Source organism: Phaethon aethereus, assembly GCF_964289735.1.
Source record: "Phaethon aethereus genome assembly, chromosome: 3".
Classification (NCBI taxonomy): domain Eukaryota; kingdom Metazoa; phylum Chordata; class Aves; order Phaethontiformes; family Phaethontidae; genus Phaethon; species Phaethon aethereus.
In genome coordinates this window covers 105,419,131-105,563,309 of record NC_138576.1, presented here as the reverse complement: position 1 = coordinate 105,563,309, position 144,179 = coordinate 105,419,131, and the positions used below count along the sequence as shown (strand labels likewise).

The 144,179-nt window shown below is 39.8% G+C and overlaps 1 protein-coding gene across 1 annotated transcript; it reads right to left on the bottom strand.

The window, feature by feature from the left end:
• Positions 1-69,268: 69,268 nt before the first annotated feature.
• On the bottom strand, positions 69,269-112,339 carry CENPF (centromere protein F; the record flags this gene model as incomplete). Its single annotated transcript, XM_081997142.1, has 19 exons — positions 112,117-112,339; positions 110,528-110,724; positions 108,202-108,317; positions 106,573-106,664; positions 103,520-103,787; positions 101,824-102,026; positions 98,947-99,072; positions 95,142-95,270; positions 92,337-92,459; positions 88,611-88,746; positions 83,967-87,409; positions 80,096-82,393; positions 79,380-79,532; positions 78,117-78,293; positions 77,202-77,363; positions 75,372-75,558; positions 74,183-74,659; positions 71,978-72,171; positions 69,269-69,478 (listed from the first exon to the last, which is right to left on the bottom strand). The coding sequence occupies exons 1-19, from the start codon at positions 112,276-112,278 to the stop codon at positions 69,269-69,271; spliced, it is 8,853 nt and encodes a 2,950-aa protein (XP_081853268.1). The 5' UTR covers positions 112,279-112,339.
• Positions 112,340-144,179: the final 31,840 nt, after the last annotated feature.

Below are 144,179 nucleotides of genomic sequence, written 5' to 3'. Positions count from 1 at the left end.
GTAGTGGGCTACATTTTACCCACTGCTATAGCAACAAGTCTCCCAGTTCTCTCTCCTCCAATAATTCCTAGAAGGAATTGCAGCTTTCAGCATCACATAGCTGTTTTCTGTAGTTACAACTTACAGGTCATGACTAATTACATGCTGCATCAATGGCAAAGTTCCACTGACTGGAAAACAAGGTACCAATACTGAGTTCCTGGGAAAAATCCACATTTGTGTTGGTAAAGAAATAACCAAGTCCAGTGCCTGTAGCTAAGGCAATACTACTCCTTGCTACTATATCACAGAGAAATTCCTGCTAAATCACTCCTGTAGCTTAAAACTTAAACTCTTTGGTGACTCAAGGAAATGGAGGATAAAATTTTCACACCTGCCACATGTCAGCAATGGAAGACCCATTCCTGCCAGATTTTTGATCAGTATCTTTCCACTACTGTGTCCCTTTGAAACGATATAAATCCCTGTGAAAAAAAAAACACATTGCATACTGCTTCTTTCAGATTTTACTATTTGTAAATCTGTATACCAGATTCATTTCCTTTTAGCCCAAGTGGTTTCAGCGTTTCATTGCGATCTGACCCAGATCTCCCAAAACCTAAAAGTAGCTGCTTTTATCAATGCGCTGCCATTAAGAAGCATCACACCAAAATAAACAGTTACCATGCTTTCAGTTGCATACTGCCTTAAAACTCAAGAGCCCAAGCAACTTACAGACCATCACAATTTAGTGGACAACTCTTGTTCTCTTGCACTCTCCTGCGCTCCTTGTTTCCCTCCATATGATTTAAGTCAAACTTGCAAAGCCTACTTACCTTGCAGGTGTTCTCACAGAAAGTTATCCTAAACCAAGCCAATTATCATCTGGGAATTATATCTGGAACGTGGCCCTTTTGTGCATGGGTACAGTTCAAGGAGGAGATCAGCAGGCTGTAGTGCAGCCCTGTAATCTAAGAAGCTCTTCCACTTGCAATGAGATCAAAGGTATCTTGGCTTTGGCATTTAGGAATCTAGATACCGATTAAAATTCTGGAATACTCTGACAACAGCTGCTTTAAACAGAAGTTAGCAGATGGTAATATTTGTGTGGGTACCACGTCGTCTGGCAAGGAACAAGCTGATGATGCACAAAATGCTTTGATGCACAGCCTTCAAGCAGTGAACTTAAAGTGATGTGAGGCTTCATATAAGGATTCATCTACCATGCTTTTCAATTGTGTGTGATACAAATAATTTTTACCAATACAAATGTACAGGTAAGAAGACACAAAGTTATTTGGCACATAAGTGTTGCTGGGATTAAAATGAGTACCACCCCTCAACATGACGAATATTTGTGAACTTCTGCATAAATTTGCAGAAAGCTATAGATCATATTTTGGATGTATTGCTGTTATGATGGTGGGTGTTTGGAAGATAAAAATCCAGCAGTCATATGGAGATTAGAGCACAGGCCTTTTTCAATCGTATTTTGGAAATTAAACACGATGACAGCCTAAAAACCAAAAAACAACTAAGCCTGTCAGGTTTAAGGAAAACCACAGGAAAACTCAGGAAATACTATTCATATGGGTGTATCATCAACACAAACAAGACTAGAGCTGTTGCCTACAAAGAACAACTTTGTATTTTAAGGCAACTAATTTCAGAGCTATCTGCTGTATGTATACACATAAGAGGCTCTGATTAAACTCCTTTGGTAGGAATGATATGACTGACAAGAGAAAAATGACAGAAACAGTCAGAGGATTTCTTGCACTGGTCTTGCAAGGATGTGTGAAGATTCCAAAGACTCAAAGCATCATCAATATCCCGTTTTTTTTATTTACTGAAGAAATCCACAGAGCATTGTACGTGCAGAAATAAAAGTAGCAGTATCTATTAAACTGTGTGCTATTTATAGAGATGCATGGTTGTGGTCTGCCTTTCCACTCTTACTCTAGAATTCACGCACCGTATTTGTAACCAACCTGGCCATGCAAAATGCAAAACTAAAAATAGACCTTCACATGCACCTTGATCTCACTTTTTCATTTGATCCTTGAGCACTTGCACTACAAAAATAGGAACCTATTTAAAGCATATACTTTTACAGATCAGGGCTCGGTTGGAATCTCCCTGAAAATTGTGTTGAACAGGTACCCTGCTGATTTAAATTGTAATGTTGAAACCTTTAACAAAGAACACAAAATAATGCTGAGTGATTAGTTCAACTTTTTTGTGTTCTGGAAAGATCATTGAATTTGTTGTTTGTTTGGGGTTTTTTTTACTGAAAAATAAGTGTAGCAGGCTTGCTTTGAATTAAATACTCTCTCATAAAATGTATTTTTCATAAAATAAGAGAATTCTCCTGGCAAATAACAGACAACCAAAGCTTGACCAAGGTCAGATAAATTATGTTCATTAATATATACCTCTATGAAGCACAAATCTATTACTCATTAGTATTACTACTACTCTTAAGAAAGAATCCCTTAAGTATGCATATGCTAAACAGTTGACTATTTAGAATAAACTAGAGCAAAGTTTCATTATGGATGGTCTAAATAAGTTGCTGGTCTGTGACTCTGGTGATCATCCCTTGTTCCTCTATCTTGTTATTTAGGCCTGTGAGAAAGAAATTAGAGTGATAATAGTTGTCCCTACAAATTTAAGACAGAATAATCACATCACAGAATCACAGAATCACTAAGGTTGGAAAGGACCTTCAAGATCATCAAGTCCAACCGTTAAACCAACGCCACCATGCCCCCTAAACCATGTCCCGAAGCGCCACATCCACATGTTTTTTGAATACTGCCAGAGATGGTGACTCCACCACCTCCCTGGGCAGCCTGTTCCAATGCTTGACCACCCTCTTGGTGAAGAAATTTTTCCTAATATCCAATCTAAACCTCCCCTGGCACAACTTAAGGCCATTTCCTCTCGTCCTATCACTAGTTACTTGGGAGAAGAGACCAACACTCACCTCACCACAACCCCCTTTCAGGTAGTTGTAGAGAGCGATAAGGTCTCCCCTCAGCCTCCTCTTCTCCAGAGTGAACAACCCCAGTTCCCTCAGCCACTCCTCATAAGACTTGTGCTCCAGACCCCTCACCAGCTTCGTTGCCCTTCTCTGGACACGCTCCAGCACCTCAACGTCCTTGTAGTGAGGGGCCCAAAACTGAACACAGGATTCAAGGTGCGGCCTCACCAGTGCCGAGTACAGGGGCACAATCACTCCCCTACTCCTGCTGGCCACACTATTTCTGATACAGGCCAGGACGCTGTTGGCCTTCTTGGCCACCTGGACACGCTGCTGGCTCATGTTCAGCCGGCTGTCAACCAGCACCCCCAGGTCCTTTTCGGCTGGGCAGCTCTCCAGTCACTCCTCCTCAAGCCTGTAGCGTTGCATGGGGTTGTTGTGACCCAAGTGCAGGACCCGGCACTTGGCCTTATTAAACCTCATGCAGTTGACCTCTGCCTATCAATCCAACCTGTCCAGATCCCTCTGCAGAGCCCTCCTACCCTCCAGCAGATCAACACTCCCACCCAGCTTGGTGTCATCTGCAAACTTACTGATCCCGTCGTCCAGATCATCTATAAAGATATTGAACAAGACCGGCCCCAGAACCGAGCCCTGGGGAACACCGCTTGTGACCGGCCGCCAGCCGGATTTAACCCCGTTCACCACAACTCTCTCGGCTTGGCCACCCAGCCAGTTCTTTACCCAGTGAAGAGTAAACCTGCCTAAGCCACGAGCCACCAGTTTCTCCAGGAGAATGCTGTGGGAAACGTTGTCATCAAATCATATCAACTTATTTATGCATTTTTTTATTTGTTCTGTTGGACCATTTCTCCAGGACAACTATTATATTCAATATCCTCAGTATATTAGCATCCTGCAGTAATGTATTTAAGTTGGGCATGTTTATTATATTTATTAACCAAAGGACAAAAATAACAGAATGAGATGTAATAGAACACATACATCTTGTGTGCAGTTAGTAAGCAATATATTTAATTGTTTCTCCTTCATGTTTGTTGATTTAAATGTAAGTCAACAACAGATTCTAAATTCGATACTATTTACTTCGTACAGACCAAATTCTGTTCCAGGGGTCTGAGCAACGCTGATCTTTAAGCACTACTGTAGCCCTAGAAGTTTCTGCAGCAGCAGTGAGGGATTCCCACTGGAATGCATCTGTACATCTGCGTTGGGGAAGAAAGAAGTGTCCGACGCAGCCCTGTGTCCATCAGCAAGAATACAGTCACATAGCATCCTGCCTAGCTGTTGTATGTGGCACTGAGACATGACGAAACCTGGCCCATGTACTCCCTTCATTTTCCTGACACCTGAAGTGTGAGAGGAGCTCTTGTGCAAGAGTCAAAAGCCAGAGTGCCACTACATTATCTGGAATGAGCTGGGGGACTAGACAAAAGTGAGAGCTACAACTTGCCCAAAGTGCCAATGGCAGAAGGCCAGGGGCTCAGGATCATCTGAGGCAACAAGTGCCTGAGGTCACCACCACTGTCCACCACCCCTGATGTGAAGCTATCAGGTCAAGGATGTGAAAGAGTGGCATATGGCATAGCCTATGCCCATACACAGAGGGGAAAGGGTGCAGCTCCCGAAAACTGCCACATCCACCCAGACAAAAGGTCCAGCCAGCTCAATATCTATCTTTGCAAATGGACACAAGTAGGTACAGGGAACAAGTACAAGAACAGAGTAAGCAAAAATCCTCTCTCTTGGCAGACCCTCACAGATCTATTACAATGCAGTGTGATAGATAACTCATTTTAAACGGATGAGTTGTCACTGTTTTACCCTGACTTATTCCATCAACACTACTACCTCCCCAGAGATGGGTTTAAGCCACAAATTTCACATGCAGCTCTAAATTCCCCTGTATTTTCAGATGAAGAGATATGCCAGGAATTTTAAATTTATTTTCCCGTAGCTGGGAAATTATTCTTACAAAACAATAGTTCTCTCCTGTCCAAACACAGTAAGTGAGCACACGTTTCATTCTCCTAAACTGTGCACAACTGTACAATCAAGCTGTTCCTATGTTGTTTAATTGTCATGATTTTACTTTGATCACATCCGTATACTGAAGTATTCAGCTGACAGAACAACTGGCTTTCTTTTTAACGAGAGGATGAAGAGTGACAAGAGGAGAGAAAATGTGCATCCAACACAATGCTGGAATTTAGATACATGATAAAATACCTAAAATGCTAAAGGATCTTAGGTCCTTTTTGTCTCCTAAATTATCACAGAACTTTTTTGAATGTTACATGGAACACAGGCTGGAGACAACACAAAAAGTCATTTAGACCAGGCATTGCAATCTTCAAATAAAATGTAGATGAAAATTGTAGAAACTCTGGAGGTCATCCTACCATCATTAAAACAAATTGCAAAACTGTTGCAAGACAAAGGGAGCAGGAGCCAGCTATCTGATAAGTTATTAAATACTGAGCCCTATTTAAAAGTATGCAACTTCTTCGATACTCAATCTTCAAAGCAATTGTCATACACTAATTAGTTAAACTTCATAATATAAGTATTGTTTCTACATTTTGAAAATAGGGTAACTAGGGGTGATTTAGTGATCCTCTAGCAAAAGTGGGGTAGCTGTGCCTCAGGAGCTGCCTCATTCTTTCTGGCTCTGAGTAAACATCAGTATCAGGATTTAAAAACAGAATTTCTTGGCTCCTCTTCTCAGGACAATATCCAAAACGTTATCTCACTTTCTATGCTGCATGAAAACAGAATTAAAATAATCTTCCACCTTGTCCTATATATATCCCTTCATTTTAAAAATACTTCATGTAAACCTATCCAAGCTCAACAAAAAGCACCTACGATCTCATTCAGAAAGTACCAAGTATAGTACTCCCCAAGGTCACACCTTGACTAGCTTTATTATGCCTGCACTCCACCACCTGCTAAAATAGTTACCCTACAGGCTAACTTCTGGAGAAATTCCTGCTTTTGCGGATCTATTGTTATTAGCATGCAACAATACCAAAGTCATATAAGGCTTGGGAACCTTCTGATCATCTCTTTACACCTTGTGAGTGGACAGCAAGTGCCATTAAGGCAACTCAACCCCTTAAGTCAAAACTGTTCAGATCCAAGAATTTCAGATTTTTCTAATAGCAAATCCATCTTTAACCCACAGCACTAGAGCATGAATTGAATACAGAGTAGGCATAATGCCTTAGCAAATACTCTAGATTAACATTTCAATTACTTTTACTACCTTAATAACAAAGAAAAATTAATAAAATAACTGCAGGATTAAGCAGTTACTGTCTAATGTTTCCAGTCTTATTATGATTTGTTCAAACCCATTTCAGGTACTTACACATCCGAGTTCTCAGAGAAGGAAATTTTTGCTCAAAGATAATGTTTTATAATAGGAAGCATTCCTAGTGATGCACAGGTCCAAACAAAACCAGCAGCTGGATAGAACAGAGACAGCGTGCTCCTTAAAGACATTTAACAAATGGCACTTTCGTGTCAATCTGGACCTGCCATTTTTAAGTGACCCCTCCTGACCCTCTGCAAGAATGAGTAAATGGTGTTAGAAGTTTCCTGGTTTTTCTGACACAAAAATCTACAAGTAAACATAACCATGCAAAGCATATTTCTTTTAACAGACTAATATAAAAATATGATCCTCATGTATTTTATAAAGGTACTCCTAGGATTTTTCATTTTGCTCATCTCTGTTACTAAGTACAGACTCAACTTCAGCATGAAGCTACCATGACCAATTAAGATAATGACCACGGCCTCCTTTAAATTACTTGTTCCCCGCTCTGTTTACACCAGTAAATTGCATTAAAATATGTTTTTTGAGTTGGGGTTGTTGCCTTGTTAAAAGCTTCTGACTCTAATAATTTTATCCACTTCAAGATCCCTTTATAGCTTCCTGTGTAGGTAAACAAGGTTTAGCACAAATGAGAGCACAACTCCAAATATAGACAGTTCTGTTTAGCGCTGTGTTTGTTACCACACTAATTTCCTGCATTCTTGTTCCAACATGAATGCCATTTCCCAGTGCAGAGAAGCCTCAGTTGTAGACCGTTTACAGAGATCAGCCTCAGGCCACTAATACTCTGGAACAGAAATGTTATTCTTTCCTTGGAGACCCATGCAATCTCTGGAATGAAGGCTGATTTGTCAGCATACAAACGAGGATGCTAAGTGTACTTCTTGGAGCAGGCATTCCTGAAATTTTCCCAGGGATGAGAAAGATTATTCTTTCTGTGGTATCAGCACTGGAATTCCATATTTTCAGAAGCAAGGGAATGACCTTGGGGAGTGATCAATTCTTCTTCTTTACTTCCCAGTACCATCAAGCAGTTCCAGGCCCTTTCCCTTGCTCTCGGCAGGCTGATCACTCTCTTTATCTCCCTACTTAAAATTGTGAGCAGGCAAGAATGTTTTATCACACGCAAGGAGTGATTGCACAGGGGGTAGGGAAGGGAACACGAAGGAAAAATGTGTGTGGATAGGTTTGGTTTTGGTTCCCTATCTATGCAATAGTCCATAAAGATTCATGCCGCAGCAGCATCTCATAGCACATATTGCCTCATGTAGAGTTAAATAATTTTTTAATTTGGAAACTTAACAATCAGCAAGAATGCTAGCTGGCAGTACACAGCAACTCCTTCATCCAAGGAGGGATTCACATCTCCAAACAGGACATATTCCTTCTGCTGTCAGTGAGCCATTTTCTACTTTGTGCCAGAGAGTCTGCAGAAGGTCTGTCAGTCAAGACAAAACACATAGATTCAAAAACATGGTGTACACTTGGCCATGACATTCCCCACAGTCAGCTACAGAACTGAGGGAAAAACTTATAGCATCTGTGGAAGATATGGGAGAAAAGGTGACCTCCCATTCACTAGTGTGTATGAAGAGGAAGGAGAGATGTATTGCTTCTACTATCCTGAATACATCTCACCCCCACACTCATGTTCACACACACCCGTACAAACCAGTGCTGAAACCCACAACGCAACATGCTGCTTCGCATCCTTTGCATGTTCATTCGCCAAGAATGACACCTACCCATCCTCCCTGTACAGCATCACATGCGGGCCTGTCCCCCTCTCACACCGCCATTCTTACAGCTCTGGCCTTTTCTAAGCTCTCCTGCTTTTCTCGGTCCCTCTGCAGATATCATTGTATCATCGCAATTGCCCTAGGGCAGCCATTCTTACCTTCACATCTTGCACCAGGGTCTTCACCAGCAGCAGCTAACATAGCTCTTGTGACTCATGATCATAAGCCATGTGTATCATATGTAGCACTGGTTTGGTTGGGAAGAAGCTTTACTTGGAAACAGAAGAGTAAAGAGGCAGAGATGGATGTACCATTCATCTCTCAGATATGTCTGGAGATACATGTTGCTGCAACAGATTTACAAGTAAACCAACATTTATTTTTTTCAATTTGTTTTCAATGCTCAGGGTTATTTTTGGCCAAGAATGTTATTCTTTGAGTGTCTGAGCTCCTCTGGAGGCTTCTTCTTCCTGTGAACCATGGACTGGTTCACTGAGCAGCCTCCAAGTCCTGTGTGGTAAGCTATCAGTTCCAAGAAGAATGAGTCAAGTGTTTGCCCACATGAAATTCATTCCCTGTTATTTTAGGAAGACGCAGAGAGCTTATAACTCATTCTCATCACTGCTGGGAAGCAATCACCAGGTCTCTTGCACAATGCAGTGAACAGGGTTTTCATAGTGATTTAGGCAACATAATGTTACAGCCAAGGTAACACATGACATGGCAATGCCATGGAATGTGCCCTTGTAACACAAATTAAATACTTCAACAGATAACCCTGTACTTCACTTCAACAGGGATCATCCATCTGCATCCAGGTTGAGATTTATTGAAAATATTATAAAACAGATTCTGCTAATTATTTTTAAACTTGTTCATTAGATAATTGCATTACTAACAATGACAGTAATAATTTGAATTGCTGTTAATACCATTAATTAAATCCCACAGATGTCCATCAGCATCTATGCCGGTGACTTTTCCTCTGAATGTGGAGGGCTTGGAATCCCTGGGTCATGGTTTCATTTTGGAAAGGCAAAGCTCAATCTGCAAACCCATATTTGATCTTGCCTTTCTCTAAAAAAGACTGAATCTGTGTTAATTCCTCCTTTAGTTGTGCAGATGTAGTTTCTGCAATGAACACAGACAAGCAATACTCAGCAGGGTCTCAGGTGAAGATGTTAAATCCTCTGCTCCAAGCCCAGCTTGACACAACCTAAGGATAATCTCCTTAACCAGACTGCAATTTTGTATCTTGAGTGCCACTGCAGAGACTAATTACTGGAGTGGTCCATATGGCTGGTGGATGGGTTCATCCAGGCTAAGGTACTTTATCACTGTAATGCCTAATTACCTTCATGACTTCATGACTTGAAGAATCCACCAGCCCTGCTTTCAAAGTCCATAGCATGAGTAAGAGTACTGATGGTGTACCCCCAAACAGAGAGAACAAATCCTGCCTTCTCTTAAGGGGTTGCATTGAGTCATGTAGTTTCCTGTGGAGGGTCAAGGGACAGTGTCTGCTCTACAGATTCATGACGGAACAGTAAATAGCACAGAATACAATGCCATATAAAAAAAAGAGTGGCAAGTGGTCACTGTAGCTGAGATTGAGGTTCAATTTATTTCTAAAGCTTCTCTGTCAACAAGCTATTTCAGGCTTGCCTCTATATTTTTATCCTTCCTGCTGGTTTGAGTTTCTGGATCATTACTGCAAATTAATGATAAAGATATTAGTAAGATAGACTTCCTTCCAGTGGCTGGAAACATATATTTTAGAAACATGTTCCTCTACCAGTTTATTGCAGCCAGAAATTAAGGGTTTCCAAGAATCAAATCAGGCTATTTATATATTAGATGAGAAACATAAAGGATAGATTTTACTTTTAAAATTTCAGCAACAACAAGAGTAACTTATAACTATGCCATTAAGATGTACTCTAGAGATAAATGTGTAGATGTAAGTACATTTATAAGTACCCATTGGTTTAGCTTGGTTATGAGTGAGAATGCAGATTTTGTATGTTATGTATAAAAAAAGAAGATGATGGAAATAATCTCAACAGCAGCTTAATTCTGCAGTCTTTGTGGTATGCTTGAACCTGCAAGATGCACAATCTCCACTTAGGTTCACAGGGTAGTATATGGATTGGCAGTTGGTATGTTCTCTCAAGAAGTAGAACTTGTGCTTTAGAGAGCTCCTTAAGAGAATGGTCTCCTTCTAAAGTAATAGTCATATGGGGCAACCACAGAAAACAGTATTTTTAAATTCCTGTACTATAAGTAGCTTTTACCTAATAATGTGAATCTCACACTGATTCAAATGGGATCCTTCATTAAAGCAACCACTTCACAGTGTAAGAGTTATGTTGGTTAAACTCATGTGACTGCAGCTTCCTGGAAAGAAAATTTAGAATAGTGAAGCCACGGAAAACTGCAGAGAAGACTCCAAACACATTACAGTACACCCAGCTTATAACAATATCCACTGAAAGACACGCAGAGAGAAAGCGAGCAGGGGACCAAGGGATAACAGGAATTCATACCAAAATCACACAGATACATTAAGATTGCCAAAGATTGGGAAAATTTAGTTATTTCTGTTATTTGTACTTTGTGAAAATTAGGCTCTAAAGCCTCTAAGGAGTTTTTGCAGCACAACTACATTTTAAGTCTTAGTCTTTATGTTTGTGTTCACTCTAGTATTGTCTGCCATGGTTGGACTAGCTCTATACACCAAGACAGTGACTAAAAAGTGTGTGTAGCAAGACAGCTAAAGAAGCTCTTTAGACCTCTTTCCTTTAAGTGATTCAGCAAGATGGAGAATGTCATAGATCAGTTTAGGTTTTAAAATGGAATGGCATCTCACTTTTGCCTTCCTTACCAATTCTTTTGGAGGTACCGTAGGCAAGTGGGACAAAATTCCCTGGTGTTGATCAACTTGTGCTTTTAAGATAGAGAAGAGGGGGAGAGGGAAGCAGAGGGGAGGGAGAAGAGAGAGAGAGAAAGAGAAGATGGGAGGGAAGAAGAGAGGGTGGGGAGAGAGAGGAAGAAAGGGCACACTGGTTAATGTTTTTCTTTTGGCTTGTTTTTATGAGTCACTCCACTGAGTATTTGCATTAGCAGGTCTCCTGCTGCTGCTAGATCATTCAACTGTTTGTTTAGTTGCTGTGCCTCTTAAAAAGTCCAACACTGAACCTTTATACATCTTCCTTGTATTTTACTAACTAATTAAATCTTAAAGAACTAAATAACTTCCCATCACTGTGGTCCCTATAGCAGTAGCAGTCCCCCCAAACCCAGTGCTATTACTCAAGTGAGTAAAGGTTACAGAACCAGACTGATATTTATTGTTGCTGCTTCATATGTCGTCTCCTGACCAAGTGGTATCACAAAAAGTGAAAATAACAACATAACTGGAATGTCACAATAATCAAGTTTAAAGTTCAAAGCTTTTTATTCCCACTCGTGAATAAAAAAGTTGCTTAATCTTGAAGGACATTTGCAAACCCAAACACTGAGTATAACTTTGATCAAATCACTTTAAAATAGTTGTACTTCTCTCTTCAGGTGTGAGACTAATATTGCTCAAAAACATACCAAATCAGAAGCTACATATGCACTAAGACTGGCATTACCTTATTCCTGCAGAATAGGGTCTTAAAAAATACCTTGTTACTGAGTTAAGCAAGAACAGGGCTGTAAGCAAAACTCTATCACAGCCAGGATGAAAAGAAGCTGCTAAGTCTAAGGAAAGCAAAGGAGGAATGAACAGTAGACAGCTTTTTCTGTCTTTATGAGGGTAACCAGCAATTTTCTGTTTGATATCCTTTATCTCTTGTTTATTTTTCAGCACTCTGAATTTCTTTAACAGTTTGCTTTCAACAATCCTTTCCTTTTCCCTTTTCAAGAGTGCCAGAATACGATGTGTTAATTAAATACAAGCTAGAAACCCACACATAGAGTTAAAAAGCAATAAAAGCATCAGAACTTACCTGTTCACAGCGAGGGATGGTTCAGGCGAGATATCCACTCTGTGTGAAAGACTAGGTCCCAAGAGGATCATTTGTAAAGGAAGCTCTTCAAAATAGCTCTATATCTTCTGCATAAGATGTTTGGTTTGTTTTTCCTTCTCTTCAATCAAAACAATGACTGATAGGAGAAAAGTGGGTGTTTGAAGGATGTGAAAGCCTTGCCTTGGCTCTAAAGAATCAGCACATTAGAAGCAACTTTTCTTGATTGCAGGCTTATGATGTACGCAACTTTCTCGTAAGCACAGTTCAACCCCAAATAGCGACTGCTTATAAATGGTATCTTCTTACTTATTACATCTGTTCCCTGTGTGAATCTGGAGATGTGTGTGGTGACTTCAGTAACAAAAATACTTTTTTTTAAGTTACTTGTTATTCTTGCTACACCAAAATAACTGAAGGAGTATGAGCTATAGCTCTTGTCTATCATCAACAGAACTATGGGATAATTAAAGGACTAGTCAGTTATTTGTATGCAAATTAACTGCCTAGGTGAAATTCAAAGTGTATCCTGCCCTTCAGAATATTTGTCACCTGTAGTGATCTGCTAGAAGACATGAAGCTAGAAGATTAAAACATTTAGTTGCCTGATTTAATCTGAAGACTTTCAGGGAAAGAAAGCCTGTCTTCCACTTGCCTCCTGGGCCTATATTATTTTGAAGGGTCTGGAAACATTAAACACAATTTTCTAAAGCTGGAAGTTTAATCTCCCTCCTGTATAACTGTTGCTTTAGCCTAGATACATTCTTGCCCTGTGTGCCACTTGGGCTCATGACCGACATTAGAGAAGGGATGTCACTAGAGTGACTCTGGAACAGCAGTGTCACTCTCTTCTTAAAACTTAGAACAAGACATGGCTACAATCTGTGTTCTGCAACTTACACTGTTTTCCGGAGCATGGTATTGATGTTTAAATCTCTTTAAATACACACACAGAGCACCAACGATCAGTATGTTCTACGCAGAGTGCCCTTCCTCATCGCCTGCTCTACAGCAGGTGGAACCCACCAGCTAAAACAAAGATGTTCCTCTGCAGTGGCTAGGGCACAAAGAGTAACAATATACAGTAACTAGCAGTTAATTAAAATATTCCTTCAGGTGAAGCGCTGAAACACTATCTGAGCTCTGAAAAGGCTGGATCTAATCCCTGCTAGTAATCCCATGAAGGATTTGTTTAAAAATTACATGAGCGTATGCAGTTGCTTTGCTTATGGTATAACCTTTTTGCCTGATACTGGCAGCCTGTAATTCTTCCGCTGCAGGTTTTTCGGTTCCAGCTTTGCTCCGTGACACAGCTTCTTAGCAGCTTCTTTTGGAGTTGCATGATCTGAAAGGCAGGAGACACAGAGGTGTGGATAAACACATTTTTAAAAAACTGCAGAAAATATCAGGGTAGTTTTCAGATGAAATCTAATTTATCCTCTGGTCACTTAATGCGGATAATGGACGCCAGTGACGGAATGTGCATGCCCTGGGCTATACGCTGGTTCATTACTCACACGTGGCTCCCTTTAAGTTTAATGTGAATTTAACGTACCAAGGAAAGGGAGGACATACCCTTCAGGGTGAATGCATGTTCTCAAAAAAGCTCATGAACTCCTACAATAATGCCTGTTTCTAAGATAATGCTAAAGATTGGATATTGATAACCAAGCGCTTTTATGACGGCCATATACTCTTCAGTCGTTCATACCCCAGTCAACAGCACGTTATGGATGGCACAGAAACGTGTTTTTCTGCCAGCTCTTTACCCATCCAGTCTCACCCTTAGCATTCAACATGTAGGGTGCACAGTCTTACTTGTGGTAACACCTTCCAAGGGACACACAGTTAGGAAGCGCCCAAAGGCGCACCCCACGTAGGCCGCGCCAACAGCCCCTATTGCCCACCCCGGGGGACATGGCCGCTGTTAGCAGCTCTCCAACCCCACGCCGAATCTCTAAATATTTAATCTGATTGAGCCGACACGTTTTATGGCTCACCCTTTGCTACCCGTGTTTTGGAAAGCCCTCGGGGCGACGCGCTGGCTCCCCGGCCGCACCGCACACGCCTCGACAGCCTTTGCTGCCGAGACCCAGGCTCGGCTCTAAAAATAAGACGGGAGAGCTATAAATACGAGCTGCTTGAAGCGCTTTCAAAATGCCCCCGTCAAGGCCACTGCTTCGGAGGGGAGACCTCCTTCTCGGGGAGGCGCCCCGAGGGGAAGGGTGAATGGGCGGAGATGGCCGCGGGGCTGCGAGCCCGCGGAGGGTGGCGGGCAGGCAGGGCAAGGCAGGGCAAGGCAGGGCAAGGCAGGGCAGCGGTCCTGCGGCCCTGCCCGACCGCGGGGCTTCTCCCCGGGTAGCCGCGGTTGCCACGCGGATCCCCGCGGGCCGGCGGCTGTTGCTATAGGAGCCTCGGGCCGCGGGAGCCCGGCGGGCTGCCTTCACCTCTCCCTCCCTCCTTGCCTTCCTCCCTCCGCCTGCGAGGTAACCCGGCACCCGCGGGCAGGGGCCCGGGCGGGGGCGGGCCCACGCCGCGGGCGTGAGGGGACGGGAGGCCGCCCCGAGGCTGAGGGGAGGGCAGCGGGCAGCTCGGGGTGCCGGGAGCCAGGCTCTGCTCGGCGGTGCCCGGTGGCAGGAGCAGAGGCCGAGGGCGCAAACTGAAACGCAGGAGGGTCTCGCTGAAGGCTCGGGAGTCACTTTTTCCCGGGGGGTGGGAAGAGGCTGCCCAGGGAGGCTGTGGAGTCTCCATCCTTGGAGACATTCAAAAGCCTTCTGGACATAGGCCCTGGGCAACCAGCTCTGGGTGGCCCTGCTTGAGCAGGGGGGTTGGACCAGATGACTCCCAGAGGTCCCTTCCAACCTCACCCACCCTCTGGTTCTGTGAAACCCTGTCGAGCCTCGCTCAGAAGTACCAGAGCTGAGGATCCTCCTTTGCTTAAGACTTCCAGGATTGTGCTTATAATTTGATAAGGACTTTGTAGTCTGCTGTTGCTGCTGCTTATGGCTTTATGGTGGAGAAGGTCTCTTAGGGCAAACTTTGATTGCAGCTAGCAGGCCTCCAGTAGGGATCTGCCTGTGCTTTAAGAGAGCGAGCAGCGGGGAATTACATTTAATACCTCCTCCTCTCAGCTCTGACGTTCTTTCAGCAAGTAACAGCAGGGCTCCCCTAGTATGCTGTATGATCTCGCTCCGTTAACTAATTTCCCTTTGTAACAGGAATGCTCCTGCTTGCACAAAGAAAAAAAAAAAAAAGATCTTGTGGCTGTAAGCCCTGCTAGTTTAACAGTGCTGTAGTTTTAAACGATGTTGGTTTGTCCTACTGAATGCTCTGCTTGCGTTCTGATCTAACCTGTGTTTTGCATCATCTGAGAAAAGAAGAAAAAACAAATAAACAAAAATCAGAAAACCTTCCCACTTCACTATAGGTCATTGTTTTTACCGAGGAGGAGAGTTGCGTCTCCATGATGAAGACAGCCAGCGTTTTGCTGCAGTAGTCTATTGCAAATATTCGTACATCTGAAAGTTCTCAGTCCTGCTTCAGAGAGATTCATTGTAATTAGGTACATTTTTTTTTGTCAAAACGCTAGCAGAAAATGGCGGTTTTTTTGCAGAAAGTGGAAAGTTTAATTGCAATAGTCCTGTTTTGCTATACATTTTGGAGGGCTCATTTTATGATATCTTTAGCTGCCAACAAAGTTTTTCAGCTGAGCATTGACAGTATTTGAAGAAACTAATTGAGTATATAGTTTTAGAATACGAGACAGAGGTGTGACCTCTCTGTTGCTCTCACGAACACACATATACCTACCCATATTTCTTCATACCTTCTGTTTGAAAACACCCATGAGCTTCTAGAGGATCAAACTGTGACCTTGTTGACGTCAATGTCAACATCATTATGGACTTCACTGTGGGCTGGAGCTGCAAGCAAGTTTACAATAGTGATTGAAAATCAAAAGTAAAATGTATTTGCCTATTACAGTCTTCATACATTTGTTAACTATTTTACTGGGACAATTTTGTAGAGGATAAAGATGGAAAACAGATTTTATAGGAGTTTTTTCCTACCTTTCTTTTTTTAATTAATTACAAAGAAATTAAAATATGCAAAAAGGTGTCCTGATGATTTCTTGACTAACATAATGGAAAAAGTATCAAGAAATTGCAACAAAATTAAAAACTTCCCATCTAAATAAATGTAACAGTTACATAGCTGAGGTTATAGAAACATGTTCATTCTTGTAAGAAGAGCTGTCGGTTGCCCAAAAATGTGGGGACCTAAGATCTTTTCTAAGAAATACCAAAGGAATATAAAGGTGCAGGTAGGTAAGTGAAGACTTAAAGATCTGGCTGGTGCTGGCAGCTTGATCCATTAAGATAATGACAAAGTCTCAGCTCTTTTAGTTATTTAAAATTGGTTGGCCCCATTCTGCATGTGAAATGAATTCTTATTGAAAGTTTTTAGGCCTGTCACTCAGGGAAGAAGCGTTATAATACCATTATTTTCATCCTGCAATATCTGATTAGTCAAGGCTGAAACACACAAACTTTACAACTATAATTCTCCCAAAAACTTATTGGTTTCAACCTTGGCTGAGTTTATCATTAATATTGGGTAGCATATTTTTCCCTGTCTTTCAATACCACATAAACTTTGTGACAGTGTAACTTTAGAGAATTTGGCTGTAAATCATGGGTTTAATTTTATCTCAGCAGATTTAGATATCAGTGGCTGTCTTTAATTATTTAATTTAAAACTTGGAAGTTGTTAATTTGGCCTTATTAGTCAAAGTGTCATAGTATACAGTTCACAGGAGGAGTATTCAGAAAATTTGCAAATGTTGGGTTAATACTGCTTAGTGATTTAGAGGAATTGAAATGCTTTCAAGGCAGCTGCTGAAGTTATTGCTAGTAGTACAGAGTATTGATAAATACCAAGATCTTGTTTCTCATCTTTTTAACTGTGTTTAGAGGTGACACAAACTGATGTATCAACTACTCAATAATGAATTCTAATAGATTTATTGGGAAGAATAATAAGTCTCTTCCTTTATTCATATGTAACTTCTGGGTATTAGAAGATGTAGTATGAGGACAAGAACAGGTTGTTTCTTATGTGTGTACTTGCTGAAGGGTTTTTTCAGGTACATGAAAGGCAGGATCCCGGTGGCAGGATGCTGAGCTAAATGGACTGCAGTTCTGATACAAAAGAGCAATCATTTTATTGACATATGTCACCAAAAAGTTACAGAAAGCTCAGCTTCTCGGACGACAGTGTTCATATCCTCAGTGATTTATACTAGCTCTGTAGCTATCCTCTGAACTGGGTTTCATACATATTCCTGTGGGATTTTTTGGCATTTGGGAACAGACTCATCCCTGTCCCTGCTATCCTTGTGCTGGAGGTTTATGACTAGGTAGAGCAGAGCTGTTTTATTGGCTTTCGGCCACTGGGAATTTTTTGCCTACTCTGGAGACATTTCCAGTTTGCTAGCATCCCTCCCTCGCTTCACCCTCCCTTGTCACTGCTGTGGCCACAGATGCGGCTGATCTCAGCTTTGCTTCGTGACACCTGGCACTGATCATTCTTCACCAGCGCCGAAGGTGCCGTGGTAAGCTTCCTGGCAGCCCCACCAAGTGCACAGCATCCCCTTGAAGTGCCGTGCAGAAAAGAAAAAAAAGTTCCCAAATTTTTTTTGTCCGCTTCAACCATCAGCCTGTTATTTCTAGCTGCTGCAGCTGCTGCAGGAAGAGGCTGTATTACCTTTGTGAACTGCTGAAACTTGTAGCTAACCGCTGTGAGCCAGCAGGTTTCAAATGTGAGCTGTAGTTCCTTGTAAAGATCTTATGTTCAAGATGGTGACCTTTGACCTACCACATGGCACATCAGTGACGATTTACAGTCCTGTGCATTGAAAAATGGAAACTAGAAATAATATAATAATAATAAATAGTATGACAATTTAATAGAATGAAATTATTTCCTTGTCAAACTCCTAACAAAATAAATGGTAGACTTATTCATGTAATTCATTTATGTAATATTGTCGTTCCAACAACTGTACTAAACACTCGTTATATCTGACAATGCATTATACCTGACAAAAAGGGGGAAAATTCAGCAATTCCTCACTGTATAGAACAGAAGTTGGCTTCCAAATTTCTTGCTTTGTCAGGCAATACCACATCAATGTCATTTTGTGCAGAAAAAGTCAAGGCATGTGCATGAGCAGAAGAAACCCAGTCAAGTAGAGGAAAAAATATCTAAAACTCAGGGGAGAAGAGACAGGAATTACCAGCTGCTCTCGTTAAATATTCTTTTCTGTGCTCTCTTTCATCCTTTTGATTTAATTTCTTTAAGGTACATTGTTACTTTTAAATTAATATAGTTCACACATGTCTTGCCATTCCTTGGCATCTAGACTAGGATAAAATTAACAGAATATGTTCTATGAAGGCCTGTTAGTTAAGAGTACATTTCATAGAATCATAGAATTACAGAATCATAGAATGGTTTCGGTTGGAAGAGACTTACTTTAACGATCGTCTAGTTCCAACCCCCCTGCCATGGGCAGGGACACCTTCCATTAGACCAGGTTACTCAAAGCCCCATCCATCCTGGTCTTGAACACTTCCAGAGAATGGGCATCCACAACTTCTCTGGGCAACCTGTTCCAGTGCCTCACCACCCTCATATGAAGAAATTTGCTCAGTCCTTTTTTCTTTTTTCACTAGGCATTAGTTCCAGTTTCAGCCTTTAGAGATAAGAGGAGCCCAAACAGTAAATAAAACATGCAAGACTGGTAGAGCTTGTGTTTCTTCTGGGTGTAGGTCAGTGGCCCTGATGCAGCCTGTGGCTTTATCTTGCTTACAACAATGGAGAGGAGTTGTCAGCCAAGCTATACTGGCAGAAGAAACTGAGTCTGAATAGGTTTCTTTAATTTATAACTTAGAGTAATATATAATACAATATATCACATATACAACATAATGCCCTGCATCCGTCTAGAAGTTCATCCAGTCAAATATGTCTCCAATACTGGCCGTAAGTAGATGACTGGGAAAGTATAAAACCAGGGAAAGAATACAATACTTTCGCCTAATACTCTCCCTCATCCTTTTTTTTTCTTTCTCAGCCCTTTGGGGAAAAACAACCTTCAATCTTTGGCTAACCAGTGTGGTGGACACATAAACCTCAGAGTTTTTTCTAACAGCACCCATCTCATGTTTCAGTGCTTATTTGTACTTACGTTATTTCTCCTGACTTGCTGATTATGCTGTGTTAGTGTTTAAATATGACAGATCAAGACTCATCTTGTGAGGCACATATATGCATAGAGTGAAGGACAACTATTGCCCTGAGGAACTTTAAACCTCAGGTTTAACTAGGCTACACATATTGGAAGGGAAAAAGTTACACATCGCGGTCTTTGGTGCTCTAAGTTAGGCACTAATTATAAATATATTCCTAAAGTAATTTCCAGTCTGGTAGAGAGAACATTGCTGCTGAGCCAAGGCAGCAAAACCCTTCATAGCAATTTGAAGCTCAAGGAAATTTCCACTGCCACAGCACTTGACCCTCTTCACAGGGAATAGAGAGAAAGCATTTGCTTGCTCTGGGGGGGAGCGGAGCACGCTGGTGGAGTAGGCTGCACATCCTTGGCTGGATGCTGCCACAAACCTCCCAGTCAGCAGAGAAAGGGATACTTCTAAGCCATAGACCGTGTCCGAGACGACTCTTGGGCACTGGGAGAGGGAAGAGACCATATTGCACCCATCCTGCTAAAGTCAGCCTTCTCCCTGCAGAGAAGAGAAACAGGATTTTGGAAGGGACATGGGGGTAGAAGTGATTTTAGGGCTTGAATTGTCGAAGGAGTGTAAAATAACTGAAGTAATATGCCAGCAGCAGGTTCGTATCCATCAGCAGAGACAGAATAAATTTATTTATATCTTGCTTTTACCTGCCCAGGATGGGGCTGTATTTCTTGTTGGTAAATGTAATCTAAAGTGCTTCACTTACAATGCGCTTATTTTAGAAACTCAGAAAAGGGTTCCTGCCTTTATTGAAGTAACTACTTGACTGTGTTACCCACTGAAATCCATGAGCTACCACAGCATGGCTGCATGCTTGAGAGGTAGTTCAGTTACTTTCTCAGGCAATCAAGTCATTTGTTCTTCATCAGCTAGAGTTTATATATTAATGAATAGACTCCCTGCTGTTAAGAAGTTCTCTCATTTGGATCCTGTGCAGAGGATAACCATTTGCAGATGAGCTCTGGCCCCTGAAAAGCCCAGTAAGAGTGATTCTTTATCCTGCAGGGCAAGAGTACAGGCTAATCAGTACTTGAGCAACCCTCTGCCATTTAATAGGGATAAGAGGGCTGATACAATTATGGTGCTCTATTTATTTAAGAATCTTGAAAGTGTTACTAGGAAATTATGAATCTCTCCTGGATGAGAAGAAATAAATCATCTGTATGCAGCTATCTAGAAATGACATGCAGAAGTGAGTGAAAATGTCTGAGCTCTTATAAAAAGAAAGACAACTTTCTAAAATATGTTGTTAGTTAAACCATGTTCTGATCTGTTAATGAAAAGAGGTAGAGAATAAAGAGCAGAGCCATAATTTTTCTACACACTTTCATGGTTTTCTTATTATCTGCCTTCTGTTCTTATTTTGTCTGCCTGTACAGATACCCAAACTATAATATCTCCCTTTCACATCAAAGGGATTTGATGAAGGACTGCCCTGATCTTTCTTCCTTTCATCTGTCTCTCCTCGCTGCTCCATGTTTGCTCTGTAGCTACAAGTGGATACCACCCAGTGACAGCAAAGGCATTTGAAAAGGAGTGTCTTTGCTCCTCTGAGGGGCCTTGCAGCTGACAAGCACACTGCTAAAATTGGATCCTGCTGATCAGTGGGAGGATGGCCTGGGTATGGGGTCATACATATCTTCACAGGGGCTCTCTAGGATATCGTTTATCTAACTGTAACAGTTGCTTAATTTGCCTCCAGCTCTTAACAGTTAATCATGCAGTTTAAGATACCAGATAATTAAATACCATAAAGTACAAACATCAGAGTGTTCATCCAATACAAGTATGGTAGGCTTTAGTAGAGGCAGTCAAGTGGCAGAACTCCTGTTCCACAAGGTCCAAAATTAAGGAAAATAAATTATGCTTTATCAGAATGCGTATTAGAACCCCTCTGCTCATGCCCTTAAAATAATTATTTTAAATTAATTTTTTAAAATTCATTTAATCTGGAGGTTCTGTCTCATAGCTTCCCAAGTCCCAGGGCTACCAGATTTTTCAGCTATTCGTACCAGAGTGAGTCCCAAGGAGCACAGAGGAGGATCTTCAAGACTGAGAGCCCGGGCATCAGCTGAGTTCTCAAAGGTCTCAGGTTTCCTGCTGCTCAACTGGAAGGCCAGATGTGGCATGTGGCTTTCAGGTTCACAGGAGAAAGAGGATGGTCCTGCAGGTGTTGGAGCGACCAAAAGACAAGAGACCCTACGGTGGGACTGCTTTGGAGTCCTGGGAGCCTGTGCTCTCCCACAGCCCACCAGGGGAGCTGGCAGGATTCCTGGCCTTTTTTCTGAAGTTTATTGAAACCCCGTTCTGTCTTTGAGAGATATTTCTATTTTGACAAACTGACAAAGAATGCCCGTAAAAGTCCTGTTTTTCTGGAAATTTTTCAACCAGCTTTAAAGTGCTGCACAAACAATAGTCAAGTTGGGTTTGTTTTAGCGTTCTGGATTAAGTTTGCGAATTCTGCTTCCGTATCTGATGCCGGACAAGGGACGAAGGCTTCTGCAGGTATTCAAATATGGACCCAGAGTGATTCCAGTCCACTAGGAAATTAATGTGGATTTTAGGATGCTGACAAATAATGCATATCTAATAATCAGTTCTGAATGCTAAATGCCATACGCATATCTCAGATACTGTAGTTCTGTATTCCTGTGGATGATGGTCCACTCCCTTTTAGCCAAACTTACTCTATCAATAGAGAAACCCTGAGAACTTTTTCAAGCATAAATTCCATTGTTTGATATGTATGATCAGTTCTGTTTCTGTTTCAGAACTATGCTAAACTTTCCACATTCCCATCAATGGGGACAGCCTAATATCTGGCTAATTTTTAACCCAATACAGTATGCAGTGATAAATCCTTAAGAATGAATATGTGAAACAGGATATTCTATCATTAGTGAATAATAATACAGGAGACTAGACTGATGCTGAAACCTTCTTAAAAATTGCATTTGTCACTAACTTTTGTACTGAGAGCCAAATCTTGCAACACACAAAGCCCTGCAAATCTGGGAGCTGATGCTCCCAGCAGCTTACCTGAAGCAACTACAAAGCTGCAGAATCAAACCCCTTGTTTTTGGAGAATGATCCTCTCACAGCAGCATAGCTGTATGCTTTAATCTGTTTTATTGTACATCATTCAAAACATTCAGAAAGAATCTGTCTTATGTCTTCTGTGAATGCCATTAGCAATGTCATGTTGTATCTTCACATTATTATTAGCTAAAATGTAAGAAAGCATCTCTGTCTCTAACTTCCATTCAGCACTTTTACTGTCACCTTTTTAGGTGTGTTGTGGTCTATATTCAATAGAAACAATTCCCTGTGAAGCATTTTATTATCTATCTGTGTGCTATAAGAAGGACCTGATTTTTATTCCGTATCATTTACAGCCTGGGTCTCCTGCTAAAAGAACTGTGCATTGATGTAAAATAGCAAAGTATAACACTTACTGATTGAAATTTTTTGTTATAATCCCGTGAAATTAAAGCAGTTTGGCACAAATTAAAGTAATGGTTGCAGCGTTTGTGTAGGGAGACAGATTCAGGCATTATAGAAATGCAGAAAATACAAAGGAACTGAAGAGACTATGTTGACAACAAAACACATCATTAAATAGAAATGAGCCTCTGCTAGATCTGGGACTCGTTCCCTTACCTAATGGCTGCAAAGATCAAGGCTTAACTTACAGTTGGATAGGTAACTATTGAGCATGCGGTATAGACTCCCTACTGTGTCTTATACAGGTTTAACAGAGGTGCTCATAAATTATGACAGATTTGGGAAAGTCCTCCTTTCTGAAATAATCCCAAAACACAGCAGCTTCTGTTACTATACCTGAGTTTAAGCAGAGATGAGGCAGAAGCTCTGCTCACTCTCGGTTTGCTACGGCTCAAATGAAAATCTTCACAAAAATCAACACTATTCCTTCAAAAGGCTATATCCTACTTGTTTTCGTTCTAAGAAAACGTGAAAATAACAGCATCTGCATAGCTGCTGGATTCTTTTAGCAATAGCACTGAAGTCTGGTTTTACCAAATCTGTGTGTAAAGCCAACAGGACTTAAGCTTGTGGTAAGGAGCGTTGCCAAGTTACTGCTTTTAGGAGGCTGTACCCCTCGGATTCAGAAACTCCATCAGACAGTTCCCTTGTTTCACTACCAGACACTTTGCTCTGGAACAGGTTGTTCATCATTCAAGGCCTGAACTTGAAGTTAACTGGAGTCTATTGCTAGTGGCATCACCTTGGATATGCTCTGGCTCTGTGTGTGGTATTGGACCACGACAATGAATCACCATAATGTGAACACAATAGGCTTTATACTATCATGTCATTGGTTTTCAAAGTACCTCTTGCCAAAATCATTTCCTTTTTGTATGGCTTTCTATGAGGAAACACACCATTCTTAGAAGCTTTCAGGGCTCCGTAAGTCAAAAATGGTTGCAGCTACGGAAACTATGCAGTGTTTCTTCTCATGAGAAAGAAAATTCCGCATATTAGATATTTAGATAAAGATGAAAATAGATGTCCTGAGATTTAAGCACTCGTCTGGTACGCAGGAAAACAAGTTTCATTTCTCTGCCATTCTCTTGATCTTGTTGCAATGAACAAATCACTTAATCTTTTTCAACCCCTGAAATTAAAACAATTTTTTTTTGCCCCCCCCCCGCTATTTATCTGGTTTGCAGACTTCAATTGCAAACTCTTGGAGTACGTTAATGAGTGACCGACTATTTGTACAGAACCTGGGATCTGACTGAGGCTTCAGGAAGTCACCAGAGTTCAGACGACAGCAGCAACGTCGTCTCATGAGTTAACTGCTGTAACTGCACATGCAAAGGAGTAGTTACTTAAAGATCTGCCATCACTGCTCAGTCATAACAACTGTTTAGTGCCTGCGTCATGTGTTGTGCATAGCATGCATATACTAAATTAAATTTGAGTCAAACAATTACCATTTTTGACATCTGCTTGTCCCATTTTTATCCGTCCTCACTCAGAGCAGTTTCCCACTGATGTTTTTCCGCTTGAAACCATAATGTAGTAGTTGTTGTGCTAAAATGGTAGGATTGGACACAAGAACATAAAGAATTACTCTCTGTTCTAAAGTTGCAAATGATTAAGAGCTCTTTTCGTTATAGTGTCCTTCTATCTGTCATGCCTTTCACAGATGTTTGACATAAAAAAGAAAAAGCCAAAAGTAAGGATTTAGCCAGACGTGATTTGTGTTTCAAAAGAAATTAAAGAAGCAAAATTAGTAGTAGTAGTATACAGTGAGATGAATCTAGACTAATTTGCTTTTAAGTCAGTATATTTCATCAGTTTTAAAAACATGAATAAAAATGCTTAAGGAATATATCTAAATAAATAAAATAAAAAAAAATCAAATGTTTTGATGTGTTACCTTGGATTTGAGACCGGTAACTTCCTTTGTCCATATCCTGTTGTGAGTATAGAAGGATGTTTTCAAAAGATAAAAAAAAAGCTGACCTTTTGTTGATTTTATTAACTTAGGGAACCATGACAATTAGAAAAATGAGCACAGAGGAAAAACAATAACGATTACTCGGCTCCCATTTACTTCATGGTGTTTTTATTTTAAGCCTGTTGTCTAAGGTGGCAGAATTTAATCAAAAAAAGGACTGCTTATAATCTTTCCAGCTTCAGTTTTCAGAGAACACTGTTATGATTCTCTCTGATACCTGCATCCTTTTATCTTTAAGAAGGCTGTCCCAGGCAGGTGACTTCTTTGCCAAAAGCTAAGCTACCAGTGCTGAGGCCTGGATTTCAGAACAGATTGAGGACACACTCTCTGAAAAAAACAGGCTCTTTGTCAAGTGTCACCAAATCAAGATCCAAAACCTGTAATCACTTTCTAAAGTCCCTGCCCTTAGGTTTTCGTTATAGCTGTATAAACACAAGGTTTGAGAAGTCCCAGCAATGCCTTTGAAGGCAAAAATTACTCTGAACTGTGGATATGAGAACAAAAGTACAGGTTTTATTCTTTAAGAGTCAGACACTCCTGGTTCCTCCCCCAAATTACAATGTTGCTTTGAAACCAAAGAAAGAATTGCATTGATTTTTCTAGTTCTGATGGCACTTGGCATGTCCTTTGACATTCAGGATCATCTCTAAGGAGATGTTTCCTTTGCAACTCACAAATCTAATCAGGCAAATATAATTCCACAGTTAAGCCACTTCTGTTGGTAGAAAACCCTTATGGAGTATGGACCTGCTGAGCTTTAGGCTCCTGTATGCCTGTTGGCTTATCTGCTTAAGCAGCATGGACTTTTCATGTGTGTTTAAGGAGGTCAAGTTTAACTGGTGGAGAAGATTATGTACGCACATTGCATTGGTGACTGGCTTCCTTCAAGTTAACCAGGAATAGGTTTAAGCTGAACCAAAATAAGTTTTTTAACTAGAAAAAGTCTATTTAAATTATAACTCAAATTACTGCTGGAACTCTTGCATGTAGAAAAATCATTTCATTAAGTTAAAAAGTAAGTTAAAAATGAGGACTGAACTTTAGTCTCCATGATCAGACTCGCAAATTAAGGTACCAGCTTCCTCCTGATTTTAGTGGGAGTTAGGAACATGACTGTGTTGAAAAACATACCACTGGACAGGTACAGACTGAAATTTCCTGGATTTCCTATGAAACTCTGTCTGTCTGACTCCTGTGAATCTCAGTGGCTTCTGAAATTGAGACTTGGCCCCTTCAGCTATTAAGGCATACAGTAAAATTTACCCTGTAACTCGTCTGAGATTAATTCAGCTGTCAGCAGTGGGACTTATCTTCATAAAATGGTCAGAATTCCATGTATTTGGAATTCATGTTCTTGCAGCTTGCCCTTAATTTGAAATGAGAGGGGATTTGTTTGCTTACTTCGCTGTGTTGGGCCTGGCTTTTCTAGGTCTGGCTTCTGTGCTGAGAGCCTAGATACTCCACCATTTCGTAGAGTATCTTTAGAAAAACTTTAATGTAGCGCTTTTTTCCCCCACTGCTTCCCTTGGGCACAAGCAGCACAGTAGCGTACTGAGCTGCTCCTTCTTTGCCTTGAAGATTTATGTTTAGCAGAGATGATTTTTCAGATTGCAAAATATGTGACATTTGCGCAATACCATGGCTCATTTTTGTGGCCTGCAGAAAACTGCCCTGTAGATGCTGTTGTAACAGGGAATTTTCTCTCAGAGTATCTGGTCAAAAGGGTCATACTAATTGGTAGGGATTAAAACAAACAGAAGTAATTTGATGAGGAAAGTAAACTTGAAAGTGCCAGCCTTTTCATACCTGGGTCAGTTGCAGTGTAGCTTTCTGGCCAGGAGATGACTCTTCTGTAATCCCCGCAGGACCTGCAGGAAGATAATCATATTTCTTAATGCTTCCATAATACCTAACCAATACATTTGCCTTCCCTACCAAGGGTCCCAGATAGCCATGGTGCCTACATACTCCATGATGGGACCTTTCAGAGGACACATGAGTCTCAAAAGTAGCCGTAAGTATTCAAATTCTTACTTGAGAGGTGCCTGTGTGCTCCAATTTTGGAATAACAACTTGAATATTATGAGATTATTAAAAATACATACTTTATTATTGAACCAATATAAAGTAGATAAGTGCTTCTGATATCTGCTACTACAAAAATCTTACCTTCTTAATTCAGCCAAGCACCTGTAGAAGAATTGCTAGAAAGCTCTTCTGCATGAAGCTTCCCTTCTTGGAAACGCTGTTCCAGTATATCTTCTCCAGATCCATATAGTTCCAGTCCTTAATTAGATGCTGGCAAATCTACCACCACCACTACCACCACCACCCACCGTTTTTGTCCTTTTTATCCTTCATCCCTCCCTTGACGAAGGCCAGCTGCAGTCGGAGGCATTTCACGCTCTGCACAAGAGGGAGTGCTGCGTTTCAGGACCCACAGGGTATTGCCCCACCATCCTCCTCTTCACACCGTTCCAAAAGAACCCCAAAGGACTGTGAGGAAGACACCTATTGTGTGCCCACCTCAGCAGTCTGTCATACTGGTTCCCTGTATAAAATGATATATATGTATTTTCTGAAGGGAACAGAAAATGGGGACACCTCTGTTAGATGCTCAATGCGGAAGCCACAGGTCAATGCCTGCCAGTGCTTCCTGTAGCCGAAAGAGGCAGAAGTACTTACCCAGCAGGGGAGCAGCTTGAGGTGACTATGCAGCTGAACCAATGTAAGAGGATCTGCCAACCACCTTTCATCCATTGACTAGGCCACTCTGCTGAGAGGTTTGTCTCATTGGTTACTATATTATCTGCCCTGAAGCAAGCATGGTGACCACAGCCATGAGCAAATGTTCTGCCTTGTTAAGCATGAGACAAACACAGAGCGAAGAGGTGGTCCCTCTCCCCTCCAAATTTAGGGTCTAAATGCAAGACGAGGAAGTACACAGATACAAACAGATGCAGGACCATAACTGTGAACTACTGCTTATGGTACGAGGCAGCTCTTTTCTTGCAATGCTAGACTGATACTTCTCTCAGTTTACAAAAGGCAAAGCCAAGGATGTTGCAGAGGCGGCTCCCACTTGCCAGTAATGTAAAAGGTAGATAGGAATTTCATATTTTCAGGCTTAAGTATCACTGAACGGTTTTTATTTGTTGACTATAAGAACATGTAGCTTTGTCCCCACATTGTGAAATTTCCACTTGCAGGAATTAACAGTTAACAATGGTGTAAAGATAAACTATTTGCAGTATGGAAGCACTGCAGCTATACCGGTCTTTTAAAGAGTAAAATAGTTGACGTGTTCTTGAGAACCTGCTTTTGCTCCTGTAATAGGCAAAAAGTAGCGGCTTTGAATTAGCAGTCTGGTGAGGAGCAAAGTCACCTCTTGTGTTTTTCAAAAGCATATTTTTGTTTTTCAGCTACCTGGAAAAGACATGTTTTATCACTGTCATTGTGTATCAGTCAAACTTTAATACCGCTACGCCCGGATTTATGATATGACATTATACCTCTGGACATGATATATGCTCCAGACATGATTTGCAGAAGTAATCTCTTGCAATTCAATCAGTGGAAACTAGGTAAATTAGTCATCGTACAACTACACATTCAGGACTATAATAAATTACTTGGAAAGTCCTTACAAAATAGGAAAGAAAAAGAGTGAGAGTTGAGAGAGTTGTCACTGTTTTCTGGAGAACTTTTCTCATGTATAGAGGCAAGATGTAAATGTCTTGAAAGTACAATAATACTCAGAGTTCAGAAAGATTTTCAAAAGCAGACAACTTTCTGTTCAGTAGATCTGTGCTCATACATAGAAAATGTTGAAACTCTGCAATGTTGAAAACTTGGGTAAAGTAATTTGCTAAATGTTGCAGGTAAGGGAGATGTACGTAAACCAGCAGAAAATACAGAAGTTTGATTCTGTTCAACCACGGGCTTGAGAACTCTGCCTGTCTTTACAGCACACAAAAGGGCTGTTTCAATTTGACCTGACGTGTATGCCCCATCAACAGAGCCTCATAACCGGGCTACTTAAAATTCCTGGAAGATTTCTATTTAACATTTCCGTCAATTTGAAGTTATTCAAAGATGCAAAAGACAACAAAAGAGAAATCTGTTAAAAAAATGTGAACCTTCCTGTGAGCTCAAATAAGATCACCCTCTCTATGGGTGGGAAATACTTAGATGGGCACCCGCTAAATCTCCCCATTTTATTGTTTTTATCCTTAAAACATCTTCTTTGAGAAAGGGATGTGTTTTTTCATGTCCTCTTTTCAGAGATATTGAGACACAGAAAGACAAAATGACTTGCCAAAGTTCAACAGAAAGTCTCTGGCAAAGAAAAGAATTTGCTTTTTCTTTTTGCTTACATAGGAGTAACCACAATGCTGCTTATTGCACAATGTCAGTAATTTTCTGGACACAGGATAGTTTTAGACTTCATGAAAGACAAAACGATAGATTAAACTACTAGTGCTTTGTATATCTTCAGCATTCTTTTTATAAATGTATTTTCCATCCCTTTTTAATCCTCAGATATTGTTTGGATTATCACATTGTTCTTCTGTCACGCTGTCTTTTTCACTACATATATTGAAATCAGGCTGTCACTGCCAATCAAAGAAACATTTGGGGCATTTCCCGAAATACTATTTTCTTTTCCTTAGTGACAAGAGCCCCTAGCTGCTGTGATTTAGGGCATTGCCATTCCTTGAACTCAGTAGAGCTGCCCCACTTTACACCAGCTAGGAGTGGTGCTGGATGTTACTGAAGAGCTTGTTCCAGTTGCTTTTGCCAGCAGGAGGTTACAGTACAATTGGCAAAATTCACGAAAAAAACCTAGGTTTTCAAAGTTTTAGAAGTTAATAACTGCTGGTCTCAAGCACGTAAAAGCTTTGAAATAGAATAGTACTGATTTTAACTATTTGATTTCTTTAGAGTGGTACTGACATCCATGAGGGATTTTCCCTGATTGAAATTGGACACATGGTAAATGCTCATGATGAAAAATTTTGTGAGCTTTATATTTGTCTGCTTCAAGTATCAGATTCCATTGTGGCACCTGTACTACTCATGCTAAATTTCATTGAGACAAGAGATAAATGCAATTTGGTCAGAATTTTGCACCAAGTTCTCCATTGCTTTATAGCAAACATAGAGCCATTATTTCTGTCGATGTCTCTGCACCTGTTCGTGTCATGGGGTAAGCACGCTGGCTGAACCTACGTGTTTGAGGAACAAGCAGAATGGATGGTCCTGGAGCTGAAGTAACAGCACTTTCTGTGGCTGATCGTGTTGGGATGTGATGCTGCACCTGGATGGGCTGTTGAAAGCAGGTTTTCACGCCAGTGCCCTTCTGGCAGGCTTTTAGTCACTTGCAGGAACACATTAGTAAATAATACGAAACGAAGCAACAAATTTAGCATTAGGTGTTCTGTCCCACTCTTTGTGATGGTTCTTGTTCAAAAGATGACACATTAAATTGAACGTAGTCAAACTCCTTGGCAGTGAAAGACAGTTTGTAGCACTGTCTCACTTGGTAGGCAAGAGACTTAGACAAGAAAAAGCAACACAGCAAGCAAGCAGCCAAACCAAGGTTAGAAGCATTGATTTCCAGACTCAACCCAATGCCTGCTATTCTTTCAAAATACAATAAAAACTTTGAAACTAAGTCATTAACTGAAATCGTACACTGGGGACACGAACGATGAAACAATCATTTACTTCATTGTGTCAGAAAAGCCATACCTGAATAGGTTGGATGGGCTGATTATCTCAGTGTAAGGGCTACTCTGCATCTGTGGGTGAAAGGCCAAAGGCACGTTAGATTTCTGGTCTCCGGTATTCTGCTTAATTTTTTAATATTATTTGCTAGCAACTCCCCATCTACAAATCCTATTTGATTTGAGAAGGAATCCAGAAAAAATATTTTTGTTCAGAAACAGGTTGAAATACAATGATCTATCTCAGCTGTGCTACCGGGTTAAAATTTAAAATGAGTAAATGCTTATCTGCTTCTTGACTTCTTTTCTGGGCTAATGAGCTTATGTCAGATACAGAGACAAATTCTTCCTAATCTGAGAAGTCTTGTGGGTGAAAGATTCAGAGGGGTGTCACGGTCAGCTTGTGCGTAACACATTTCTGGTCTACATCCTGGCTCCTTTCCTGGGACCGCTTCTGTCTTTGCGTATATCCAGTCCCTTTTCTCACTACCGAGTGCTAGAATTAGGCCTGGTATTAGCAACAGGTAAGATATTCCTGCACAGTTTTTTACAGTACTTTGTCCTACTCTCTAGTATTAAATCTTTCAAAATGTAAATGCTTTTTATTATATCAGATATTAAACAGTGAGATCCTCTATTATTCTCCAGAGTTATATAATAGCCAAGGCCCATACAGAATTTATTGCAAGCCATAATTCTCAGGTATTCAAAAACATGCAAAATGAGAATAACTTCTCACTTTTTCGTGTTATATTTTGCGTTACAGTTACTTTTTGAAAGAAATTAATGAATATTGACTTGATTTTATTGCAAGCGGGAGAGTGTAAACATTAAAATGTTTTCAGAACCATTGTTGCCTGAGACATTTCTTGCCCCATTGAATGAACTAAGATTTTTCCCTCTTGCAGCTTGTTCTCCTGGACCTTCCTGCAAGCTCTCCTAACAGTACATCATTCAAGATCACATGGCTGCTCATTACAAGAAACTGGTGTCTGCCAAAGGTACACACAGTCTTTAATGACAATATCTACGTAGCTGAACGATGAAATCATAGTCAAGGGTATATGTCGGTTGCCCTTAGTTTTGTCTGGCTGCTGAATTTCTTCCCCTTTCTTTCCTCCTTCTCCCTGTCACCAACTCAGCAGTGTCGGAGGATTTAAAAGTGAGGCACAATATGGTGTGCCCTGGAAGAGGTATGCAGAACACTCAATTGGAACTGTAGCCTTGTCTTGGGAGAAGCAATCCTAACTGTTGAGAGTCATAAAGTCAACTGGGTCAAACTGGTCCACAAAAGGACAAGTTCATGTTAGGAAGGGAAATATTTTTTAATTCCTCTGTGTTATTTTAATAATGGTTTCTGTTTAGATGTATATGGCAGCTGACTAAAAGGAAAGGTAAAATTACAACTAGGGCAGGTATTTATTTAATTGGAAGAAACCACTGAAGAGTAACTGGGAAGTTCCAATTTTTGATGTTCCAGAAGGTACGATATCAGTCCTAAATAACCTAGAGGGAAGTTTCATTAGCCTGCAGTCATGTTTGAGCTCTCTCTCCTGTAAATAGCTGCAAACCACTAGAAAGAGAATTTAGATTTAAAAAATGTCCTCCATCAGTTTTCTGGAGCTGTGTAAACTTCCTGGTGCTTCAGGTGCAGATGCAAACAACTGGAGTTGAATGGTCATAGCTGTAGTTAGGTTACTGCAAGACTTCCAGTCCTTGGGCTCCCAAGGCTTTCTAACCAAACAATTCACTGATAACGTACAGTGAGCTTTATAATAACACATAGATGTTGAACAATAGATGAGATTGCTGCTGCCTTTTTTGCCAGGAGACCAATCCTTTCACCAATTTGCAGTGCCAAGTGCTTTATTTTAAACTACCTAGTGCAAATCTAGAGCATCTTTTTATCATGGTATCAGAACCACTATTTAAAAGTTTCATGACCTTCACCATGCTACAGTTCATGACCATCCCACTCATATTGGGAGCTGGAGGATGGACTGCTGCTGTATACTGTTGTACTTAAGTGACTTCTGCTTTTGCACCACTAATGACACAGGTGCAGTGAACTCTAAGGACTGGTCCTTCACATCCTAGTGCATTGCTCATAAATATACAGAAGCATGAGGACTAATGAAGAGCAGCAAAGACTGCCGTATATAATTGAAATCTGCTCAACAGAATTCTCAACTGGTGAAGCCTAAATGAGGGAGTAAAGATTAAAAAAAAAAAAGAAAACATAGACTCATAGACTCGTTATGGTTGGAAAGGACCTTTAAGATCATCAAGTCCAACCGTCAACCACCACCATGCCCACTAAACCATGTCCCGAAGTGCGATGTCTACATGTTTTTTTAACACCTCCAGTGACGGTGACTCCACCACCTCCCTGGGTGCAACCTGAGGCCATTTCCTCTCGTCCTATCGCTGGTTACTTGGGAGAAGAGACCAACATTCACGTCGCCACAACCCCCTTTCACGTAGTTGTAGAGAGCAATAAGGTCTCTCCTCAGCTTCCTCTTCTCCAGAGTGAACAACCCCAGTTCCCTCAGCCGCTCTTCATAAGACTTGTGCTCCAGAACCCTCACCAGCTTCGTTGCCCTTCTCTGGACACGCTCCAGCACCTCAACGTCCTTCTTGTAGTGAGGGGCCCAAAACTGAGCACAGCATTCAAGGTGCCCTCTCACCAGTGCCGAGTACAGGGGCAATTTTGCGGTCTTTTTGTCTGTTACATTCTTAAAGCTTAGAAGAAAATACACAGAAGATATTCTTGGCATAAAAGGAGCCAAGTGCTTTGTTCCCAAGCAGGTTTCAATTTTGACAGTCCTGCTTGTCTGTAGCACAATTCAGTCAAGTGGAAAAGATCTTCTCACGGTAGGTGCTGATCAAAATTTCCAGTGGCTAAAATTTCTAATGTTCAGGTGTTGAAGTTACAGTTCTCAAAAGTCAGATATGGAGCATAATAGAGCAGGAACCTTTAATATTAAACCACTTATTTTACTTATTATAGTGCTTCATCATTCTTACAGGTTTTCCTTCTAGAGCTAAACTTTTGCATACATATTAAAAACTGCAATATTGCAAGGATATCAAGGTTCTCTTCTATACATACCTTGATGCTCTGAAGTGCTGACTTGCCCACATGTTCTCTACATCCTTGGAAGAGATGGTAGGATTTCGTGCCTCTGAAAAATCTCATCAGGCTTGTGTAAAGTCCTTTGCTAGTATCCTTCTAAATATTCTCCAATCTTTTTGAAATACAACTGTTTTTTGAAATACAACGTATTTGGCCTTACTCCAGGCGGTAGCTAGCCCTGTATGTTTGAAACATCATTTGGAGCACTTGTACAAATTCCAATTTGCTGTGACATTTGGCAGTAAACACAAAAGTGTCTTGGATGGAAATGGAGTCAGTGTCCTTCAAATGAAACAGGAATATTGAACTTCTCCTAGGTGATTGCTTTTTCCCTCCACAGTCAAAAATAGTATTTCCCCATATACCTTCAGCTATACCCAGGTACATGCAATCAGACATACAGCTCCATTAACATCCATACCATCTCCTGTATGGACACATGACTTAATGAAGAGTGTGCAGCAGTACAGCGGCAAGGCTTGTTCCTTGAAGCTCACTTGATTTAAGCTTTTACAATGAAAACCAAATGACTGAATAACAGAAAATGCTGTGTACAAAGCTGCCTGTGTAATTGTATAATTAAATAACTCTTATTGCTAGAAAGATGATGAAGAACTGATGACCCTGAGTCTAGGGACAACTTGAATCTCACTCTTAGAGCATCACTTGGCAGTTTCTCCTGGCTGATAGTAGCTGTATTACTCACCTCTGAAATGTAAACTTTCCGGGTAGCAGTAGATGCCAATACAAAATGAGAACTGCTTTTCTTAAATTGCAAAATAAAATGAAGATTAATAAATGCACCTGTACTGGCTCTTATTTCTATACATAAGTAAATAAGAAAATTCAGACCCAGGTTTGATACTGAACCAATAACAGCACTGCTGAGGCACTTATCTTATGCTTTTACCCGGATAGAGACAAGGGCCAAAATCCTCAGTTGGTGTAACTCAACTAAGTTCACTACATTTAAGCTACGCTAGCTTTTCAGAGCTGACCGTTGGCCAAGATAATAGCAGGAAATGGGAAGAAAATAGTATACATCACTAGGGAAACAATGGGATTTGGTGGTTTGTTGATCTGCATTATTAATAATGCTAATATTATACAGACTGCTACCACTTTTCCACAGGGAATTCAACACCTTGGGATGATCGGTTTAATCTTTATCCATGTTTGTATGATTATTTGTGATGTTAGTGTTTCACTGGACTTAACCTTCTTTTTGTTAATACAGCTGCTGTTGATTCGTCTGCACCAAAGAGTTTGCATACCAGTGTTAAATGTGAGTAGTTCTGTTTTGTTTTCAAAATAGGTCTGGTTCCATTTATTTGACTTGGAAATACCTGTCTTCCTTTATGATGAGGGTGTTCTGAAGAGGCATATATGCATCATCATGGTTAAGATAGTAGTATCTAGTATCTAATATCTAATCTAGTATGTAACTTAATAGCTGTATCTAGCACTTGGTTCATGTTTGCACAAATACATGCTAACTTGCAGTCGGTGGGACTCTTTTGATATACATACTTTAAGCAACATCGTTGTCGGAGGCATGAATTGCTTAAGTTTTCCCGTCTAAACTCTGACCGCTGGCCCTTTGAATTCCTTGCTAATCCACATTGTATTTTTCATTTCCTTAACTGCATCGTGTACCTCTTGGCATCAGGTATACGACAGTTAAAACGGGTTTTGAGAAATTAATGGGGTTTTGGGAAAAAAACCTTGCACTGCACCTTAACGCCACCTCTTGGCTGAAGCCTGCAGTACCCAACGTGTAGGCACAGTCCCTCCTGCCCTGCCTTTTTTTTGAAAGGAGGAAAGATTGATGAAAAGCAATACATTCACCCCTTTCCCTGGAAACAGAGCATTCACTCTGGGAGGTGTTTAGTTTTCTTCCTTCACCAGGTTGTGAGGCATCTGCTACTCCTCTGTCTGATAGTTACGTACATGGGAGCACACAGCCCTTCTACACAGAAAACCCTCATCTTAAAAGGAAATTTAAAAAGCTGGAAGAAGGAAAGCTGCTATTTTTCCACACTATTTTCCCACATAGTGGAACCATGTATCAGAGATCTGCAGCAGGCTATTGCTCGGAGCAGGGTATGATGTAGTTAGAAGTAAAGATAGCTCAAAGGCAATGGTCAGGCGCAGTTGTTTGAGCAAGATACACACAAGCCAAGAAGGCAAACATAACTCTTGCCTGTAAAGCATCAGAAAAATGGATCATATGAGATCTTCAGTACAGAAAAGCAAGAGAACAAGTTCAGGGTTATAACATATCACAGTCAAAATTCTCTTCTCTGTTTTTTAACTCCTCATTCTCAACGGTACCTTATCCTTTTTTCAGTGCTGCCTTTTATATAATCATTTTAAACTTAGTATTTTTGATTAATCACTTTATGAAAACAGTGCTTCAGTAACAGAGTGAAATGCCATAGAAAGCTTTCTGAGAACGTTAATGTTTGACAGAGAGGTGATTCTGACACAGAAGTGGGTGAGGAGCAGCATCGCACCTACTTGAGAAGATTGAGAGGACACAGAATTTGTTCAGCTACCCACATTAGCTAAATAACAAGTTTTCCTAGATGACATTGTCAGAGGGAAACATCACCTGTGTTTCCTATATTGTTTTCTTAGGAAGGTTATTCCTCTTACACAGCTAAGCAGGACTGTACTGTTGCGAGGAGTTTCCATTAATTTAGAAGCCCACAGGAGTACAAGACTCCTGGTGCACACAGGAGCCGTAACATGAGGTTCTCAGCCTGAGCAAGTGAGGACCCCACATCATTTTTGTCAGTAGCCCACTGGGGAAAAGCAAATCACTTTTGTCATTTAATATTTATCTTCACTAAAAATACTATGTATCGGCTAAGATTTTTTTTCTGACAGGTTAGCTCCAGAAATGTCTGTCTTGGCAAAAGTAGTTTTGTCCCTTGGAGGATAAAACTCAAAATTTAGAAGTCACAGTGAAAAGGTGCATCAGAACTTATGTCTTCTGCAGTGTTAAGCAGGGCAGTTAGCACAGTGGAGCCACAGTTGCTGCTAATGGGTTTGATGTGCAAATCACTTGAGCGGTATAAAATGACTTTATGCCTACAAAAATAGGCTTCTGTTTATCATTTGCATATTCAAAGACACAAAATAAATGAAGGTTGTTTTGCCAGCCTACTAGAATAATAGGAGGACAAAACTAATTTTCTGCTTGGTACAAGATTACAGCGTTTTCGTCTTTTCATGTAAAATTTTCTCCCACAACAATCTCCCACTATTGCTATTACTAGTTACTAAGTGTGCTGTGCTTTTAAAACCCTGAAATTCTTCAGAACTTTGACAGATACGCATTCTGATGCAGTATAATTTCTTACTTGTTCTCAGTCCATACACTCAGATAGGTATAACCTTGTTTTCCAGATCTGTGATCCGTGTTGGATACCACATGTTTCAGTGGTAGGCTGCAAGAAGAAAATTCAGGTTGCTTGGTAGTGATGCAGACATATGCAAACCTATTAAAATAAAGAGAAAGACTCAAACAGCTACAAAGATTAGTTCTGAAAAGATGGGAGAAAATACAGTGTGCATGCTTTGTTTCATTTTAAGAATAAATGCACTGCAGATAAAACACTGTAAATAATTAGCTTTTTTGACAATCTGAAAATATACCATTTCAGAAGCTGTCTGTACTGTTACGTTTCAGATTAAGAACTGTATAGACAGAGTGGGAGATGTACAATGTATAGGACTTTCTCCCGAATGTCTTCAGGTATATCTTGGATTTTCAATTCTAAGGTTTACAAGGGCACTGTTTTAAATTTGGTGCTTCACTAGACTTTTTGCTGTTTCAGATTTCATGAAGTTGCTAATGTCGCATTTGGTAAGAGTGTCATTGAATTAGCTCACAAAACAAAAAATTCTTCTAACGACCTTTAAATATGGCGTCATGGTTTAACCCCAGCCAGCAGCTAAGCACCACGCAACTGCTCACTCACTCCTCCCCGAGTCAGTGGGATGGGGAGGAGAATCAAAAAAAAAGGTAAAACTCGTGGGTTGAGTTAAAGACAGTTTAATAGGACAGCAAGGGAAGAGATAATAACCACCACAACAACAACAATAAAAAAATATAAAATAAGTGATGCACAATGCAATTGCTTACCACCCACTGACTGACATCCAGCCAGTGCCATCGGCCAACTCCTCGCAGTTTATATATTGAGCATGACGTCGTATGGCATGGGATACCCCTTTGGTCAGTTTGGGTCAGCTGTCCTGGCTGTGCCCTCTCCCATCTTCCCCCTGGCAGGGCATAAGAAGCCAAAAAGTCCTTGACTAATGTAAGCACTACTTAGCAACAACTAAAGCATAGGCGTGTTAACATGATTCTCATACTAAGCCTGAAACACAGCACTATACCGGCTACTAGGAAGAAAATTAACTCTAATCCTGCCGAAACCAGGACATATGGTTTATAAACCATTGCAAGCGGCAGCTTTCACCAATTTATGGAAATGGAAATGGAAAGAGAAGAGAAGAGAGAAGAGAGAAGAGACAGAAGAGAAGAGAAAGTTTTGGTTGGAAGGGACTGACAAGGATCATCTAGTCCATCTGCCTGACCAGTTCAGGGCTGGCCAAGTTACAGCATGTTATTAAGGGCATCTTCCAAATGCCTTTTAAACACTGACAGGTCTGGGCATCGACCACCCCTCTAAGAAGCCTGTTCTGATGTTTAACTTCCCTCTCAACAAAGAAATGCTTCCTAATGTCCGGTCTAAACTTCCCCTGGAACATCTTTGAGCCATTCCCACATGTCCTATCACTGGGTACCAAGGTGAAATAATAGTTGTGTCTCTTTACTGCCACACATGAAATACTGTTGAAATGGCACAAACTTCTGACAAAAGTTAGGGAGAAACAGCTAACACGAAGCCTCTTGAGCAGTCCGTTCTCTCCAACATGGAGCTGCCTTTGTTGTAGCAGTAAGACTGCATCTCTGCTGTTCTCATGCTAAGAATCGTGGTTCATTTTTCAGCTCTCATCAAAGGATGGAAACATGTATCTGTCCCCTGCCTGAAGACTAGATATATTAGCTGGAGATGCATCCGAGATCAGGAATATGTGAGATACAGTTCACCATCGTGAAGAACCAGCATTCTTGTCGAGATAAAATTAAGTGGAAGTGTCATGAGAGTCATGAGAACAGCATGACTTATGAAACTACTGTGAAAACAGTGATTCCTTGGCCATCCCAGTGTGGAAAATGTCTGATGAGGAGGATATTTACATTTCTTACTCTCCGGAGAAGCCACGTTTGCTAGAAAGAACATCTAATGAGTAAGGAAAGAGCATAAGGTGTGCTGCTGAACACGCCAGTGACCAGGTTTCAGAAGAGTGTCTTAGCTATCAAAAAGAAAAATTCCTGTTCCAATGGAAGTGTGACAGTTCAGGGGGAAAAAATCCATTATAAGGCATTGTTTCTATTCCAACAAAGGAGAAAATTCAAAATAATTTTGTTTTAAATCAGACACCTTATTTATTTATACAGCATTGAGCTTGAGACTTAAACTTGCCTGTGGCACCCAGGAAGTACTCCAAATTTCACAGTTATTAGGGATTAATAATTAAAAATTAATTAATAATAAGCAGCTGAATTATGTTCTTGGACCTTGAAAGCATGAGACACTGTTCCCATGGCCAGCTCTAGAAGTCTCGTCCAACCAGTATTTCCGTGATACTATGGTGTTCTGCCCGAGATTGACAGAGCCCAAGTTTGAGTCAGGTCTCCTGGGGCTGATCAGCTCAGTAAGAGGAGCAGAAGACTTGGCTGATGTGCACATGAAGCTGTCCCAGATGAGCTGGCAGGGAACTAGGAAAAACTTAACACTCACGAAAGATTAATCAAAACCAGCCTTAAACAGGGGAATCCATAAAGGTAACCCACACTTCATACAGGAAAATGAGCCACCCAAATCATTAGTTGGTCCTGCAGTTCTGAAAATCCCTTACTAAAGCTCCGCTCTTTGGCTCCATCACAGACTCAGTCCACCACTCCAGGGAAACGTGGTGGTCCAGGGCACCCTGCCCTAATTCTCTTTCTACTCCCTCATTCAAGGAATGAGAGTGACTCCACCAAGGCCTGTTCTCATGTATTGTTTTTCTCCTAGTTTTGCAGTATCTGCTCTGCTTCCAGTATTGGGTAGCAGTTCAGCAAAATAAGCACACCAGCATGCTGAAGCTGTGGTAGGAAATGGTCAGGTGCTTTAGGCTCACTATATCAAAGTTAAAGAGTCTCCTGAAGCCAGACCTAAAGTAAATCTGGATCTGTGGGCACACCTTTAGGTCTCCATGATCTTGGTCTTGAGGCAAAGCTACTCCTTCTCCTCTCCGTTGAGCTACAATTTGATTACCAAGCCAAGGTCAACTACTTACAATGGCAAAATGAGCTATGCTGACCGCTGCATGTTCTGCACAAGTCCCTTGCACTTTTAGGAGTACAGTGTGCACATTTACCCAAAAGGAATTACAGGTAATGTTACATGTAAGTGCATGAGGCCATGTGACTGTTTCTCATTCACCTTTTATGGAGTGCTGATCATATAGAATTGCTTCACGTGCTGTGATTCATTCTTATAAATATGAAAGCCAAATGTACGTACAAATATGTGCAGAAACACATGCTTTGGTAATTGGAAAAAGGAATAGTAGCTTTCTTTAAGAGGAATTTTATTCTTCTGTGTACCAGCAGAGTACTTAAGTGCTTAGATATGGCACACAGTGGTCTTTTTATAACCTGTGCTTTTCCCTTTCTAATTCTCTGCATGTGACACTCATCAGTCAAAATAATAATTTCCATTTGGGTTTTAACCAGTTTAAAATGAAGTTCCTTCGTGATTTTCAAGGCTGTAACACCTGTGAAAAAGAGCAAGTTGTTTCTCCGGAGAGTTCAAAGACACACAAAATCACAGCATTTTCTCTACAGTTTGTGTGAATAATCTGTACAGTCAATTATGTAAACATAATTTTATCCTTACTGTTGTAGGATCTTAGTTGTCACTAATCTTGGGCAATTGAATAGATCATTCAGCAATCGGTGGAAATTAATGTGTTTATATGTGCAAACATCAATTTTCTATCATTGCAAGTTTATGGAGCGTTAGTGAGATGGTCTTTAATAATAAATTTTGCAGTCTGTAAAAAATAAATGCATATATGACCATTACAAGGGAATACGCTGCAATGAAGGGAATATCAAATGTATGACGACACTGTGTCATTCAGCTACCAATGATTAAAGAGCTAGCCTGGTTCACAAATTCTTCTTCTCACACTTCGAATCCTACACCATGCTAGCAGCTCCATTTGGAATCTGAGTTCCTTTATAGCAGCCTCTGCACAGCTTAACGATCATTTTCTGGGCTTATTTGCCCAAAATGATGTGGCAGCTAGAACAGAGTAAATGTGTGCTATCATACCCTTTTACAGGGAGGAAATTAAGACACCAGAGATTAATTAACATACCTGTGATCACACTAGAGCCTCTTGTAGCGCTGGGAATTAAATAATAGTTTTCTAAGTCCTACCGCAGTGCTTTAATCACAAAACCATCCTTCCCATCGATTTTGGAGTCAGCGTTGTTGAAAGGAGTATTTGTAAAAGGGAAGGGAGACGGTAGTGGGAGCTACCGGAGGATGCAGGGCGCAGGAGTCTTGTCATAACCCTTGTGCACTGACCGTTTTAACTTTGCATCCCTCCGCCGCTGCCAAAGGAGAAAGCAGCATACATCAGCAATCAGTCAGTACTTTAAACAGGGATGAAGCATCTTGACATTTCTCTTGTACCCCAACTTCTAGAATTCCTTTCCTCCTTGAATACCTCCATACAGTATCAGTATTAAAAAAGTGCCGTTATCCCTCTAGAGACTTGTATGTTCTTGTCAGTGATCTGCAGGCAGATGTTGTGAGTTCTACTTCTGGCCTTACCAACAACGTCTTTTCACCACAAAATACAGAATCAGTTCAAATAATGAGTTAGGTATAAGAAATTTTGTTTGCCGAAGTAACAGAAATTGTAGAAAAAGTTCTTAATCACTCCTTGGCGTAAAGCAGAGTTGACAACTGAGCATCCCTCCACCTTCTGCCTGTTGGCTTCTGGTACGAGACAAAAATCTGTAGCTTGACTAAAGAAGTTTTACCAATTTTTAGTAACTTAAGAGATCAGAATCTTAAAAAATTCAAAGCAATGATGCTGGATGTATCCTTCTGTTAGGCCACTTTTTGCAGTGTAAATTACCATTGTAAATCTGTATTGAGAGCAGGGAGGGAGATCTGAGAGATCTTTTGTATCAGAAATGTGCTGAAACATGGTTTAGAAACAGGCTGCAAGAACGGGAGATGCTCTACAGGTCAGAGTTATTTGCTTATGCAGTAAGTTGTGAATACTTAGATGTTAAGAGCAGGTGGTAGCTACAGAACTGTGAACCTCACCTCTTGAATGTACCTTATTTATACTCACTAAAAGATTAAGAAAAACAGAATACTTCCCCTGAGTAAGTAAAAGAAATGCCAAATCCTGTCTTTTCTCTAGTAAGAGAGCGTGTTCGTTCTTTATTTTGATGCGGTCTATGAAGGAGTTGTGTCAAGTGCTGTCAGCACCATCAATGTCCGGAAATTTGTTTGTTAGTAAGGCAGAACCAGTCACAGCAGATGGGCAAAGATTTCAAGCAGTTCAGAATTGCTGGGTTGGGTGTTTTGTTATCGAGAGCCGATTCCTTCTTGCCTTCCTGCTGGGGAAATTCCTGTTAATGTCAGCGTGAGCACTCCCATTAGCAAAACGTGCAGAATTTGGCACAGGATTAGAAGACAACATGGCAAACTACAAGGGGCAGTGTCACTTAGCACTGTTTCCTGAGTACGTACGTCTGGCATTTCAGAGACCTTTCTTCCCCTATAAAATCATTGTTATCCACTCACTTGATAGTACTACAGCATTTAAATATTGATGAAAACAAATAATGCTGAACCAGAGCTTGGGGCTTAAAAAACACCCACATGCTGTAGATTAATGTGCCAATATAGGCTTTTCATAACGACAGCTAGCATGGCAAAGAGCATCCCAAATTAAAGCACTTGAGCCTCACTTACCACTGGTCTCTGACGAAGGAATGGTCTTGTTTGCTCTGAAATGCTGAAATAAGCAGTTCCCACACCAGCAAAACTATTACCAGTGCTGACTGCAGCATCTGGCCCATAGATGTGAACATCATGAGTAACTGTCCGTGTATCCGTTTGTATTTCACTGGCCCAAAATCTGAGATTACATCAGTTAATAATAGCAGCAAAAATTGGGGAAAAGAAAAAAAAAAAAAAGATATTTCAGAGAATTTGATAGATGATCCATGATGACTGACACATATCTCAGTTTCATAAACACAGCAAGAATAAGCTGTTGTGGTTGTATAGCCTGTTTTTTCCCTAAGTCTTCTCTCTCTTCATTGCTGTTTTACCGGGGGGGGGGGCAGGGGGTGAGGTTTAGAAATATGTCCAAATCTTACTTATTTACATCCGACTTCTCATAAACTGTTCTAAAGGCTAACTTACCTTGCGATGAGGAGCATACGCCTTTCTTTTAGGATGAATTTGTCCAATCTTGGTAAACCTTTGCTTGACAAATTGTATTGTTTAATTTCTGTCCTGTCTATAGGTGAAAATAAAGCTGGAATAAAGTTACTTCTTAACCATCCTTTTGAGGAACTAAATACATTCAGCTCCTTAAACCTGCTGCCGTGAAGATTTCATCATTCTTATGGATCTTCTCTGCACCCTTCCCAACTTATAAATCCTTTTTAAGTAGTAAAGTTTTAGAGCAGGATGTGTAATTCCAGCAGCAGCCATCCACGTGTCACAGGAAACTGCAGTAAAGGCTCATTCTAGTTACACTTGGTATTTCCACTCTTTATAGAGAACGGTTTTACACTAGTTTTGGCTACACTGTCACCGAGGGAAATTACAGGCGGCTGTTTGTCAAGAAGGCACAAATGTTTTTCAGCGACAGACTCCCAGATAAGACTCACGTCCTTTAAGTAAGAGCCTGCATTTCCTGAATGGAGATGTTCTGTTATCTGTGATGAAAAGTATATCGCTCGCCTACACCGGCTCACCTACGCCTAACTCACTGAGTGACGCAGATCACGGTGTCACGGTAAACCACCCCGTATTATTCATGAGGTCCCCAACTGGAGTTGTTCAAGCTTTATGAGGAATGATTTTATGTTTTCTTTCAGATAATGGAAAGAAATAATTTAACAATATAATATCAAAAATGATCCTTACGTTAGGAACACCTGCCTTGCAAGCAGTCCTCGCTTCTAACTATGTTTTCAGATCTGCCAGTTATCCATTTCGTAAACACATGTAATTTTTTATAGTGTTCTAAATTCTTAGTTAAAATATCATGCAGGACAAAGCCAGGGAGCTTACAGAAGTCTTTTAAACCAACACCTTTATCTCACTCAACCACAATCAGAATCTCTCTTTTTTTTTTCTTATCTTAGGATGGTGATTTTTTTTTTTTTTTAATCTTTTTGATTGGTGCTGCTCGCATTATTTGCTTTAACTGAGTCTTGTAGCAGCCATTCAGTTGTTATGCTCAGGACTGATACCAGCCTGGAGTTCGTTTACCACTTTTGCTCTTGTTTTTTCCCCACAGCCCTTTGAAACTTCCTTGTTGTTTCAAAACTTATCAGGAGCTAAACATCAGCCAACTCTTCTAAAACACTTGGTAGGAATTAAACCAGAACTCCCACTGCGAGCCAAAAATGAAGGCATGAGCCAAGGTGTGGATTCTATTTCTAACTATAGTCACTGAGTTTTGTAACATCTGGTAAACAACTTTGGGGAAGCCTGTTCCGGCTTTATATCCCATGTTCATGCTTGGGCCATAATGTTCTGTCTTAGACCTGAAAACAACTTTTAGGAGGTAGCTCTGGAATCACTCTAAGGTGTTTGCTGGCTCTTCTTACTATTTAAGATAAAGATAAGTAGAACTGAACCAGACTTAATAAAAAAAAAAAAAAGAAGTGGTTTAGTTTGTTTTGTTCTTATTGACCAATATTATCAGCTAAACTGCTTCTACTATGTCGAGTAAGTTTGTGTCGCTCATTTTGTACACGAGCCTTTCACACAGCAGCAAAGGAGAGTCAAGATGTTTTATTACCTGGCAAGCAACAAGAACTGCCAGGAAAACAGTGGGGGCTATAGTATCTGAATCTTCCTGTGTTTTTCGAAGGACCAGGTTTCAACTAAATCTCTTCCATTTTCTGTACTTTTGTCACATTGACAAGTACCAGATACCAGATACCAGTGAAATTGTACCATAGCACTGATAAATTAATGCCTGCCACAGCGTGAAGGATGATAAATTAACAAATGCATGAGCTTAACAGAAAGGCTGTTGAATACATTTGCCTAAATAATTGCTGCACCGGCCATACCACAATCTTATTCCCTGGGAAGCAGCAAAAAGGTAGTCAAGAGATACTGGCTGTTGTGGGAATAAAAATAGTCATGTCCTGAGAGGATTCAGGTGACGCAGTGAATCATGATACGCTTCTGTAGGCAAAACCTTGCTCCCCCCCTCAGTTAATTATTCCCAGTTATGATTTTAACCGTAAACTACAGCCAGTTCTTAAACACTCCAGCTAAGAGGCGAGATCAGAACGCAAGGGATGTCTGATTTTTGCTTTTCTGAAAGGAAAAGAAAAAAAACCCAAACACCTACCATCTGGGATACAAAGTTTGCATGTTTTCTTTTTCGTTCTTGGCCGTTGCTAGTTGTTGTTAAAAAGCGTTTGGAGGAAGGCAGGAAGGGCAGGGGACCCTCTTCTCCTTGCACAGCTCTTGCCGCCGAGCGGCCCGTGCGGCTGGGCCGGGCTGCTCGGCGTGGCAGGGTCGCCGGCGACTTCCGCACGGAACTGCGAGGAGTACGTGTGAAAGGCAACAGGGTGACCTGGAAGCCCAAGAATGACTCCCACTCTTAGCCCCGTCACTCACGCTTCTGGGGAGCACGCCAGGTCACGGCAGGGCGAGGTCATCTGAGGAAGAGAAGTGTAGGAGGGGAGAGGTTTAGAAAGGAAGCCGCCTGGAGCGCTCCCGGCAGTCGACGGGCACCGGGGAGCCGGGGAGACTCAGCAGCCCCCGACTCATGAGAAGGGGCGTTAGGGAAAAACATGAATGAGAAAAAATAGTAGCGAGGAAAGAGAAACTGGAGATAGCAGGGCTAGAAGGCAGGGAGGTAAGTAAATCCCTTAGCAGATGTGTCACCGCACCAGGATGTGCCACAGGAGCCCTCAGTCTGCCTCCCACGCTGAGGCACAGACAAAACCCAACAGTGCGGGCGTTGGTTAGGGAAGGGGAAGGGAAGGGGAGTTGCTACGAGACATTCTGGCCCAGGAGTTTTTGGTAACTACTCAAAACATAAAACTACAATGCAGTGCAACAGTACTTGTTTGAATAGGCTTAACGCCAAGTGGCACATTTATAACCTGTATTTATAGTAAAAATCTCAGTGAAATACTAAACAAAGTCTGTTTAAAACCTGTGGCTCTTTGACCTGGAACATTTTATTTTCTTATCCTTGGCAAGGCTTGGTGAAGACTCAGCCATGCCTCCGGTAGGCAGTTGTTGTCCTGCCTCACCTGCACACAGACAGACGGCACATGCGGAAGAGCGGAGAGGCACGGACGTGGCCTTTCCCAAAGAGCTCACAACAAGTCATTGGCACTGCCATGAAAGAGGCCAGGTATACCTGACTGGCAGCACTGGTGCACAGGCACTACAGCAAGCTGCCTCATCATTTTTCATACGACTGCAGAATGCAAAGTCCTGTATCAGATTTGGGGGTACTTTGATTGGGCACTGTACAAACCTAGATAAAAGGGGACGGGATTAATCTCTGCGTGAATGCGATTGAGCAAGTACATTTCGTTATTTGTTCCAGTGAGTTGTATAATCCTGCTTTCCAGTCATCCAAATAGGATTTAGCATTGTCAACATGTTTTTCTTAATAGGATGATGCTCCTGTCCATGCAAGACTGGAAAGCCAGATACATGCCTTGGGAGACTATGTATCTGGTTTTAGCTATTAGTGGAAGCTGTTTTATTCAATGACCGGGCCCCAGCCTTGAGGCCACCTTACAGGGCAATTGTCAAGAGGTGGTGTGCCCCATACAAGAGCCATCACAGACTGCAGAGGAGCCAACCATCTAAGCGACTTTTTTAAAAAAGAAGAAGTCTCAGCTATTCCCTTTTCTGAAAGAAGTATTACTTTAAGACTAAAACGCTGTAACCCTTCTGCTAATTCAGAAATGTGCAATACTACATTGTATTGTAAAGGGGTCAGTGCATCTCCCCTTCAAAAGAAAGTCTGCAGTAAAGGCCGCTTCACCAGCTCTCAAACGTTATTCTGTCACATTACTAGCGAGACATGCTGCAACGACACCACTGTGAAGGAGGAGGAGTTGCTTCTTACTAGCAAAAAATTAGCAGGTAATTGTGAGCGTAAATTCTAGCACCTTGCCCCAATAGCAGTGTAAGGGGGCCCTAGGCTAACCAAGAACCAGTCATGCATTTTGTCAGGCATAAGTTAGTAGTATTCACAGTACCATCACACAGCCAGAAGCCACATTTCACCAGCTCCCCTGAAGCCTTGCTGGCCCTCAAGAATTAACTGTTTGAGGAGTCTCTGCAGCTGCACCCAGAAGGGAAGGAGCAGAGGACATATCTCTGCTGGCCTGCCTGGCAGTACTGCCGCATGCCACCATGTGCCAGAGCTCCACAGGTCAAGGAAATTCTGACACAGCTGCATTTTCAACCCACAAGAGCCATATGCAGCTTGCAGGACCTCAGTGGACCCGACTTTACCAATATTTTGTGTGTGAATCCTTAGTTTCAGCTAGAACTGCTGGGGCTATTATTTTTTAAACATCATCTACAGACAGAAAGGTGTTGCTGACCATCACAATTCATATCCCTTTTCTCAGAGCTGTGCTTGGAAGGAACACGGCAGGTAAAAAGAGTTGAAAATTTTGGTCATATGCCTTGTTTGCATTGCCAAAAGTAAGGTTCTGACAACAGAGGGTGAATTGTGAGAGGCTTTGCATTATCCATGAATATGCCCCTGTGGGCCTCTGTGGTCTTGGGTAACTCATATCGCCTTCTTATTTCTACGTATTTGTCTTATTATTTTATCATACTTAATGTTTAATATAATATATAAAAATATATACTATCATATATAGCAATAATGCTTATTATAAGGAATTAAGGAATAAGTATTCTTATTCCTACTCTCACTTGCGTATTTTCAGTAAGATCAGAAGATCTAAAGGACTACATCTGTTTCTGCCCTTTTTGTGTGTGAGATACTAGCAGAAGTGTTGCCCTACTCTTTTCAGCCTGAGTTTGGCCGATACAGAAAGCGCGCTTTCTTGGCATTACAGTCTGCACAGACCACAGTGGCAGCCTGACTTTGGTCACTCAACTCTTATTACATAGTTCTGAATCCTTATCCGATTGCCTCAGCTTTTCTTCTGTTTTGACCTGCCTCATCTCCTGTCTAGGATAGGGGAAATAGTATGCAGGAGGTGGAAACAAAATATTGCCACACTCTCTTAACCCTCCGGTAGCTCATTACTTACGCTGTGAGTGATGTAACAGAGTCCTGGCTTGCATTTATTTCAAATTCAGATGTGTGCTGAGCATGGAAGCAGCAAGTGCCAACTGTAAAAAGTAGAGTGAGTGCTGCCTTCTCTGTCCGCTACTTGGTATTAAAAGGAGAATAGTCTTTAGTGGCAAAAAGAGGAATGAAGACAAATACTCTTTGACTTAACCATTGATTAAACTGGAAAAAGCTGGGTTTACGTATTTGCGTGTACAGACAAGGATCAGCAGAAAAGAGATGGACTAATTCAAGCTCTTGAGAAATATAAGAAGGATCTTGTACAAGACCTTCCTGCCTCACTGTTCAACTCGAGAAGAGTTTCTCCAAGCCAGCAGAAGGTAAGTGATATTCTGACAACGCTGGGCCTGACACCCAGGTAGTACTGAGTCGCACGGAAGAGACCAGCTCCCCCTTAGTTAGCTGTACGCTGACGTGCTGGGCCGTGCCTGGAGCACAGCAGTTCAGTGCAGGTTTAGTCAGTGTGGCTCTTTGACAGTCTAGTAAAGAGATAACACTTGACTCTCGGTTTTGCCGGCTGGCAGCTATCCTCTTATCTAACTGTTGCTATCCCTGCGTGGCCTACAATGACAGTTCCCCGTGTCACGACTACATGTACATGACTAAAATCTGTCCCTGCACTGACAGCATGGATGTGCACATGCCATTCACAAACCCACACACATTCTCTTTGCTCCTTTGGCAAAAGGAATTAGAATTTTTAACAAAGTATTACATGGGTGCCCCCCCCCCAAAAAAAAAGAAAGAAAAAAGGGGGCATTTATTAAAATAATTTGCTGATATGTGTGACAATTCTTATTAGGATGATTTCTGTACACAATGGTTTCGAAAGAACTAACTTTGTTAGTTATGTTCTGCCTATGTTCTGCCAGACACCAGAAACTGTACAGCCTCATGCTAGTGTGAGCAGGCCTGTTCTTCACCAAATTCTGCCAGTGGACCTCACCTCAATAGACAGTCTTGCAAAACATTTCATTCTACCATGGTCAAGTCTCCCTGGAGCAAAATTCCTCAGCAGACTATATTTAGATTGTAAAACTTTCTATTTGTTGAGAATTACAGTGGGTTTACCACTGGATTACCAGTGATGCTGTTTATAAAGAATGTCATCCAATTCAAACATGCATTCTTTTGATTTGTAGAATCTTGCTCCCACTGAGATAAATAGCAAAATGATAGGCCACAATTTCACCTATGGTATTTATGAGGGTAACAGTGGTTCTGTTTTACTTCAAACTTATGAGATGGGGTCATGCTCACAGCTGCATGGGCATACAAGGAGAGAGAACAGATGACATTGAGGAAGGGCTAGGAGATTGCCACTGAGACGACAGTTCCATAGATGAGAATGCACAACGACCAAGGAAGAAAAAAAATCTCCTGTTCTCCCTCTGTGGGCCCTGGCAAGCAAAATGGAATTTCTGTAATTTCCTGATACTACTTACTTGTCATTAGCAACCTCAATTTTGTGAAGAGAAGGAAGGAAAAAGAAACTAGAAAGGGGTCTCATTAACTAGCTGTTGCACAGTGGAAGGGTGGCTTTACTCCTAACTGCTATTCCTGGAACTCAGCAAGTCATTTAGACCACTTGAGATAGTTTGAAAACAGTTTCTTAAAGTTCTTTCTGTGTGAATCAATTTGTAGGAGACCCTTTGTCTCCTTGCTTTTGTAATTTTTCTGTCAGTTATTTTGTTCTTTAACTTACAGGCAAGGTGGTCACTGTTGGAAAATGGTCACCTTTATCTAACGCCTGGTCGGAACAACTGTTGCAGGACAAAGAGAGAGCAGTCCCCCTCTGTATCTCTTCAGAAGCTCACTTCAAGGACTCTGATGCCAGCTACTACTGCAAGAAAGACTATCCAAAATACTGCTCAGCATGCTTTGTCTCAGGCTCCTGTTCACAATTCTAGTAGAGACAGGTCATCTGCTCCACCATTTCTGCAGTCTCACATGCATTTAGGTGGTCGCAACAGGAAGAAGGCATTTCAAAACTCTTTTAATAAGACATACTCTGGGGACCTCCTTGATAAATATTGAGTTTACTTCACAGAAAAGCAGCAGCATTTTACCCCTCAAATCTTAAAGACATCACACCAATCTTTTCTTGTAAAACATAGGTATTATAATCCTCCTCCCCAAAAAAAGAGTTCCTCCCCTGGCAGACCATCACTTAAATCAGCAGACATCAATAATGAAACAGGAGTTGCACAGGTACTTACTCTGTTTATACATCAGTGCTAAAAGTTAAGTAATTTTCCTTGCAAACACATCATTTTAAACATAACTAGTTTTCACCGTGCTTTTAATCTTTTAGATTTTTAGAAGATGCAAATGTGAGACCACATTCAGATCATTTTTCTCAGCAGCCAGTTGAGGTTGCTGAGAAAACAAACCCAGTTTGTTACAAAGAAAAAGAACGGAGCCCACTGTTCTTAAACAAAAGTGGTCCCGGTTGTGTGGAAATGAGATGGATAACGGAATCATTGGCTTTGGCGAATATATGTTAAGAGCAAACCCAAAAAATTAAATCATCTTGTGAGAAGTCATCAAGATTGCAATTGAGAAATCTAGCATATGTGGCTAGATAGGGTCAACAGACTTCTGTGAATAAGATAGGAACACCTAAAGTAACTGGTCTCTCTGAGAAACATAAATGAGTCATTATGTGATGTGAAAACCTGTATTCAAACACAAATCTGTTCTTCTGAAAGCAGAGCTTTTTCCTACTTGACTGACATCTTGCTGCACTCTTAACGTTTTGAGTGGTCATTGCAGCTTTTGATTGATTTACAGCCTTTCGCTCCCTCCAAATCATAACCTGGAGCCCAGAAGCATCCAGGCAAAGAGCTAATCGCTCAGCCTGTAGTCAGTACTGCAGTATGCCATGCAAGACTTCGTCTGGAAGTTGCACTCCATTAGTCACCTGGATTTTTAAGATGAATGGGGGATTAATTTAGTAAATTTTAGTGCTCTTAAAAACAAGCGATGGTTAACAGTAGTCAAAGCCATGCATGATAGAGAGGTTTTGTAAGATTCCTTGGCCTGTTCATCCCTTTACAGAATCAGTGTTGAATTTCTATACAGCTCAGCCAAGGCAGCACAGGCATGATTTGTGCTAGCCCTATGCTAGCTGGGACTATGCTGTTCCTTTTTCCAACCACTAAAACCTTTGGTTTACAACATTATCAATTGCAAACATAATCTATTCCCATTTGATAATCCCCAGCAAAAGATAATTTCAATATCAATCTGTTCTTCCAAGTCTTCTTTCAAAGAAATATGTATTTTGTGCATGCTTTTAAAGAAAAAGCTGTGTTATTTGAATGAATTCTGCAATTATTTTCTATTTTGTCAGAACTTCTGATTTCCTTTATAGGGTTTGTATAATTTTTCTCAGGTTATACAAACTTGTTTCCATTTCTGCTAACACAAACCTACCTAATAATGATCCTTTTTCTTTATTTACATGAGTGATTGACACGCAAGACATTTATTTTACATGAGCTGGCCTGTCACTTCAGTATGATGTTGTGACTTCAATGTTATGAAATCAGATCATTTCCCCCTGGTGCTCTGAATAGAAATATAAAATGTTAATACAAAGACAATTTTAAAAATCTACTTTTCCTCTTTACTTGTTTTGCGGCAGAACCATGAATACGGATCCCCGATTCTCAAATGCCACTTTCTCCAGGATCACAACCTGAAGTTAGTTAAATATTTGTTTGCCCCTTCTAACTGTTTCTAAGTTTTGTATCAAAATACTAAAGTAGGAATCCAGTGGAAAATTGAAGATGTGGCACAAGAGCCAATTACCAGTGGCTGTATGTGATGAGCAGAAGGGACTATTAGGGATACAGGATTCAGCTACTTGCTTGGGAAGTGCAAGATCAGAAAGTTGGAAGAGATTTTCTGATTCATGCCACCCAGTCCCCTCTTACTGTAGGCAAACTAAATATGTTAAGAATAAGTAAGTAATAAATAAACAATGTTAATAATAACTTATCTTCTGGTACTTACACTTTGTGCATTGGAACTTTTTAACTGATTATTCACAAAAGGCATAGATATCCTTGATTAATGAAATGAATAGATTAAATTAATGTATTCAAGTAATTAGGGAGTTGACCAACAGAGCTGTGAAAATCAGCCATTTAAAGTATAAACCTGGATAGCAAAAAAATGCAGACTAGCAAATCGATTCATCACTTGTTGATATGTTGGCAAAATTCTTTGGGTTAGTTCAATTACGTTAAAGCCGCTACCTCTTTGGATAGTATCATAAACCTTATTTATATTCAGTGTATGTTAAAGAAAGATGCTGACAGCTTGTGTATTTGTATAGAGAAGACTACTATCTGCATTTTCTTCAAGACCTTACAAATGATATTTTGATTAGAAGCTGTTATCACAAAGAGTAAGTGCTTTGTATTTCTTATTTATTCCTTTGAGTAACAAAATTTTGACCATTTATTCAATCAATGTAAAGAATTGGTGGGTTTAATGAGATTAAAGTGAAACTTGAAATCAGTTTAATTTCATGAACACTTTTGTGACTGCACTTTATAGGAGTCATGATTTAAACTGAGCAGCTGAACAGAAAATATTTTCAGCCAGCCTTGTATTTCCCAGTGACTTCTAGTAGAAACAATAGAACATTATGTTCTCTGACCCTGTTCTCAAGCTCACTCCCTTATGTAGTACGGTGATAGACATTACTGTTACAACAGGTCTCATTCCGCTTCCCAGTCAATCCTGGGCTAGCAAGCCCTGCAGCTACAATGAGTCTTCCCTAGCAAAGTGCATCACAGCAAAAGATGATGTATTTAGAGTTCTTCCTCCCTTGTACAAGAGCAAAAGAAGTAAATTCAGTAATTGCTTTCTTTAGGAGGTATGCGCCATCAAGTTAACGATCCACACATAACAGCTAGAGCCAAATGCACCCAGTGCTGCTGGTGTCCAACTGCAGCACCCTTTTCGGGCTTCATGTTCAGCACGTGACATCCTGTCACGCACACACCATTTCTAACACAAATCTCTCACAGTTCTAATATCTAGAGAGCTGTGACAAACCACAGGTCTGCTCGTAGGCCTGCTAAAAGCGACAAAGTTGCGTGCTCCTTTTCTATGCCGTTGCCTGGCCTGCACCTTCAATGAGAAAACCCTCTTCCTTCGACAGAGGATTTAACCCCAATGTTTAGGATTTCGGTCTCTGTCAAGCACTATGCTTTGATGCTGGAGAGTTGCTAACCCCCTGAAAGCAATCAAACTCAGTCTGACACCAAACCAAGATATTTCCCTTTCAATCCAGAGGGTTTCAGTTAAAATCTCTAAGGCTCTTTTAAATATACTTTTTAAGTAGCCATTAACACAAGTGATTAGTTTGTTTTCTGAGCAATCAGTTAAAGGTAAGAGTTCTCTTCCTTCTAGGTATAGCAGTTTTCAGACAAACTTCAAGGCCCAAATTAGAAATTAATTTTCTTGTTACAATGGGAGGAACAGTAGTAGATTTGAAAAACACCGACTCACCACACATTGAAAAGGTTGCTAAGCATCATTCCTGCCCATACACACAGTTAAAAAGAAGACAAAAATCAAAATAAAGCCTCAAAAAGCTACTGTGTGGCAGCCCTCATATTAAAAGGAGGATTAGTATCCTTCAGAAAATAATTGAGGTTTTTTTCTCTATAGATAGTGAAAACTAAACAAGAGAACACAAACTTGTACCTGTGTGATGTGACAGCAGCATGGGTTGCCTGTGCGCTCTGCACTGAGCCCAACTGAGAACACTGTGGGGCTTCAGGGTGTCCATGCTCAGGTTTGTAGGGTGAACAGACCTCTGTTGACTTTAGATGGATGCTGTTTAGATGCCGTGCACTCTTCCCTCAAAAATAAAGGTTACTAAAAATACGTGAAAAATCATCCATTGTTTTCTCGGGTAGTCTCTAATAACAGAACTTAATTTCTCTGCAGAATCAAAGTGAGTAATCAATAGCGGCCTTTCATTCTAAATCAAAAGTTGAATTCCTAAATGGATTTTGTGACAAACTAGAAAAAACACCACTAATGGCCTCAGCTAACCTGCTGCAGGATTAATAGTATAGACACATATTTTTAAATCTTGATTTATTTAGACCAGTTTCTCTACAGATAAAATCGTATGCCCTCCCAATTTAAATACACAGGTAAATACAATTCTGATGAGCCCTCTAGCTCATTGCAGGCATTTTCATTTTTTATGATTGTCTGAAAACGCAACCATTGGCTTAGATTTAACTTTCCTAGTCAGTTAGGGAAGCATATTTTGCTTGCAGCTGGTCACAGCCATCAAGAAAAATATTGAGCACTTCCTGAAGGCATCTCTCCCTAGTACACCTACTTAACAAAACTATGACCATGAAAGTTCAACCTTCAGTGTTTCCCTTAAAAGTTGCTAAAAAGTAAGCCCAAGAACAAAGAGACCATACAAGTGGCCTTCAGAGGTCTAAAAAGTGTTGGCTGGAGGCAGTTCGAAAGTCCTCTTTGAGTGATGCAGTATCTTTGACAAAGGAACTACAGCTATGAATGAGTCTAGGAAGCTGCTCGCAGTACTGCCCAGCACCCCAGTACCCTCAGCAGTTTCACCCAGTTAATGTGGTGGGACAGTACTTGACAGTAGCCAGAGAGATACTTAGGCCCCACCAAAATACAGAGGATGACTACTACGTTGCAACGGAGAGCACCAATACTCATGTTTGTATTAAATATGGCAGAAGAAACTGGAATTATAGACATGAAAGACTGTCCCTGTCAGAGTTCCTGCCAAGCTACATGCATTTGGAACGAGAATATTCAACAACCTTAAAATGTCTAAGATGATATCTTTCAAATTCATTCACAGGTACAGTAGGGACTGGGAGAGGATGGAGCAAAAGTGAAAAGCTGGGATGTATTTTAAGCGATCTGAAAGACAGGCTGAGTGGTATTTTTCACGCGGAAATTTATGGCCTTTGAACAATCTTTTTTTTTTTTGCACTGATGTTCCTTTTTATTCTTTTAAGGGCATTGGAAGATGTATTTCAAATGCATATTAAAAGTAAGAGGCATAACCTTGATGAAGTGAGAAAAAAATATCTATTATTAAATACTCTGTCATCTCCAGTAGAAATGTTGTACATCAATGCTGAGGAACAATTTATGGCATATCAACTGCTACACAATTTAAATACAAGTTGAGGAGAAACTACTACTACAAAAGCAGAAGTAAGGGTTTTTTCCATGGGGGACTGGTAAAGAGATTTTTCTGTACGTAATTTTGTGTGTTAGTCTAATCCGGTTTCTAAAAGACAGATGATGTAGTTAGCATGCAGAATGGCTTTACATAAAAACTGTTTACGACAAATGTTTGTTGCTGCATTTTTTTGCTGTGACTGCTATTTTCTGGAGTAGACCAGCATGAGAGACTTGTAGGCTGCAACTGCATCCAGTAAAAAGACCTTGTTTTTTAATAGCTTGCTTTTTGCAGTTTGGTTACCAGAGCAGAATATAAAACTGTGTTCAACATTAAGGTTCCCCATGTGGTGCCTGCTGAGAATTACACACCTCAAAATGCTTACCTGAACATCTCACACGCTGGGAGGGAAGCGGCCTGTGGGGAAACAATAGGAAATGCCAGGCACAAACACATGGCCAGAGTCCTGTCTTTCTCCTCTGGAAGTCTGGCATCTTATCTAGGAGGAGCGAAAGCACCTCTGCCTTTTTTTTGTTTTAATCCAGATCTTAGAGCACTCTCCTGAGAGCAGGGCTTATAACTGCACCTTGAAAAATTGGAAAGAACACACTGTTTTCCTTTTAAAAGTCATTCACAGAGAAGATGGACTTGGCGGTGTCGTCATTGCTATCTTTGCTGTTATCCCAGACTGGTTGATGCATTCGCCCATGAAATGGGGTAGGGAGATTCCAATGCCGTCCCCAGACTGGGGACACCCAAATCCAACACCGTACCTCATGAGTGGATGACTCAACTGGGCTTTTGATCTAGTTCCTCTAGGTTAGATAGGAGGAGCGAAATGGGAGACACTAGCACTATAAGCTGAAGTTGCAGCACTCATTTAAGTCACTAAGTTTTCCTCCTTCCCAATAACTGTGAAATAAATTATTATGAATAAATTATTTATTTAATAAATAAATTCTTTCTTCACAGTCTCTGTATTAAAGAAAAAAAAAGGAAAGAAAAACACATTCCTCAGGGCCTGGAGCAGAAGTCTGAGCCCCACAGAGAGTGCGAGAGTTTAGTCAGAGTCTTCCACTTGCATTGCCTGCCAAGAGCTTGTTGGAGGGTCCCTGCTCAGTGCCTGGGGCTTGAGTCGTAGGGCTCTTTTGTCCCACACTTCTCCCATGTCCTGCACGGAGTGAGGCTGCCTTGAGAGGGATTTGGTGCTTGAGTCCTCTTCTAGGTCTGACTTTAAGGGCCTCTACACAAGAGGTTTGATGTTCCAGAAGATTCATAGTCAGGGGTTTGGACTTTGCATTCTAAAGCCTATATTGCTGCAGCAGATTCAGGTGGGAGCGTTTCTGAGGAGCTGGCGTAGTGTGGCTTTTAAATGGGCTACCTTTGCTTATTTACTTCTGCAAATTTGTAATGCTACCATTCAGCATTGTACTTTCCTCAACACTAGGCATGTGAGAGTTATGCATATGCTTGGCATGATGAATAAATAACAATCAAAGTATTATAAAATATTTAAAACGCAGAAGGTTATTGTGTCTTTCAAAGTGCCAAGACTAGGAGAGAGATGGTGTTTTGGTATCTGTTTAGATGCTGGTCTGAGTGACAGTCAGTAGGTAGCAAGAGTATTTGAGGAACAATCTCTGCTGAAATTAGTGAATTTTAAGTCGGGGGGGGGGGGGGAAGAAAAACAAAAAAATCAACAGAACCTCATTTTGAGAGGATATGTAATTTACATCTGACTAGAGGATGCTGAGCATGTTTCTAAGGTCAACTCCTGCAGGGCCCTGAGTGCCTTAGAGATAGAGCTGAGAATCCTTTAATAGGAGAATGAAGATATTCAATTCCTTCTTCCAGAAGGCTCCCAGCACTTCCAGAAGGAGTTTGTAAACAGAGTGGATTTTGACTATACCCTGTTGTGACATGTTTGATATCTAGCAACGCATTGTTCTGCACCTGAGTAGAACTTAAGCCTTTTACTCTGCAGAAACACCAACTGAAGACTTTGAAGAAACTCGGAAAAGATGAATAAAATTAATTGGCAGAGAACAGATTTAAAGGATTTTTTAAACCACATATTTGCATGTTTAGTCATGCAACGATGAAAGGAAAGAGATCAAAACTGCCTCTATATATTAAAGGCATGCAGCATGCACAGGAGAAAGAAGTGTTCTTTGGAAAGATTAAATGAGAAACGTAAGCATAACATACACCAGGAGAAGCTTGTGGGCAATGAGATTTCTTAGAACAGGCACAGTTCCCACAAGAGAATTAATGGAAGCTGAATTGCTTTGAGACTTTTATAAGTGAATTGGCCAGTGGATGGAAAGGAATTCCATAGTGAGTGGACTTTTTGTCCTACAAAAAAAGTATTTTTCTCTTTTACCTTGTCTTCAAACCAAACCCTTTTATTCACTATCACTGTTTTCTGGACCAGAAAGACAAAATAAGAAGATGGAAACATTTGTCAAGGTTTTTGCAGTGTATTTTTTACCCATGCTGGATGCCTGCCAGACTGTTATTTGGGTACTTGCTATACAAAACCAATGCCCCACTTCAAGTTCCTGCTGGCACTTACTCCAGCACAGTGTCTGAGACCTGTTCCCTAAAACAACAGGTCTACTGCCCGTTCAGGTAATCCAACTACATTGCCTGACCCACCATCCATGTTTGGCCTTGCATCAGCCAAGAAAACCCGACCACTTACCAGGGAATTTGTGGCTGTAAGTACCTGTAGCCTCTTCTCCAGCTTTGAGAACGAGAGTAGCACCATCACTCTTCCAGGGAGAAGGATATGCACTCAATGGGGTGTTACATGGGGACCAAGGATTAGAAGAGAGCAATTAATTGCCTAATCCTGTCAGAAAAAAAAGATGGTAACTGCATAGCAGGGAAGGAGAGAGTGAAGAAAGAATATAGGAAAAACATACACAGAGGAAAGGACAGTGACTCAAAGACAAGAGCCTTTTAAAACAGCTAGCACCTTCCCCCTTGATGTTATTCCCTGTGTACCTACATGACATAGTTATTGATGTAAGGTGGGGGCACATAGAGCAGTTCTTCACTGGACTCCAGCCCGAGGCAATTTTCAGTCTGGTTGATCAAGGTACATCTGAGGAGCAATTTTCTTTGCTTTAGAACATGTAATTTCAACTAGTGTGCCCAGGAGAAAGTATGTACTGCTCCTCCCACCAAGATTTATTCCTGCTGTTCACAGTTTTACTACCTCTGCAGTCTCCATTCTGTGGTCTGCTTAGAATGTTCAGCTGAGGGTGCTTTTCACCTACCCGGCCCTGAAGGTTCAAACATTCCTTTATGTTTTAGAACTATAATAAGTGTCCTAGAAAAAAATTAAGAAACTGGAGAGTTTTTCTAACAATTTTTCACAGAGTGAACAGGTTCTCCCATTTTCTGTAGTAATGAAATGCTCTCCACTCAGGAAAGCTTGCAAAAGTCTTTTTATCTAGCTACTTGCTCAAAACCAACATCAGGCAGTTTCATACCTTTAGAAGCACAAGAATGGCGTTTCAGCTGCAGAATAGGGGTCTCAAAACCTGATCCATACTCAGATACAATTCAAGACTACATCAATTCCATGAAAAATATTTCCTTAAGAAGAAAAAAATGCTGGTTCTTGCTAAGAGGTACAGGTAAAAAAGTAGCTCTTAAAATTGAGGAGAGTGGAAAAAATGTCACTCCTGGGCTTGAAATAGCCACTGAAATGGGTCTGTAAGTGCATCATTTCAGGAAATTGCTGGGACACTAACACAGCACCTGCAGGGGTGTGGGATCCGATGCCCATCTGTCTTCCAGTGAGCAAACTGTTCCAAGTAACCTATTTCCTGGAATTTTATCATATAAAGCCAAAACCTCCTGAAAACACAAAGTAGTATCTTACACTTGTTTAATGCCTTTGCTTTTAGGAGGATCATAAAGTGTTCATTCTCAAAAAAAATGCAGTGTAAAGACACCCAAAGATTTACCTCAGGTGAGGAGGAGGTGGAAAACAGCTGCTAAATGGCATCCAGCAGTGTTACGGAACATTTCAGGACAGGAACACAGAATAGCATAGGCAGCTGAACACAGCAGCGGTTTGGAAGCTGAAAAGCCATCTTACTCAACCAAATAAAATTATTTGCTTTGATTACTGTGTGAGTATAACCTCAGTGATAAGACCTGGCAGGAAGTGTCATAGGATCTTTCACAGCTGTAGTGGAAAAGTCTGTTTTTACATTTCTAAGGCAAAAAAAGTCCTTTTTGATGTACCACGCCCCAGTGCTATCCTGAGTCACACCGAAGCACACGGGAGAAAGCAACCTCCGCTTAATCCCTCGTGCTATCTCCTCCATGTTCTTCGCCCTTCCCTTCTTCAAGTGCCATACCCTTTCTACTTAGCCCATCAAGTCTCATGGGATTGCCTTAGGAGAAGATATATCAGCAGACAAGTGTGGTTTAGGATGCTAATGCAATAATTACTGGCTTAATCATCAAAGTGAATAAGCAATTTACCAACAGTCCCTTTCAGCACTGTGCACTGTTATAATTTAAATACAGTTTTTTGTAATGTACCATAATTAGATACTGCACATGGGAAAGTTTTAAAAGTAAACCAGCAAAAATGAAAATGACTGCTCTGAGATGAGCCCAGGACCCAAGTTTATTCTTCTCACAACAGAAAATGTCAATGATCTGGTATGTGGAAACCTTCTTCCAAACCAGTACTGACCCAGTGGCCCCATCACAGGCAGAAGGGGAAACATCCTGTGAAACAAGTTCTCGTCTGCATGAGACTCTAAGTAGGAATCTTCAATTTTTGGCAAAGTGGCATGGCTAATATTCTTAGAAATTCCAGGGTCAATAGTTTCATTTAAATTTCTTCTGAAGTTTCAACTGGACATACTGATTTCACTGCCTGCTCTGGCATTATATACTGCATAGCTGAGCATACTAAAATCATGCTCCAGTTCTTCCTATGTCGTATAGGCATTCAACTGTGTGCATGCAGTGGCAAATACCAATTTCTTCAAGTACACAGGTATCTGCCTATGTAAACCAGGGTTTCCATACACGGAGACAACTGGAAAATATAAACGGATGAGTATCACATAAACATGGTCCATCCAGGACACATGTACAATAGAATCTTCACACCTCCATAGCTGACTGCTTTGATCACTTTAGCCACTGAAACCAAGCCCAACCCAGACTATGCTTTAGTTATATGTCAGCAAGCTCCAAAATTAGATCTAGAGGTGAAAAGAGAGGAAAAGGTGACACTCATGTAGTTAAAACACAGGATCAAATCTGCTGGCTCAGCACTGTGCAGGTCTGGCTCTTACAGTCCTCAGCCTTCCATAACCCTGGCTGCCATACTGGATTTTTCCCTTGTGTGGAAGGTTCACATTAGCAGTCAGCTCGGCAAAACAGAACACGAAAGGTATAAAATTTCCTTATAGTATTTACAAAGAGCAGCCTTGCAGATAGGTTTTAATAACTCCTAGATTAGTTCAGAAATTATTATAAGAATCACTTTAGAGCCATGGAAGAGTCTTTAAAGTTGCTCTTTTCACTGTTCTTGGCCATAAACTTGGTCTATCAAGGCCATAAACTCAAAAAAAAAAATCCCTTGACATTGAAGACTGCAAATCTCATCTGCCAGTTTAACAAAGCATGTGCACAGAGAAATCCATCCAGTCTATCACAAGGAGTTTGGCTTTTTTCTGAACACCAGTATGCTGAGCTAGAAGAGTGATTCCGTTTGAAGCACTGGTCATTATGTGTTTCCAGCTCACAGAGAGTGAATTATCCATTGTCCTTAATATGTTTCAACAACTAATTTTCTGTTAAAGTGCTTAAGATTGAATGCCCATCATAATGACCTTCAAATTGAACTAAAGTTTTAAGATTTTTCCAGTAAGTTACTCAGAATCTGCTGAACAGCTTTTAATTCCCACCCACCCTTTTTCCCTTTCTACATGACAGCTTTGATACTCCATTTTGTGTCATGAGTACCCACAGGTTTTCTTCCACAGAAGAAAAAAGCCATCATGATTATCATCTCTTAATAAAGCAAAATTCCATGGGGATGCTCTAGTAATCCTAATTGATTAACCCGTAATCTATTTTCCATGTGATTCATGCTTACTGTAATATTAATAATTTTCTCAGTCTTGAGCAAGTCAGGTGCTCTCAGTCTATTCTGCAATCATCTGCCATTCAGAATCTAAGCTTGTATTTTTCAAGATAGGTGAACTTTTTGACTGCTTAACTATAACTAGTTCAAATCCAAACTGCAGACTGTATAGTTCATGCCACTTTCCCTTCTCCCATTATGATTATACCGGATCACCAATATATTTAGCTCAAATGGCTCTTTGTAAGGCTGAAATAGATAAATACATGGGGTCATAGGAAAAAATGGGGAAAAAAAAAGCCTTCATTGCTCCAACGAATTCTGGAACTTCAATCTGATGTCTTACCTCTGAAGATGATGGTAAGCATAATATTAGACTATATGAAGTCCTAGGCTATGGTTTAGTAGCAGTCTTCCACATTATTCTCACAAAGTAAAGGTAAATTGGCTGACACCTTATGCAACGTGTTTTGTGGAGCTGCTGCTCCATGGTAGCTCACCACACGCAGACTTTTACCTTCCCACAGGCACTTATGACATAAAATGTCACAGTGAGGGAAGGGGGATAAAGGTGAAAGACAAGTGCTTTCAAGCAGTTACCTGCACTGTAGATGCCTAGAGACATTCCTTTAAAGGCACAGAAGTATCCCAGATGTTGCTAAAGCATTGCTAGTGCCATAATAGCTGCAATCTTGTAAAGCAGTGCTTGCTTCTAACTTTGTCATTTAGTGTGGATGGAAATTAGATCTGCAATGTTAAAACTGAACTCTTCACTGCAAAGTTACAAGAATGTTCCTGTAATACGTTGTGACTCCTGACTAACTCAACTCTCATGCTGTTACTGCAGGACTGTCTCAGGCACGTGGCTTTTTGCCATGGCTGGTGGGACAGTCTTCTCAGGCATCCAGCTGTGTTTTGCTTACCTACACTGACTGCACTTCTGGTTTGATACTGGATTGCATTTCACCACCTCTTCTGCAGTCTTGTCTCTGTGCTTCTTCCCAGCATGAGATGCATTTTCCAGAGGGATTTAGCTACAAGAAAGATAATCTGGACTGCACAATTTCTTGCAAATGAAAGATAAAGTCTCTGAGACTACTTGAGTGAACTAGAGGAAATAAATGAATGAGATGGTGGGGACAAATGTGAAACACCTACTTAACTGAAAACCTCATTTCAGTCATTTTCTCCAGTTAATTAAGTATTGAGGAAAATGGATGTAGAAAGCACATTTTAAAGCAATCAAGTACTGCCAGAAATCAAACCAGCAATTTGAAAAGAGAACAACACTGCTCCCTGGCATCTGACAAAATAAGATATTTGACAGGGAACAATATGTGCAGTACTGGTTAATTGAGAGGCAAGGAGAAGAATAATCATAGCTGCATTACTGAATTTATAGAAGTATCTCCAGTGTACCACAGGGATGATGTGAATTTGTGGAATCCTCCTGCCTGCTACAGTAAGCCAGCAATCGCTTACATTCCCATCAACATTTTTACAACATATCCTAGGTAGCAATGCAGACAGAGCAACTGCGGTGGCTGAAACCAGGAGGCTTGCCTTTAAAATGACTATAATCCCACACTTTCCTCTGCTGGTGAAGAGGTGCAGGATAAGAAATAAGTGTGGAAGAAATCTTCATTTACACTTGCTCTCCTTTGTTAGAGTTCATCAGAGCACGGTACAACTCTTTACCAGTTCACAGGGCATGGAATATGGCTATTCCAGCACCAGTCCTACGACAGGTAGGTTGACTGTGTTTTCAAAGCATCAGCATTAGAGCAAAGACAAGACTTTACTTTTCCCATCTTTTAGTTCTAAGCTGTAGCCAAACACAGTGTGAACTCTACCCACAAACTTACCTACATTTTGGAAGCAATGGCAGATCTTTCAAGGCTATATTGTCTTTCCTGCAGTTGATTCACTAACCTTTCATTTTTACCACGTCATTTTAGCACATTAAAATGATGCTCACAACACAGGCAGCATGCTGCTGTGTGAAAGAAGCCAGCAATAAGGAACAAGACACCTGAACAAACCAATCATTTGGTACCCTTCCCATTCATACTAAAAACATTCTGTAAGGGAATGTGCAGTTAATGGAAGATTGTTATTTAGATTCTTTAATACAAACCAATACTTCCACATGTAACAGCCTGTCTCAGCTGAAGAGTTGTTGATCTGAAAATAATATCAGGAGCCAGACACCAAACACTTAAATAAAGAGAGAGGTAAAAGAGCAGCTAACCAAGTTAAACAAGCAGTTAAGCAAGTAGGAGATCTGGGAATCACAAAACAGATTCTTTCCCTCTGTAATTGCTCACAAGAAATTGACAGGGAAAAAATCCAAAAGGATGAAGTGTCAGTCATCTCCATTACTAACTTTAGCCTTTATGATGTCAATCTAAATTAATGAAAAAGGATCCAAACTATGCTCCTCAGGATAACTAAAATCTTCAATCACTCAGGGCCAGACAATGACTAAAACCACATATCTCTTTAAATATCAACAATAGTACTGAAAACAGATTGTTTTTCATCACAGGGTCAAAAGAATACAGAACATTTCCCTTTCTCTACAGTGAAAAAGTTGAAGCAGTCCCCAGCCATACTTAGTAGTTTCCCAGTCCTCTGTTTTGCCTCAAAAAAAAAAGTCAGTAGTCTGATTTGTATACACAGACTTTGTGAAAAAGGCAATCTTCCTTCACAACATCAGATGCATTTACACTGTATTTCATGTGGTACTCAGCAGGCCTTCTAAGTAAAGGAACTCTGAAACATCATCCAGTACTGAGAGCAGATTCTCACTAAGCTTTCAACTGTTTAATTTATGAAGCACAGTGGCAGAAAAGCAAAATACAGAGCGCTGCTGATTTTTCTGTACACCCATCAATCACCGGTGCATTCACCTAAGTATTTCAACAGCTGAATTGTTAATAGAGATCATGATTTGTCTGCTGTTAAAAAAGCCTCCAGGAAGACAACTAGGACAATGTAAAAAGCTAAGCAGATTTAGCTACTTTATATCTACATCCTGTTTTTCTAAGTTACATATAGTTTCTGTACTCTACACTGAAATAAATGCCTATCTCCTGTCACTGGAACTATAGACATACTAGTCCATATTTTAAGCAAATCCACAACATTGCTTTTGAATACTGCTGTTGCAATCTGCTTTCACAGTAGTCCACCATGTATTCAGTTGTCAACATCTTTAAAAACTTCAAACAGCTGTTTTCCATTACTCCCTTCTGCAGAAAGTTACTGGCAGCCTTACTGTAATTTGTAGCTATTTAGGATAAGGTAGGTAAAGCAGAGGGAGATGGAGTCATTTTAAGGGTTAGACAGCTGAAATCTGGAACAGCAGGAACAAGGATCAGGCAGCTGAAACCAGTTCCGGGACAAATTCGGAGTGTTCTCACCATGGAGGTGGCAGCTGGGCAATGCAGTGACACTACTTTCCCTACCGTACAGAGTGTTTATATTGCTCAGCTATGTTTCCCCATCTAAAAGGAAGTAATTTGCAATGTATAGTACCAAAAAAATCCCCATTAGCTGTATGTTGCGCTTTTCTCTGTCATTGCCTTCAAGGTTTTTGGGCACTATAGGATTATTGTCCAATATCCATGCCTGAGATTAGACAGATTTGGATTCACCACAGCTCCACCTGGTATTTTTCTTCCTCTATTTAATTTGCATCAATTGTAGGGCACATCAACAAAAGTAGAAAGCTGAATAGCTAGAATGTGTTGTTTCTTTCAGCTCCATCCTTCCCTCTCACCAGTCGTCACTGGACAGGCAGACTCTTCCAAGTGAGCCTTCTGAGAGGCAAACAAACGTTGCTGATGGCTACACTGTACCCAAGAGTGGAACTGCAATGCAAGGCAGAGCATCTTCTGGAAGCTGATGCTTGAGAAAGTTGCGCAGGCCCACATTCAATAAATGGCATTTCTCCTACTAAGAATTAATTTTAAAAACATTTGTACAAACCTTATCCAAATGGTTGTTGATTAGACTGTGGCTATGTCATGGGAAGCGCAGGGCTGTCTCAGGCATGCCACGGCTGTGCTGTTCCTGCGCTTGAGGCTTGGGTAACTCCTAAGGATCTCTGCAGTTGAATGGGCTGGAAGAAGTCAGGGCAGGATCTGACCTGGGAGCATTTTAGATTCTGACATGAGATCAGTTCAAACATCAGCCCTTAATAATAATCCTGGAAGGACAGCAGCCAAACAAAACTCCTTTTATGTTTTCCTTTCATTACTAGGTAAAAAGGAGGAGAACAGTTCAAAGCCTGAAGAAAGAGCTGAACATCACAAACCAAACAGACCTTTCCAGCAGCTGTCATGGCACATGGCAAAAGGAGGCCAGCATTCCTGCAACACACTTTTAACCTACAACTGTAAGCGTTTCAGAGTGCGTTCAAAATCAGTTAGGACAGCAAACTAGATTTTACACCAATTACAATGCAAACCTTGGGCAAACAAAAACGAAGAAGATCCAGCTAATACATCTCCCTGTGACATAATACGGTATCGCTATGGCAATGATCAGGTTAACATACTAAGAACAATACTAGAGCACCAAAGACGTCATTTTTACAGGGACTTTCACAATCAAAATAGAAAGCCAGATGCAAGTGTCCTTTCATTCGTTACGGGTACCTGACACTGACAAAACACACTCCATACAATCCTCTTACTAGGAATTCTGATGAGGCATTGTGATTTTTTCCTACTACACACTTGATTTACAATAGGTCAGAAATTAAGTTTTCAAATTAAGCTTTCAAAACCCTACATGAATTGCGACCTAAAGTCTCATAAGTTTGCAATAAGATGTAAAATATTAAGTCCCCTTTTCAAGTGATTTAGGTATTAACCCAAGTACCTTAAGATCTTTAGAAAATCTTAACCTATACCAGCTCATATGCCAAAAAGCTAAGATTAGCTAGTACTACAATACATACTAGTTAGTGGAAAATAACAAGCATTGTAATCTTTCAAAATGCAAACATTTCACACTTACCGAAATCCAAAGGCTTATGAAATACGAAATGGCCAAGTTTGAAAACATGTAATTACTAAAACATCAATCCTTTCTTTTAGTGATATTTACTTACTTTACAACAACATAGCTATTTAAATTTGTCTGGTTAAGATTAGACAGATTTCTAAAGATAGATGTTTTTTCCACACTCTTCTCCAAGTGGGACACTTTTCAAGGCATCAGATTAAAATAGAAAAACAATAATTGGGATAAATAAAACATAACAGTTTTGGTGGTGGGTTTTTTTAGCTATTGTCCGCTACCAATGCATTTTCACACCCATGCATCTACTTCAAGAAGGTAAATTTTTTGAAAAATTGCTACAATTCCACACATGATCCCTTAATACATTGAAGATACAAAACCTTATCTGAAATTATTTAAATTTTATGAGCAGCTTTGTTGGTATACTGACAGAAGATGAAGCAATCAAAATGCATTCTTTAAGATGGGCCTCTCAGTCTCCCTGGAAGATGCCTCTAGGCATAGTGCCACAAGGATTGTTTTAGTTACCTAATACTTGAGTTAACAACTAGAGATGTTTAAGAAACAAACACAAGATCTACTGATCTGACCCCAACCATAGGTACATACAGTTACTGAAGGGTAGCTTGTATATAAAGTTTTTTTTCTTTTGAACTATATGGAATATTTTGGTTTGTGTTGTTCTGTTAAACTTACTTGAGACAAATGCTGAATTTCTTTAAAGGTCTTTCAGTTAGACGGATGAGTAGATTATTTGTTCTCATAAACTGTGTTCTAACAGACAATGCTGTAAGCAAGGCAGAATAATGGTGTGTATGTATAGGTAAACAGAGAAAAACACTGCTTTGAGTGTAAAACTAACTCAATTTCAAGTAGAATCTTATCTTTGTATCATTAGAGAAGCACTTGTACTTTGAAAGTTCAACTTGGAACAGAAGTATTGTCTTTTATTTTAAATTAAGGAATCTTTCTCAAGGAGTAGAAAGCATTTATTACCCACTTTTGTTGAAAGGAGAAACAACATCTTTCTGATAGTAGAACAACGTGAAAATGCCTCTCTGCTGTACAGCTTGCAAGTCTTAGGGCACTACTGCTCAGGTACAGGAGCTTGATTTTCCTAATATGTAGCCTGGGTAGGCAAGCATAAGCAGTATGAATTATTGGAAAGTAATTTCTTTTCAGTTCAATGACGACTGATTTAGCTGATGTCACCCTTTTCTCTTGCACAGAATTGCTCTGTACTACTGAACGAGCCAAATCAGACCTCTGAAATCCACAAGCACAAGCTTGTTGTAGTGAGCTTATTTGTAATGAATCATCCTAAATTCAGGTGCACTGTCATGAACTAGATGGAGTTACTGTCTTATATTGATGATACCAGAATCTTAAATGCTATTTCCAGGTGAGCTACCTTCTTTTGGGATCTCAAATAGGTTTTTTCTTGAATGAAAAAGGGCTAACTCAGGCCATTCTATGCAGACATTTCTTGACACCTCCTGACCATTTTTCCAACACATCCACTCATTACATCATGTACAAGTCTGCAATGATTTTCATATAAAGTGACACATTTGAGGCCAAGCATTGTCAGGCTGAAGGGTGACCTGCAGAGAATCAGGAGACAGCCATTATTGGTAAAGCAACCACAGTTTGTTGTTATGGTGTCCTTTCTGGCCAGGTACATAGTGCCCAACCCCAGCTTGCTGAAGATTACCGGCTGGCCAAGGGCCATTATGAAGAGGCAAAGAATAATGTTGTAAGACCTTTGGCTATGGTTAAAGCCAGTGCATACTGGGAAGTACAAAGAGATGGACTGGCAGATGCTTGGTTCCAGAGAAAACAGACAGTCCTCTCTGGGTTTGTTCATACCAGGTCTCATCCCCCTTTCCACAACATTATTCCATCTGGAAGAAGGGATACCAAGACACAGCACACTAGATGCATCTCAAATCTGGTTTTATAATTTGATTTTGTACTTACAAATGAAGTTAACTGCTTCATTTTGAATCATCCAATAGTGTTTGCCTCATTTTTCCTGGAACCTAATATTTTTAGAGATACTTAGATGAGTTTAGTTCCCATCTGTAAATCAACCTTCGGTACACAGAAAAACAGCAACGATGAACTACATGGCAACATGTAGTCCACTTTTACCACAGTTTAATTTAACAGATTTATGAAAAATTATTTACACAAAATTCTACAGAAGATCAGTTATATCTATTCCTTCATTATCATTCCACAATTGTGGGTGACTATTGGTGTTAGTAGATATTCAAGAACAAGCTCTGCAGAACGCATATATCATTAATCATTGGATAAGAGAAAATGGTGCCCTCCACATAGTTCTAATATTTATTTCTCAAACTGGATTTTGATCACCAGTTATTCCGAGTTGTGATTAAGTCCATATATATTTACTGCACCTTACAGTTTTCTTTTTGCTCATCTTGCTCAAGTGGTCCTTGTTCATGTCGAGAATTTTTGGCTTTGTGCAGCATATGAATCCCCCTAGTATTATCAGACACGGTTTTTGTGGGTTGCTTATATGGGCAAAGTGGTGACCTTGAGGAAGATTTCATTGGTTGAAAAGCTGTTACTGCTTGGGACTGCTGTTCATCATTTACCTGTAACAGAAACAAAAATGTACTGTTTTACTGGTAATGGAAAACTGTATTAGCTTTCTGCAGCAGGTCAAAAGACTCACTGCAAAAGACTAAATATCGGGAATTTGCAAAAAACATATACATACATATTGAAAACAGAAAAAAATATTTTGAAGACTTTTATCACTTTGAATATACAATACAGTGAGACTTAATATCAATCATTTTGGTGTGGTGTAAGATGGGATGTTTGCTACACAGCTGGCAAGCTATTTGCTAGGAGCAGAAAAAAGCTAAGCCAAGAACAGACGATAGTCTTAATCTGTTTACTAAGGTAACAGGTATTGTATACTGAGATCTGTATTTCATTTTCCTGTACACATTCTGCAAACATAAAACATAGTTGTCACTTTTTTGCTGACATCTGGACAGAAACCACTGCTTTCACCTTTTAACTGATGTGCAGTCAAAGCACTCAGCTTATATTCTACATTAAATTCACATAGGAAAGTGAATAAATTTGTGTATGAAAATGACACGGCACATTTTAAACACCTTGAGAAATTTGCAACAGTTTGAAACTGGGTGTCTGAACTGAATTGCATGGAAGTAACTGTCAAAGAGAAGGAAACAAGACTTATTTCACTTTTAAAATAAGGCACACCATTTACTGTATTAATATAAAGCATGAAACAACAAGTTTTGATGGTTTCAACAAACAATGAAATGATATTATGAGCAATTCCTCCAGAAATTCCCAGATGTACGTCATCTTGAAATAAAACACACGCATATCTCCAGCCACATTCAAGAGAGTGGGGCACAAACTCCTGGAACTGATGACTTCCGCATATTTACGCTTGGTGGGGGGGAAACAACCCTGAAATCTTATTTTCTCCTCTACAGTTGAAGGTAAGGAGTAGCCAGTCCTTAGACCTAGACAATACAAGCTTAAGCAAAGAGGAGGACTTTTTGGGAAATCCCTCCTCCAGTTAGATTAAGAAAAATTATTACTGATTACTTGTTATTTGCTGTAACCTTGACTGTGGTCAGCGAGAGCCTACAAGCAGCTTGCAACATACTGGCAGGTGATTACTATACAACTTTCTGCTGCCAAGGCTTCCTTTCTTTTTTACACTGTTGAGTTCTTTACAAGCAACACGCTCCATTTGTTTCTAAAGTTACAGGAAAACATACATAAATGAGTGTAAATAAAATTTATTGGCATCACTTAATGAAACAGTAATAAAACACAGACCTCCAGGCAATGTCTGTAAGAAGCAGCGAATTTTGGCAAGTAGGGCAGTTAACCCTTGAAACAATATACATTAATTCAGTGGATTCACTCTCACTTCAAAATACAGATTTCCTATTGCTATAGCTCAAAAAAATTATGGCTCTGATCTGACTTGTCTTCCCAATGGTGCTTTCTGGATTCAAAACCTATACATCCACTAAACTATGTGGCTCTTGCCTTTACTTACTTCTGGTATCTTGCCAACGTACATTATGAGCTAACACAAAATAACTGCATTTAAAAACAAAGCAAAAGTTGTACTCTTGTTTTATGGCTTCACTTTTGGCTCTGCAGCAGACTCCACTGACTGCCAAGAGAATGCTTTTGTGTAACCTGGCAAACTGGAATAATTCTTATATACTGGCATACTTCTGTGTAGCCCTCATGTAAAGAAGTATCAATAATAACTATTCTTTTATGGCTCAGGTCAAGATAACATGGTTAAAAACTTTGGAAGATATTTCAGACAACAAGAGGTTTATTTCTGTTCTAAAGCTGGAACGTTTTTCTATAACCTGCAAAGCGTTTGCATCAGCTTAGAAAGAACACCTTATTCTGAAGGTGAAACATTTGGCAGTGTGTTGTATTACTGAAAACACTTGCAAATTTAATGTAAACTTCAGTTACTAAACTTTTTAAAATAAAAATCAGCTTTCAAAACCTAACTCTGTAGTACTTACTTATTTTGATAACCTTAAAATCTGGTAAGCACTAACATTAAAGTCTAGTTTCTTTACCATCTAAATGCTCCCTAGTTACATGTTTAACAATCTCTCAAATATCTATAGTTATTTTATAGCATCTCGAATCTGGAATTCCAAGAAAATTAGCAGAAAACTTAGCCGCAACTCAGACTCCCAGAGGTTAATTCTTTTGCTGTTTACTTTTTCTGAAACCTAAGTAACTACAGTATAAGGAATATCTGCTCTTTAATGTCCATTATAAGAAATTTAAAATATACCTGTATTTAATTTACATTTCTCACTGGGTTTCCCCTTGAAGTCACAAATTACATCACAGGAACAACTTGCAGATTGCTAGCACAGTCAAGACCTCTGTCCTGTTTTAGTGATTCAGTGTTTATGATCTTATCTTCACTGTATTGCTGAGAAATGTAAGCAATGATGATATGTCCTCAAACGTACTTGGCAAGAGAATACATTTAGTGAATGTATTAGTTTTCCCCATGGCCTTCATACCCAGATAAATATTTTTAAAGTTACCTTTTGTGGTTTGCTGCCACCAGGTGTTGAACCGGAGCGCTCACCAAGATTATCTGGTCTGCATTTTCGTACATCTTGTGTAGGCAAAGGCAATTTCTCGCTTGGGGAAGCCAGATGGGGAGTGGTCCCTAGATTTAGGGTTGTTCTACGTAGAATGCAAGGGCTAACCTTTGCTGTAGTGATATCAGAAAATCCTGAAAAATCAACAGCTTCTATTAAAAACAGCCGAATAAGTTACACTTTCTCAAAGGGATCTTCTTTTTCCACAACAGGGATAAAAATAGCTGATTAAAATAAATAATTTGTTCTGCTGAAGAAAATGGATCAAAAAGATTGATGAACAGATCTTGTGTATTCCAAAATTCATATGCAAGCCCTGGAAACTGTAGATGAGGTACAACAGTAATTCTATAGCAGAGTTGGTTTTTTTTCATAGCAAAGTGTCTGGTATTTTTCTTTACAGGTACATTATTATCTGGAGAATAATTTCAGTCTGAAAACATGTACTGGTTTTACTAAAATTCACTTAGAATACAATACCGTGACATGGTATTCTTGATTTTTCATATTTTCCCATGTCGAACTACAATGTTATAGATTATCTATTATATCTCTACTTAGCCTAGAAGCCAAATATTAACTGTAAGATGTCCTCAGAACAAGTGTATTTCCAGAAAAATAGTAATACTTGTAAAAAAAAAAAAGCAAATAACATGTAGACTTAGAAATCCTGACTTCTGGGAGTGATCACCAAAGTTGAGGTGATTCAGTGTATCTGTGGCTTGTCCTTTAATGATTGCAATTGCATTTATTACAAAGGGGTACTTAATGGGTAGTTGAACGTACAATATATTTTTCAAGACCCAATTTGTGCAATCTTCTCAGTTACTTTCTGCTATGGTGAACCTTTATATGGAAAATCAGGCTACCTAATTTTATGACATTCATAGTAGAATGAAACTGAACTCTCATGAAGATGGTAATATATTACTGCTGTGAGCAAGACAGTTTTGACTCAGGGAATTTTAATCGATTTGAAGTACTGCCAATTAACACACTTTTAATTCCTGATTCTGGTACTGAAAAAATAAAAGCACACAAATAAACAAACACTTGGGAAAGACACCTCTGCTTCCCTCCAGACCCCTCTCCTCCTCAGTTTCTGGTCTCCAATCGCCTCGCCGCACGGTACACCTTCAGTGAGGTGATGGGAGCACAGGAGAGGGGGATCAAATCCTGCTCCTTGTTTTTAACTCAGTTGCTCAGGCATGGAGGAGCCCACTGGTTGTAGTCCCTCTGGGGTGGTACCTCCTCCTCAGTATCCTCTCAGCCCCCCTTGGGCTGCCCTGCAGCTCCTGTCCAGGTCGCCACCACCCGCCTCAGCCCCATGCCCTGTTCAGTATGATAATTTGCTTCAGCATTACTCCTGTCCCTCCAGTGCCTGCATTGTTTTTCCTTCACCTCAGCATTTACCGCCCTTTCTTACTCACGTTTTCACAGAGACGCAACACCTCTGACTGGTTCCATTTTGGTGCACGGTTTTGTCCCTTTAGAGCCAGCTGGCCCAACAATGTCAGACACAAGGCAGCCCTGACCTTATTCCTCAGAGTCCTCCCTGCAGCTCTCACTTGCCAGTCAGACTCCACATAGCTATTAACCACCTTTTTGACCTCATAAGGAGTAACACTGAAGGAACTGTGGCACTATGAAGGGATCAAGCATGACTCCATCACAGCACCATACTCTAGCACTCCAATCTTGTGGCCTTTAACATTAGATTCACTCCACATCTATTCTCCCCTAAGTTTCAGTGAATGGTTCAACTAATGCTTTTAAATGACTAGAGGAAGTCTTCTGTCAGCAAAACTTTGTTGCTGTTAGATATCATATGCTTAGCCTCTAATACATGCATCACGAGGAACTAAAAAGTTGTAACCGTCAGGGCTATTTAACTCTTAGCAGAATGGTAGTTACTAAACCAACATAAATATATTATGCTGGTCTAACACCACAGCTCCAGAAACACTAGCTTGGCACTAACTGGCACATCTCCCGTTGACTACTTTCACCTTCTGTCACCAAAAATGTTTACACAGTCACCTATGAGTTTTACTCACCCAGAGTAAAACTAATTCAGCAAAACAAGAGAAAAAACACACCTGCTATGCTCAGAGAATGTTTGCCTTTATAAAACAGTCTAAATACCTTTTTTCACTACTTCTGGAAGCCTATCTGGCTCATCGTCTGTGTTCTCCTGACCCAGCAGATTTTGACAGATATTATCCTTCCTTTTTTTTTTGGATGAGGTCTCTGGCACAGGGGATCTTGGTTCGCCATTATCTTTCCTGCTGTCTTCACATCTCTGCCTTTTAATTGAAAGCTTAGTAGTATCTTCATCTGACCTCATCTGTTTGAGAGACTGATTGCTCACTGTTAATGAGTTATCTGAACTCAGTAAAGGAGTGCTGACAGCATCACTTCTTGGCTGTTTCAGCTGAGCACTCAACAAACCGACTTGTGTTTTTAGCATCTCATTTTCTTCCTCTAGTTTATAATATTTAACAATTAGAGAGCAGTATTTCTCCAAGTTCTCATTTGCTTCTCTGGCTTTCACTTCTGTAGATTCCTGTAATTCTTCCAATTTTAACTTAATTTCTTCCGCAATGGCATTCTCATCAGCACCTTTCAAAAGCAAAATACCATTATACATATAACTGACATAAAAAAAGATGCATATATAAGAATTTATAATGCAATGGTCACACATCTTTTAATTCATTATAGATGTTCTGTAACTGTCCAACTATAAAAAAGTGACAGCGTATAACAAAATGGGTGATATGTTAGACATAACAATGTATTTACTAAATAGAGAACAAACATGCAAAATTTTAAAAGAATCCTTGACCATTGCATGGGCAAACATTTTCCCTGTCATTAACTTCTGAACACTTGAGTTTGCACCCTTAACTTTCTTTAAGTATCATTTACAATACAGTGCATCTCATGAGATAAGCCAAAATATAAAGAACAAAGCATAAGAATCAGAGGGGAAAGCTTGCTGGAAAACAATAAAAGAACTTGTACACAAACTTCAGTTACTAAGAAAAACACTCCCCTTCTTCCTTAAGTCTTTTTTAATCAAAACATGTAATATTTAAAATATATATTCATAATCCAGGATTGCCTCTGATACTTTAAGAGAAAGAAGATGAACTAGATTTTTAAAATGTTTGACATGTTTGAATGGTACTTCTTTATACTAGTTAAGAATCATGGTCTGCATTAGAGTTGCATATACAAATGGACATTTTAGGAAAGTTTAGAAAAAAGAAAGTTTTACAAACTAATGCACTGCTAAGAAAGCATTAAGATTGAATCTAGATTCAGTTACCTTCTTTCTTATACTTTGACATAGTTAGATTTTTCTTCTTTAATATTTCGTCACGTTCTACTAGTTGTTTCTGCAACATTTCAATTTCCTGTTCCATCTGCTTACAAGATTTCATCCACAGCTGCACTTTACTGTGGGCAAATTCATTTTCCTTCTTCAGTTGAACTATGATGTTAATATTATCCACCTACAAAATAAGATCCATAGTTATTACACCAGAAACATAATTCTTCCATTTAAACATTACAATGTCCAATAGAAACTCAACTTGTTACGCAATATCAGCTGTAGAGCATGGTTGTAATGCATGCTTGTTTCTGTACAACCTCATTACAGCAGTTCCTTTACTGCAGGAAACATGAAAGTCTGCTTACTAAATGGGTACATACAGGTGATTAACACTGCAGAAAAACAAGAATTCAAATACCAATAAGGGAGACTTATTCTCTTCAGATATACCAACAAATGAGGAATGTTCAGATTACTGATATCAGGACTAGCATGAGAAACATTCAGGACTACCTATGAGAAAGCTGTATGAACCCTAAGATAGCAGTCCTTTTTTCACCTGTTAACACTTCATTGACATGGCATAAGAAAGCGCTGCTTTCCTGGTAACAGATTTCAAACCAATACTCCAAATTTTACTCTCCTAGTCTGAGTCTCCTCTATTCTTCTTTCTGTCCCTAATGTATCTTATTATCACAGAAGCAAGATAACCCAGGCCTGCTTTGCACTCTAAATTCCAGCTCAAAAATACTACTCGGAGCAGCAGCAGATCATTCCTTTCCACCCACTTCCACTCTCCTGGGCTGCTCCCTGCTCATCTGGTCTGGTACCAACCTGTATGCAAATACCACACGGTGAGCACAGCTGGAAGCCTTGGATGCTACATTTACACTACCATGGGTACTGTTTTCTGTCACAGTACTGTATCCTATAGTACTATATTATTGGACTGCCGGTATTAAACAAATTAACACCACAGTTCCACAGGCCCTATGGAATAAAGAACTGTGGAGCAATTTAGTGTTTACCTGCAAGTAAACTGAATTGACTATGTTTCTTCAAGAGTGCATTTAGAGAAATACTCATTCTTGAAGTGGGAGTACAGAGTTGGAGACAGCAATAACAGACAGAAGCAGGACAAAAAACCCAAAACGAAATGCAAAACCCCCCGTCAAAGAGATAGATGAGAAAAGTGCAGGGGAAATTAATACAGAAATTCCATTATATGGACAGTTAAACTTCACCTGTGCTACTACAAAGTAAACCAAGCACATCTAGAACTGTTCCCAGCTATCAGTTGTTCACAGTATGTGGAGCTCATATTCTATTATCACTGAGAACAGTTCTGTCATTTAGAGAATTACACGAGTTAATACTTGTAATGACAATTCTACATAAAACGGAATCGATAAACTCTCAAGAATAAAGAGCAATGTATCAAGACTAATGCTTAAGACAGAACATGGTATCTTTTATCATCAAAGTAATTCACATACAGAAAATAGAGGCACTGCAAAATCTCTGAGTGTATTCTAACCACTTTATAAACCAGTTGCAATGTCCAATGTAGAAAAGAGACTTCTGTGTTTACCATCACATAAACCAATAATAGGTGAGCTCAGCCGTGTCATACCTAACAGAATTTTTCTACTGTAGAATAACAACCATGTTTCCTCCATGCTTTATATTCTTATTAGTGAAACAAAGACTGTATCAAAGTCAAGCCAAAGCTCTGGAGCACTGGTTCCCAACTCTATCTTTATTTTACTACATGGTGCCTTGAGCCTCATATAATTGTCAATGCTTACATATTTTTCTTACCTTAGCTTTTAGGAGTTCTCCTAAGGTTTGATTAGCTTCTTTAAGGGAATTATGTAGTTCTTCTTTATTTGACTTCAAATGCTCAATTTCCAATTTTTGTGAGCTGATAAAGTGCTCCAGAGAATTCATCTTATCTTGACAGGCCTCAATTTCTGCTTCATTCTAGAGAAAGAAAATGTGCCTAATTACTATGATACTAAAAAGGACATTGTGTTGTGTTTTAAAGGTGTACTTAAGAGCATATCACAGCCCACAGGAATTCCACAGCAAATTTGCCTGGTATGTTTTGAGGTGTTTAAAACTGAAAGAGCAATTTGTCTCAAGTATGCATTTCGAATACCAGAAACTTGTCTCTAAGAAGTCTGACATTAGAAAGCCCTTATAATTTAAGAGCAAGTTATAGTAAAATAACTTTATTTTCACAAGAATGAAAATTATTAAGAAATAATTATAGTAAATTGTTTGCCTGTGTCCTACTGGCCTCAAGTACATACTTATAGACAGGTATTTCTGCAGTAAAGATGACAGCTCTTTGTATACAGCATGGCTGACAAATGCATTTCCAACAAATTTGCTCCTATATCCTAAAGTGCTTAATCTTTCTTCCCAATTCGTACCAAAACAACCATTTCCTGGACTAAAACATACTGTTATTTTCCCTTTATCAAATGTAGTCCCAGATAAATTATATATATGCTTAATATTTACAGTATTCTGAGAAATTCACCTTTCACTACTTGCTATAAGAAAAAAAGTTAATTCAACACTTACTGAGTTCCAAGGTGAGTATATATAGAGTTCAGAGATATTGTTAGCAAAAGACAATTTCTTTTGCAATAGGATCAGCAAAATTTTGTAAATACATAGAGTTTTTAATTAAACTCACAGCACCATTCTTCCCATTTTTTGATTTACCTTTTGGTTTGCTTCTGTCAGAGCATCCTGATGCTCTTTCTCTGCTTGAAGTAGTCTGTCTTTGTATTCTGATATTTGCCTTTTCATTTCACTTTCTTTCTCTTGTAGTTCTTTCTGGACCATCTCCAAACTCTTAGTCAGTTCATTTTTTTCTGACATAGTTCGATGCAGCTGAATCTGTAAACAGTAATAGCACATTCTTTGTTACTTAGAATTTTCTCAATGGAGAAACAGTTATCTATTAAACTACTTGATTTTACATCTGAAATGTCTTTGAATTTCCAAAAACAATTTGGTAAGAAAAAAAGTATTTAACAGAGGCTAAACACACTATAAGAATGGAACACAAAATGAACACAAAAGGCAGGACAGGAGGCAAAGGAGGTTCTTCTAAAAAGAAACATTATGATCTGAGGGGTACGCCAAGTGCAAGTTTGCCAACACTGTTAAATCAAGCAGCATTGCCACAAATCAAAGCTTAACCTCTCCAAACATTGCTCCTTCTGAGAGTGACTTGAAAGGTTAAGGGTCACTTTCCTCACCCTAGGATGACACCACTTTCTAAGCATTTTCATTTTGATTCACTTTCGTAACTGTACTTTTTGGACAGCTAGCTTGTATTTCCATACAGGATTTCTTAAAGTCGCAGAAATCTCTTTCCCCACCTCCTCCAAAATCCTCAACACAACAGAAACAAGCCCCTGGTTATAAAATTTTGTAAATAACGTTAGTAGGCTAGAAGATCACTTAAGCTGCTTTAAACACATAGTAATGTTCACAAATAAGACCTACAGTCATCTAGATGGTAAAACAGCCTCTGAGAATTAAATATGAACAAGTTAAAAATAAACACTCTAAAACAGTTTCTTCTTTGGCTTTGTCCTGAAAGCAGTTTAATGCTACTGAAACACTGAAAGTAGTTTAGTTTTAAAACAAACTTGAGAAATGTCACACTTTTTATCTAACACCCTCAGTGTCATGATTGAATGCCTGTAGTAGAAAGAATTTCTTGGCACTGAAAGATTTCTAGATATCCACCTGTGGCCTTCAGACCAAGAAAACATAGTTTTGATAGAAAGAAGAGAGAAAAACTACTAACTAATCATCATTCTATCTCAGAACAGAACATTCAATTTTTGGAAGTTTGGAAGCAAGAACCTCTGATACTGTACATTAGCACAGCTCCCTTGACAGCCTCCACGCTTGTACTGTACTTGAGCATCTGGCCTTGAACACAGAAATACTACACATGGAGTAACTAACTTTGCTCTTTTCCAATTGCTCCTGAAGCAGTTGCATTTCTTCAGCAAGCTTGTTCCTTTCTATGGTAGATTCTTCCTGTAATTGGGAAATCTTCTGTTCAGTATCACTTAGCTTGACTTGCAGCTCAAGACAACTTTCAGTTAGTTCATTTACCTGAAATTACATTTTCCATAATTATTTTTAATACATGTGCCATGACCTGCAAAGAATTTCTTTACATGCAACAGGCAGTTTTTAAGATTTTTATTATTATTTTATTCCCATAGCTGGTCCGACCCCAAGCAAGAGTCACAACAGGCTAATACTATTTTCACATGGCAAGTGTCCAATTGTTGTTTGACCTTCTTTTGAGATTCCAAAGTACTTAAACTTGATATAAAAACTCACTCACCCAATACTAATTTGTCTTTCCTCTTTTTTGTCTACAGGAAAGATGAAACTATCCTGCATTATTTGATTACTTAAACTTCTATGCCTACTGTCAAGAAACCTTCCCATTCATCCTACACAAAACAATGGTGTGCTTTCCAGCTCTATAACTTCAATGCAAACTCATGATTGCATTGAAAACATAATTTTAAAAATAGGGTGTTTACCGTAAAATAACTTTAACCTCAGACTTTTAAGATATAATTTATTAAGGAAGTGGTAAGCCCAGAGGACACTTTACCCTCACTCCTAAAAAGGGAACTCTACCTTAATGGAAATGGTATTACCTTTTTATCTAAAGTGCTCTTTTCACAAAGTGTAGTTTCCAATTCTTTCTCAAGGTCCTTATAAGACACTTTTAGAACATTAAGGATATCCAGAAATGTTTCATTATCAGAAAAGCGTTGCTCCTTCAGCTTTAACTCAGCAATCAAATTCTGCAGCCTTTTTTTTTGCTGGTGCCAACATTCATGCTCATGTTGCATGTCTGTCAGCTGTAAAGACAGCTCCTGTGTTTCTTTCACCTGCTTTTGAAGAACACAATTTTCCTGCACCTTTTCATCAAGTTTTTGTTTACAATCCATCAATTCTTGAACAAGTACTTCCCTTATTTGATCCAATTTGATATTTTCATTTTTTATTTGCTGACATTCCTGTAATAGTATTCTTTTATCTTGCTCAAGATGAGCCACCTGATTAATCAAGACTTGCTCTTTTGCTCTAGCATCTGCTTCCTCCTTGCAAGAAAACTCTAATTTCTCACTTGTATCTTTGAGCTCAGATTCAAGCAATACCACAGTATTTTCAAACTCATCCTTGATTTGCATCTTTTCTTTCTCCTTTTCTTCTAACAGTTTTGCTGTAGTCAAAATTGAAAACTCTAGTTCAAGGATTCTATCTTGCTTTTCTTTTAAATCTTTAACCAAACACTCTTTTTGTGAGGTGAGGACATCAATTTCTAAGTTAAAACATTTCAGCTTTTCAGTCATCTCTTCCATGTCCATTGTTAATGTTTCTGCCTCTGCTTTAGCAGTCTCCGACTGAATAATTGCATCTTCTAGATTTTTCTCTGACATCTCCAATTCTCTTTCAAGCCTCTCTATTTTATCCGTAAGAGAATCAGCTTTCCGTTCACTCTCTCTCAGCTTTTCAGCAATGTGGTGTTTTTTCTTCTCATCAGACTCAATTTTTACTTTCAGCTTCTCAATTCCATATCGCATTTGGTCTACTTCTTTCTGTGCTGAGCTGAGTCTAGCAGCAAGTTCACCTTTTTCCATTAACAAGCCTTCCAAAGATCTGGAAAGCTTTGAACTTTCCATTTCTGATGAACTTAATTTACTCTGCATCATTTCCAATTCTCTTACAATCAGCTCTTTCTCCTTCTTCAGATCTGCTGCTTCGTTTTGGAGTTTTCTTTTTTCTAAGGTGAAAGACACAGCATCATTTTCCAAACTTTGCATTTTCTGCAGAAGATTATCTCTTTCATTTGATAATTGATTTACATCAGATTTTGCAGTCTCAGGCAGATTTGTTTGTGTCCTCACTTCACCCCCTAACCTTCTAATGAATTTAGCAGAATCTACCTTAGTTGACTCTACTTCTTTTAATTTCTCTTGTAGCTTCTGATATTTCTGTTCCAGTTGTGTTTTATTTTCAGCCAAAATACTCAGTTTTTGGCCAATATGATTTCTCTCAGCTATGACTGAAACAAGGTGCTCTTGAAAGCTAGAAATAGTTTTCAGGTTAACTTCCCTCTCCCTTTCCAATTGCTGGCATTTTGCCTGAAGCATTTCAATATCATGCGCTATGAACAAAGCATGGTTCCCAATATTAACTTGCTCAGATTTTGGGCTCCTCTGTTCATTTTCAGCTGCAAGAAATTGTTCAGGACAATCTCTTTTGGTCATTTTGACACCATCCAATGAGTCTGCTGCATTAGACAATCTAGCTTTATATACCTCCAGCTCAGACTTTACGTTCTCAGGTGTTTTTTCCAACAAAAATACTCTAAGAGACAATTGCTGCTTACTGACAGAGACTGATTCTAGTTTTTCCTTTATGTCACAGTTTCCTGCCTTAACTACAGTAGTTTCCTCCAGTTCTGCAAAAGCTGAGCTCTTTGGAGTTAATTGTGCATTCTGAAAGCTCAGCTCTGAGTTTAATTGATCAACATTCATTAGTAAATCAACAGGTTTATGGCTTTCTTCTGTCTTGTAGATCAGCTTCAAATTTTCAGCAGTCTGTTGTTTTGCCTCCTCCTGAAGTGTTTCAGTGGTTATTTGATTTTCGTAGAAATCCCCAGCACTCGAAAACATGCTACTATTGGAAAACAACAATGCACTGGCATGGTCTGGAGGGCTGGTTATTTTTCCTGACATATTTCTACACTCATGTTCTCTAGAAATCTTCTCAGTATGATCTTCTGTTAATCTTGATTCATCAGTCTCAGTTACATTTTCACACACAGAGGTATCTCCTACAGCCATTTTCTCAATGGGGATTAGTTTAGGTTTATTGCTTTTCAGTGCTGAGTTTTCAATAGGCACTCCCAATTGATGAGGACTACTGTTTTCTTGTTCAGTGTTCTGCAAGGGTTAAGAAACAGTCTGTTACAAAAAAGAAAAAGAGTACAGAAAAGAAAAAACCCAAAGGTTTTAAAAGTTTTCTTAAACTAGTGAAGCTCCTCCTCTTATGCGAAATAAAATAGGTAGCATCCTTCTCTACTTCAGAATGGAAAAAGATTTACACTTATTTATACACACATGCATCTTTGGCCAAAAGGTTTTACAAGATACTGAGGGAGAATTTTCAGCCAAATCTACTGAAAGACTACATGCAAGTATATCGCATGCCTCCATATTTTGGAAAAATAGATGTCTATGTGACAAAGTGAAAAATTATTAGTAACACGAATGGGGGAAAGGTTTACTGCTCATCTTCTATTAGACACCAGAAAATCTTCAAGGAACACAAGCCGAAAACCTCAAGCAATCCATTTTCCAAACTACCACTGTCTGTCAGAGCTGGGCTTACATTTGGCACCACCTGATGCTCTCATTTGAAACAATAAAAATGAGTAACTTCAAAACTTGAGGACGAAAAGAGAACTGGGTCTGAAGGCAGCACCTGAATGATCCGAATTTAGTACTTCACCTTGAGAAAGTTCCAGCTATGTATGGTAAGGAACAGTATTTCTTTCTTCAAGTGTCTGTGTATTAGTGTGGACGCTCGATGTGAATTGCAAACAACACAGAGAAGTGAAAGGTTTTCTCCTCTGCAAGGAGCAGTTGCTCAGTGTTGCACAGTTGGCCAAAAATGTAGCACTTTAGCACTGCTCTCACAGAGTACCTTGAGATTCAATTTTGCAGTCTATATTGACTGGACACTGGATGCCACTTGCACAGGACTTAATGGTCAAAACTGGAATTCTCACAAGCAGAAAATGCACTTGGATTGATTTTTAAGGGGAATTAGGCTAATACATTGTCTGCAAGAACTAAACTGGTTTTCCTCCATTCTGAGTGAAATTTTGATTCTACCACTCCGTACAAGGAGCAGCAAAATCTAGTTCACTGGTTGCACACCATCTACAGCACTGGAAAAAAAAAAAAGACAGAGCTGACCCCCAAATTTCTCATTCCCTTAGGTATTTTAAAGGAATTCAGGTTGAAATGAAAATTAACTGTTCTGCTACCAGCTTGTTCTGTTCTGCCGTTGACAGTACTGAAAGGAATTAGAGGTGCGGAAGCAGTCCTAGTTTGCTTGTCCCATGAAGGTACATGGGAATTGTGTGCATCTTTAACTGACCGTTAAATCAGAGATCTAACTAAGCTTGTAAGCACAGTACAGATACATACAGTCCATGCACATCTACTAACACAGCAGAATCCACACTGACACAGATCTGAAGAAACAACAGGAAGTAGCGCAAGGTATTAAACAACTCTAATAGACTAAACTTGTTGGTTTTGTCATCATTTGTTGTTTCTCATGATCCCTTAAGATGCATAAACCAGAACTCAAGGCACAGATTATTTTTCTACTTTCTCTAAAGAACAGTACTGCTTCTGTGGGACACAATTTTAAACACCTTAAATTTGGCTTACCATAAATCAAAGGGTTTACATGAAACTGATTTGCATGACAGCAATTACTTACATTTTCAATATGGGTGCACAGCAGTGAATGAGAACTTAAATTAAGGACCTGTAGTTGGAGTCTTGCTGCTTCCAGCTCCAAAGACAGATTCTCAGTTTGTTTTCTTTCTGCTGCCAATTTGCACTCCATCTCCATAGTCACGTTATTCAGTTTCTGCTGCCATTCTTCCTTGTCAGATAGATTTTGCTGCTTGAGATGATCTATTTCTTTTCTTTCAGAAAGTATAACTTTTTTCAGCTCATGTATTTCCTCATTTTTCATATTCTCTTGAATGTGAAATTGGTCTTCGAGCACCTTGATGGCCTTCTCATATGTCTGACACAGCATCTGAAGTTCTTCAATTCTACTCTCAAGGTTAGATTTTCTAGGAGTAGTAATCCTAGGCTCTCTAACAGAGTCCAATTTGTGATCATTATGACAATTTTCAACAAAAACTTTTGTTGCACCTTCTGGAATTATTTCTGCAGAACTGTCCAGCTGATTCGTTTCCTCTGTCCATTTGCAGATACCATTGTTACAAGAATCAACCACCTTACCCACATTTATAAAACAAGGGCTTTCAAAAAGATCTGAGGAAGAAACCATGGACTGAGCTTCATCTAATTTAGACAGTGTGTCATTTTGGCTAGAAGATAGTGGCACTCCCACAGAATCTATATGAGCATTGCTCAGACTTGTCGACAATGCAGAATTTTCTGCCTTCAGTATTTCAATGCAAGACTGTAGCTCAGATATCTTTGAGCTCATACTGCAATGTTGTTCATGTAATTTTATATGTTCATTCTGGAAAGACAAAAGCTTCTCTCTTATTTCAGCAAAGCGTGTTTTAACTTCTTTGCTGGACAATTTTAAATCTTCATAGTCAGAACTGGGTCCAGTACTGCATTCCTTAAGGCTGAAGGACATTTCCTTATTATCAAAATACAGTCTCAGATTGCTGTCATCACTTTGATCCATAATTTCATCAGGAAAAATATCTTTCTCCGCTTTTAAATTTTTATCTGTATTCACTATGTCCTCTTTCTCCTCTGCCATTTCATTAATATCTGTGATGTCATTGGTTTTTGAGTCTTTAAATCCACAGGTTAATACGATGTTCTCCCTCTGCAACCTGTCACACATTTTCTCGAGCTCGCTCAGGTTGTTTATTATTACCTGCAAAGAGGATGCCAGCAAGACCGATGAATAACTTTCATCCGCTCCTCTTTCACCACAATTCTGGGAAATGCTGTCATAATTATACTCCAGCAAGTGGCCATCTTCATCTAATACTTTAAGTGGAGAATCTGAAGTTTTCAAGTCTTTAACAGACAGTAGTTCTTGCTGCAGTCTCTCTTTCTCTCTCACACTCTTCTCAAGTTCTACTTCCATGCCTTTTAAAGCAGTCTCCAGTTGCATCACTTCTAATCTGTAGTTCTCGAGGGACAGTTCTCTGTCCTCAAAATCCATTTGAAGAAGCTCAAGTTTAACTTGGTATTTATTCAGCTCAGCATCCTTTTCTTCCATGGACTTTCTCAACTGTTCTGAACGGAGTCTCTGCTCACAATTAACGTCACATATTAAAGGTTCATTTTTTGTTTCTAGTTCCTTCCCCAATTGCTCCTTGTCTTGAAACATGATACCACATTTCTCTTGCATTGTATTTTGTGTTGCCCTGACATTTAACATTTCCTGTCTTAAACAGTCAAGCTCCATAGAATGCACATGTTGGATATTGGAAAATTCCGACTGCAGTTGCTGAAGTTCTTGAACCAAATCCTTTTTTACTTCTTCTGAGGCTATTAGTTTATGTAAGATATCTTTATTCTCACTAAATACCTGTTTCTCTTGTTCTAATATTTCTTTCTTTTCCTCAAATGCAATTGTCTGCTCTCTCAGAATGCTCGTTACTTTTGCATTTTCTTCTTCCACCAATTTATACTTTGCTTGCAAAACTTTAAGTTCTGTTTTGATTTCTTCAGTTCTTGATTCAATACGTTGTCTTTCCTCCTTGTGTTTTCCAGACATTTCAGAAATTATTTCTTCTCTTTCCTTTAAACTATCGGAAATATTTTTATTTGCTTCCAGTAAAGTTTTTTGTTCTTGCTCTAAAGCTTTGCTTAAATCTCTAAGGGTTGCATTTTCTTCAGTAAGTTCCTCAATTTTTTTGCTATATGAGCAAATCATTGAAGACATGTCATTCTTCTCTGAATCCCATGTTCCAGACAAGAGCTTCAGCTGTCTTACTGAATCCTCAAGCACTTTATTATTGATCTTTAAATCCTGAATCTCAGCTTGTCTTTCATTTAGAGTTTGCAGTTGCATGTCCTTTTCCTCAACAATAGCTAAAGTTTTTTCAACTAATTTCTGACGTGCTGAAATATCCGCTTGCAAGTTACTAATGTGCTGTTTAGTCTCTGTCACAAAACTTTCATGCATCTGTTCTACATTAAATAATCTTTCTTCTGTTTCACCCTTTATTTGCAGTAAGTCTTTATACTGCTGCTGCTGATCTGAATTCAGCTGCTTTTGAGCCACTAAGGAAATCTCAAGAGAAGAGATCTGATCTCGTAAAATGGCCAAATCCGTTTTTTTTTCTACTTCTAGAAAAGCTCTTGCACATCCATGATCCTCAGCAGCGGAGTTATGTGCTGCAAGCTGCGTAATGCCTAACACAGTTTTATCCTGACCACTTTGTAAATCAACTTCTCCAACTTCTGTCATTTCTGAAGTGGCTTTTGCTTTTACAACACAACAAATTTTTTCATATTCACCAAGCAGGTCATGATAACATTGCTCCCTTTGCAGTCCTTCACTTGCTGCTAACTGTAACTTCTCTTCCAGTTCACCAACTTGGTTGGTAAGCTGCAATATTTTACAGGACATATTTTGTATCTCATTACGGTACTTTTTATCAGAATATTCTGCTTTCCGCTCAAGTTCATCAAAGGCTTTTTTTTGTTCTTCTAATTCTGCACTTTTACATTCCAGTATGTCTTTAAGTTCTCTAATCTGTGTGCATTTCCTGTCACTTTCAGTTTCCATCATTCTGAGTTTCTCATTGTGCTCATTATTTTTGATTTCCTGACTTTGAAGGGAACTCTCCAAGTCATTAATGTGAGTCAGCATACCTTCCTTTTCAGACTGAAGTTTACTTATAAGATGATCATTTTCATTTTTCCATTGTGAAAAAGCAGTAGCCTCTTTTTGCAATACTTCACATTCTGTCTGCTTGAATCCAAGGAGTCTCTGCAAAGCTTCCAATTCTTCCTCCATTTTACTTACTTTACAGTTTTGTTCTTTAATATGATTATCTTTTTCCTTGAGCAGGTCTTGGGTAGAATCTTGTTGCTTTTCCATGTCAGCTAAAGCTATTTTTAGCTTCTCCAGCAAAAGGGAGCTCTCTTGCTTTTTAAATTTCTCTTCCAGTAACTTCAGCTCTGCTTCTTGAATAGTATTCTTATCTGTAAAAGAAAACAGCATCAAATCTTTGCCAGTCAATACCAGCAATTCTACTGCTAATTTTCTAGATTAAATATTACTAGTTACTTTTACTATTTTCAATTCTCATTCTAGTGCAAAGCATTAGTCTCAAGCTCTATCACTGGATAAAGGATTGTTTATATCGCCTTAGGCTGTCGGACACTATGTACACATAGACATTGTCAACTTTCCACTCTGCAGTCTGATACAAGCCTGCACTCCAAGCTGGTCGGTCCTTACTTCTCAGGTATAACTACCTGCTGTTCCTGTGTCTCACTTTCACCAAATTTTTATATAAAGTAGCAGTGGTTGCTTTTTTGTTTGGATGTTGGGTTGGTTTTTTTTTTTTAATTTAAACTGGACAGGTTTCATTCTAGTACGTGACCTTCTTGTGGGTCAGTCTTACACTCCATTCCTGCCAAAGAATGCCTAATTTTACACAGTCATTTTCCAAATTGTCATAATTGTTGCTTTGTCTTGATAGGAACAGACTAAGAAACACGAAGGATAAGTATGGGGTGGTAGGGATGGAGTAAAGCATTATGTTCCACTAGCTACCTGATAAAGGCTGCAAATCTTTATGATCAAAACCAAATCATCAGTTGAAAGGCAATGAAAAGTTTGGTCATTAATTTTTAAAAAAAAAAAGCTTAATTTTGAAATCTTACATGAAGTTTGATTGATGCATGGAAACAAGTGGGATACACAGAAATAAGTGGGAATCTATCTGCTTTTTTTAGTCAGATCCAACAGAACTACAAGGTATACCTCAACTCAATTCCTGAAAAACTGTGTTCTCAATTAGAAACAAACACCTCAAGCAAGACTCAAATGTCAGTGGTTATGTAATATTTTCCTACCTTTTTTGGTTTTTAAACACTGAAACACTAAAAGGAATTTCAAGACAGAAGTTTTCTGCTTTAGATAGATTCTACAAAATTCAGTTTGTCAATATGTCCATTACACTTCAATTAATTTCAAAACTGTATATCTTCAGGAACTGAACATGTTCATAGACAAAAATTAATTTCCATTTAGGACAAACTCAATGTTGATTAAAAACACTAATCATATCCCACAGTGGAAACCTTTTTACTTAATTCATAATGAAACTTACAGGATTGCGGGAAAGATAAATCATTAAATATGCAGGGGTTCTGCAAATTCAAATACGTAACTCACTTTTCACCTCTTCTGCAAAATTCTGGCTCTGCTTTAGAGACTGCTTGATCATATTTAGTTGTTCTTCAAGTCGGTGGACCTCTTGCAATTTTTTTTTAAGTTGACTGTCAAGAAGGTCTTTCTCCTGCTTCACTTCCTAAAATAAAACCAAATAAGACGATATTTCATGTGAGTTGCCAAGTTCAAAGAACTCAGTTAATTTAAATCAAAAGATAGATATTCCATTAGGTCCTATTAAGTCTTTGGGCAGCTATGCTTGGGTTCATAACCAGTGCTTGGGAACATAAGCTGATCTATTTTTAACTAGTTGACAGCATCCGAGAGATGCTGCCAGTTTATGTAGTTAGCATGCCCCTTGTTTGCATAGAGCAAACAGCTCCACATGACCTGCCCCAAACAGATCAAGACAGGACAGGACATATCCTACAAAATCTGAGTTTATGAAATTAGGCAACAAAGGAAACAAATCCCTGAAATGGCATCAAAATTAACAAGAAATTTATAGATCATTTCACCTACCATCTCATGTAGAGATAAGTTCTCTTTCCACTAAACATCATCATCATAGCAACACTGGTCAAATTTTATTTAGAAGTGCGTACTCTTTCAGAGGGTTGTTTTACCATTTAAGAGTATTTTCTTCCAAATAAATTGAGTTAAAAACACCAAAACAAAACACAAACAAACCTATGTAACTACATTGCAACTAGGAAGCCAAATAAAACTCCTTTTAAGGAAACTAATCCTTTTTCTCCAAACTCCTGTGCTGCTGGACAACAGATGGCATGGAACTGGCATGGCCAGTTGGAAACAGGCTGTCAATTATTCATCCATTTACTACTAGCAGATGGGCAGCAATTCACAAAAGTCAAGCTCAAGAAATGGAAAGGTCTGCATGAAAAAAATTAAAAGCTTGCTGGCATAGCAGGCTTGTTTTTGCAACAATGTAAATAAATCACCCTCAGAACATGATTGAAATTGTTATTGACACTAACAGTTACCTTCCCTTCTACTCATAGCCTTCCCTACCCACAGTTTAAAAAAAAAAAAATCCAGTCACATATAAATTTCAATGAAGAAAGTTTTCTAGTAATCTTAGCAATAATTTTTCACAGTAGTACAAGTGTCCAAACTTCTTGCATTCAAAGCACCATACACAGATGCAATACAAGTACATGAGCAAAGTTAAGGAATTAAAATGGCTGAAAGGTCCAATTATTTTTATTTGGTGCAAACTTTCACAATAAGCAGCACTCTGCAAAACCCAGGAATCCATGATTTAATGGACTAAGTATCTGATAGTAACTAGCCATTTACACTTTCCAAAGCTATAAGCAAAAGAATCCATTTAGTTTTAGTCCAGCTACCAATTCGACTTGGACATTGTATTACTGAAGTTAGCCATTCTGCAATTGTCCCTTGAATAAACAAAAACCAAACCAAAGCAAGCTTCAGAACCTATACACTGGTAGTACTATTTATTTTGGAGAAACTCTTCACGTGACAGGCTTACGAGCAGTTTAGGTACTGACTGACCAATTTTTCCAATAAGAGTTATGGGTTTGCTTGCAGAACTGCTAAGCTATTGAGCTATTACCATTGCAAAGCTTAGTAGTCCTTAGACTAAGCATATCCTGTATTCTCACAAGCATATCTGTTCTGCAACTTTTTTGCAAGACCAGTCTTATTATACAGTAAGGACTAAACACAGCAGTGGATTAACCAGATAACAACTGTATTCTCCACCAGGTAGTTAGACCATTAAGGTAAGACTGCAACAACTTCTCCTTAATAAAGGAAAAGAAATGCCAATGTCACTCTTGTTTTCTTTTGCTATAAACAAAATCTACTGTCAGCAAAGCTTCCAAGACTTCAAAACAATTTTATGTAATTCTTTGCATGATACTTACTTATGAGAGTGAGGAAAACAAGACATGCCTTAAGTTCTGATGACATATACCATGCTTTCTCATGTGCAAGTCTTAAGATAGAGAACTGTAGTGTAACTGATTGCTTCAAATGTTACAATTGCCCCCAGATTAAGCTTCTTTATAAATTTATTGGTCATGTTCTAATATAACATCACTGTCACCAGCTGTTCAATTGCTGTCTGACCAAGACAAACAAATATGAAGAAAAAAATCTGACTATAGTTACAGCCTAGTAAGATGGACACAAAACTGGTAGATAAAATGAAGCACTCGCAAGAATTTGCAGAAAAAAAAGTTATTTCCACAAATTAGATGCTCTCTGACAATGAGATCCTAAAGAACTGTATCAAATCTAACGTCACTCCATAATTTCAAAGCCAGAAAGGGCATGAGCCCACAATATCTGACACAAGCTATCTTTTTTTTGTGTGTCTAAAAATATGAAAGGTTACGTTAAGAATGTGCAGAAGCTTGATGGAGGCTTTCCTACTATGGGATACACTGGAAGAACAAAAATTATCTCGATTAGCCTTACCACTGGAAGGCACCAGTTACATTTATTTAGTAAATTGGTTTCAGGTTTCAAGGACCCTATCTGGCATCAAGGCATGGAACAGCCCATATCTGTACAACTAAAGTCTTCTATCTTCCAAAACAGGTGTCTCTAACCAAACTGCTTGCTGGGAATGGTCCCAAGCTCATGTGAACTCCCAAACTGTGCCTGGGAATTGTATGAAGGAGTGCTAGTCAGCTGGGCCAAAGCCATGCAAACTGCTGTTCTAACAATTAACAGTATAAATAGTCACATTCTAATAGCTGGGAATGTTCCCAGACATTGTAATCTACCAGCATGAAGGCACCTAAAGTTTCACAACATACTAAAGCTGTACCAATGTTTGTGCTGATCTGAACAAAACCCACTATTTTACTTTAAATTTTATCATAGAACTTTGCCAGGTAATTTTTTTGGCAGAAATTATACCAGATTATTTTATATCTGCTCATGACAACAGGCAACAAGCAAAATGAGTTTTTTTAAATAAAACAAACTGTGACATGGATTACATCGGTATTGAGCTCTGTTTCCTTTTTTACTTCTGATTCCCCAAATAAAGGAGAACAACTGTAATAATTTCAAGTGTAGCTGCTCTAATTGCCACCAAAGCAAAACAATATCACTGAGAAGAAAAAGGAGCCATGAAAGTTAAAAGATTTCTGCATGTGTGAATATGAGGTAGTATGGCAGCATCCAAAGACTTCTCTGAATTTATCTTCATCTGGGGGGAAGTTCTTACAGCACTGTATATTTCTTGGACTATGTTTCTTCTAAGAAAAATGCATATTTTTTTAAAAAAGACAATATAGTAAATATTTTTACAAAATTGCTGAGTTTGGCAGTGTGCATCAAAGCAGTAGTCAATGATTCTAGAATTTACTTTTAGAATCAGACAAGCATTGATATATTTTTATTTCAGGACCAAAAGCAAGAATCTCTTGAAACAAAACCCTATTTTTGATAAAAGATATGTCCAACATGAACTAGAACCATATCAGCAGCATTACAGGAATGAATCCTGACTGCACAGCCAACTCCACAAATTTCATTAATTTACATGACATTAGTGAAGACCTCTTTTTGTGTTACAAACAAGACACGTTTTTAAGATAATCCATAAAAGTTTACAGATTGCTTATGAGAAAATACACTATGTGAGCAAATGCTCGACAGCATCAGTGTTTAAAAACTGCTAATTTATGCTATTAATTCTATCATCTACTCTTCTGCAATGGTTACCTCAAAGCTTCTTGTCAAATCAGTTTCCTTAGCCTGGGCTTCTAATAAAGCCTGCTCTGCTCTACACAGCTTCTGGGCAAGATCACTGGTATCATATTCCAAGCGTTGTTTCACTGCCTTTACCTGTAAGAACATTGAAAATTGACATTGTATTCACAGGCATATATAACTTTTTTTTTAACTCCTGTTCTTGAACTCCAATATTCCATTACAACTTTTTTTTAATTTTATCCCACCGTAAACCTAAGGTTGCTTTAATGTGGCTTAGAAAATAGTTGCTTATTGCCTTTCCATTCCTTTGCCTCTGACCAGAAAGATGGTATGTCTCTAAAATACATACATTTCTAGACTGCCTGAAATTGGATTAATACCTCCAACTTCCAGGTACAAGACCACAGTAATACCTGTAGGATACAAATGAGATTGGGAATGTAATAGCCTTTTTTATAACCTAGGAGAATCAGAAAGTTAGGATCATGACTGCACTTATTGCTCCATTGACACAGATTTTATAAAAAACTGATCAAGTCTTAGCTCTTTCAAAATAGTCCTATAATGCTCCAGATCAAAAAGGAAGGAAATGCCATTATCAGCACAAAAGTCTATTCTGAGGTCACTAGGTAATAAATTAGCTTTCTTGGAGAAAGAAATAAAAGGCACTTATTTTTCTCTCTAACAAAACAATTTCTTCAGCAAGCATATACAAAAGAATATGCATATTAAGAAACCTCCACTGAAAACATTTGACTGAATGTATTCTCATGGCTATATTTCTAAAATAAAACAAGACTGCAAGAAAGCTGTTGTCAGTTTTAGAAATGCTGTTTCACTTCAGCCTGCCTGCTAATGGGTATTCTCAATATAACTTTCAAAAACTTCTGGTGTTTTTTAGAAATTCAGTTAGCTCTGCTGCTTTATAGCCGCTCTCAAGAGTTTTCTGAGGCTTTTTAAACATTCTTTTTTTTTTGGTCACCCACTTTTCAGGCTTCCTTAAAATTGTGGGTTTGTGACAACTAATATGTTCTAACAGCTAGTTGCCGCCAAATACAATAACTCCTTTGTACTGATGTTCCTCCTTACAGACGCCCTGTATTGGGTTTGCACGGCACGGTTCTGGTAGCAGGGGGAGCTACAGGGGTGGCTTCTGTGAGAAGCTGCTAGAAGCTTTCCCTATGTCCAACAGAGCCAATGCCAGCCAGCTCCAAGATGGACCTGCCACTGGCCAAGGCCAATCCCATCAGCAACAGTGGTAACGCCTCCGGGACAACAGATTTAAGATGGGAAAAATAATGGCACAACTGCAGCAGGAGTGAAAATATGTGAGAGAAACAGCTCTGCAGACACCAAGGTGAAGAAGCAGGGGCAGGAGGTGCTCCAGGTGCCGGAGCAGAGATTCCTCTGCAGCCTGTGAAGACCATGGTGAGGCAGGCTGTGCCCCTGCAGCCCATGGAGCTCCACGGTGGAGCAGATATCCACCTGCAGCCTATGGAGGACCCCACACCAGAGCAGGTGGATGCCCAAAGAAGGCTGTAACCCCAATGGGAAGCCTGCACTGGAGCAGGCTCCCGGCAGCACCTCTGAACCTGTGGAGAGAGAAGCCCACGCTGGAGCAGGTTTGCTGGCAGGACTTGTGAGCCTGTGGAGGATCCACACTGGAGCAGTATGTTCCTGAAGGACTGTACCCCATGGAAGGGACACACTCTGGAGCAGTTTGTGAAGAGCTGCAGCCCATGGGAAGGACTCACACTGGAGAAGTTTATGGAGGACTGTCTCCTCTGGGAGGGACGCCACGCTGGAGCAGGGAAAGAGTGTGAGGAGTCCTCCCACTGAGGAGGAAGAGGAAAGAGCAGCAGAAACAACATGGGATCAACTGACCACAATCCCCATTCCCTGTCCACCTGTGCCACGTGGGGGGAGAAGGTAGAGAATTCTGGAGTGAAGTTGAGACAGGAAGAAGGGAGGTGTGTGCGGAAGGTATTTTAGGATCTGGTTTTAGTTCTCATTATCCTACTCTGATTTGATTGGTTATAAATTAAATTTTCCCCAAGCAGAGTCTGTTTTGCCCGTGATGGTAACTGGTGAATGATCTCTCTCTGTCCTAAACTTGACCCATGAGCCTTTCGTTATACTTTCTCTCCCCTGTCCAGCTGAGAAGGGGAGTGCTAGAGCAGCTTTGGCGTGCACCAGGCATCCAGCCAGGGTCACCCCACCACACACTCACCTGATTTTGTGGAGAACCAGTTCAGGGAGTTAAACTGATAGCAAACGGTTGTGTCTGCGTACACATATGCTAGTTATTTTTTTTCTTTGCTTTTTTTAGCTCCTGTATCAGCTCACTGCAGGGTCACATGAGCAGTAGCACTGCTAAAAAGAAGTACTAGGAGTACATTGCCAGGGTGTATGAAATGGGGCTGTTGTTCCAAGGTGCAACTACCCATTGATCAGTTCAGCTCTACCATCAAACTGCACCTCTGCATGTCTTCTATATAAGGTGTCTCTTGTGATCAGCCATAGCTGCTCCTCTCTAACACATTTTTTTTAGCTGCACTGTTCTGCATTCACATCTCCTTCCCTGTGGAAAGTGGACTAGCCTCAAACTTTTAAAAGCCTGTAATTCACAGTTAAACACATAGTATTTCAGTAAGAAATGGTAAATACAAAACAGCTAATACAAACTGTACAAAACATTAATACAAGTCCCCACACTAATTACTTTTTGCTTTATGTATAATTAAATCAAGGCAGTACTGCTGAGACAACTAAATACCAGCTCTAGTAGAAGATTTTAATATAAAAAAAGCCTACTTTGTCAAATTCTGCCTGCAGCGCGGTGAAGTCCTTTTTGGCTTGCTGCAGTTCCTGATTCAGTTTGTTTCTTATCTGGTTGCACTGCTGATCAAGTGTTTGTAAGGAACGTTGCTGACAAGAGATTTCCTAGAAAACAGTGGTACAGTAGCAATCAACACACAACTGCAACAAGTCTCTGTTTTGGTTACTGGAGTGACAACAACTGATTTTCATTAGCTGATACTGCCTGCTCAGAGACATTTGTCTTACACAGTGAACAAGAGTTTAAAAACAACTTTGATGCATGCTGCAAATGTCACATGGGCAAGAATGGCCCTAACCCGATTTATGTCATCTGCTTAAAAACTTCATTACAGCAACATTCCTATCACAGAAAGGGGGAGGTGGGAGGGTGGAATTCATCTAAAACTAGTGAAAGTAATGGTATTAAAATTCTTCATCTTAAAGATAAGTTTCATATAAGAATTACATTACACTATCAGTGGACAAAATCATCTCTACTATTTTTTACTTACCTTCCTATAGGGTTGATTTTTTTTTCTAAGAAAATTAAAAAATAGTCTTAAAATATTACCTACCATGAGACTGAGCACAAGGTAATCTTACAAGGGCAGTAATGAAAACTGCACAAAACAGACTTCCTGAAATCTGTAGAAGGACAACATAGTTTGTGTGGCTCTTATGACATGCCAAGTATGCATCCATTAGGACGAACAGCTGTACTTGCCATTTCTCATGAGGCCTGTTCCTATGCCTTTGGACCTTATAGTTGTGATTCTGCACAGATTTCAAAGATTTATTAGGATATAAAACAATAAGAGGTGTGAGGGTAATAAAAAGCAATGAAAGAAAAAAAAACCAGGATATTTATCAGCAATAACTGCTATGCAAAAGTTGCAAAATGCTCTACTAACAAATTCTAAGATTCTTGTGAAAGAGAAAAGACAATAAAGCTCTTGTGCTTCTATTATTAGTTTCAGAGTATAGGTGTGGATACTTCATACAGGCAAGCTACTTCACTAAAAGATACAGTACCATACTGTCAGAAGTCAAACAAAACAAAACAAACAAAAAAAGGAAACATTCACAGTGAAGGAACTAGGGCTGACATTTTCTGCACTGTGGCTCTGGCTCCCAGGTGCATGAACTCCCTGCACAAAAGTCTGTGTCAGTCATATCTGTGAAATTACTCGATTCTGCTTGAGAGCAACAGCAGCATAAGAGGCCCAGGCACTTCCTACACCAGTAAGGCATCCAGTAAACAAACAGCTCTTGTTTATCAGGGAAAGTATGGATGAGTGTGGAACTGTCATAAACAGAAAACCCAGAAAGATCAATGTTAATGTGTGTATGTATACACACACACACAATTTAGCATTTTTCTATGTAGAACTCAATATAGGTAAGTCTGTAACCGCATTCCCACACAAGGGTGACAGAAGCACTATATAATTTAGAAAGGAAAGATGTGACACCAGCTGGGTGACCCTAGTAACCAACGGTGAGCAAAGTACACATTAGCTCTAAAGAGCTCTTCTGCAACCCTCTGGTCAGGAGCATTTCCTGAGCTCATGCAAGGTAGCCCTTTGGACCCTAGTGCACTCCTTATTAATGAAACAATGAATTCAATGTCTTTAGGTCCCAAAGCATTCTGATAATTATTTCTAAAGCTGATGGACTGAAAAGACACTGCTTTCTAAGCCCTATGTGTTACAGTATAAGAGAGAAACTGCAGAAAAACTTACTTTCTTTAGATGAATGCTCACAACAAAAGAAGTGCTTCCTCTAGTTTTAGATGTCAAAAAATTAGTTATGCGCATCTAACCTAAAAGTGGAGGCTCCTTCCATTGCCAGCAGGCAAACATCCAGCTCCAGAGTGAAGACCCACATCTAAGGCATCTGGAATAATCTGCCTCCTGAAGGTGCCTCTGTCTCTGCAGAGTAGAGGCCAAAGTAACAAGCTGAGACTGACACCTAGATTTCAGATGCCTGAAGTAAGGTGATATGAATCCACCTTTTCAATTTGAAGCTTGGATGGAAACATTTAAATAAAATTTGAGAGTAAACATTGGAAACTATGCCCTGATAACAACTGCAATTCTGCGACTAGCCTGTGTTGCTGTCTCAGAACAAGGCCTGCATTTTCTCAGGCCTTTCTGAAAGTTCATGAAATGCATTCCTGCATCTCACCTGCCTTCTAGAAACAGAAATGTCATAAGGAACACACCAGCAAGGCTTTACAGGATGGAATTCAGGACCAGCATCAATATCTAGTTTTCATAGAAGGGAAGAATCCCTCTCTGAGGAAAACGCACAAATTGGAATTTCCACAATATTACACAAATTTGAATGCCAGAATGTGTAAAACAGAGCCTTTAAACTGGACTCGACAGCCAAATATTACAAATAAATTAATATTAAACAAACTTCATAAAAGCCTGTAACAGCTCACAGATCACAAACATTACAGAAAAAAAGAGGCGAGTTCTCCACAGTTAATGGCCTTGCTGAACAACCTAGAATGACAGTGTGTGGATTTACATATTAGTCTTATGAAGGCCCTTTTGTTTTTAATTAAAAATAAATTTTGCTTCACAGGAGCAGTTCCTGTGCATGGCATCTAAACTGCCTGACACCCAAGCTATCACCTATTGAGGCAAGCTGTAGCAACAAACAACCCGTGTGGAGGATGATGTGTTGCTTCTCTGAAACAATGCCACAGAAATACCATATTCTTAAAAGATCCCACTGACTAAAGTGGCATCAGGCATAGCAGAGCCAGTTGGACTGAGTTTGTAAGGAGAAACCATGACAGAAGGTTCATGGGTCTTCATCTTTTGATGAATATGACTGCTATATTTGAATCTTTCAGCAGTGTTTCTTTCGTGCCACAACTATTCAAATACAAAGGTCAGTTGTTCTTATTTACCACTTCTAGACAAGGTTCAGTATCTCTTTGAGATCCTGCGTTAGCATCTAGACTAACAGACTTTGTGAAACCACTTTCTCATTCAAGAACATTGGTTGCAGCACTGTTCATCAGCCACTCCAGCAGAATTCCTCTACCAGTTATTTTATCTTTCTGGGTATACCTTGGAGAAAAGGTTTCAGATTAAACATTTGACACAACAGCAGTCTTCTTCAGGGCAATGCCCTTACCCAATCCCCAAAGCAAACGTAAAATGCCCATCTGAAGTGGCATTATCACTTCCAAATCTCTGTCTTGGATTTCCTAATACAGAATATGTCATTAAGCTTAAAAAGAAAAATACAAAGAGTTTAGACCTAATCCAAATCTGTGTTAATGCTAAACATAACTACACTCCAGAAAGTTCCTGCGATACTGCTACACTTTGTCTCTCTGCATGAGCTTGCATGAAGAAAATGAAAGACCCTTATAAATTAGAATAATAGAGATATAATCCTAAAGAAATTACTTTTTTGTGTGTGAGATACATGAAAAATTAACTCAGATTTCACGGAAATAACTGAGTCAGTTACTAAGTTTGAACTCATATACATAGTTCTGTGAACAATGAAGCCTAGTTTCTCATGGATTTGTATCTCAATTGAGTCTTGAGTCTCTCACACATTCTCTGTTGTCTAGTGAATACTAACATAGTTCTGCATCTCTCCAACAGCCTCCCCCCACTATCAGGATGTTTGTTTTCAGTTTTTCAATTACGTTTGTAACTTTTACCGCTATCGAATGTGATTGCAAGTAACTGAAAAGCAGATACACAAAATAAACGTGATTTCATCTCCTCAGGAAGTCAAAGTTAAAAAGTTCTTCGTGCCTTACCTGTTGGTATTCTTTTTCCTTTGCCTTTATTTTCTGTTCTAAAGACTGACGAGCACGCTCAGCATTTTGTCTTTGGCAACTCAGTTCCTCTGACAATCTTTTCATCTTTTGCTCCATCATTTGGACCTATAATAATTTAGTTATCAATCACAAGTGTTAAAAATGCAAGTGACATTTTACTTAAATTTATATGCATTCATATAAAAAAGACTTATTTCACCTACTACAATTGCTCTATTATTCATATAACCTACAGCATAACTTGAGCTGGTAGCACATAAATTCTTAGCAAACCAAACTTAGACTGAACTCATTCTTGTTTATGTTAGTGATAATACGTGTGTATATACACACACACACGCATAGTTCAGTGTGTATATATATACACACACATGTATACACACACACAAAATAATGAAAACACCTTCAGAATACCAGTGTCTTTGACAGTCTACAGAAAGGTACTGTATCTGACACTAAAAATAGATTATATTTTCAGTACCTCAGGTTGCTATGAACTAAAGAATGATCACTAACTGCTAAACAACTACATATTTAGACTGAAAATAACTGGATATTCCACTGAATTTCAGAGTGATTGAGCACATTGATTTGGATAGGGAAAAAAGAGGCGACTGTCTACTTCAACAACAGGAAAGTGTTTTTCACAATTTAAACTTTAATTAAAAAAAAAATCAGTACCCTATGTTCTAGATTAACCTCCATATTAAGAGTATGTGAGCTTGTTATCTAAATTCAGTTTATTATGTTAATATTACATTACGTAAGAGAGCGAAGCAATGTCCACCTAATTCTCTGAACAGAAAAACTCACTTTTATTCCAAAAATAATCTATTAATGCAAAGCATGTACTTTCTTTTTTTGCCCAAGGGGTAAGAAAAATGGCAAAGGGTGAACAGGACTGTTTTCTTTTCCGGCAACAAGGGCTGTTTAATAAGTTAGTGACACAATTGTCCATCTGTGTCATAAGAAAGTAGGAAGCAGGTAGTAGTATTGGGATGTCTGATTACTAGGCACGACTGCAGGGATTGTGAGCTCCTCTAAGATCCCATGGAAACTTGCCTACAGAACGGCTGCACACCTCACAACATGTAAAAATACTTGATAACACAGAGGAGGTGCTGTGGTCAAGGTCTGTGAATAGAACCAGTGCAACAGGTATGCCAAAATTAAATTCAGACTATGAGGCAGGAAACTAAAACCCAGAATCTCAACGCAGTTCTATATCAAAAGCCCAAGGGGCAAGTAGAAATCCAGTGTGAGAAATAAGAAACGGATTGGAAAAGGGACAGCCTTTAAAGGGCAGGACCAAAGGAACCTTCTGGGACGCGATGCTGTGCTGCACCTCAATTCAGAGGGAGCCAGTCAGTCCTACTCCTTCCCAGACATGTTCCTAGCTATATAACCTTGCCCCTTCCCTTGTGCTGGATGTAACACCCCTTTGATTCCCTAGTAAAACAACTCAGCTCTCTTAAACCCATAAAAAATTAACAAGGCAAAATTAAACACATAAAATCCTAATCATTTAGGAAGTTGAATCAAGTCATTTTGGGAATCAAATATATTAAAAGAAAGACTTTTTCAGAGGAATTGAGCTGTTAGGTTGGGTCAGCTGTCTTCCTACAAACTCACTGCGATGACAGTGCCTTTATTCTTGACACAATGGACTGTGTCAAGAATATGATTTTACCTTACTCCCAGCCAAGACTTCCTTTAAACCAGTTCCTCACAGAGACAGCAATATTTGGCTATCGCTAGGTCTCTCAGAAGAGACGGATTAACCCTCAACATGCAAAGGTTTACTTTTTAAGGACCAATACAGGAGTTGTGGGAAGCAGCAGTTTTCCAATATACTTAGGTAGCATGTAGAAACTTGCTGACAAAGATGGGTAACAGTTATTATACCCTGAGAAGATACACACACAAACACCTTTTTTCCTATCCTGCAGATGAATCACAGTAGTAGAAAAAAGAAGAAAGAAAGATGAAAATATGAAGATTCAAGGAATTATGACATCTGTGCACTACTTCAAATTTGTCAAATGCTGTGAAAAAGGACTTTAAGAAGGTAATGTAACTTGATTAAACAAGAAAAAGAGAGAACTCTTACTTGTTACCTTCCGCAGTTTAAATGAAATTATTTTAAAAACTGGCATTCGTCACTTCCTTGCATGATTATGAGCAAAAATCTGAACCATTTCACATTTTTATATGTCTGTACTTAAATATACTCTGTAAATTCTTGACTAAGGAAATTGTACTATCCTATTGGTTTTTTACTATGATTCCAAACTCCTTACAATTAGGTCGTGAAATCCCATTTAGAAACTACATTCTCACTCTTGCATAGTGTTTTTACCTAGATTTTTTTTTTTTTGTTACACCAGCCATTTACAATCCAAAGGCTATGCCCCCACAACATCCTGTAGTATAAGCAACAGATACTGGTTTTCAGCCAAAGCTGCATGACAGGCTCTATTTAAGGTCAGCACTTGCCACCAGATGTCATTGTTGCTCTATGCAACTTGATCAGAAAATGTTTTTCAGAATTCCAGTCAATCTTGCTTGAGGATAAAAAAAAATTTTTTCAGAATTCCAGTCCATCTTGCTTGAGGTTAAAAAAATATTTCTTCAGGTGATATAAGAACCTTCCAGAAAATGGGTGACTGCTTACGAGTATTTACATTTTTACAGGTAATACATATCAAACTAACATATACTCCTCAAAATTTGATCCTCAGCAAATGCTCAAGAAATTTACCTGAGAACCTTGGTTGTTACTAAAATGGCTGAAAACTGACACACATTAATACTGGGAATGAATTGTAAGGCAAGTCAGAAGATGCAACATTTTACCTGTGTGGTAGCTTGATCAAGCTGTGTTCTCATTTGAGTCAGTTTATCTCTGGTTTTGTTCAGAACTTTATCTTTTTCTGTTAACTCCAACTTCATTCTGTCCAGCTGCAGTTCAGTCTCTTGATGTTTATTCATATGGGATTTCTTCACTTTTTCTTGAGCTTGCAGTTGCTGTTCTAGGTCTTTCACAGTGGAATTTAACTCTGAATTTTAAAAACAGTAAAGATTAAGGATATTTTCTACTTCGAAAGGTATGTTTAGCAGGTACTCAAATTTCCAAGTGTCTACACATTCTAAAATATTTAGTATGTTTGATAACACCACAAGTTTCTGGCACAGGCAGACATCCTGTAAAACGTTCAGCAAGCTAAAAGAAAAGTTTCAACCCTCTTCTACTACATCAATGACTAAAAGACCGAAAGACAGTTGACACTAAATCAATAACTCCCACTTCGCAATATATGAAAAGACAGCAAAATGCGAGATCAGGCACAAATGCTGCAAAGGCAAAGACAATTTGCTCCTCTACTGGTTTCTGTGTGTTTAAGGACAAACATGTCACTTGACACTTTTTTTTTTTTTAAAAGGAAAGATATGCACTACAAACATTTGTTTGGGGCAGCTGTGAGCCTCTGCTTCCAAGAGGCTTTTCAGCTATTGGGTATCAGTAAATACAGTATTTTATATTTTAATCTTTTTCCTGTCCCAAAGCAGCATATATATAAAGCAAAAGCAAGGGATCTCACAATATACATCTGTAAAAATTTACCTTCCAAAATCACAACATAATTTTACAGTAGAAAACATTGATCAGCTACAGGGAGTGTTACCCAGAATTACTAGTATCTGGTAATTCTTTTTGTTAAAAAAAAAATCTGTCTTCCTGATGCTGAATTTATGTGGCTTCCTAGTTGAAAATGCTGCCTAGATTCAAGTTTTATATGTAGGTATTTGAATTAACAGTTTGGAGAGTACAGGTACTTGTAAAACAGTCCTACAAGAAACAGTGGAAAAGCTGTTCCAAATAGTAGGCTTAAGCAAATGTTTACCAAATCCACAAACCAACTATTTACTCTCTTCTGACTAGCAGATATCAGGAATGAATATTTCTTCACGTCTATATGTGCAATACAGGATATCTTGCTTTTTCATTGTACTCTTTGCATCATACTTCATTCTGTGCTTCCAGTAACATCCATTATGGACCAACTCAGTTATGCATTAAGCATGTTCAATCAATGAATTTTTAATGCAAGTATTGCTCAGCCATAAATCTCAAGAGTCATACAAAATTAAGGAAACAATATAATTGAATTTAACAGTGAGATGTAATGAAGCCCTAAAGAGTTTAACTCTGTTTTAAGAGAATTGTTCCATGAACAGTGGTATTATTGGAGAAAGCCATTTTCCATATGATGTCCTCTACCCACCCCAAAAATACAAACTCCTCCCTTCTAACTCTCACACCCCTTATGCAAAAGATACCACAGCTTGTACCTAATCTCTGTGTACTGGCTGATCATTGGAAAATACACACACCAGCAGCCAACTGGGCTAGATGCCAAAGGCAACAACAGGTATCTTTCCCTTTTCCTCACTAAAGCACTAATTTCAATACCTCTCATATCCACACGGCCAGCTTTCATGAAACCATATAGGAGGCTGCCCCTGGGTTTTAAAGAAATATCTCAGATACCTTGGTTCTGTACTCTTAACTGGATCATGAGTGAAGAATTACAATTCTCAGCAAAGCTGTTGTCCAATTCGTTCCTCTCTGATATCATACTAGGATTTGTTTCTTTTTCCCATGGAAAAGAGGATGTTGTAGAACTTCCCCTTGCAGGTGTTTCTTCATTTTTAGATGGTGTCTTTTCTTGTTGCCATGAAAACACAGATGAGGAAGCCTGATGCCGAGCAATCTCCCTGTGACTCAAAGAGCTTTGAGGATGAGGCTGATTTATTTTCTGTGTCCAAGAAGAGAAGGAATTACCTTTACACAGCTCCATATCCAACATATAATTAATTTATTAATAAGTAGATAATAGGTTGTGGTCATTTCACATTTTTATAACATCACATCATCCACCAGTGCAAACTACTGATTCATATAATTATTTTTTATATTACATAAATTAAATAACTTTAGCCCAAGTATCCAAGAATAGCTGATACTTACAAACACAAACAGGGATCTCAAAGTAGTTTAATCTGTGTATCTTTATAAGTAACATACACAGATTTTTGTCTTTTTCAAGAGCGATCCCATCATTTACCCACTACATTTTTCAAAATTGAAGCCTCCATTTTTTAAGGCAAGTGCTGACACAAGCAAGCTGCAAGAAATAGAGAACTGTAGACTAACATATCTTATATCTGACCCACATTTAGTTCTTCTGGACAAACACAGGTAAATTCAGAACAGACTTATAAATTTAAACTTATACACACAGAATGCTCCAAAATTGCAATAAAATATGCCAGGTACCAGCTTTCAACCTCTTCCTACAAAAAAACCTAAACAGAGCCAAAATATTAGGTGTTTTTTTCTTCCTCCTTAAGTGGAAGAAAAACCCTCAAACGGTAAAGCCCCTATTGTATTTTTTCACTGCATTTTCAAATGCCTCTCATTTGAAGTTGTTGGTTTTGTTTGTTTTGTTTTGGGGTTGGGGGTGTGTGTGTGTGTTTTATTTTTTTAACTAAAGCCCTAAACCAGGTAATACCCAGTGTGACTTCTCAGTCCAACCAGAGAAGATGTTACGTAGGAATAGCTGTGCTAAGACCAGAAATCTATATAGTACAGAATTCTGTGTCCAAATTCGTAAAGTAACTTGTTCATAGATAAAGAGCATAAAACCCAAATCATGCATATAATAATCATTCCCCTTATATGCCATTTAAATTTACAGAGTTTCTGAGACAGAAGTTTGAATCCAGGTAGTTAAAGAGAACTAATAACAATTTTCACTAAAATACTTTACATGTACTTTCTCTTTTGGCTCTGTTTGCATTTTGGCCTTTTTACAATACTCTGTGACAAAGATTTCTGCCATTTAACACAGTACAGTGTAATAAAATAGTTTTTGTTCTGAGCCTGCAGAGCTGGTATTGTAATTATGTCTTATGAAAAAAAGAGAAAATGACCATTCCCTGTTTCCTCTCTTGATCCTCACCCATCTTTGTACCATCCACTTCTACCATATCTGTTTGGAAAGAAGATGAACAGAATTTGCAAGGGATATTCAAGATGTGAGTGCCATTTGGCTATATGTGGGCAAAGAACACTTTCTCATTAGTTATTAATTCTTTTCCTAAAAAATTCTTTTTCATCATTGCTGAACACAATATTGAAGTTTTCAGAGAACTAGCCACAATAATTACTGAATTGCTTCCTGGAATCATATCATTAAATTTGGAGCCTGAATATACTGGGTATGCATTATTCTGATCATATTTTCAAAATGCATTACTTCACTTTTTTTTATGCTGAATTTTACTTACCATCTTAATTATTGCAATTATTTAGTACTTAGTACAATACTCTGGTCTTCAACCATATTATTAAATTCTTTTTCAGATCACTAATGAATATGCTGAATAGCACTGTTCTCTTTACCAACAGGTTCTACTGTTGATCATTCCCCAGCTGTAAATACTGACCGTTTATTGGCACTGCCCTCAATCTTTACCTTCAAATTCACAGGAACTTCCCCTTATCAAAATTGTTTCCTTTTTTTCAGTGTTTTGTGGATATCCAATGGCATCATGCTGAGTCACACTTAACTTGCACATTCTCTGATTTATTCTTACAAGACAAAAATTCTAAAAACATGTGAGGCATGATTTCCCTTTGCAAATAAACAGTTGATCTTTTCCCCATACACCATACCTATGTATGCATCAATAAACATATTGCTTTAATTTTCTAACAATTTGCCCAGGGTAAAAAGTTCTCCTGACTACATTTCCAGGAATCAGCACTGTAAGCTTTTTTAAAAAATGCCATCATCCTTGTCACCTTCCAGTGTCAAGAGAAGAATGAAGTAAGTTGCACATAACAGTGATTCAGCAGTTCCACACTGCTGTGTCCTATCAATTAATAGGTAGGTATTATCTGTATCTGATGATCCTTTTTTTTATTACTATACATTTTATCAATCTATTTTAAGACTACTTATTACTTTTCAGTTTGAGGCTGGGCCACAGATTCAACCCCAATAAAGAAAGGCTCTGGTATAGACAATTTTTTAAGCCTTTAGATAGTAAATACCAAATAAAAAAATATTTCAGCTTTTCTGCAATGGCCCTTTTTTCCTTGAGGGCTTTCACTTCTTAGTCATCTATTTGCCTCTGAAATTCCCTAATGCAGTACGTGTTTGAAAAATTTGCTAGTTTTTATTTTCTAGGCAAGTTATTTCTCATAATCTTTTCAAGGCTTTTTTATTATCCTGTCATATTTAACTTGGCAAAACTGACACCGTTTTCTCTTGTCCTTGCTTGCACAAGACTTACAGTTTTTGAAGGATGTGTTATCATTTTTAATGTCCTTCTTTCCTTTGCTATTCAATTATGCTGGCTTTTCTGGATTCTCCAAAATTACTTCTGAATGGCAGTACACACATTAATTCTTTTTTTTAAATTATACTTTAAGCGATGTAGAATATATTTCACTAGTTTTCCACTCCATTTTCCAAGTTCACTCTGCAGTTACTTTCTTAGGTATCACACATACCATTCTCAAGAGACACTTACCTTAACCTGGATGGTTCTCAGTTCTAATTCTAGCTTTTTTCTTTCTTGTACTTCTTTCTTGTATTTTTCTTCTAGTTCTTCAAACTTAGCATCTACAAAGACATGATGAATACTTCTTCATAATCTTAATACATCGGTAATCTTTTCTAGCCTATTGCTATTACAGGAATAATAAAAATGAACAGTTATCAGAAATATCAGATGATGAGGAAGAAACAACTGTATATACAATATGTTCAGTAATCTAGGACCTCAAAAAGTACACTGATGGGCTATATGGAACTTGACATTAGAATGAAGGCACAGCCATTAAAAGTAAGGATCCAATGCCAGGATTTTTTTTTTTTAATATCTCTCTCTCAAAAAATATGTGTATGTGCTTGGAGAAGAGAAGGCTGAAGGGTGACCTCATTGCAGGCAACAACTTCCTCGAGGGAGCCAGTGGAGGGGGAGGTGCTGATCTCCTCTCTCTGGTCACCAGCGAGGGGAAGTTCAGATTGGACATTAGGAAAAGGTTCTTCACTGAGAGGGTGGTCAGTCACTGGAACAGGGTCCCCAAGGAAATGGTCACAGCACCAAACCTGTCAGAGTTCAAGGAACTTCTGGATGACCCTCTTAGTCATATGATTTAGTTTTAGGTTGTCCTGCACGGAGAGCAGGGATTTGGACTCAATGATCCTTATGAGTCCCTTCCAACTTGAGATATTCTATGACTATGTTCTTAAGGGATTTAAGACTCTTGCTTTCAAAGGAAAAAACCTCCCCAGCAATACCATTTTAAATACAGTTATTTAAATCATTTTAATCTAATGCCCATTTCAGGAGTGCCACACTTAATGGAATGCTTGTCATTGACACTACTTTCAGACACGTATAAAGAAATTAAAAGGAATAAGAGTGCAAGAAAGTATCTCAGAGTTCCCATCGGTGTAAGACTGAGATGCCAAGCTCACAGAACATTTGTTCACAGCAAAGAAAGAGGTAAACGGCATGCATAATATTGAACACAAAGTTTTTCAGCATAAACAGCATAAGGGTGTCTTGCTACAGAACAGTTCTCCAGTTAAGGAAACTTCCTTTTGCTTTTCAGCTCATTCAAATACTTTAAATCTATTTGATGTCACTAATTTGAAGATAGAAGTGATGCTTTGAAATAGATACAGAGCATAAATTGTGCAGATTATCATACACAAAAATATTCTAAATTGAAAATAATTTTCTAAAGAAGTAGCACATATGACTGTTGATTGAACTTTAACTGAAGTACCTGTAGTACATGAAAGAAGAAATTTGCTCTTCACTACATGAAGGGAAGAGCTGACACTAGGAACAGGCATTCAAAAAATTGCTGCAGTCTGTTGATGGATATTCCTATTACTATTCCATGTCCACCAGTGTAGTGCTGAAGAGATGTAATATTTGCAACAAGTGTTCAGTGTGCACTAATTTTAAACTTGGAACCTATGGTGCTATGAATTAGACACTCTCATAATAAGCTATGTAATAGGGACTAGACAACTCAGTACAAGTGTAATGTTCAAAATACTCCCTCTACCTTCCAAGAAAACTGACAGTTAGCTATCTGTGCTAGATGAAGGAAAAAAAACCCCACAAACAAAAACCTTTTACCATTATGACTTTGAACAGTTGCTAAAGGACCAGTCGAACATTTCTGAGGAGTGCCACTGAATGATAGGTCTCCTGCAATCAATGTTTGCTGACTTCTCTCAAGCTCACATTTGTATCTGTTTAGGAAAGAAGCAGCAGAAGAAATTAGTACTGGAAACCAAAAGGTTCAATATCTATTTTTAAGAGCCTGAAACACACAAATAAATTATCTGATTCTACAAACTTAGTTTAAAGATCAAGTCAAGAAACATCCACTGAAAATTTTTAGGTACTATCACACAGAAATATGAAGAACATACTTTATTTAGAGTTTCAACATATTTAATCAATTACATAGGAGTCAAAGCTAAAAAACAAAAACAAACAAAACCAAAGTAGATGAAAATCAGTTTGAACTGCTTAAGATCTCACTGTATGAAGCTGTAGTCCTGTAAACTGTAAACAGTGATAATAGAAAACTCTTAATCTTCAATAAGCACCTTTGTAATTGGAAACATACAACTTAGTTTATGTTCTGACACTGCACACTGAGAAACCTATGCATACCTCATGAAAATGGAATACGTTCCACCTGACAACATATTTTTCATGTGTACCATTTACATTGCACCCAAAATACCACAGCAGACTACCCATTCCAGAGACTTTTGTGAGCATGAAGAGTTACAAGCTCATCCAAAGAAACTAGATAACAACTTTGGAGGTTATACAGCAACTTTCATCCTGCACAGGTTGGTAAGACAATGGTTTCAGGCTGCAGCCCATCACATCAATGGCTCCACAACTTGCCTTTCCATTTCCCTCCCCTCTCCTTTTACAGCATAAAACCAAGAACTCCTCTCCCAGTTGGGTTGTCAGTTGCTATGAAGTGGTAAATGATCAGTTATCAGCATAAACCAAAACCAAATACAAAACAGAAACTGATTGCCAAGACCAAGCTACACGGAGTAACTGATGACCTTTTGTAGAGGACAGCCATACAAAATAATATAATAGAAGCTGAGAATTCAGTAAACTGAACTTAATTTTGGGAATGGATAAATGGAACATATATCCTTAGCCTGCAGCCTCTCTGGCCCAACACTTGACAAGCAGATACAGAAAACGTGTGTGGTTCTGTCAACCCTGTTGAATCTCACTAGATTCTTTGACAGATCTCAACAACTCCTTACACAAAGCTAGTGTTTCTACAAGTCATAAATTGTTTTGTTGACATTTAGAATCTTCTCATAGCAGTCAAATCCTTCAACTATCTTTAGTTTTCCCAAATGGGGGGGGGAAGGGAGCAAAGGGAAAAAAAAGGAAGACCAACAAAGCTTCCTCTTTATTTGCTTTTATTAGAACATGTATGAGGCAGACCATCTAAAAGTTCAAGGAAGTAGACGTACTTCAGGCCATGAAGAACAAAACAAAACAAAACCAACCACCGAAAAATAAACCACCAAGAAACCTGGCATCAGACTCACCCCTCTCTGTGACAGTAATTCTGCATTACTAGTACTAGCACAACAGTTTATTGTATTGGCAAGATACTCGGCCTTATTGACGCACACAAAGTTTCAGAAATATTTTTATTCAAGAATGGAGAGTGCCTCTAGTATAAGAGCAAGTTTAACACATTAAAACATTCACTTCACAATGGGCAACTGTTCCATTTGCATAGCACTCTCAGATGAAGGATTTTAGACGCATCTGCATTACAGAAGACTGTATGAATTGCATTCCACCTCTACAGACAGCACACATGCTGTCTCAGTAATAATAGTGTTTACAAGTCAAGGTGTTATGAATTAGGCACTTCTTCACCAGAGCAACTGGATTCAGTGATTCAGTCGCAGCACTATGGCTTTTGGCAGCTTCCTTTTCCACCCCAATAAGTGTTTATGCCTCCTTCTTCCAGTGGTCATATTTTATTGGTAGACTCGAACTTACAGACTGAATTGTCTATCTACTTTCCTTACAGCTCAAAGCTCTTTGCAGGTTACCTTTGCCAAGTGACTCTCTTGTGTTAGCTTTTTGCTTTGTTTAAAATTACAGAATGAATGGCTCTTTCTTCACATGACACTGCAGAATTCCCCAGAAATAAACAGGAACTACAGGTGCTAACTGCCTCAAGTGGCACACAGATTTATGTAGAAGTCTCTATATTCATGTGTGTATGTAAAAAACAGACTGATGTTTTGAGATTTGGGTCACAAAATCTGAACAAAGTATGAGATGAAGAGAAACTAAAAGACCATGAAGGACACATTAGATGAGCAAAACTAAAAGAATCAGATGAGAAAATAACCATTGCACATAGATTAGAGACACAGCAAGTCCTCACCTCTTAAGTTCTTGTTCTAGCCTTTCGATGTCTTTCTTGCTGGAATTAAGCTGTCCTGACTGAATGTTGACTTGAGATTCTTTTACTTGAAGATCATGTGAAATTTTCTGCTTTGCTTTCTCAAGACTATCGCACAATTCCATCAAGCTTTGGTTCTCTCTTTTCAGTGTCACAGCTTCATTTTTTTCGTTTTCAACCTAGGAATATAGACCATTTCAAAGTGTCTCAAGTCCTCTCTACACTTCTGTTCAATTATTATTATTTTAATAACACAAAGTTTACATACTGTTATTTTCTTCCTAGCATTTCAAAGTCCTGACAGGGCTGAAAACCTCAGATATACACATTGTTTAAATACTCTTGTGTGTGAACAAAACCACATTCCCTAAAATTCAACTCAGTGACATTAACAATTTCTATTTATTGATGAGACACAAGCTCATAAAAAAATAAATCAATCCATAAATACTAATAATCCACACTGGTCTGCATTCTTCAGCGATTACCTCGCTTCTCTTTCCAGCCTAGCAACTTTAGCAACCAGAATACCCTGACTCACTAAACAAAGAACACACAGTGATTATCAAGAGTCACAGCTTTGAAATTGGCAGTAGAGATGTCCTCCTCCTCTCCTCCAGCTTCTGAGGGGTGGGCTACAGTCAGGTTACATCTTTGCACATTTTTTTCACTGAAAAGTAGTGAGTATTAGCTGCTGCTTCTGAGATTTTTAAACCACACCTATTCAAGCACACCCCTTCTTTTTGTTTGGGGAGCATAGCAGTTCCTATGGATGGTTGAAATAAGTACCTGGAAATTCAGCGGAAGAAATTCAACTAGGCTTAAGTTTTGCTAGAAAGTTGTAGCAGCCTAAAGGGAATAAAAGGCAACCTTTGTAAATTGCCTGTGAGCTGTATGCAAACATTACAAAACTAAATTCAACCAAAAGGGTCACTTCTGGTCTGAAGCATGGCAGGATCCTGACCAAGAGGGTCTCTGGCTTCCTGGCTAGGAAACTGACAGGGTAGAGTCAGATGAGGTGTAAAATTATGGCCCTAAAAAAGAAAAAGAAAACCAAATCCCAAGATACAGTCTCTACAAGGAAAAAACAGCGAATGACATAAACTAACCAAAAGATGATCGGTATCTGCAGGCAAGGTGAAATAGTAAGAGGCTGCCAACTATGCAGCTCTGTTATATAAAACAGGCCTAGTTGTTATCAAGATTTTTAACAGGTGTAACAATAAAGTAATTTCTTTTCCTAATCATAAAGATATGTAAGACAGCCTCAAAGTAAACATAAGCACCTGGAGATGGACAATCATGCCAAACAGAGACAGGAGGCAGCAATTCTATTAACAGTCAATGACAACCATGTCAGAGAGAACAGTCAATGAGAAGGGACAATATAATGAGTATGAAGTTAGGTGAAGATAAGCAGTTTATTCTTCGATGCTACCTTTCCGGTCAGTCAGTGGGAAGAAACAAAACACAAGCCTACCCCCTAACAACAACCAGATAATAAATATTTATAATTGTGTTTGGCATGGAGAACAGCATTTTAGGGAAATGACTGCAGTACCTAACGTTACCTTCTGTTTCTGTTTTTGCAAAGCTGCTTCCAAAGATTCTAACTGGAATTGTCTTTGCTGACGCTCCTTTTTAAGCTTGTCTACTTGACTTTCCAGCTCATGAATCTTCTGAAGGACTCTGGGGGAGAGACCTTCTTTCCATTCCTCCACAGCCCAGCTCATATTGACAGGATTCTTGTTTAATACAAAACAGACAGTACTGTGCCTGAAACACAAAGACAACTAGAATTAGTTGAAAGAGGTGAAATAAGCCTCTGTTTTAAAAAAATTGCATTTTTAAGCTTAGCAGTGTAATATAGTATTTCAGAATACAGTATTTCACAACAGTGCAGGCTTCCCGATCTAAACACCAAGCAGCAACTTTTGGTCCTCTTTTGACACACTACTGTCCAGTTAAGATGAATTTTTAAAAACCTCACATTAATCAACTTCCTAACAATAACCAGGTTTATATTCTTATAATTGCATTTGACTACTGTTTTTCAGAACGCTTCTCTCCACGTCTTATTTTGACATTCACATTGCAGAAAGTAATTAGCACTTATGACTGCATTGTACTTTTCTGCTGTTTAACCTGAAAGCCTTGTGAAAACCCATGGCTTTGTTTTAGGTGGCAGCTATGCTTCTTTCGTTACAGAAGTTGTTCAAACCAGTACTGCTGAGCTTGGGGCACCGAGAATGCTCTCCACTGGCAGAAACAGCTGTATGGTACTTACAAGCTTGACACACTCATACGATTTTAATTGTTGTTGTAATGACTGACTTCAGAGGATCTGGCACAGGCTTACTTTCTCCAGACACCCGAACAGGTCAGAGATCATTTGTGAGAGCGAAGTTACCTCAGAACAGCTAAAACTGGAGTTCCACAACGGACGGACAGAGCCCACCCAGGACTGGGGGGGGGCGGGGTGTCGGGAACCTCACTGGGCTTGACCCCCGGCGCCGGGAGCAGCTCCTCGGCTTTGCCGCCGGCCGGCAGCATGCCGCCCCCTCACGGGGACATACCACGCCTGAGGCGGGCACCGCCGCCCTACGGGACAGACCGAGGCAGCGCCCTGCTAACGGCCTTTACCCGCTCTGTTACGGCGTCACCCGCAGGCACTGCGAGGCGCACAGAGCGCCGCAGCGCACCGGCCCACTCGGCTGGCCTGACACCTCCGCCCCGGGCCGCCCCAAGCCCCCACCCGCCCGCTCGCTCACTGTTAAACGCCGACCGAGGCCCAGCGGCAGTCACCCAAACCCCAAGCAGCCAACTCCGGCTCCCGCAGCCCCTCACCGCCAGTGGCGACCAGCGGAACACGGCCAGACACCGCAGCAGGACCCTCTTCCCGCCGCAATTCAAAGCCTCCTCGGCCGTTTGTGCACGCCCAAGCAGCGGCGCGCCCGAGCGCGCTGATTGGTCCCGCCACGACGCCGCTCGCCACGCGGACCTCGCCTCATTAACCATGACGGCACAGCGCCCGGCCGCCTGCCCTCGGGATTGGCTGATTCGGAAGCATTCAAACTCCATTGGAGGTGGCGGGGCGGAGGCGGCTCGTGATTGGTCCCTGAGGCCACTGCCCACAGTCGGGCGGGGCGATCCGCCGTGAGGGAGCTCCGAACACCGCCCCGGGCAGCGAGGCCGCGCGATCGCCGCCCGCCCGCAAAGCCAGGCCACCGGGAGAGCCCCGCGGTACGGCCCGGCTCGGCAGGGAAGAGAGGGACAGCAGGCGTCGGGGAAGGGGGCGGGGGTGCAACGGCAGCGTCAGACCTTTGATCTAAAACCACTTTCCCGATCCCGCAGACGAACCTGGGTTTTGAAAAAGAAACGTGTCCCGGTGAGAACCGGTTCGCTTGAAAAGATCTACAGGAGGATCACGGGGTTCTCCCCAAAGTGCTCCTGGGGGCACGGTTTTGGGTTTTTTTTGGGGGGGCGGGGAGGAAAAAGAGGCAATTCAGCCCAATATTGCCCATTTTCTACCCTGAAACAAAGTAAAAAAAAAAAAAAGTTTATTTCTAAGTGTTTTCTGACTCTTAGATCACTGAGTGCAAATGCTAACAGCGAAAGCTTAGGGATTTTAAAGCAGCTGTGAACTTGCCTGGGTGCCCGAGACTGGTTTCCAAACGCTTCCTCTGGTGTTCCCCTCCCCCCGGCCTGAGGCGGGGGGGGGAGGTCGTATTTGAAACAAAATGGTGCTCTCCATCAGTCTGGGAATTCCTGATCTGATTATTATTCTACCTAATTAAACATCTTGCCTCTCATAATCATTCTGAGAATATTTCCTCAAGCATTGTTCTTTTAATCATATTTAGGAAATTCAGTTAAACAAATCTTCCTTGGTAAGTTAAACAGCTCACCAACCAGCTTGCAAAAGCTCTAGTTATAAATAAACATGGTGCAACAAACTCACTAGCACATTGTTGTAGAATCTCTAAACTAGCCCCAGAACAAAACAACAAGCCATCAAATTGGTGGAACATCATAAATACCTCTTAAAAAATGGAAATTAAAAAAACAAGCTAGAAAATTCCATTATGAACCTCATGCCCTCTTAGAGATGACTCTGCAGGTGTTACTGAGGGGAGAATAGAACAACAGAGGAGCAGGAACTAGTGGGAGAGTGAGAAACCCCATAACATAGTACTGACAAATAATTTGTGAAAGCCGAGAACCAGTCTGAACTGAAGGGGATCTCATGCTTGGTGGACAAGAGGCAAATGTTCTATACTCATTATATTCTATATTCAGCAAGCATTTCTCATTTGACAGTAACAAATGTTACTTAATCAGTTGTAGAAGTTGAAAGAGTCTTCTGTTACTGCAAATGCTATTATAGTGGGACCACTGATGGACAGGTAGTACTAGTATTTAAACTACTGCATCGCGATGAATCCCTCGGAGGAAGGATCCCTTCTCAGGGAAGGCTGAGAGTAGAGACAGTCTTCAGGGTTCATACAAGGCATGAAAAACAAAAATCTGGTGTGTGCAGAGCTTTTAAGATGCAGTCTGATGAATGCCTGGCTAGCTGAGGCTAAAAAAAAGGAACCTGACTGCTGTTGTAATATGAGAGAACATTTGTCCTGAAACCTATTTCTAAGAATGGTCAGATTTGTACTGGGTTTCTGTTGATAATGATTTACAAATTAATTCTTTCATATTTGTCATCCTTTACTTGACAGCAATTAACTAATCATGAAAGATAAAGGGACTCATGAAGAGTACAGAAACTTGCTTTTTCTTTTGCCATATCAACTTTATTTTGCACAGTAGCTTCATAAGTATTATATATATTAGTTATCAGAAGTAAATATAAGGTATAAAATATTAGTAAATGTAAGATTGAAATATAGGATAGAAGAATAAGGTCAAATACTCTGAAAAAATAATAACAAGTTATAAAGGGTGTTAATAGCAACCATCAGTTTGCCTAACACCTGTAATTATTTTTATTACTCTCTACTGGCTAGAACTCTTGAGGTCTTTCAAGACTCTCAAAACTCCCTGATTTGCAGCACCCATGATTTCGAGCAGAGAAAACTACCTTAGCCTTGTGAAGTGGCTTTTCTCTGTCCTTGAAATTCCATTCAGTTCTTAACTAAATGTTAAAAATCACCGTTTATGTTTTCTCACCTGCATTCCTTACTATAATTTTTGGTAAAGGGCCAAAACAGTAAGTAGAATACAAAAACCACTAAAGGTTGAATTCATATTACTACAGCTTATGTCAGAGTGCACAATGGAATAAAACCAGAAAGGAAAGAAAGGGAAAGAGCTTGTGATGAGAAAATCCCACCCTGCTTCGGCGCTACAAGGAGAAGAAACCAGATAGAGCTTTTCCCCCATGTTCTTCCTTGCCAGACTTGGAATCCAGCAGGTAAACCCTATTTCATGTATCTGTATATACATACATATGTACACACATCGGAGAGCACCTGAGGAACTGAAGCAATCCCATTCACCCAGAGAAAAGAGAGAAATGGGCCAGGCACTTTGTGTCTGACGTGGTTCTAGCTTCTCAGCTTCCCTATCGAGGCACTAGACAGGCAGCAGCTCTGCCAGGCTGGGGTGAAAGAGAAGAAAGCTGGTTCGTTTCCCTTAGCCTCACCTAGACCCCACCCTCTACTAAGTGATGCCTCTTGCCTCTGGAAAACAAAATTCTCCATCTCTGCTAATCCAAAATAGGTAACTGAGAAGGTTTAGCTGTTAGTACTGGAATTGCAAGGTTAAGTCTGTGCTAATAAAGCCCAGTGAGCTACTGTTGTAAAATACAGTCTTTGATTGCTTATATACCCTTAGATTTCCTATCCTTCATACAACTGTGTTTCTCCACAGAACCCATACCTCGTTCAGTGAACAGAATAAATGTAAAGGAGGGTGCCATTAGGATGCATAGATAACTTTACACCTTAGATTTCTTAACTGTCTAGTTTTACACTCTTAAAAAAAAGTTGAAGTGACCTGCACAATCTTTTTTACAGTTTGTTAACAAAATCAGAGACCACAGCATATCACAAATTCTAAACTATAACTTTGTTCCCAATGGAAATGGAGTGTTTCTCTAGGGACTATTATAGTATTTCTTACCTACTAAGGGAAACTGCTACTTAAGTGCTCATATTGACTAGGGTCAACTGGATGAACGTATTAGTGGATAAAATACCTAGAGCGGCTCTATTGTTTGGTGATCACATTGTCTAGTATAGCCTACTAAACACCAGTGGGTAGGTTTCCTGGTACTGAAAAGGTGACTGAGGTTACCTGGCTTGTCTAAGGTGACACAGTTAATCACATGCAGGTGCTGGACAGGAACCCATAGGTGCTCTGTGGCAGTTTAAAACACCTTGAGGCCATGTTGCTGCATTCCCACCCGTCCCCCACCTGTATGCTGCCACTGCTCCCTCATGACAACTTCGGTGCTGATCTGAACTGCCAGGCGAGATGGTTAACCTGCTAAGGGGTATTACGCTAGGCAAAGACCTTCCTGGTAACATCAGCTTACATACTGCTTGGGTCTCTCAACTGCTGCACTGTGGAGTCAGAGAAATGCCTGACCCAGCTCAACAGATGCAACGGGGATATGCAAGAGAGAGTGGACAGGACTGTGGCGACACCAGCTTAGATCAGTTAAAACATTATGTAACAAGACACTAAGTCCCCATGCTCTAACACCTAACTATCATAAATGATAGTAAGAAACTTTCCCACAGTACATGTATGCTTGTGTTTTGTAACTTCTGTGTTTTACAAAGATAAAGCTATCTTACAGCTTCTGCTTTCATTTAAGTGTCTCTAATATATTAAGTGCAACTACTCTGAATAAATTTCATCACAGGAAAATATTCTCTGACCTTTGGATGCAGTGTAGCATTATTGTGATTTTTAATAACCTACAAGCTTCTGCAGAAGTGTTAACCTCTGCATTTAAAGGTGCTGAGCAGTTATACAGCTAGACTCATCACCACAAACAATAGTAAAATTATTTAACAATATAAAGGATTGAAAACGGGGGGGGTGGGGGAGGTTGCTAGTTGTTTAACACTTGTTAGTATATTGGAAGGGTGGAGGAAGAAAGCAAACATTAAAAATGTTTCTTATTTAAGTGCATGCATACTGTCTTGACCCAACTAACTGTGAAAGGTTTGCAACTATAGCAATGGTTACAGTAGCAAAAAGGTATTTATGTCTTTCTTTCCTGTTCTAAAAACATTATCTTTAAACACTGGGAATACAGCCATTAGCATAATGCTTAAAGAACTAATGTGCAGCAAAGAAGAAAATGATAAATAATTACAGCAATTACATTATGATATGACACATCAAGTCCCTATTGACTAGGGCTTCAAATTACCAGTTACTACACTGTAAATAAGACTGGAACTCTTTTTTCTTAATGGTAAATTCCCTCTCTTTATAGTTCTGCTGCCAGCTAGAAATAGCAATACCAAGCAAATCTTTCACACTACAGATATTAACACCAAAAAATACATTCATGATACTATCAAATACTGCCATATCTTATGGGCAAGGAGTTATCAGGTTTCAGGGGGCATTTGGTAAGATGGGAACCTGTTTCCTTCATGGCCCACTCCTCCCAACTTTCATGGATCCATACCTTGCATCTCCTTGGCTCCCATTTTTGATAGGATTGTACTCTTAACCGTACACAGGTACATCTACTTTTGAGTATCATTCTGTTCAAGCAAGAGAGAAAAATGGTTAAGACGTAAGTGCACTACATATAAACTAAAAGGCATATGCCTTTCATAGATGTCTCTGCTTCTTTCCATTTTTACGAACTTTTTTTTTAAATGGGGCATGTAGAAAACACCTGCTGGTAAGTTATGTTACCTCTTTCTCTTGTTAGGGCTCTGTAGATCTGGTTTTTCTTTGGTTTACATGCAGTGATTTCCTCCCTCTATCACCTTTAACTCTTTTATTAACTTTTTAACTACTTTTTAATTTTTCTTTTCCTCAAAGGCCAACTCTCACATTGGTACGTGGCCATCATCTGCACGATTGCCTTCAAAAGTCAGAGTTTTGCTTTGTCGTCAAAGTCAACTTTGTTGACTTTCTCTATTCTAAGTTCTTGATCATTTATCATGGCTGCCCTTGCTTCTGCCTAATCTCCATTTGAACATCACATTCCTATGAACTACTTAAATTAAAGCCTTGAGCTCATACTTTGTTTCTCTTTTGTTATGGCCGATACATATTTATTATAGACAGATATTTATTTTTATATATATATTTGTGTATATAAAAGGCTATATATATATAACTTTCATGTAGGTATTATCTGCGAATCTATACTTGCTTCTTACTGTGTTCACCTACTGGTCAAATCTTTTATTGGTCAGTGAAATAATTAAGAACATCACATACACCATTCATGACAAACTAATCAAATTACTTACTAGCCTTTACCTATCTTAATGCTGTCTCTAAAATCTTCCAGTGTTTCTCTGTTAAAAGGTTGAATAGATAAGACAAGAGTACACCTCCTTATCTTACACACATAACCACCTCAACATTACTTCTGCCATTTTTACAGGCAAGTTCTAGAGTGAGTTTTCAGTTACTCAACTAATTGCAGTGGCAAACCCATCTCAAACAGCCATAGTTTATGAACCACTAACTGAAATGATCCAATAAAATAAATACATATGCAAGGAGAAAACAACTGCATTCTACATCTTAATGACTTTGATTATGCCTTGATCTCCTCACCTCTTCCACATCTAAATTTCAACAATTTTATTTGTATTTCTTATACTATTTTTGTATTAACGCTTTCCAGGAAAATATTTGTGTGTATGTATGTTAAAACTTTCCAGAGTATCTAGTTGTATCATTCAAATGATAGTCAGCATAGAAAATAATCAATATTTATATATACTTCTCGGCACTCCCAAATTGCTCTAGCTCACAGCAAGTTTCCTATTAATTTTGACCAACAGTGAGAATAAAAAATAATATACAGACTTCAAAGGTGAGGTACATCTAGGTGAGGTTTTATTCTGTCACAGTGCACTTTACTGTTAATTTCAGAAAGTCTTAAAATTCAGAGCTTCACAGTACTCTCATATCCAAGCATGGTCCTATGCCCATTTCACAGAGATAAGGAAACATTAACGGCTTGATTCAAGTTACACAAGCTTGTGACAGTCCCAAAACCACATTTTAGATTATAACATTAGCTCTTCGCTTTCTCAAGAAATCATTTATCTCTAAGTGGCAACAAAATATTTTCAACTGGGTGCCCACAGTCAGACACTTAAGTCCATGCTGAGATGCATAATGATTAGGATTATCAGAAGTGAGCAGCCACTAAAATACCTACAAATCAGTGGTATGTGCTGACTTCTAGGCATGCTGCTAAATGAACTTCTGTTAAAAGCTAGTGATTTTTTTTTTTTTGCTCAGGAAACACTGTTTGCAGAAATCTGAGACCTAATGGCCATGATACATGATACATTTAAAAGTACCCAAATTTACAATATTTGGAAACTGGAAAAATGTTATTCATCTGTGGTTAGACTATTCTAGCTTGGACAGCAGTAACAGTTGCATAGAAAGGTATATTCCTCAGCTAAATCCCATTCAGAGTACTTACAAACGTGGAATCAGAAGTTCATTACTTTCCTCACAAATGCTAAAAAGTTTTTCATTTTACAACTCTTACTGAAGAGCTGAAAAAAGGCACAGATATTAAGTAAGTCCTCAGGCAGAATACAGCTCTAAGCAAACTAGAATATTCAACACAGCATAGTTTATTTGCACAGATAATCAACCAAGACTTTTTCTGGTCTACAAAACTGGGTGCTGGCTTACTTGTGATAAGCTGTAGAGTACTGTAACATGTCAGCTCATGCTTGGTGGCAACAGGTTTGTTTTCCAAGATTGTGTAATCCAAATTCCTTTTCTAAGAGATGATTTTGAGAAGCACTATTAAATGGAATAATTAATGAGAGCAGAGAATACTAGAGAAGTAAACCTTTTTTTTTTTTTTTTTTGCTTGTGGTAAGCTTCAAACATTAAAAGTATCAATTTATGAAGAACAAATATGATTTTAGGAATGGGAATTCCTGCTAGTGCACTAAGTTTCTGCTTACGTTACAATCAGGGCAGTGTACCCAGCTGTAGCACATGACAGAGATTTTAGGAACACAGTTAGGGTCACATTTACAATACAAATCGGGAATGTGTTGCAACTGCATTCTTTGATTTGATTGTAATGTAGATGACTGTAAGGCTAATTAAACATCATCTACTGTTCACAAGAGAAACCACCAGCTGTTGCTTAAGCACAGTTTAAAGACAGTTTTATACGAAACAGGTTATGACATGGTTTCACCAACCAACAAGGACCGAGATTTTTCCATGTTATAACAAGACTCTAGAATTACTTTAGCCTCGTTTTAAATGCATTCAAAATATGTTTAATACAGGTCTAGCTAGCAAGGTGCTAGGACACTTCAAAATTCATTGCACATAGCTTCAGATAACACTGACATAATATGTCTCCTGTATTTTGAGCCAGATAAAATCAGTTTTCTTCTGCCGACAGTTAACCATTTGGTCAAGTTGAATGGTGTTGGGCTTTATTTTCTCAAGCATTTTGAGACAACATTCAGGCCTGTCAAATCCGCAATTTGGAAAAAAATAAAATAATGTCTCTCTACTATACAGTGCTTTCATCTGCAAATCAAAAAGCACCTTCTTAAGATCACTATCATTATCTCAATTTTCAGAGAAGAAAACTAAGACACAGGGATGTGCTGCTACATGCCCAAGATCAGCCTGAAGACTGGTAGCTAAGTTAACTGAGATACAGTCCTATGTCAATAAGTTATTTCCCATCTACTTTACTATTTTGTAGAGCATCTTAATATAATAATCCTGATGAAATTGTAGAAGGAACCAGTATAAAAATTAACTTATACCAGAACAGAGGGAATATTTTGGAGGTAAATTCCATACATCATTACAGCAAGTCAGTAAAGTCTCTAAATATAATTTAGAGTTGTCACCTTTTCAGAAAAAAATTAAATTGCTGTAATGTGGTGTGATGTACTGTAATGTAGGCATCTAGCCTACATATGATGGATAGAAGATTAACCGTCGAAGTTTTCTGGACAAATTTGACCCAGCACAGGGTGTTGGAACCAAATCAATGATTTCTATCATTTGAACATCCAATTTTTGAAACAGCATGAGGAACATTTAATCTAGTTTTAGTATTTTATGAAACCACACCCCAAGCAGCAGGTAGGAACTGTTGGTTTTAATCCCAGGATCGTATACTCCTGACAATTTTTGGGGAACAAAGATGAATGTAAAGATTCCAGGTTTCAATGGTCCTAGAAAGTGGTAGTAGCACCAACACGACAGATTTCCTTATGGAACACTCTTTGCAGTAACTACCTATAATCTCTGGGAAGCTTGGTTTTTCTAAAGCACCTACTGCTACAATCTCTGAGAGTCTAATGTAGACATTAATCACCACATTAAGTAATCTTGTGACAAAGTAATTACCTTCACCATTCCTAGTTTCAGGAGCTTCTCTTGGTTGGGCATAAGTTTGAAATACATTTACTTTTGCAGAGTTTGTTGAGCTGACCTTTTAGTAAAAGGCTTGCTGACAAGCAGTCTGGCTTTACTTATTCTAGCTGGTTTTATTTCTTCTAGGGGACCCCATCCTGCGGGTAACCAATACATAAAATCTCTCCTCCAAATCTTCCTGTCCATCAGCATGTTTATGCTTCTTGCAATATTATTTCATTTGCAGTTAAGGTCATTAAATAAAGTTTACTTCAAATGCAGAGAGACCTATGAAAGTAAAAGTGACCAGCTGCAAACCAGGAATTCTACTAAAAGACTTAAGGTAGCCAGCACACCACCTTGAGGCACAGATGCAAAAATCAGTATTTATTGTCTTTAAAACAACACCCTTACACCTGCGCTAGCATGGGGAAAACCTGACGGGAACCAAACAAGTTAAACCCTAGTTTTGATGCATGCGACCCTCTCATGCAACTTTCCACTCATTAGGGGAAAACTGTTTTCTGGCTGTCATGGTTTAGCCCCAGCTGGCATCTTAGCACCTGCAGCCGCTTGCTCGCCTTCCCCCACCCCCAAGTGGGATGGGGGAGAGAATCAGAAAAAAAAATTAATGGGTTGGCACAAAAACAGTTTGACAGGACAGCAAAGGAAGAGAAAATAATAATAATATTACCGATAAAGGAATATATATAAAAATAAGCGATGCACAATGCAACAGTTGCTCACCACCTGGTGATCAATAGCCCGTCCCTGAGCAGTGACTCCCACCTCCTGTCCGACTTCAGTTTATACACTGAGCCTGACGTTATATGGCAGGGACCATCCTTTGGCCAGGCTGGGTCAGCTGTCCTGGCCGTGCCCCCTCCCAGCTTCTTCTGCACCTCCCTGCTGGCAGAGCGTGGGGAGCTGAAAAGTCCTTGACTGAGTATAAGCACTACAACTACTTAGCAACAACCAAAAACATCAGTGTCTCATCAACATTATTCTCATACTAAATCCAAAACACAGCACTATACCAGCTATTAGGAAGAAAATTAACTCTACCCCGGCTGAAACCAGGACACTGGCATAAAGCTGAACTGTATAAAATTCAGAGCACAGCGGCTCTATGATCCACCTTATCATCTCATTCTCACACCTGATGTTTCTTCCATGTTGTTACTCAAAGCTCTGTATCTACACGTGGTCAAGTGTAATTCAAGTTAAAATTTTCAATGATGTCTCTTCTCAGTGCCTCAGTGTAGCCATATGTAAAATGGGGATAATTACTTACTTCATTAAGGTGTGGTGTTTGTAAAATGTTTGTGAGTCTCAGATGAAAAGGACTTTCCTTGCAAAATGTAATTATAATATTATTATGCCAGAGGTAAGACATAGGCCTGTGACTCCACATACAGTGTTTAAATACAATTACTTATCTATCAAAATCAAGAATCTGTGCTATTTCTCCCTCTCTCAGCTCCTGATCCTCTTGCCATTAATAATCTGAGTAATCCTGACTCCAACAAATCTGTTCATGTACTCCTTCAGTAAGGTGTACAAGTAGCAAAAAAGCACTGCAATTCAGAAATAGTTATCAATTCTCATTTATCACTATTTTTCATAATTTCTCGTGTTTGTAAGAGTCCTTAAGTTCTGGTGTCACAGTTTTAGAGGGATACCTCCCTTTGACATTTCTGCAGGTGCCCACTGGGACCAGAAGTATTTGCGTGCACTTCTTGGAATGTGGCTAATCGTAAGTAAATGTAGTCTAAGGCAAAAATAATTTTGCAAGTTGTCCATCAGCTACGGAACACAAGAGCATCTACACGTCATTTCTAACACTCACACCGTTCTTAAGCCTACTTGGTCTGGTGTGACCCACTCAACATCTCTTGGTAGCCCCAGCCTTCCTGACAGTACTCGTGACTTCGTACAGCGAGGCAGGCCCTCTCCTAGGGCAGACATCAGAAGGGCTTTCCCACACCTGCCAAGCAGCAAGCCTGCGGGCACGTCACGCAGCTGCCAGCCGCCGCATTTCAAACTCAACTTCCGGCTGTCTCCCGCTGCCTTCCCAGCAAGACCACGTGCTGGACGGCGGCACCGCAGGTGTTTTTCCCTCACGCCTCCGTGCGGCCGCCCCCTGCGCAGCTGGGGGAGCAGGGATAACCTCCCTCCTCGAGGCGAAGGTCAGGCAGCGAGCGGGAGGCTGAAAGGGCTGACGCGGGAGGAGAAACGGGGCCGTGGCGCAAGACCGAGGGCGATGAAGTAGAGGGGTAACGGGGAAGCAGGGTGGCACCTGCCTACCTACGGGAGAGCTGGAAGGGGGGCGCAGGAGCTTCCAGGCCCACGCGTGGGAAGCCTGCCTCAGCACCGCTCCTCGCTCGCCCTGGGGGGGAGGCTCCCCTCGCCCCGCGCGGCCCCCTCACGCCACCGGCCGGGCCGACACGTGCGCGGAACCCGCAGCGGGTGGCGGACGGGCCGGGCCCCGCGCCGACACGCGCGGCGGGAGGGGCGGGGAGGACCTGGCTCCCCCGGCGGGGAGGGCCGGGCCGGGCCGGCGCCCCGCAGCTCTGCCCTCCGCGGGAGCGCTGCAGCCGGCACCCGCCCGGATTGGCAGGAGCCTGTGCCCTCCTCTTCCTCCCTCCTTTTCCCTCCTCCGCGGGGTGGGTTTCAGCCCTCCTCCTCCTTGGGGCGGAGGGGGGGAATAGTTTAAAAAACAAAACAACAAAAAAAAAGTAGAAGGAGAAAAGAAATCCCAAGTCGCGTCCCCGACGTCTCCGGGCCCCGCGGCCGCAGCGGCCGCCCCACATTCCTGGCATTCCTGGGCCGTGACTCCCCGCGCCGCCCCGGCCCCAGCCCGGCCCCGCCGCCTCCAGCTCGCCCGCCCGCCGGCCCCGCTCGCCCCCGCGGGACACCAGTCCCCTCCCTCCCTCCCGCCCTACCTCCCTCCTTCCCGCACCCCGCGGGCGGCAGCAGGAGCTCAGGGCGCCCCGGCCCCCCGCGCCGCCGCCGCCACCGGCGGCCCCAGCTCCCGGCCGCCCCGCCGAAGTTCCCCGCGGTGGCCGGGCCGGGGCGGCGGGAGCGGGTCTCTCTCCACATCGCCCCCGGGGACCGACCCGCCGCGCTCCCCGCCGGCTTCGGGTCCCGCCGCCGGCAGCCGCCGCTTTCCGGGCGGGGAGAGCCGCCGCCCGCGGGAGCGCACAAAGCCGGAGCCGCCGCGCTGCCCCGGCGGCCGCCGAGCAGGTAAGGAGCCGCCGCCGAGTTCGCTCGAGTTTGGGCTGGGGCGCGTCCCGGCGCCCACCAGCCCCCCGCGCCGACTTTGAAACAGCCCGACTTGTGCCTCCTGCGCTGCGTGCGCGGTGGGCAGCGTTTGCGTAAGGCTCGCTGCGCGCTGCAACGTGTAGTTCCAGCTCCGCGGCGTATGCGCTGCTGTTGGGAAATTACGAATATAGCTAAGCTTGGGTTACAAATGCCAGGCGGTGACCTGCGATAAACAAGCCTCGGACAGTCCGTCCGGCCCGTGAATTTAATCTGCTGGACACCCAGATAACGTGGCGTTTGTATAATCAAGAGGTATTTGTAAATCGCTGGGAACGGGCAGGGCTCGCTGCTGGGCTGCTCGTATTTACACCGCAGCGTGCCTGTGTTTGCCTTCCCCCCGCCCAGGGGTTTACCTTCTTCTTTGTTAGTTACAGTCAAGCCTAAACTGGCTGCTCGTCTTCGGCAAATATGTAGCGCCGAGTTACGCAGGAAAGATCGCAGCCGGGCGGGGAGGAATGACATCTGCTCTCATTTTTCATGTGGCAAAGTCCGTGAATTTTTAAGATCTCAAACTAAGCTCTCTTTATTGGACTGTATTCGGGACAAGCGTTACATAATGTACGTGCGGTATGTGGATATAATGTGTGCTGGAGCTTTCCTATCAAGAACGTTTTATCTCTGATTTGCATAAAACAATCATATGTTGCCATTATAAGCAACTCTCTGGCTGTTTGTAACTTTAACAAGGTGGGAACAAACACTGACCCGTAAAGGCTCATGTTCGGTATGTTGTTGCCCAAAAACTTTACTGGGATTTTTGGCATGTAGCCTGAAAACATAGCTGAAAGAAATCCTGTTACCAGAAGCCAGTCCCTTTTTCTTTAAACCCGGGGCAGATAATTACTACAGGGTTCGGTTGTTCTGAAAGCACTGTTACATGCTGAAGTTCTTCAGAGTTTGGAAAAAATATACATATAAAATGGCTCCCCCCCAAATCACAAGCCACCACCTGCCAACCTCCATATTAAGAGAGAAGGTAGTCAGGTCTTTTTGGGGAGAGATGTGAGGGGAGGCAGTCCCAGCAGGGACTACTCTCTGGTTAACCAGCTGAGAATGTCCTATCAAATATGAGTGACAAAATACAGATTATACAGCTTTTGCTCTCGCCCTCTGGGGGTTCTGTAGCTGACATCTAGTACTTGTTACATGGCATAAAATAAAGCGTGTGTTGATGTTATAGTAATGCAAATAAGCTTTAGGCCCTGTTCTGTTATTGGCAGTACTTTCTTGAACTTTTCTTGGTTCCTTTAGGAGGCTGTGCCAGATTTGCTTACAGGCAGAGGGCACTTGTGTGTATCTAATGGGTCATGATACAAAAGTTGTGAGCTTTGCAAACTTACCGTTTGAAGTGCAGCCCATCAGCTAAACGATAGTCCCCAAAATCTGTGGCAGAGCTTGTAGCCATCAATTCTGCGACTGCGTTTGTGTGCCAGGAGCTTGAAAGCACGACTGTCTCGAGGCAACCTCAGAGGATCTGGTGGTGCGGATCAAGGCCAGAGCGAGGACTGCAGGACTGATCTCAGTGCTGAGCAAACTGAGCTGTTGGATGTACGTTATGCTTACAATTTTAAATGTGTCTTTTAAATGTTTCTGTAAGAGTAGCAGAAGTAGCTTTGGTGCAGTGTTGTTCATGAGGGTTAACTAGCAACCAATGTTAATACTAATGACTGACTTTTCTCTTGGACATTCTTGTGCAGCAGAAGCCGGTGAGTCAGTTATGGTAACTTAAGTATCGAATGGCTTTCTATGAAATACATCTGCTTTTGCACACGTAGCAAATTGCCTTGGCCGCCAGTGGCTCCTCCAATCTTGGAGAAAGTATTTCATATGAAAAAAAGAGTTTTCTACATACTTCTGGTAACTCTGTGGTTTCCTTTTCCTATGTTTGTTTTGTACCATTACAGCCAAAGGGGCTTCTCTTCATTCTGTTTCTCTTCATATCCAGTAAGGCTGTGTTTGATTAAATGTTACTTAAGTAGCTCTTTTTAATCTGGTTTTAAGTTTAGCATAGACATATGCAGTGTGAAAAGTGTACTTGAACTCAAGCTCCTCAGCTGGAGTCCTCTGTTGCAAGGGTTAGTCATCTGAGGGGGTTTTAAAAACTGCTGGTGGTATATAGAGGTAAAAAGTTTTCAGCAGGCAGCGCCGCTCAGTAGCGCATGGGTCGTAATGCTGCAAAGACCCACCCATGTGTAGTGCTTTTGAAAACCACGGAATTTCTTTTATATACATAGTAATAAACATGTATACAAGTCTTTGCAGGAGCCAGGCTATAATACTTAGTATGCAATATATTTGTGCATCTGTATCCAGCTCAATTACAAGAAGATTTCAATAAAAGCTTAATTTTTATGCTGAGCAGATGCCGTGAAAGTCTTTTTATGTATAAGTCCATCGTGAAGTGCAACGGCCTATTATACTTTTCAGAGTTCCACTGGAACAGCTCCTTATCTGTGAAAACAAACCATTGCCCTGTAGATGTTCCTCCTGTGAGGAGTATGCCTGTGCACAAGATTCCCTGAAATTTTATGTGAAAAGGTCTGGTTCCATTTTTTAAATCTACTGGTTCTCTATTAGGAGACTCTGTGAAAGCTGCTGACTCCACCTCTTAGATTGTTTAAAAAAAATAAAAATTAAAACCAAATCCTAGAGGAACTGAGGTAGACCTGAGCTGAAGTCCAAGATCATGCTAGAAGTATGATTTTGGTTTCACTGTCTAACCCCATCCTCCCACACCTAAGTGCAGGAGACCGCAAAACTCGGTGGGCACTCGTAGCTTCCTCTGTGCTGGATCCGGTCCATGTCCAGAGTGGGGGTAGCCTGTCCTACACAGGTGTCCATCTGCTTAAGGCCTTCTGGTTTGCTGTGGACTTGGAGCTGAAGAAGTGATCTATGAGGAGACATCTCACAGGCTCTGAGGGAATAGGGCTCTTCACAAATGTGGAAATAGCCCCAGAGGCAGGAACTGCAATCCATGACTCTTCCCCTTTCTTCTTTCCTTGGGCTGTAGGAGGGAGTAAGGAGAACTCTGGGAGTGTGAAAGGATCAATTAGTCAAATGTCCAAGTGTCCAAAAGCTGACATTTCTGTGCTTTATCAGGTTATGTGAGTTTTGTTGGCTTGGTCTTCATTGAAATAGTGGGATTTTGAGGCAGTAACACTACATCTTTATTTTTGGGTTATGTGCATTATTGGGTTGGTTATTTTCTTTTTTCCTGTCTCTTGATAGTATTTGGCTTGACTATCCAGTCTTTGGAGATAGTTTGGTTGAGGTCTTTTTGTTTGGTTGGTTGGGTTTTTTTACTGTAAGGCTGCCTGACAAAATGGGGCTTCTGATTGAAACATCTGGATAGTTTTGTAGTGATAAGCAACCAGAACACAAAATTGGAGCTTGCTGAAAATTTTAAGCTGAAAGATATAGCAAGATACAACTTACCTTAAATATATGAGGAATCAAATTGTTATTGATGTTGTTATTTTTTAGATGAAAATCAGATTTGGCTTTCCATGTTAAATGCTTACATACTATCCTTTTCTTCTGCTTACACCTCTTCTTTTAAATAAACCTTTAGGTAATTTTAATCTGTTCGTTCATAGTTGATGCTTTGGTAGGCAAGAAATCTTAGTATTGGTTTTACTGATTCCTTTAAGATAGCGCAGTTGAGCTTTTTTTCTTTTGAATTAATGAGAAGGATTTTCACTAGCTAAATCTGTTGGTTTTTACTTGTTAATGTAAAATGGAATACATTTTTAAAGCAAACTTACTGAATTCAAGGATGACTTCATGTGAAGATTTGAAGGATTAGGAGCATTTTAATTTCTTGTCTTCAACTTTCAATGCCCATGCTTAATATAATGAAATTTGGCCCAGTTTTAGTGAGTTGGCAAGATTAGATTGTGGTCAAATAAAGGTAACGTAACTATGCAAATCCAACTTGCCATCTGAACGATGTTGACTGGTATTTTTGGCTTTAGATGCAGAGGAAAGTAAAGAAGGCTTTAAGATTGCTCTTTAAAGTGTTTCTCAAGGTCGGGAAGTCAATGCTAAAAGTGCCATCTGGAATTAAGGACACAAGACTATGATGAAGCACAAAGCATGTAAAAGGAATGTGTATATTTGTTTTAAATATATTCCCCCCTATCGTTGCTGCCCTAATAAGCAGTTGTGCGTATTACAGTCAACTATACATGAGCAACTTCTGAAAATACCTAAGGGACTATAAACTTAGCACTAATTAAGCATGAATTTAGGTGACATTAAGAAGGATTTCTAACCAAAGGATTTTTCTGGACAGAGTCAGGTATATGACATGTTGGGATGGGTGATGTCCTGGGAAGAAGACAACACTGACCTACAGCCCCCCCTCTGATGTCCTGTAGACATTGTGACAGTCTTGTGTTCTGCTCATGTGAAGAGTTTAGATACCGAGCTTTGCTTACAACCAAGCAATTCTTTTGGAAACTGCAACTCTCCATTCTAGTTCTCAAAGAATGTACTTTTTCTTATGACTAAGAATACCTTTTTTTTTTTTTTTTGGTCAGGAATAATGTAAACCTTAAATTACCATGTGATGTAGAAACAACTCTGAAAAGAGGGTGGTGAACGTGTATGTTGGTGATCTAATAAACTAGATGAATGATGGTGTGCCAAAACTTGCTAATGATGCAAAAGTATTTGGATTAGGCAAGATTGAAGAAGACTGAGAAATTGTAAAGGGAATCCAAGAAAGCTGGGTAAAAGGGAAGCATAGCAGATGATGCTGATAAATTCAAGAATATGCACGTTAGAGGGAATAATCAAATTACTCGTTCATGTTACTGGGTTGTAAATTAACTATATTTATTAAGGTGGGGAGGAAGATTTCAACAGTTTTATTTGAACCTGTGCACCCCCTTAACGCTTAGCGTTGGGCAGAAAAAAATGCCACAGTCGTGCAATGCTGTGTTAATAACACAAAGAACATTATTAAACTGGTGGTTAAATTCACCTGGACTAATTGATTTGTGATCTCCTGTCAAAGAGAGATTGGAAGATATTCATATGAAGTTGAACTGAAAATACTAGTGTAGCTTTGTTTCAAGGAGGTCAGTTAGAGAAGGTGGAATATATATATGTGGAAAATAATGTTTGGCCATTAATAAGTAATAATTCCATTACCCTTTGATACAATAACTAGTTATAGGGAGAAATTTGAAAGACAATTTATGTTATACCCCCAAATCACCAGTTTTTTTTAAAGTAGTTGTAATACTTGCTACCAAAGGAAAGCATATAAACCAAGAGCCTGGTAGGATGAAAAAGAGGAGTGAACTATTCCTTAGGAGAGGAGGAATAGTTACAGCTACAGCCAAAGGGGTGTTGACTGTGATGCTCTAGGGCATAAATCAACAGTATCTGACAGTGATGTGCTGGTTTTGGCTGGGATAGAGTTAATTTTCTTCATAGTAATAGTATGGGGCTATATTGTGGATTTGTACTGCAGACAGCATTGATAACACAGGGATGTTTCCGTTACTGCTGAGCAGTGCTGACACGGAGTCAAGGCCTTTTCTGCTTCTCACCCCACCCCACCAGCAAGCAGGGTGGGGGTGCACAAGAAGCTGGGAGGGGACACGGCTGGGACAGCTGACCCCGACTGACCAAAGGGATATCCCATACCATACGACATCGTCCTCAGCATATAACGCTGGGGGGAAGAAGGAAGAGGGGGAAGTTCAGGGTGATGGTGCTTGTCTTCCCAAGTCACCATTACGCGTGGTGGAGCCCTGCTTCCCTGGAGATGGCTGAAGACCTGCCTGCCCACGGGGAGTGGTGAATGAATGCTTTGTTTTGCTTTGCTTCCACGTGCAGCTTTTGCTTTACCTGTTAAACTGTCGTTACCTCAACTCGGGAGTTTTCTCCCTCTTACTCTTCCGATTCGGGGTGAGTGAGCGAGTGGCTGCCTGGTGCTTGGTTGCCATCTGGGGTTAAACCACAACAGGGGATTAAGAAATTTACCTTAGGACAGATCATGCTATTAGTGTCTGCTGTGATATTTCATATGTTTTCTTCTGGAGGACAGAGTAAGCTGCTGTTAGTAACAGGATATTGGGCTGAGGATTTGACCTACTATAGCAATTTAAATTCTGTACTGTACTGTGAATGATGGTGGCTTTAATTAAATATTAATGCAGGTGGAATTAAAAGAATTCTTTTTTTATGTACATTCAGGCTTCATAGAAGGTGTATGTTGGACTTTAGCTCTTTAACACAATGAAGTGTGATGTTTTGATTTACTGAGGCATGCTCTGCTGTGGCCTGGGCTGGCATAGAAAAGAACAGAAATGATGGTTAGGCTTCATTTTAAAGGCAGTTAGCATTGGTATCTATTATTAATAGATTTGGTTATGAGGATCAGTGTGTTTTAATGTATGTGTTTTAATGGACGAGGAATATTTTATAATCTGTGTAGTTAATACAAATTTTTGAATTCTGTAACATAGGATAGTTGTGTGTCTGTGACAGAGGTGGATGAGTTTCTGGAGGTAACTAGAACTTCTGTAACTTAGAGGGTCTTTCAAAGAAAATATTGTCAAAGCAATAGTGTACCAACACCATGGAATTCTTGCACATCTATAGACTGTAGATGTTAATCTGTTGCAGAAAAAGTGGGGAAAAAATTTGATTTAGTAGCAGGCACCGTGACTGATCTAATAATTAATGCCTCATGTTAACAGATTAGTGTATGTAGGGTATAACACAGTTAAGCTTTGTCTGTAGAAGTTTCAGAAAACTATACTATAACCCAAGGTATAAAAAGCAAAGTCTTTTGTAACTTCTAGGTGGTCTGACCAACAGGAATGAGCTGTCTTGTAAGGCAGCTGCCTGGCAACTACCTACAAAATAAAATGTGGACTGACTTTCTGACTTCCCTGTTGAAAAGGCTGAAGCTATTTTGAAGGTAGCCTTGCACTGCTTTTCTGAACTCAGAAAATTAGGTTAATGGGAAGGCCCACATTTGTGAAGATGCATAAAAGTAATGCCCTCTCTTGGGACTCCATCCTTCGTACACTGGGCTCATTCAGTGCATAGCTACCCGAAGGACACTGGGTAGGGCCTTAGCCCAGGAGAAGTTGGCTGTGTGGGAGAAGCACGAGGTTACCAGTAGTTGTTTTAACTTGTGTTTGTGCAATTCCTTCTTGTTTTTACAACTGAGAAAATAGTTTGCATTCCTCGGGTTTTTTAGATTAGCTCTTATCATGGAACTCCCTCTTTTGAGAGGAGGCATTCACTACCTTGCAGATAAAATGCCTTGAGCTTTTTATTGATGATGATAATTAAGCTAGGTTTTTTGGACAAGCCTGGGCAACATCAGGGGACTTTGCCAATCAGAGATTTGACTAATAGAAGCCAGCTCCCATTTTTGATGTCTACCTCTCCATGCCACTTTCATTTTGACCCCTTCCCTCAGTGCTTTCATTTGTTCTTTCAATGCAAAACTGTGTCCTGTTGGTAGAGGAAACCCTGCATTTTCTGAGTATGTTGATATGCACTGCTTATCTCAGGTGCTTTAAAAATGAGACAATGTGTAAAGGAATTTCTACAGAAAACTTTGTGCCTGCTGTTTACCGGGACAGAGCGAGAGGAGAGGGAAAAGCAATATATCCAGTGCCCTAATTCACCTTGTGCTGAGGTGTAGTAAAACTTCTGATGCCTTCAGTGGGAGCAGGCCTTGCAAGTTCTACTCTAAATACAGAAAAGAGAGATTTCTGAGAAAATGTGACATCCCCCTTAAGAGCTTTCTGAAATGCTCAATGTGAACAGACCTGCCTCTGGAGGAAGAGCCCTGATGAGCTTTGCGGGTGATGGGAATTTATTTCAAAGGTCCTGGAAAACAGGCAGCGGAAATTATCGCTTTCTTTTTTTTTTCTTGGTTGGCATACTTTAAGAGCTACTGAGTAGGATTGGTGTCTATTTACATTCTTCATAGTGTTGCGAAGATTCGGTCTGTTTAGGACCAGACGAAGGAGTTGGCTGCTAACTTAAGGGCTGGCTGATGCAGTCTCTTGCTGGTTGACAGAAATATTAACAGAGATTCAGAGCTCTGGTAGGTTCAGAAGGGAGGGTGGACAGGGCAAGTTTCTGCTTGTGAATAAGACAACTCATGTAGACATGTTTGAGTAAAGGTCCTGTGATTCCTTGCCCCTTTGCCAAGACTGTGTTGTGGGAATCTGTGATAGCGGAGGAAGCTAAATCACAGTATTGATACTTATGTGCTGCTGCTTCCCACTTTGTTGTGATTCTTTCTGAGAACAGAGAAGGGCAATGACAGGGTTTTCTTGCAACTTTTCTGTCAAGTGTCCATATTCCTTTTGGTAGCTTGGTGCCCCAAAATGTATTTTTGCATAGTTGAAAATCCTGTTCATAAATGCTCTCCTGCAAATATTTTAGTTCTATTTTTTGAAGCAGGTTAGCATTTAGCATCCAAACATTAAGTATGTTCATTGCTAGTAGATTTAACTTCCAATTTTTTGTTATTAACTTTCTTTCTGACAAGCTGGAAATAAAAGCTGCCATTTAAAAATTAAAGTTATTTTTGCTTGTTATGTATTTTAGGACTTTTTTGTTTGCAGTTTAATGTTTCTCTACGTAGCATTAAGTAGTATGAAAAGTGTTTAAAATAGAATGCTGTGTATGGAGAGTTAGATTGCATTTAATAATTAATGTGTTTTAATTGCTTTCTGCATTGCAAAACGTGCTGGATGCTTTACAAATAGCAAACGACAAAATATGTGTCTTGAATTACAGTTTAAGGAAGAGGGGAAGAAATGGTTTGGTGCAGTAGGCAAATGGCGTGTTGGGGAAAGCTGGCATGTATCTGAGGATTTTGGTTTCTTTGGTCATAGCCTGCATTCCTTTATAGCTGGTTCATTCCTCAGAAGTTTTTCTGGTTTCTGTATTTAACTGGTAAATTGGCATAAACATGTGCATTTAAATATGCAAATTCAGGAAGGCACATTTCCTGCAAATTTACAGTTGAGTAATTTAGAGACAGTTGTTTCGGAAGGGAATTACTGATACCACCTCAGGATCTGACCGTATGAAGTGATGAGCGTTTCCCTGGAGCTGGAGTGGAGGTAGGCACATTCAAGGAGAATACAGCAGCTTGGGTTATGAGATCTTCTCTGCTTGCTCTATGTTAGTTTTGCTCTAGCTCTTTTTGTTCATTGTGGCTGGTGTAGTAACCTAAAGTAGTTGCTCACAGAACAGCTCTGAGCTTTTGTAGTATACATTTGCATACAACCCTTCACTGCTGAAAGGGTCAATGATTAATGTAGGTAGGATGTGCTTTCAAAAAACATGAAACCTTGCCTAATGATGACCCAGTAGTTTCTTCTGATGTACAAATGGGTTTATCCACAGAGACTGATATATTCTTACAGTTTTCCTAGAACCTGACTCTAGGTATGAAGATTGTCACCCGTGTGCTAATTCATCTGTCAAAACATCTGACAAGGGGTGGGTAGACGTGGGAGACAATTAGTCATTTTGTTCTATTAGTCAGTAATGTCAACTTCTGTTGATGTTGTATAAGGTTTCTTTCCTACTTTCGTATTTTCAGCTTGTGTTACAATAGAGGTTTGTTAGCATGTAGCTTAACTTTTGTGTTAGCTTTGTGTGATCATTGTGTTCTTGGCAAGTGCCACTAACTCTCTGCATATGGCTGTGAAATTTTGCACTTCCTTTTCTGCCCCCAGAGCAATACACTGAAATAGTCATGAGTGGCAGGACTGTGAGCTTGCAATAATACAGTAACTTCCATGCAAGTAAATCTGTTAAATGAATGGAGTATTCAGCTTACTTCAGAAAACACTGTCCACTGTTAAATACCACTTAATTTTGTTTTCTCTGTTCTCCTTAGTAGTGTGGATTTATAATGTAATTTAATTTATTTTTTTGCTTGGGATGGAATCAGAGCAAATGCATTTCTCAGTCTCTTCATGTTGTATGTTGCAATCAAACAGAGGATATGACAATGACAGGGAAGGATATCCTTAATTATTCTGATATTAGGATGAAAAAATGGACTTGTGCATGTTTATCTGAAAAAGGCTTTTCACCATAGCCTGAAAGAGCAGTGGATGCAGTTTGGAAAGCAGAATGTGTTAATTTTATTGAATGTCTTTTACAAAAGTCAAAACATGGGAATGAAAATAAAATAACATTTAAAACTTACATGTTGAAAAAGACCCTTTGCTAATACAATGAATAAAATAATTTAAAAATATTAAGGCAGAATCTAGTTTGTTTATCAGGAAAAACTTCCCTATAATCAGCTGTATGATTTATTGTATTAATCTCTTGTGAATAGTAGCTCTGTTGCGGGGACCATGTTAAAATAACACTAGACAGTCCACTAGAGCGTTCAGTGAAGGGTCTAAGTCTCTATCTCAGAAAAATGGAGAAGGTTTTGCCTTTGTAAGCAGATAGGTCTCTTTCTTTGTAGTGGTTTGAAATAATAAAGTATTTTTAAAATTAAAAATGTGTGATATTGGCTCTAGTAATTGTTATTTTTCCGCAGCTCTATTAAGGATGAAGATGAGCTGGGTTACTCAACTTGGGAAAAAGTCAGGGTTGGGTTTGGGGTTTTTTTTGCTTGGGCATTTAATGCGTGTTTTTAAGCAAAGGGTCTGGTAAAACAATAGTGTAAAACCAATCTGGAGATCTTGAAGTAGATCGTTTCGGCAGTATAATGTTTTGGGGCCTTCATGAATAAAGTGATCTCCTTTGCAATACTTCATACCTTTACACCTGCACTTTGATATGCGCTTCATTTGCTTTATCCTGAGGTGTTTGACAGGCCATATATTCATTCACCCATGTGTATTCCTGCTCCGGCTATGGGTGTCTTGAGGCGTGATGTCCAAGCTAGTTTCGTGCTAGCTGTGCTGGGTGCTTTGTACGCCAGGTGTCATGAGACATCATTAGACCTGCTCTCCACAACATGCTTTAACCAAGGTGCTCAATTCATCCCGCAGAGAACCAACGTGGAGAGGAACTGCTTGCGTGAAGACTTAAATGTAGATTTCCTCCACTGCTGTCATCTTTGTGTATGGGGGTCAAACCTAAAAGAATTTGATCAGTGTACCAAACTGATAGTGCTGGGTGTCAAGCGCTAACTGCAGTGGGAGGGACTGTGCACCAAACAGTGCAGAATCTGCTCTGGGTGATGTTGCCAGTGTTGGGATTTTTGTTAAGTATTTATGTGGTGAGTCTTCCCTAATGCCTGTTAGGAAACGAGATTGAGGAGAGCTTGAAATGTTTTGGTTGTGTTTTGTGTTTTGTTTTTTTTTTTTTTTTTTAAACCATAATGTATTTCTCATCCCCATAATGGTAGAGAAATATAGGAAAGGCAAATGAAGTTTATACAATATCAAAGGTGTATGGCTTAAGAGTAGTTTTGTCAACTGATGAAAAACATTAATCTGCAGTCTCCCAAATGTGATGTGCTTTATTACAGGCCATGTATGATTGCATCGTGTGTTGCCTATCACCACAACCATTGTGGCATTTTGCATGGGAAGAGTGATGTCTAGACACGGCGATAAGCTTTACCTCTGCAGTTTGTATTTCTCAGGAGTTAGAAATGTGTCAGAAAATGAAGAGTTCCCTTTGTATTTAGGAGACTCTGAAATACTGGAATCAGTTACAGTATTTTATTGCAGTATTTGTCTGTGTATGCCTTTAAAGACTACATGTCAAATCTTTCGTATTTTCAGTGATTTGTATACTTTCATCTCTTCTTGACTTAAGAAACATGGAAATGAATAGTGGTTCTGATGATCTGGTGGAAGTATAAGCAGAAGATGTTATCAAGTATGTGGAAGCAGTCCCTGTACTAGGTTTGTTTAAACACAGATGCGTTAGCTCATGAACAGCGCGAACTTTACAAGGACAAACTGCAAGGTCAGAGGAAATTAAAAACAAAAGAAGGCCCGATTGCCATGTCTAGTAAGGGCGAGCAACTGATTACTCTATCCTTGTCCTGCTAGGATCACGATGATGACAACTGTGGCCTCTGTCCTCTGACCAGCTAGACTGTAAGGCATAGGTAATTGAGACTTTGTTAGGTTAAATTCAGACCTCTTCCATGAGGTAGTTACGGAGCGGCATAATCAGACAAAAGGGGCTTAGACTCTTATGCGAGAGAAGCCAGTACAATCCGCACGGATTCTAAGGTATGAAAGATTAAGTGTTGCAGTTGGGTACATACCGGCATTGTAACACATCTCACATCGTTATGTTACATGCTAGGAGAGCGGAAAATTACAACTCAGTTACTCAAGACTGTAGTAAATCTAGTTAATACCTCATACTTGTGACACATCTGCCAGTGCGGTATTGTGATTATTTACCTTGGCACTGTAAGCTCCAAGCAGGATGTCCCGTTGGTGAGCACTGCATCCCGAAGCCTCCGGCATACGCTTACCAGCCCCACTGCCACCAGCGTAACCTGCAGCCCTGCTGACCAAACCGGAGTGCTCACGTGAGTAGAGGTTTGCAGGATCAGGGCATCAGTCTGTAACAGGAAATCACATTTCCAAAAGTGAGTGTGTGAAAGGGGTCAGTAACTCATGACAGCTTGTGGCAAAGTTGTGTTCTGTTGTATTAAACTCGGAGGGTTATGACTTCCAAAGTCAATTGCTATGGTTTTATTTTAAAACAATAATCTGTAGTGCTAAGATTGATGTGCTTAGCCTGAGTTCCTTCAGCACACTTTTTAGCTAGATCTGGCAATAAGTAAACGCCTAAAATAATCTCTGGTTTTGTCATCTCTCTGGTAGCGTGCTTGCTTCCTGTGTTACAAAAGTCATCATTAGCTGTGTTAAAGCTTCCTGTCTCACCATGGTTTTTTCCATTATTTTTGCAGTCTCTTTCAGGAGGTACTGATATCATGTTTCTGTAATAAAATGTTTCATTTACATTATGTTGTGGGGTTTTTTTTCTGTTGTGATTATTCATCTTATCACTTTCTTTACTTTGTCTAAAATAGCTTTCTAACTCTGATACTTTCTCAGACTTTTTTTTTAATGTGAGATGCTACTGCAATAATGTGCAGGCTAAGAAAGCATAATACTAGTTCTGGCTGCAATTGAGGTTCTTTGGTAATTTGTACAAAAAGCTGAACCTGTTTAGCTGTATCACTTCTTACTCTTGCTCTGTGAAGTACCCCAGGCTTTTAAATGAACTTCTAAGTGTGGTGTATGTTCTGTAGGAGCAATATCCTTCACTGTGCCAGAGACTGATGACTCCAGTTTGCATGAGTCAAAAGAGGTCCTTAGCATATAGCATCACGGTGTGGGTATTTTGGTGGCTTGCTTTCGGTTTGTCAGGAAGAGGGGTAAACCCACCTGTATGATGTCTCAGGTTGGACAATAAAAATGACCTGATCTGTGTTGTTTACCTGCTCTATCCAACCATTATGCTACTTTTCTTGGCCTCTTGTGGGGAAGTGTTGTTTAATACATGACCCTTCAATTGTGACCTGGCTGAAAAAAATAAGTATCTGAGGTGCACAGTGTCATGTTTGGCTCATCTCGGGTAGAGGTATTGAAGTACGTAAGTCTTGAACTATATAAATTTTAGCATATTCTCTTACCATTAAGCATAGAAACTCTGGGCACTGAAAATAATTGACATTCTGGCTTTCACATGTACTCATTTACTTACCAAAGCAAAAGGTAAATCTGGACACGAGGTTTTAAAGCAAAAAGCAGAGCTGAATTTTCAGAACAGTGAGGTAGAACTCTTCGAGGACAGTCCCACCTTAGTTAGACTATGGGCAAGCCTTTTGCCATTGCTGCACACCCTGTTTGACCTTCTGCATGTTCTGTATGGTTAAGTCTCGGTTTCCATTAGGAGACGTCATTTGCTTGTAAGGGTGTGTTTGCCTATAATGTTGGTGAGATTGCAACTTTTAGTGGAAGTAATGATTGAAGTAACGCTTGAATGTGAAGGTCTTTAGGTTTGTCTTGAGGTTTTACCCCTCTGATGAAACTTTTCTGGCTTTGCAAATGCAGCTGCTGCCTTGCCAATTGATGTTTCTTTGTGGATTTCACATCAGCTCTTGTGTTATTGCTGTAGAGTAGGCATTAGCTCCTTTTGTGGGGTTTTTTGCCTTCAAATGTAATACTGAATTAGGGAGTTATCAGGATAATATTTAGATTTGTTTTGTTCACATTTTATTTTTTGGGATGCTAAATAGTTTCTTGATTCATTGCATGCTAATTGTTACCTAAAATTTCCCATGACAGCTTCTTTCTGTGTTCGTTGTTTCCTTTATTGTATCATCTAGGCTCTTACTAAATATGACACTCACGGTAGAGTTGAATGGGAGAGTTTGCCCCAATTTGACACCAGCATTCACAGTAATTCACTAACTCAGTTCTATGTTTTCCTAAGCTGTGGCAGCAGCACTGTGGTATAAAATCTTGATCTTGCTTCATAGTGATGCTTTTTCTTTGTAGTTGCTGTCATTTAATTTATTTGCTTCTGAAAGCTACATATTATTTTAGTAGGTGACAGGTTCATATTTTGCATATTTAGCCTATGATCACAGTAACAAGTAGCCTCTTCCTTTCCCTTAAAAGATAGCTTCAGGGTCATCCTAATTGATTGCTTTCACTCACTTGCCTATGTTGTGCTCTTCATTTGAGCATCATTGTCTTGGTGATAATGAAACAAAAGCCCAATTAAGTCTTAACGCTATGCTGGGACGTAGCTTGCCAGAATTTGACAGTAGAACAAAAGACGTTTCATTGACAAATTTCTTTGGAGGAAGATGGCTCAGGGGAGGTCTGTAAAGCAGCATATGTGATTTTAGGCACTTACCAGCTATCACTTCTAAATTATTTTAAATCTGTGGCTGAGCCTTCTGCTCTGCTCTGAAGATGTAACTCTGTACACTATTTGCGCCGGAGAGCTAATTTCCATCCACCAACAGGGTGAAAATCCCCTGGAAACGTCATCTTCCCAAAGCAGGCGATATGAGAGTAAGTGACCTCTTAGCTTCCTGGAATACTTCAACACAGGGCTGTATGATTAACAGACAGGATTAAAGATTTTCTTTTTTATCCAAAATATAAGCCTGAAGCTATCGTAGTTATTACTCCTAATATTTTTGTTTTAAAAGGTGTAAATCTGAAGAGTTGATTTAGGAGTGGAAAGAGAAGAATGAATTAGAACAATGTTTTATCCAAACTGTGCCTTGCATGGCTCTTGGCACTTGTCCTGCTGAGTGAAGTGTTTTGAAAAAGGGGAGGGAACACACAAGATGCAGAGGAAAGTGGCCCAGAAGAGCCTGCTTCAACAGGACTGTTTAGAATAGTTACAGGACCACTGCCTTATTGCTTGGAAACTTGTAAAATGTATGAAAAGAGAATTTCAGTTGGGTCCCCAGCTTTCTCTCTTTTACCGTTAACTTTTTTATTGGAATGCCATAACTCTGTATCACTGTCTATCAAAACCAAGACAATAATGGTCAACAATTCCAAGTGCATGTGTACCTGATGATGTCTGATTTCCACTGAGCCATAAACACTCTTTGTCCTTTGCCTTTTACTAGCTATTGGCTTGGCTGTTTCTTGTGGACAGGAAAGCTGTGTTTAACGCTTTGTAAAGTGGCCATCAGTTCCTTGCTTTTATCTCTGTTCAGCATAAATTATTTTCGGCAAGGACACAGAACTGTTTTGGCCAAGATTTGCAGGTGTCCCTTGTGGAGATCTATTTCAAGATAAAGGCTTAATCTTACTGTTTCTTCCTTCCCCTTCTCTATATTTCAACTCTCCTTGAAGAAAACTAGTCCTGAATGATAGGAGCCCGTGGTTGGTCTTCTCCCTCCCCCACGGCTCACTTTGCTTGTTGTGGGGTTTTTTTGTTTGTTTGGTTGGGGTTTTTTTTGTCATTTTTAGAATTAAGCTTCAACTGGATAGGCTGAAGCATGTTCTTTTACCCTTAAGCTTGGAAACTTGGTGTGTGCTGCTATTGCAATATTTCTAAGGGGAAATTCAGCCCCTAATTATCAAATTAGATGCACATTCTGGTTCTTTGGCATGACTTTACTTCTGCCCATCTGTTAGGCTGGCACTCTGCCCTCTCAGAAAGTAGCCGACCAGTTTCAGCTGAGCAGAGGAGTCAACCAAAGATGGGTTAAGAGAGGCAGCCCGCAGAACACTTTATGTTTGATTCCTCTTGCCAAAAGCTCTTCCTGTTTGCAAACAATGTCAGCTTAAGCCCATATGCTTCATTACATGGGATGACATCTGTGGAGACAGATGCAGGGATGGCAATACAAATGACATTTGATAAGGAAGGGCATATGTTATGAAACCAGACACCGCTATGAGTTTAAGATCCTGTCTGTGCTGCACGTGTGTACACAGAAATATAGATTGCTTGTATATTTTGTTGTGTGAGTGCATTCATCAGCCAGGGTTGGGCCTTTGAAGTGCATCAGTGTTCAAGGTTTGTGTTAGATGTAACTGCAGTGGTATGATTCACTTCTTGCAAATTATTAGCCTAGACCAGTATTTTGCTTCGGTACTCTTTGAATGGTAATGTGCATTAAAGATCACACCGTGTAAAGAAACATGTTTGGGTAATGCCAATGAGAGAGGCACCTGTTGCAGGCAGAAGATTCTGCTGTGGACTCTTTCTGAAGGATTTCAGTGTTATCTTCCCACATGTTTTCTAGGAAATCCACCGATTTCAGCCTTTGGAAGTACATTATTTGGATGTGAATTTTACACGTCTGGACAGAAGGGGTGTAAAAAAACCCTTATTTTTGAGCAATCTCTTTGCCCCTTTGCTAGACTGTGCTGCTTTTTCACCAGAGGTCAGCTTTCTACCTAAAGCTACTTTTCTCAAGTATCTCTACTTTTTGGATTTACAGCATGAAAATTACATTTGAAGAACAGAAGTTAATTTTAGTTATTGGAGCCTTTGAAGATGTACCATCAACTAAAGATCTAGTTAACTCTCTTAAACTGACTTTCACATTCTAAGCCTGTCTGAGGCAGAGTAATTTATTTTTTTACTTAAAAAAATTTTTTGTTGTTATGTGTATGGTACAGCAACATATGTGCAAACAACAAAGGACACGGGGTTGTTCTCGAAGCCTTCCAGCCATGTCAAAGAAGTGATGCAAAGTTACAGGGGAAGAGAAAGGAGAGCAAGCTGTGTCCCTAGCACAGTGACCTGGGGCTCAATCCTCTCTCCTGAAACTCGGAGGGCGTCAGAGAGAAGTGATTTCAAAGTGAACAGGGAAGGAAAGAAAAGGGTTCTCCATTAAAGTGGTTTTGGTTGCCTGTGCTGCTGCCTCCAGGAATTTCAAGATTGCATTTAGGGGAAGAGTGATTTTGCAGTGGCAATAAGGAAGCAGAACAGTTATTAGTAGAGATAGAGAGAGTTGGCCTCTATCACAACAGCACCAAATAGTAACGGGAAACAGCAAGTGAGGGTTCCCATCGGTTTACGGTGAGATAGGGAGGACCTTTGTGTACATGGAAAATGTGCCCTTCTCTGACTGTGTTGTATCATCATGTTGAGGGTATCGGAAAGTCGATTATTAGATTCAGACCTTGAAAGAGAATTAGCACCTTTCTTGTGTTCTCCAAATTGCTAAGGCTGAAGAACAGATATTTTTAATCATTTTCCCTTTAATTTCTATGGTCAGCAAAGTGTTAGTCACAACAATTCCAAGCAAAATGTTTTGATGTTGAGGTGTAACATAAAGTGATATTTGTGACACTTACAGTGGAGTTAATTTCTTTCTGCCAGATTTTAGTGTGAAATACTATTAGCTTGGTATTTAATTTAAAAATTTTATTTTGAGTAAATCTATTCTCTTGGTTTAGGGGACAAGCAAAAAAAGCCAGCCCATGTGCAGTATTTGGCACATAGGCCTTATCAGCCATACATGAAAACTAGATATTTAGTGTTTGGGTGAATGGAAAACACACCTTTCGAAGAAGCTGAATGGGTACCAGCAAAGTGATTCTTTTCATTAAAAAAATCAAAATATCTTGCACATGGCTATGTTTTCCATATCCCTTTAATGGAGTTAATATTTGGCATTCACAAAACGGATGATGTTTTTTGGCATTTTGTCTGGCTTTTCATTGAAAAACATGTATCCAAGTGAAATAATGTAGATATTTACATATGTAGGACTGTAATGACTAGTTGCAGAAATTGTCCTAATTTCTCTAACAAGCTGCTTTGATAGTTCTTCTACATTGAAATCTTTTGCCTTATTTGAGAAACTTACTGTATTTTCCAAATGAGGCCTGGTAATTTTGGAGAGTAGGTGAGTTCTAGTTTTTCATTCATTGAGATTTATTTTTGGAGCATTTCTTGGATTGATGACACTCTTTCCTTGGTAGCTTAAGGACAATATTATATTTGCTAACTAAAAGAGCTTCTAAAAGTGTATATAGCTGTTAAACTCTTGGACCAAATGTGGTTTGTTGAATTTGCAGTGTTGTGGTGGGGAAACCAATCTGGAGGAAGAGGATTTCCTTAATCATACGAATAGAATCACTTTCTCTACACAGCTTTTTTTCTGCACTTCCAGAAGGATAATTTCACTGGTAGTTTGGATTAGACAAAGAAATTGTCCAAAACATTGAGGAACATCGGTTTCTCTGGTTGGTTTGGGTCATTAAGAAACATTCAGTAC